Here is a 144179-nt window from a genome sequence, read left to right as displayed (position 1 = left end):
CCAGAACCAGGGCCCACAGTCCAAAGTAATAGGGTAGGCAATTTAGGACTGAGATGAGGAGAAATCTCTTCACCCAGAGACTGTAAGCTGTGGAAGTTTCTGCCACAGACAGCATTTGAAGCCAAAACATTGAATTTTTTCAAGAACGAATTGGATATAGTTCTGATAAAGGGATCAAAGGATTTGGATAAGAAGAACGAAACAGGTGACTGAATTGGATTACCAGCCATAATAAAAATTGAATGGCAGAGTAGGACTGAAGGGCTGAATGGCCTACACCTGCTCCTAACTTTCTACATTTCTGTGTTTCTATACAGTCTGGAGAGGTCACAAGGTCCAGTTTGTGAGAGGGACAAAGTTATTGCATGTTGGAACTCAAAGACGGAGAGATTGTCTGACCTGCCCAAGCAGCAACAGCCTACTGTTCTCTCCCTCTTTCCCTGCAATTCTTCTCAGTGATGTTTGGGAACAGAAATCCCCCTGAAAGTCATAGAGTCATACATCACGGAAACAGATCCTTCGGTCCACCAAGTCCATGCCAACCGTAATCCCAAACTAGACTAATCCCACCTGCCTGCTCTTGGCTCATATCCCTTTAAACATCTGTTATTCATGACCTTATCCAAATGTCTTTGAAATGTTGTAACTGTACTTACATCCACCACTTACTCTGGAAGTTCATTCCACACATGAACCACACTCTGTGTAAAAAGGTTGCCCCTCGTGTCCTTTTTAAATCTCTGTTATCTCACCTTAAAGGTATGCCCCCTAGAGGAAAGACACCTGCCATTCAACTTATCTTTTTATCATGACTTTATAACCATATAAGGTCACCCCTCAACCTACTATGCTCCAGTGAAAAACGTCCCACCCTAACCAAACCCTCCATTCCTGGCAACATCCTGGTAATTCTCTTCTGAGCCCTCTCCAGCTTAATAATATCCTTCCTATAACAGGGCGACCAGAACTGGACACAGTACTCCAGAAGAGGCCTCACCAATGTCTGTACAACCTCAACATAACATCCAGCTCCTGTACTTAAAGGTCTGAGCAATGAAGACAAGTGTATCAAAGTCCTTCTTAACCCCCTGTCTGCATGTGACACAAACTTCAAAGAATTATGGACCTGAACTCCTAGGTCTCTCTGTTCTATAACATTACCCAGGACCTTGCCATTAATTATGTAAATCCTGCACTAGTTTGTTTTACAAAAAGCAAAATCTCGTATTTATCCAAATTAAACTCCATCTGCCGCTACTCAGCCCATTGACCAACTTGACCAAGATCTTTTTGTAATCTTAGATAACCTCCTTCGTTGTTCATTTTATCAATGTTGGTGTCATTCACAAATTTACTAGCCATGCCTTCTATATTTTCATCCAAATCATTTTTACCACTGTAGGAGAGCTCCTAATGATGATATTCCTAGAGCCTACTGCACTGGCTGAAGCAAAGGGACATTAACTACACAGTTCCAGGAAACCCATCAGTACTTAACTGTGCACAATAACTTTGGAAACAGAACACCATTTGGGACAAATGAAATTTTATCCTATTCTCACGAGTCTGATTCATACTTGGCCAAAGTACTCTGCAGAGTTTCCCTCTGTCTTTGTCTCTCCTCAGAATTTGTGTCTGCATGTGTGTCTGTGTGAGTGTGTGTATGTGTGTGTGTGTGTGACTGTGTGCATATGTATGTGTGTTGTGTGTGCGTGCATGTGTGAAAGAGCATGCACGAGTGTGACAGAGAATGTCTGTGTGAGAGAGAGCGTGCGTTTGTGTGTGTAAGATAGAGTGTCTATGTGCATGCGTGAGAGGGAGAGCTTCTGTGTGTGCAAGTGTGAGACAGAGAGAGTGTGTGTGAGAAATACATGGTTTGTGTGTGTGTGTCTGTGAGTGTCTGTGTCTGTCTGTGTGTGTGTTGTGAGATTAAGAGAGTGTCTGTGTGTGCGTATGTGTAAGCGAGGGAGTGTGTGTGAGAGAGTGTGTCTCTGTGTGTGTGTCAGTGTGCGCGTTTAAAGAATATGAAAGCAGTTTTACATGATCCAATCTGTCAATTATCTTTGCATCAATATCCAAGTCCATTTGTTTTGGTAATACGCCAGACTTGTTCTTAACATTGAACCTGATGCAGTCAGAGACCGATAGAATTGGCCATTTCACCAATCTGGTGAAATGGAAAATTCGCCGTGACCCGTGGAGAAATGGGATTCGAGAAAGGCAATAGTGACCCTGTAGACCTCAGCTGTAACATAGCGGAGAGTGAGCACAGTGTTTGTGAACTGCAGCTTTACTATGGACAGAAGGTCCATATGATCACAAGAAATGGGAGCAAGAGTAAGCCATTTAGCCTAGAAGTGTAAAAGATCATCAGAGGCATGGATAGGGTGAAAGCACTCAGTCTTTTTTCCAGGGTTGGGGAATCGAGGACTAGAGGACATCAGTTTAATGTCAGAGGGAACAGAATAAAAGGGAACCTGAGGGGCAACAGAGGGTGATATGTATATGGAATGAGTTGCAGCAGAAGTGGTTGAGGTGGGTATATTAACACCATTTAAAAGGCATTTGGACAAATACATGGATAGGAAAGATTTAGAAAGATGTGGGCCAAGTGCAGGAAAATGGGGTTTGCGTGGGTGGACATTTTGATCAGCACAGTCCAGGTTGGGCCAAACGGCCTGTCTCCTTGCTGTAGGACTCGATGACTCTGCCTTATTTTGAACCTATGTCTCCTCATTCAAGTCTTGCCCATTTATATAAATGATTTCGGTGTGAACATAGGAGGAATGGTTAAGTAAGTTTGCAGGTGACACCAGAATTGGAAGTGTAGTAGACAGTAGATCTCAGAGTACAACAGGATCTTGATCAGATGGGCCGATAGGCCAAGGAGTGTTCGATGGAGTTTAGATTACTTACAGTGTGGAAACAGGCCCTTCAGCCCAACAAGTCCACACCGACCCTCCGAAGAGCAACCTACCCAGACCCATTCCCCTACATTTACCCCTTCACCTAACACTACGGCAATTTAGCATGGCCAATTCACCTAACCTGCACATTTTTGGACTGTGGGAGGAAACCGGAGCACCCGGAGGAAACCCACGCAGACTCCACACAGACAGTTGCCTGAGGCGGGAATTGAACCCGGGTCTCTGGTGCTGTGAGGCAGTAGTGCTAACCACTGCACCACCGTGCAGCCCCAAATCTAGATAAGTGTGCAATGATGCATTTTGGAAAGGCAGCTCAAGGCAAGATTTACACACTTAATGTTAGGGCCCTGGGGAGTGTTGCCAAACAAAGAGACCATGAGGTGTTGGTTCCTAGTTGAAAGTGGAGTAGCAGGCAAATAGGATAGTGAAGAAGGTGTTTGGTACGCTTGCCTTTATTAGGCAGAGTATTGAGTATTGGAATTGGGACGTCATGTTGTGGCTGTACAAGACATTGGTTCAGCTACTTTTGGAATACTGCATTCAATTCTGGTCTCCCTGCTGCAGGAAAGATGTTGTGAAACCTGAAAGGGTTCAGAAAAGATTTGCAAGGATGTTGCCAGCGATGGAGTGTTTGAGCTGTAGGGAGAGACTGAATAGGCTGGGGCTGTTTTCCTTGAAGCGTCGGAGGCTGAGGGGTGACCTTACAGAGGTTTATAAAATCAATGGGGCATGGATAGGATAAGTAGACAAGGTTTATTCCCTGGGGCTGGGGAATCCAAAACTAGAGAGGCATAGGTTTAGGGTGAGTGGGGAAAGCTATAAAAGAGATCTAAGGGGCAACTTTTTCACAGAGAGGGTGGAACGTGTATGGAACGAGCTGTCAGAGGAAGCGGTGGAGGCTGGTACAATTACAGCATTTAAAAGGCATCTTGATGGGTATATGAATAAGAAGGATTTAGAGGGATAAGGGCCAAATGTTGGCAAATGGGACTAGATTAATTTAGGATACCTGGTCGGCATGGACAAGTTGCACTGAAGAGTTTGGTTCTGTGCTGTACAGCTCTATAACTCTAAGAGGAAAACTGCTTTCAGCACCTACAGAGACCAAGCCCCTCAGGAATCTTACAACTTTCAATGGGTTCACCCCTCTTTCTCTTGAACTTCAATGAGTATAAGGTGAACTGCTCGACCTTTCCTCAAAGATATTACTTTACATCCCAGGGACCTACTGAGTGAAACTTCAATGGATGACTATGGAAAAAAGGAAAGATAGCACAAGGCACCATGTTTCTGTCTTTGTTTTCAAAAGAATGATGGCCCAATGAGATATTTTCATTCGAATGAAAATAAAAGGAAAACAGTGGGTCAGAGTGGGTCCTTTATTGGTCAGAGTATTGAGTACAGGAGTCGGGAGGTCATGTTGAGGTTGTACAGGACATTGGTTAGGCCATTGTTGGAATATTGCATGTAATTCTGGTCTCCTTCCTATCAGAAAGATGTTGTGAAATTTGAAAGGGTTCAGAAAAGATTTACAAGGATGTTGCCAGGGTTGGATCTATCCTAAATATATCCTTGTGGAGTCTCTACAACAACCAGAAGATTTTGTATAGAATTAGGGTGGCACGTTGGCTCAGTGGTTAGCACTGTTGTCTCACAGCGCTAGGGACCCAGATTCGATTCCAGCCTCGGGTGACTGTCTGTGTGGAGTTTGCACATTCTCCCCGTGTCTGGGTGGGTTTCCTCCCACAATCCAAAGGTGTGCAGGTTAGGGTGAATTGGCCCATGCTAAATTGCCCCATAGTGTTCAGGGATGTGTAGGTTAGGTGCATTAGTTGGGGTAAATACAGGGTAGGGGCAATGGGTCTGGGTGGGTCGCTCTTCAGAGGGTTGATGTGGACTTGTTGGGCTGAAGGGCCTGTTTCCACACTTGAGGGGTTCTATGCGATTCTATGCGATTCAGCCCATCAATCCACAGCATCCCACCCAGACCCACAGCGAACCCACATATCCCTGGACACTATGGGTAATTTTACATGGCCAATCCACCTAACCTGTGCATCTTTGGACTGTGGAAGGAAACCCACGCAGACACAGTGGGTACGTACAAGCTCCTCACAGACAGTCGCCTGAGGGTGGAACCAAAACCAGGTCCTTCCTACTGTGAGGTAGCAGTGCTAACCACTGAGCCATCGTGCCAACCAGATGCCAGCGATAGTAAAAACAGAATATTCTAGAAATATTCAGCTGGATTGGCAGAGTTTGTGGAGAGGGAAACAAGAGTTAACAAAAACAGAAATCACAGGAAAAGCTCAGCAGGTCTGGCAGCATCTGTGGAGAGAAATCAAAATTAATATTTCAGATCCAGTGACCCTTCTCCAGGAACAGAGTTAACCTTGCATTCAGCAGCACTTGTGCCAAACCAAAGGAAGTCAGAAATATAAGAGATTTTGTATGAGTGAAGGGGCAGGGGGGAGAGGAGGGGAAGACTAAAGGGGTTGCCCCTGAATAGGGTTGGGGATCAGGCGAGTCCAAATGACAGAAGATTTCATAATGTAAAAAACATTGTGCTGAGGAAGCACAAGATTACTCAGCGTAGTATAAATGGCTGATAATGAAACTGTGAGAGAATATCTGCTACCCCGTCCACCCACAGCTAGGCCACAAAGAGCATAAGGAACCATGTCTGCCAAAGCCACAACAGAAGCTACCCAGAATGCTTCAGCCTTGACCAAACAGGCTAACTAAGACACTAGGCAGTAAACAGGAGATGACTCAAGCAGCTTCCAGACTGGGGAATACACGTCCCGAGACAGCCTGACAATAGACTTCCTCGCCCTCAATAAGCACAACCACTCCCGAAGCCCTAAGGACAGCCTCGCTCCTCACACAGGCTGGAACTCCACAAAGGGTGCTCAGACTGAAAGGCACCAAGGCACTTGCCAACTAACCACAATGGAAACCCATTGATGCCAGGATGAGAGACAAGTGGCAGATGGAGTTTAATTTAGATAAATGTGAGGTGTTGCATTTTGGGAAAGCAAATCTTAGCAGGACTTCTTAATGGTAAGGTCCTAGGGAGTGTTGCTGAACAGAGACCTTGGAGTGCAGGTTCATAGCTCCTTGAAAGTGGAGTTGCAGGTAGATAGGATAGTGAAGAAGGCGTTTGGTATGCTTTCCTTTATTGGCAGAGTATTGAGTACAGGAGTTGGGAGGTCATGTTGAGGTTGTACAGGACATTGGTTAGGCCACTGTTGGAATATTGCGTATAATTCTTGTCTCCTTCCTATCAGAAAGATGTTGTGAAATTTGAAAGGGTTCAGAAAAGATTTACAAGGATGTTGCCAGGGTTGAATGATTTGAACTATAGGGAGAGGTTGAATAGGCTAGGGCTGTTTTCCCTGAAATGTCAGAGGCTGAGGGGTGACCTTATAGAGGTTTATAAAATCATGAGGGGCATGGATAGGACAAATAAACAAAGTCTTTTCCCTGGAGTGGGGAAGTCCAGAACTAGAGGGCATAGGTTTAAGATGAGAGGAGAAAGATATAAAAGAGACCTAAGGGGCAACTTTTTCATGCAGAGGGTGGTACGTGTATGGAATGAGCTGCCAGAGGAAGTGGTGGAGGCTGGTACAATTGCAACATTTAAAAGGTGGATGGGTATATGAATAGGAAGGAGTTGGAGGGATATTGAGCTGTGTGCTGCAGGTGGGACTAGATTGGGTTGGGATATCTGGTCGGAATGGACAAGTTGGACCGAAGGGTCTGTTTCCATACTGTACATCTCTATGACTCTATGATTAGCACCTACTCTCACAGAGGATCGGAATCTCCCGACTCAATCACGGGCTGATTGCTGCTACCGGTCGGCTGACTGTCCTCCCACTGGTTATCTTTTACCCTTGATTGTTCTGTAATTCACAACACATTACTGTACCCCTATAAAACTGCCTGTGCCCGCTGCACGGGGAACAGAACCTTTCATCTACCTGTACAGACTGTCAGTTCTGTGTCAGCCTGGTCAATTTCTCTTCCAGTGATATCGCTTGTAATAACCAGCTTGTCAATTTCACCCGGTCTGCGCTTGTGTGGTCTCTGTTCAATTGGGTAATTTCTCCGACAGAAACAAAAGCAAAAACGAAAGAAACAAGGCAAAGACCAGATACAAACAACGTTGGAAGCAAAGCCAGAATGGGAAAAGAGTTTACTGTCTGAAATTGTTGAGTCAGAAGTAAAAATGTCTCACTGGGTCTCAGTTTAGAATTTAGAATTAGAATTAGGGTTTATTGTCACGTGTACTCAAGTAAAGGAGTGTAGTGAAAATTGTACAATGTCGCCACATGTGATGCCATCTTGGGAACAAAGTACCTAGTTACAGATCTTCATTACTAAAACAGATTTAAAGAATAAAGCTAAAAGTTCTACTTTACAGTTCTTCAGAGTATAAATTAGGAAAACGAAGAAATAAAGTTAGAAGATAAACATTACAGTCCTTTCCACACATGGTCTCCCTCGGCCTGGGCCAAATCCCAACCAGGCCCCAGTCTGAAAGCTGCTGCAGTTTCGATCAATGAGATGGGATCTCAAGGAAAGGTATAAAATTCTTACAGGGCTGGACAGATTGGATGTAGAGAGGAGGCTCTCCATGACTGGGGAGTCTAGAATCAGGGGACACAGTCTCAGGATGTGGGGTAGGCCATTTAGGATGAGGAAACTTCAGTTCTCTCAAAAGGAGGTGAGCCTGTGGAATTCTCTACCACAGCAAGCTGTGGAAGACAAGTCACTGAATATATTCAAGAAAGAGGTTGCTAACGTTTTATGTTTTAAAGGCAGCAAGGGAAGGGGCAGAAAGCGGGAATACGGTATTGAGTTAGAGGATCAGCCATGATCATATTGAAGGGCTGAATGGCCTACTCCTGCTCCTAGTTTCTTTGAGTGCAGAAAGCTGTAGGGTGCCCAATCAAAATATGAGGTACCTCTCCTCAAGCTTGCGTTAAGCTTTGCTGGAACGTTATAGTAGGTCAAGGACAGCAATGTTAGTGTGGTTCAAGGTAGAGAATGAAAATGGCAGGCAACCAGAAACTCAGGGCCGTGCTTGCTCAGGGGTGACCACAAAGCAATTATTCAGTCTGCACTTTCTCTCCCGATTGTATGAGAAGCCATGTTGTGAACAGCATTGAGTTTTATCTTTTTTTGCTTTCATGGGATGCAGGCATCATTGGCCAAGCCAGCATTTATTGTTTATCCCAAATTAGTTTTAAGAAGGAGGTGATAAGCTGCCTTCTTGAAATGTGTCAGTCCCAAACGTCAAAGAGCCATAGACATCTACAGCACAGAAAAACACAGCCCTTCAGTCCATTGAATCTACACCAGGGAAAGTTAAAAATCACATGACACCAGGTTATAGTCCAACAGGTTTAATTGGAAGCACTAGCTTTCGGAGCACTGCTCCTTCATCAGATGGTTGTCACAGAATTTATAGATTCTGTGTCTTACAATTGTGTACTCCACAACCACCTGATGAAGGAGCAGCGCTCCAAAAGCTAGTGCTTCCAAATAAACCTGTTGGACTATAACCTGGTGTTGTGTGATTTTTAACTTTGTACACCTCAGTCCAACACCGGCATCTCCAATTAATGACACCAGGGAACAACAGGCATTTAACTATTCTGATCCCAATTCCCAGCACTTAGCCCATAGCCTTGTTATCCTATGTGGAATGATAGACAGATTTACATTTAAGCATGACCATTAGACTTAAGGAAATAGAGAGGTGAGGAAGGGCTGGAAAATACAACCAAGAGAGAAAGTGGAAGGGGAGAGAAAAACAAAATCTTTCTGATTTAGAAATCAGAATACGCAGGTCAGCTTTCCCAATCGAGAATATACTTTGCCCGGTTTGACACTGGTTGTTGTGGCAAGCAGAGTTTTACATTAAAGTTCTCTGTAAGATAAACCTGTTTAACTTCTTAATGGTCTGTAGATAGTCAGATCAAAGTGAGAAGTGTGCTCCCAAAGCTCCACCTAGTGGCAGGAATGTAGCACAAAAAAGGGTGGCAGCTGTCACAGATCCACAATGCCCAAAGGGAAGAAGATGCATGCATAGATTACACAGAGAAAGAGACAGCGGTGTACTAGTAAACTGACTGGGCTACATAATTCAGAAAGAGCCTTTTGCCTGAAATATCGATTTTCCTGCTCCTCGGACGCTGCCTGACCTGCTGTGTTTTCCAGCAACACTATCATCTCCAGCATCTATAGTCCTCACTTTCACCTAATTCAAAAAGACCAGCCTAATGCTTTCAGTTGGTTGTTGGTGGTGGGTGGGGGCGCTGCTGCAGGAGGAGGTGGAAGGGGGCATGGTTCCTGGGGTTGGGTTCAAACCCCACTGTTTTATGAGCAGATGTTACTTAGATTAGGCCTGGACTCATTGGAACATCAAAGAATGAGAGGTGATCTTATTGAAACGTACAAGATTCTTAATGGATTTGATGCAGAACGGGTTATTTCCCCTTGTGAGAGAGTCTAGGACCGGAGGGTATAATCTCAGAGTAAGAGGCTGCACATTTGAAACAGAAATAAGGAGGAATTTTTCTTCTGGAGGTCAATGAATCAGGAGAACATAGAACTTAGAATATTAGACATAGAACATTACAGCGCAATACAGGCCCTTCGACCCTCAATGTTGCACATGAAACCAATTTGCAGCCCATCTAACCTACACTATTCCATTATCATCCATATGTTTGTCCAATGACCATTTAAATGCCCTTAAAGTTGACGAGTCTATTATTGTTGCAGGCAGTGCATTCCTCACCCCTACTACTCTCTGAGTAAAGAAGCCACCTCTGACATCTGTCCTTTATCCATCACCCCTCAATTTAAAGCTATGTCCCCTCGTGCTAGCCATCACCATTCTGAGGAAAAAAGCTCTCGCTGTCCTATCTAATCCTCTGATCATCTTGTATGACTCAATTAAGTCATCTCTCAACCTTCCTCTGTCTAATGAAGACAGCTTCAAATCCCTCAGCCTTTCCTCATAAGACCTTCCCTCCATACCAGGCAACATCCTGATAAGTCTCCTCTGCACCCCTTCCAATGCTTCCACATCCTTCCATTAATGTGGTGACCAGAGCTATACGCAATACTCCAAGTGCAGCTGCACCAGAGTATTGTACATCTGCAGCATGACCTCATAGCTCCGAAACTCAATCCCTCCACCAGTAAAAGCTAACACACTGGACACCTTCTGAACAAGCCTATGAGTGGCAACTTTCAGGGATCTATGTACATGGACACCGAGATCTCTCTGTTCATCCATACTATTAAGAATCTTACCATTAGCCCAGTACTCTGTATTCCTGTTACTCCTTTTGTGGTACTCTTTACGTTGCTATAGTGATTGTAACGAGGTCAGTCAGGTGGACTTCATAGAATGTGGGTTCCCTGATTGGGGCTGTAACCCTGGTCCAATCGGGGAGCCCTGGCTGACAGATAGAAACAGGAGTGTCAGGGGTTCTGTTCATTCTGTGAGCTGGCTCTGAGAGAGCTGGATCAGTGTCAATGACTCTCCACGTGTCAATAAAAGGTGGTTTGGTGACGGGATACTGGCCTCTTGTGGAGTTATTTCAGTTTTGCGGCTGGGTCTTTAAGTATATTCAAGACTGAAATGGAGAGAATTTTAATCAGGAAAGGAATCAGGGGTGATGGGGAAAAAGCAGGAAAGTGGAGTTGAGGATTATTAGGTCAACCATAATTTTATTGAATGTAGGGCCTAATGATGGGCTGAATGGCCTACTTCTCTCATATAGCAGCATTTAAAGCTAATTAATAAATCGTGAATATGAAACGAGCTATTAGCATCCATATCCATGACAGTTATTATCAGTTGGGTGGGGTGGCAGGTGGCTCAGTGGTTAACACTGCTATCTCACAGTGCCAGGGACCCAGGTTCAACTCCAGCCTCGGGTGACTCTCTATGTGCAGTTTGTACGTCGTCCCTGTGGGGTTTCCTCTGGGTACACCATTTTCCTCCTATAGTCCAAAGATTTGTGGGTTATCCATGGGGAATATAGGGCTACAGGGATAGGATAGGGGGTTGTGGCTGGGTGGGATGGTCTTCAGAGGGTTGATTTGCCAAATGGCCTGTTACAACACTGTAGAGATTCTATGACTCTATGAATTGTTATGAAGTAGTCATTATTCTAGTCTCATATTGGAGAGACACACAATTACTAACAGATTAACCCGTGGCAAACCTTGAGAACCTCACACTGATCACAGCCAGTGCAGGAGCTGAACCCACAGTGTTGGTGCTACTCAACATCACAGGGCTAACCAACTCATTGATTACCAGAGTAACCTCTGTGGGAAGTTGAAGGCCTTGGGATATTATTGTTAATCCAAAAACTCAGCTAACAGCTTGGAGACCAAGTCCTGAGGCGGCAGATGGTGGGATTTGAATTTAATAAAACTCTGTAATTAAAAATCTAATGACTACCATTGTCAATTATTGGGAAAAACCCATCTGGTTCACTAATGAAGGAATCCGCCATCCTTACCTGCTCAGTCCTACATGTGACTCCAGACCCAAAGCAAAACGGCTGACCTTTAACTGGGCAATAAATACTGGCCTGGCCAGTGATGCTCACATCCCATGAATGAACTTTTTAAAAACCTTACGTAAGGAAGTCTGCCATCTTTATATGGTCTGGTCTAAATGTGATTCCAGATCCACCGGAATGTGGTTGAGCCATAAGTGTTCTTCGATGTTGTCAAGTGAATCAATAACCATAGAATCCCTACAGTGTGGAAACAGGCCCTTCATCACAACAAGTCCGCACCGACCCTCCAAAGAATAACCTACCCAGACCCATTGTCCTATTACTCCACATTTACCCCTGACTAATACAACTCACCTATACATCCTTGTGGGACTCTGGGCTATTTAGCATGGCCAGTTCACCTAACCTGCACATCTTTGGATTGCAGGAGGAAACCAGAGCAAACTCACGCAGACACGGGGAGAACATGCAAACTCCACACAGACGGTCACCCAAGGCTGGAATCGAGCCCAGGTCCCTGGCGCTGTGAGGCAGCAGAGCTAACCACTGAGCCACCGTGCCACCTATACCTCAAGGGCTGTGAGAGCAAGTCTTGTCCTTGCCAGTGACACCATGAGAGGAGTTTATTTTAGGAAAGCACCTCTTAGAATGCTCTAAAACTCATCCCAGCCAGTCAGGAACTTTTGAACCAAAAAAAAAGAAATTGCTGAAAAAACTCAGCGGGTCGGGCAGCATCAGGGTTGGGGGGTGTGGAGAAAGCGGAGTTAACATTTTGGCTCCGGTTCTGATGTCCAGTCGCCAGACTTAGAATGTGAACTCTGCTTTTTTCCCCACAGATGCTGCCAGACCCATTGAGTTTCACTGGCAGCCTCTGTGGGTTATTTTTGTTTCAGATCACCAGCAATCTCAAGTTGTTTCTTTTAACCTGAGCATTTTGGAAGTGTAGCGACTGTTTTGAATGTCGGAAAGGCAAGCGCCCCCGCAAGTCATCACCTCCGGATAATCCGTTTTAGTGAGATTGGCCGAGGGATAAACATTGCGCAGGGCCCCGGGGAGGATTCTCCCAGTTTTTTTTTTGTCAAAATATTGCCACAGAACCCTGCATGTTGAGCTGAAAGAGCAGATGGGACTTTGGTTAAACATTACGTGCAAGGGATGATGCCTCTAATAGTGAGGCATAAACAAGTGTACAGTTTACAGAACAAATATATAGAAAGCTCAGATCCTTCTGAGGATCCTTCAGCAGTGCCCCAGTGAATTGCTGGTGTATAATGAAAGCCTGGGCGACAATTCCCAATGGTTGGGTGCTTTCTGCTTGGGCAGGAATAGACTTTGACCACCAGACGCTGCATCGTGAATGGGTCTTTGAGGGTTTTTTTTATTGAGTTGGCTCCAATGCCCATGTGGGGCAGGATGAGAGGCTCCAAGCACAAATTCCCATGCCAAGGGGTATTCAGGAATTCCCCCTTCGCCAACGACACCAGAGTTGACCCATTAATGTTGCTCTCTGTAGCTGTCCCACCTCGATGTCCCCTACCCAGTGGCTCTGCAGCAGAGGTGGCACTGGCAAACCAGCCCTTTCTCCTGCTCAGCATCTCATCATGCACCAATCCGGTGGGGACCAGCCGTGGATGTGAGAGCCAGTGATGGTGTCCCCATTGTCAGTCTCTTCACCCTGCAACCTGCCTTCTGCTCTTCCACCACTGTCTGGCCACATTGTCATCCCTGGGTGCCTGGACGAAGGAAAGTGGAAAGGGAAAAATGGAGCAGATTGAGGGTCACAGTTAAGATTACTTACAGTGAGGAAACAGGCCCTTCTGCCCAACAAGTCCACACTGACCCTCCAAAGAGCAACCAACCCAGACCCATTCTCCTACATTTACCGCTTCACCTAACATGGCCAATTCACCTGACCTGCACATCTATGGACTGTGGGAGGAAACCCACGCAGACATGGGGAGAATGTGCAAACACCACACAGGGAGTCGCCTGAGGTGGGAATTGAACGCGGGTCTCTGGCGATGTGAGGCAGCAGTGCTAACCACTGTGCCACCGTGCCACCTTAAGTCACATGCAGGTTGTAGACCAGAGGAGAAGCGGATGGACAGGCAGGGGAGGTGGTCAGATTCAGGTTTCAGCCCAGTGACTGGCTCCTCTAATAGGACAGCTACTATCTCTGTTAACGAATAAAGAAAGGTAGGCCTGGTTGCCTGGCTTTGATTTAGTTATAAACACCATTTTGTCTGGCAGGATAGTCTCAAACATATCAGTGATCATTGTGTCCCCATGAGACATAGAATCCTTACAAGGCAGCAAGAGGCCATTCAGCTGCATGAATTTGAACTCTCCAAAGAGCATCCCACCCCATCCCTGCATTGAACTTGGCCAAGCCACCTGCACATCGTTAGACCATGGGAGGAAACCCAGAGCACCCGGAGGAAACCCACACAGACACGGGGAGAGTGTGCAAACTCATCACAGACAGTCGCCTGAGGCTGGAATCAAATCTGAGTCCCTAGCACTGTGACCCCATGCCTCCCATTCCCGAGTCAACACAGCTAAAACCAACAATCTGGCCATTACTATATTTCTAACTTTGGGAGCTTGTTAGGCCATGCACTCATCGGTGATCATTGTGTACCTATCAGTGATAATATTGTACTCATTAGAGATCAGTGTGTACCCATCAGAGATCAATATGTACCCATCAGTGATCATTGTGTACCCATCAGAGATCAGTGTGTACCCATCAGAGATCAATATGTACCTATCAGTGATCATTGTATACTCATCAGAGGTCATCGTGTACCCATCAGTGATCATCGCGTACGCATCAGAGATCAACATGTACCCATCAGAGATCATAGTATACTCATCAGAGGTCATTGTGTACCCATCAGAGATCAACATGTACCCATCAGTGATTAGTGTACTTATCAGAGATCAGTGTGCACTCATCAGAGATCAGTATGTACCCATCAGAGATCAACATGTACCCATTAGTGATCATCATGTAGCCATCAGTGATCATCGCATACCCATCAGCGATCAACATGTACCCATCAGCGATCATCATGTACTCATTGAGACCACCATGTACCCATCAGAAATCATTGTGTACCCATCAGAGATCATTGTGTACCCATCAGAGATCAACATGTACCCATCAGTGATTAGTGTACTCATTAGAGATCAGTGTGTACCCATCAGTAATCATCGTGTACCCATCAGTGATCATCACGTACTCATCAGAGATCAACATGTACCCATCAGAAATCACTGTGTACCCATCAGAGATCATTGTGTACCCATCAGAGATCATCATGTACCCATCAGTGATTATCGTGTACCCAACAGTGATCATCACGTGCGCATCAGAGATCAACATGTACCTATCAGTGATCATTGTATATTCATCAGAGGTTATCGTGTACCCATCAGAGATCAAAATGTACCCATCAGTGATTAGTGTACTCATCAGAGATCAGTGTGCACTCATCAGAGATCAGTGTGTACCCATCAGTAATCATCGTGTTCCCATCAGTGATCATCGCGTACCCATCAGCAATCAACATGTACCCATCAGTGATCATCATGTACTCATCAGAGATCACTGTGTACCCATCAGAAATCACTGTGTACCCATCAGAGATCATTGTGTACGCATCAGAGATCATTGGGTACGCATCAGAGATCATCGTGTACCCATTAGGAAACATGGCATATAAGTTAGTGAAAGTCATGTAGTATGTTTGAGTGGTGTGGCTGTCCTGTTTGAATAGCAGATAGTGTGTGCAAGCTGCAAAGATGGTTATGAGGCTTACGTGCTTATGAAGTAGATGTATGATTTGTGGCTGATAGTGACTTCTTATTGTTGTGTGATGAGCAATAGTGAATAGAATTGAGGCTAATAGTTCTGGTGTAAAGAAAGGGTGTTAGAAGATTAATTTGCTGGTAATGATCATTCACACAAGGACATTGCAGCACTGCATTAGGCCTTGGGTACTTCACTGTATTGATCGTAAGGGCTGACATTGCGCCCTGTGGAGGTTGTTTGGAGGGTCTCCTGCACCCCTTGTGAATAGAGGGCAGCTCTCTTCCAAACCAGCTCCCCCACTAACGTCTCCGTTGCTACATCTGAGTACCTTGGAGCACAATCGCTGCCCTGGTGTGGCATAAATCAGTCTTCTCTCTGTTGGGAATAACTCCTCCAGCCCCTTTTCCAGCTCCCGATCCTTCCAGAATTCACCCCCGTGATAAGAGATGCAGGCTGACTGTAATTGGCACCTGACTCACATGAATGTGGGCCCCCTGCTGAGACAATCTGAGGCTCAGATGCACATTTAACAGCAAACTGCATGTGGATACCCTGTAATAAGCAGGTAGCACGAAGTTTGAGCACTGCGTGCATCAGAAGGAGTGGGTGCGGGTTAAATGCACACTGTGACCGCCCCATCCACTTTTTGTGGGGGCCCGTGCTGGAATTGAATGCTTTCCCACATCTAGCTGGCTTCACTCATGACCCTTCGTTTGAGCAGTTCGTATCCAGGTCCCAGGTGGAGGATTGCGACAAGGGATTTTAGGTGGGTTTCCCATTGCAATCAAAATCAATGAGCAGCAAAATAAAAATTAGCTTAAAGCTGTCAACAACGGAAAAGCTTTTTTTTTAATGACCTCAGGACGCTGCAAAGAATTTTACAGCCAATGAGGTGCTTTTTGAACTGTAGTCATTGCTGTAAACACAGCAGCTAATTCACACACGGCAAGTTTGCACAAGCAACAATGGCAGAACTATTCAGATCACCTGCTTTTCTGCGATGCTGTTTGAGGGATAAAAAACTGGCCAGGACCCTGGGGAGAGTTTATTCTTCAAAAGACCCTTTGTGGGATTAGTTTTTTAACTTCCTCACAGGGGGCCAACTCTAATTCAGGTTAACATGCCTCGCAAATGCCAACACCAGTAACCCTGTAGCTCTCCTTCAGTCAACCCAAGCCCTCACAGCACCTCGATAGGTCTTAACTTGTTCGTTCAAGGAATTGGGGGCCATGTTTGGTACCTGCTGCCCATCTCCAATTGCCCTTAAACTGAATGGCTTGCTAGGCTATTTCAGACAGGAGTTAAGAGTCAACCGGATGGATTCATACAGTAACGCCTCTTTCTCCTCAGGAGGATCAGGATAGTCGGCATGTCCATAAGGACCCACGCCAACTTTTACAAATGAACCATAGCAAGCATTCTATCTGGATACATCACGGTGTGGTACGGCAACTGCTCTGCCCAGGACTGTAAGTAACTACCGAGAGCTGTGAACACAGCCCAGTCCATCACACAAACCAACCTTCCATCCATTGACTCCATCTACACTTCCCACTGCCTCAGGAAGGCAGCCAACATCATCAGAGACCCCTCCCACCCTCCGGTTATAATCTCTTCCAACCTCTGCTGTCGGGCAGTAGATACAAAAGCTTAAACACACATACCAACAGGCTCAAGGACAGCTTCTTCTCCGCTGTTATTAGACTTCTGAATGGGCCTCTCAAATCTTAAATCTAACGTTGACCTTTCTTTCCGTGCACCTTCTCTGCTGCTGTAACGTCGTATTCCTCGCTCTGCTCAATCGCCCTAATGTTCTTTGTACGGTATGCTCTGCCTGTACTGCATGCAAAACAAAACCTTCCATTGTACTTAGGTACATGTGACAACAATAAATCAAAAAAATCAAATTAATTCATAAGGATGACAAGAGTTAACATCTCAGGTCCAGTGACTCATCCTCAGATTTTGGTCACCGGACCCGAAACGTTAACTCCGACTTCTCTCCACAGATCCTGCTGGACCTGCTGAGGTTTTCCAGCAGTTTCTGTTTTTGTTTCCGAATCACAGTTCGTTCAGTTTTTACTAAAGGTGACAGATGTCCTTCCCTAAAGGACATTAGTGAACCTGTCTGGTTTTCAAAGCAATCATTGGCAGTTTTGTGGTTCTCCGTTAGCTTTCAACCCCAAATTTTACTCACTGAATTCAAATTCCATCTCCTGCATGGTGCAACTTGACCCCATTTCTCCAACTCATTCGCCCATGCCTCTGGATTATTTGTCCAGTGGGATTATATACATTATCATCTCACCTTGAGCCTGCAAGCTTAAAGTGTAGCAACAAGCATGTAGCATGTTCTACACATGACACCTTACACAAGGGTCAAATGCTTCTCCCGTTGCAAAGTTGATTGGATAATAAAGCTACTTTGTCACAACACGATCCAGGGCTGGATTCTACTTCATAGATTATTTATAATTGGCGGTAGCAATTTGGATTTTTCAAAATGTATTCATTAATGGGATGTGAGTGTCACTGGCTGGGACCAGCATTTGTTGCTTGTCCCGAGTTGCCCTTTGAGAAGGCGAAGGTGAGCTGCCCATTGACTGTCTGCAGTCCACCTGCTGTGGGTTGCCCCACAATGCCCTTAGGGAGGGAATTCCGCGATTTTCACCCAGCGAAAGTGAAGGAACGGCAATGTATTTCCAAGTCAGGATGGTGAGTGAAGGGGAACTTGATGGGGGTGGTGTTCCCCTGCATCTGCTGCCCTTGTCCTTCTAGATGGAAGTGGTTGTTGGTTTGGAAGGTGCCGTCTGAGGATCGTTGGTGAATTACTGCATTGCGTCTCATAGATCGCACACATTGCTGCTACTGAGCGTCGGCGGTGGAGGGAGTGGATGCTTGTGAATGTGGTGCCAATCAAGTGGGCTGCTTTGTCCTGGGTGGTGTCAAGTTTCGTGTTGGATTTGCAGTCATCCAGGCAAATGGGGCTACAAGATTGCCTGAGTGACAGGAAACAGAGGCTGATGGTCAATGGATATTTTTCAGGCTGGAGGTAGGTTTGTTGTGGAGTTCTCCAGAGATCGCTACTGGAAACCCTGCATTTACAATATAATACAACACAGCACAGGAATAGGCCCTTCGGCCCAACAAGCCTGCACCAATTCTTAATCCTTATTTAGACCCGCTACTTATTGCCCATGTGCGGTTTCTATCAAATAAAAGCAAATTACTGCGGATGCTGGAATCTGAAACCAAAAGGGAAAATGCTGGAAAATCTCAGCAGGTCTGGCAGCATCTGTAAGGAGAGAAAAGAGCTGACGTTTCGAGTCTAACTGACCCTTTGTCAAAGCTTGAGCTCAAGCTTTGACAAAGGGTCAGTTAGACTCGAAACGTCAGCTCTTTTCTCTCTTTACAGATGCTGCCAGACCTGCTGAGATTTTCCAGCATTTTCTCTTTTGGTTTGTGGTTTCTATCCCTCTGTTCGCCTCCTCTTCATGTGTCTATCATCTCGTTTAAACATGCTTGCTTCTATCACCTCCACTGGCAGTGTGTTCCAGGCACCCTCTGTGTCAAAAACTTTCCTTGTACATTTTACTTAAACTTCCCCCTTCTTGCCTTGAACCTTGTCGTTGACTGGGGGAAACGCTTCTGACTATCTGCCCCATATCTGTCTCTCATAATCTTGAACACCTCTATCAGGTCGCCTCCTCAGCCTCCGTCTTTCCAGTGAAAACAATCTGAGTTTATCCAACGTCCCCTCATAACTAAAACCCTCCAGGCCAGGAAACACCCTGGTAAACCTTCTCTGTACCCCTTTCAAAGCATCCTGATATTTATTAAGCATTTGGGCCTAGGTGTGCAAGGGATAATTTCAATGTTTGCAGATGACACTTAACTTGGAAGAATTGTGAGCTGTTAGGTGGACAGTGTGGAATTCCAAGTGGACATTGACTAGCCGGTGGAGTGAGCAGAAAGGTGACAGGTAAGATTCAATGCAGAGAACGGTGAGGCAATGGAAGGAAGAACATTGAAGGACTATATCAAACGGGAGGAACAAGGCTAAATGGGATGCAGGAACAGTGGAACCTGGGTGTAAATGTGCACAGACCATTGAAGGTGACAGGGTTCTGGATTAGTGGTGCTGGAAAAGCACAGCAGTTCAGGCAGCATCCAAGGAGCGGTAAAAGCGACGTCTCGGGCAAAAGCCCTTCATCAGGAATAAAGGCAAAGAGCCTGAAGGGTGGAGAGATAAGCTAGAGGAGGGTGGGGCAGGGGAGAAAGTAGCATAGAGTACAATGGGTGAGTGGGGGAGGGGATGAAGGTGATAGGTCGGCGGGGGGAGGGTGGAGTGGATAGGTGGAAAAGAAGATAGGCAGGTAGGACAAGTCATGGGGACAGGTGAAGAGAGCAGTAAATAAAGCATTCAATGTTCTTGCTTTTATTAATGGAGGTAAACAGTACAAGAGCAAGGAGTCATGATTCGGAGATGCCAGTGTTGGACTGGGGTGGACAAAGTTAAAAATCACACAACACCAGGTTATAGTCCAACAGGTTTAATTGAAAGCACTAGCTTTGGGAGCGACGCTCCTTCATCAGGTGATTGTGGAGGGCTCGATCGTAACACAGAATTTATAGCAAAAATTTGCAGTGTGATGTAACTGAAATTATACATGGATGTTGAACCTGTTGGATCTCATAGAGTTATAGACTCATACAGACTTTGGCAATAGACCCTTCCATCCAACCATTACATGACAAACATGGTCCCAAGCTAAACTAGTCCTACCTGCCTACTACAGGTCGATATCTGCCCAAATCTTTCCTATTCGTGTACTTATCCAAATGTCCTTTAAATGTTGTAATTTTGCCCACATCCACCACTTCCTCAGGAAGTTCATTCCACATGTGAACCATCCTGTGTAAAAAATTTGCCCCTCACGTCTTTTTTAAATCTCTCTCCTCTCACCTTAAAAATGTGCCCCTTCATCTTGAAATTCCCCATCATAGGGAAGAGACAACTACCATTAACCCCATCTATATCCCTCATCTCATCTGGTGTGTTGCATATAGCTGTGGGTGCCACATTATAGGAAAGGTGTCATTACAATGGAAAGACAGTGTTGATGTGATTTACAAGACTGATTCCAGGATTGAAAAACTTCAGTTCTGGGGATAGATTGTAGAAATTGGGAGCATTAGACACAAAAGCCAAGAGTAGATTTGATAGAGGATTCCAAAATCATGAGTGGGCTGGATAGAGGAGATAGGGAGAGGCTGTACCTGTTCATAAAAAGGACGAGAAGGAAGGGCACAGACAAAAAGTGATGTGCAAAAGAAGCAAGGACGATGCGAGGAAAGCTGAGTCGTTAGGATCTGGAAGTGTCTGGAAGTGTGGTGGAGCCAAGTTCAAGTGAAGCCTTGAAGAGGGTTTTGGATAATTATTTGGATAGAAATAGAGCGCAAGGATATGGGCTGACAACGAAGCCTGGACCAATGATCATTGGAAGAGCAGTGCAGACAGGATAGGCCGAATGGCCTCCTCTGCACTGTCACAAAGTGTGGTGCTGGAAAAGCACAGCAGGTCAGGCAGTATCCGAGGAGTCCGACAGCCTGATGAAGGGCTTATGCCCAAAACGTCGATTCTCCTGCTCCTCGGATGCTGCCTGACCTGCTATGCTTTTCCAGCACCACACTTTTCGACTCTGACTCTCCAGCATCTGCAGCCCTCACTTTCTCACCTTCTGCACTGTGACAATTCTGTAATTCTGTGAAGTAAAAGTTGCCAGCGTTTTAACATGTAGCAATGCTGCAAGCTCCCCTCTGAGCCATGCACCATCCTGACTTGGAAATATGTCACCAGTTGTTCAGTGTTGCTGGGTCAAAATCCTGGAACTCCCTCCCTAACAGCATTTGATTTGATTTATTAGTGTCATGTGTACTGAGGTACAGTGAAAATTGTTGGCTTACATGCTTTACAGACAGATCGCACTATACAAGTGCATCAGGGAAACTGAACAAAGTGCAGGTTACAGTGTTACAGCTGCCGAGAAGGTGCAGAGAGAGAGAGATCAACACTAACAGTAAAAAGGTTCATTTGTAAGTCTGATAACAGCGGGGAAGAAACTGTTCCTGAGTCTGCTCATACGTGCAGTCACACTTTTATATCTTCTGCGTGACAGAAGAGGGTGGAAGAGACTATCATTTGACGATGTTGGCTGCTTTCCCAAGGCAATGGTAGACGGAGTCAATAGATAGAAGCTTGGTTTGTGTGATGGACTACGCCGTGTTCACAGCACTCTGTAGTTCCATACGGGCATGGGCAGAGCAGTTGCCGTAACGCACTGTAATGCATCCAGACAGAATGCTTTCAATGGTGCAGCTATAAAGATCGGTAAGAGTCATTGTGGACCTGCCGAATTTCCTTAGCCTCCGGAGGTAGTAGAGACATTGCTGTGCTTTCTTGACCGTAACGTGGGTGGGCCAGGACAGATTGTTGGTGATGGTGACTCCCAGGAACTTGACGCTCTCCACCATCTCCACCTCAGCACCATTGATACAGACAGGGGTGTGCCCTCCACTCCACTTCCTGAAGGCAGTGACTATCTCCTTCATTTTGCTGACATTGATGGAGAGATTGTTGTCTTTACACCATGCCGCTAATCACTCTACTTCCTTCCTGTACTCTATCTCGTTGTTGTTTGAGATCCGACCTATATTGTGGACCGTAGTGGTTGGAGAAGGCAGCTCACCGCCATTAGATTTACATAAATAAAGGAGATGATAAATTCACCAGACTAGTAACCGACAGGGCCAGTTCGCAGGGCTCCCCGATTTCTGAACATTGATACTTACAAATGGAATCGCATCTGGGGGTGAAATTTCATTAAAAAGCCATTTTATGCAAAAAAAAACCCCATCTGGTACACAAATAGATATTAGATATTTTAGACATTTCATCCCTTTCAGGAAAGGAAAATCTGCCAACCCGAGCCCATCTAGCATTCGCTTGACTTCAACCACCCAGTAATGTGGCTGATCCTTCAGAAAACTGACAAGGGGAAAAGCAGAACAGAACATGACGCTAGATGTACCTTACACCCCAAGGACTGCAGTGGCTCTCAGGGGCAAGGGATGACTCATAACTATTGACCTAACCAGTGACGCCTACGTCAATTAAACAAACAACAAAAAAAAACACTGGTTATTATGAATATTTTTACTGTAATACACTCCAGATCATGCAAATCTCTTCCGAATATTGCTCATCCCCCTATCCAAATCAGTTCAAACATATTATCTACACATCCAAATGATAACTGTCAGGGACCCACATTTTGGCTTCTCTTGTGGCTTGTCTGATGTATGGTTTCCCCCCATTCCTTTACTCAAACCTTTAGACCATTAAGGATTAATGACTGTCAGGCAATCAGCCATTTAAACACACACGCACACACACACACGCACACCCACACCCACACACACACGCACATACACCCACACCCACACACACACACACGCACACACACACACACACGCACACACACAATCACATACACACACTCACACACTCACACACCCACACACACACACACAGACACGCGCGCACATACACAGACACACACACACAGACACGCGCGCACACACACCCACACACACACACGCACACGCACACACACACACACACAATCACATACACACACTCACACACCCACACACACACACACCCACACACACACACACACACACACACACACGCGCACACACGCACACACGCACACAAACACACGCACTCACACACGCACACACACACACACACACACACACATGCACGCGCGCGCGCACACACACACACACAAACGCCATAATTATACACAGGGATTCTTTGCTCCACCAGTGGGAACCTTGGTAAACATCCGTGGAAATGCAGAGAGAAGAGAATCAACATATTGCAATAGATATTTGCCTGAACGGTTCTTGCGGAGTGGCGGTAGTGTACCTACCTCTGACCCAGGAGGCCTAAATTATGAGGTGCATAATAGCATCTCTGAACATGTTGATGAAAAAGAAAATCAAAACTCGACCTGTGTTACCGATCTCTCAGGACATTGTGGTAGAGTTAAACTAATCAGCTGGGGGGAGTGGGCTCAGCTTGTTGGGCTCTAATGGCTAACTTCTCAAGATGACCTAACAGGAATTTCCCTCACCTTCCAGACACAAAGGGACCCTTCCTTCCTCAAGGCCTCTCAGATTCAGCAGGGGGGTTTGCCCTATTGCTCATGTAGGTCTCCTGCAACTTTCAGTTTGCTCCATTACAATTTCCCAGCTTCTTCGCCACTATTATAGAGGTTTATAAAATCATGAGGGGTGTGGATAGGATAAATGGACAAAGTCTTTTCCCTCGGGTCGGGGAGTCCAGAACTAGAGGGCAGAGGTTTAGGGTGAGAGGGGAAAGATTTAAAAGGGACCTAAGGGGCAACTTTTTCATGCAGAGGGTGGTGCATATATGGAATGAGCTGCCAGAGGAAGTGGTGGAGGCTGGTACAGTTGCAACATTTAAAAGGCATCTGGATGGTATATGAATAGGAAGGGTTTGGAGGGATATAGGCTGGGTGTTGGCAGGTGGGACTAGATTGGGTTGGGATATCTGCTCGGCATGGACGGGTTGGACTGAAGGGTCTGTTTCCATGCTGTACATCTCTATGACTCTGTGACTATGACTCATTGGCTACGGTCTGTTCTCATTGTGTTCCTGTCTCTCCGATACTGATTCCATCTCTCTCTATCTCCACTAGGCTTCTCCAGGGCTGCATTTCTCCTCCGATTCCCCTTTCTAATTCTCTAGCCACCATCAGAAGATTCCCACTCATGAAAACTTCCATTGTCCATGTTCTCAGTCTCCATCTCCCCCAGTTTGTCAAAGACACTGTTTGCTGCCGGGCCGGGCCTGTGTTTTTCTTACTATACCCACCTCAACGCCAGAGTGGGTGCAGACCACGCCCTCCTGCCTTGGGCATTTTGGTGTGGGCAAAAATGAATGAGAACAGACATCAACTGCTCGAGCTGTGCACTTACCACAATTTGTGCGTCACCAACTCCTACTTCCAGACAAAGCCGCAACACAAGGTTCCCTGGAGACACCTGCACTCAAAGCATTGGCACCAACTTGATCTGATCCTAGTTAGGCATGCCACCATCAAATACATTGTCCGTGCACGCTCTTATCATAGTGTGGATTATGACACAGACCACTCCTTAGTGTGTTGCAAGATCAGGCTGCAACCTAAGAGATTCCATCGCACTGAGCAACAGGGGAACCCTCGCATCGACGTCAGCAAGGTGTCCCAGCCAGACCTTGTGCATCAGGTCTCAGAGGTTTTCGAGAGAGATCTCAGCGTCTTGCGACCCGGAGACTCCGTCACAGAGAAATGGGAAACCTGGCGGGATACCGTGCAACGCACATTCCTGGCTATCTTTGGGAAGAAGACCTTCAAGACACACGACTGGTTTGAGGTTAAGGTGACTGAGATGGCCCCTGTCGTTGAAGCCAAGCATGTCGGCCTAGCTGAGTACAAGCGGTCAGCTAGTGGGAGGAACCTGCAGATTCTCAGGGCTGCTAGGAACAAGGTTCAGCAGAGGCACTGCCAGGCATTGTGCTAATGAGAACCGGACACAGCTAAGTGAGGAAATTCAGACGGACACTATAACAGGGAACATTAGGGGAATGTACAAAGGCGCTAGGGCCAATTCAGAGCAAGACAGCCCCCCTCAAATCTCTACTGGGGAAGTAATAACAGACAAAGGCCAGCAAATGGAGAGCTGGGTTGAACACTACTCTAGACACAGAGCCATCAGTAGAAGTGCTCAGTAAGGCCATTGACAGCCTGGCCTCAGGGTAAGGGCCCAGGCAGCAATGGGATTCTTCCTGATCTGATCAGGTGCTGCAAGACTAGCTTCCTGCTCCCATTGCGTGAAGTCCTCTGTCAGTGCTGGCAAGAAGGAGCTGTACCACAGGCCATGAGGGATGCCAAGATCATTGCCCTCTACCAGAACAAGGGCGAGAGAAGTGACTACAACAACTACAGAGGCATCTCTCTCCTCAACATTGTGGGCAAAGCCTTTGCTCGGGTCATTTTGACTCGCCTGCAGAAACTGGCAGAACATGTTTACCCAGAGTCACAGCGCGGCTTCCGAGCGAAAAGGTCAACAGTAGACATGATCTTCTCCCTTCGCCAACTGCAGGAGAAGTGCAGAGAAAAAGCCCCTGTATATTGCTTTCATTGACCTCAGCAAGGCATTCGGCCTGGTCAGCAGAAACAGCCTGTTCGAGGTTCTCCTGAAGATCGGCTGCCCACCGAAACTGCTGAGCATGCTCGAAACCTTCCACAGTAACATGAAGGGGACAGTACAGTTCCACGGCAGCTCTTCGGAGCCCTTCAACATCTGCAGCAACATCAAACTCCTGTGTCCTCGCTCCCATACTTTTTGGGATTGTTTTAATTGCTGCGCTTCTGAAATATAGTTAAAAATCCCACAACACCAGGTTATAGTCCAACAGGTTTATTTGGAGACAACTAGCTTTCAGAGTGCTGCTCCTTCATCAAGTGATTGTGGAGAATAAGATTGTAAGACACAGAATTTATAGCAAAAGTTTACAGAGTGGTGTAACTGAAATTATAGATTGAAAAAGACCCGAATTGTTTCTTTCATATGTAAATCACAAAACCTGTTTTTAAAGTTACATTCTCAAGTGCACTTTAACAATTGGTGTCATGTCGGCCCAGATAAGGTATTGTAGGTGTTAACTCCCTGTGAGGCTGTCTGTGCCACAATGCTCAGACTGATTCTAATCTAAAAAACGGATTTACAGAAGCTTACATGGATTCATGCAGTTTTTGAGCAAAGTAAAATGTAATTCTGCAAGTGCAAATTCACCCCAGAAACTTATATGTGTATGTGTGCATGTGGGTGTGTGTTTGGGGGGGTGGGGGTTTTTGTCGTCCATCAGTTTATGTACGTTGGCTCTACCATCACTGACAAGCTCTCCTTGGACACAGAGGTCGACAAGAGGATCGGGAAAGCAGCCTCAACTCTTGCTCGCCTCACAATTCGAGTATGGACAAATCCCAAGCTGACAGTGAAGTCAAAAAGGTCAGTCTACAATGCCTGGATCATTTGCCAACATTTGGCCCCTATCCCTGTAAACCCTTCCTATTTATATACCCATCCAGATGCCTTTTAACTGTTGTACCAACCTCCACCACTTCCTCTGGCAGCTCATTCCATACACGCACCATCCTCTGTGTGAAAAAGTTGACCCTCAGGTCCCTTTTAAATCTTTACCCTCTCACCGTAAACCTATGCCCTCTAGTTCTGGACTCCCCAACCCCAGGAAAAAGACCTTGGCTATTCACCAGATCCATGCTCCTCATGATTTTATAAACCTCTATAAGGTCACCCCTCAGCCTCCGACGATCCAGGCAAAACAGCTCCAGCCTATTCAGCCTTTCCCTATAGCTCAAATCCTCCAACCTTGGTGACAAGCTTATAATTTTTTTCTGAACCCTTTCAAGTTTAACAACATATTTCCTATCGAAGGGGGACCAGAGTTGAACACAGTATTCTAAAAGTGGCCTCACCAATGTCCTGATTAGCTGCAACATGACCTCCCAACTCTTATACTCAATGCACTGTGACTGCACTTTCAAGGAGCTATGAACCTGCACTCCTGGATCTCTTTGTTGGGCAATACTCCCCGTGATCCTACAATTAACTGCAGAAGTCCTGTTCTGTTTTGTCTTACCAAAACGCAACACCTCAAATTTATCTAAATTAAACACCATCGGCCACTAGAGAATTTATCACCTCATTACTAATAGAGGCAGTAATCTGACTTAAAATGTACCCAGACCTTTGGGGGAGATTGAGTAAAGACAGGACATCATCAGGTGACCTGATGAAGGGGCAGCGCTCCAAAAGCTTGTGATTTTAAATAAACCTGTTGGATTACAACCTGATGTGGTACAATTCCCTGGGCACTGGGCCCTGCCAAGACTCTAGGCTATGGGGCAAACACTCCCAAGGGCTCAATATTAATGTTTATGGCAGAGAAATTTCTAGGAGAGGGAAGTTGCACCGCACTGAGCGCTGTATGATGAACTGGTAAGGCAATCAAGTGGTAAAGATTTCATCACAGTGTGATTATTCTGTTTTTTTTTAATTTAGAGTCATAAAGTCATAGAGATGTACAGCATGGAAACAGACCCTTCGGTCCAACCCGTCCATGCCAACCAGATATCCCAACCCATTCTAGTCCCACCTGCCAGCACCCAGCCCATATCCCTCCAAACCCTTCCTATTCATATACCCATCCAAATGCCTCTTGATCTTGTGTTGTCAACAGAGCCGGCAAAGCCAGTATTTATCACCCATTCCCAAGTGCCCTCAGCAGCTAGTGAGGAGCCATTTCAGAGGGCAGTAAAATTGGTGCAGGGCTGGAGTCACATGTAGATCAGATCAAGTAAGGATGGCAGATTCCTTCCCTGAAGCACAGTTGTGAAACCGATGGTGTTTTATAACGATCTGGTAATTCCATGTTCACTATTGATGAGACTACAATTTGTTAATTAGTTGATTTGAAGTTCCCTCAGCTGTACTGGTCAGGTTTGAAATCTATTTCTACAACATCAGGCCAAGCTTCTGGATTGATAATCCAGTCTCCTCTCTCTGCTATCATTGTTAAAACTATACAGGGACAGGTCAGACTAGAGCTGGAATACTGAGAAGCATTTTTGGCCTTTATCGAAGGAAGGAAATTGACATTGGAAGCAGTCCAGAGAAGTTGGTCAGATATCAGGTTTGGAAGGGTGTTCTTAAGGGAGAGGTTTAGTAGGCTGGGTCTGTAGTCATTGGAGTTTAAAAATACGAGAAGCAATGTTATTGAAACAAACAAGATTCTTTGGGGATATGACAATATAGATGTGGAGACCTTATTTTCCCTTGTGAGAGAGTCTACAACCAGCGGTCATAATATGGGTGGCACGGTGGTTCAGTGGTTAGCTCTGCAGCCTCACAGTGCCAGAGACCCGAGTTTGATTCCTGTTTCGGGTGACTGTCTGTGTGGAGTTTGCACATTCTCCCCGTGTCTGTGTGGGTTTCCTCCGGGTGCTCCGGTTTCCTCCCACAATCCAAAGATGTGCAGGTTGGGTGAATTGGCCATGCTACGTTGCCCCATAGCGTTAGGTGCATGAGTAAAAATAGGGGAAGGGAATGGATCTGGGTGGGTTACTCTTCGGAATGGCATGTTTCCACACGGTAGGCAATCTAATCCAACCTCAGAATAAGGGACCCCCAGTCAACACAGAGATGAGAGGAAATTTCTTCTCTCAGATGGTAAAGAACCTGTGGCATTCCTTACTGCAGAGGGTCATAGAACAGAATCCCCACAGTGTGGAAACAGGCCGTTCAGCCCACACCAACCTTCTGAAGAGCATCCCATCCAGACTACCCCCCTTCCCCATCCTACATATCCCCTGGATACTGGACAATTTAGCATGGCCAATCTACCTAACCTACAGATCTTTGGAGTGTGGGAGGGAACCTACACAGACACAGGGAGATCCTGCAAACCCCAGGCAGACAGTCAGCCAGTGGTGGAACTGAACCCAGGTCCCTGGTGCTGTGAGGCAGCAGTGCTAACCACTGAGCCACCGTACCACCCCTGGTTGGGTCATTGTGCATTCAAGGTTGAGAGAGTAATCAGGAAGGGAATCAAGGGTTATGGGAAAAAGAAAGAAAAGTGGAGTTGAGGATTATCAGATCAGCCACAATCTCATCGAATGGTGGAGCAAACCCAATGGATTAAGTGATCTACTTCTACTCCTCTATTTTATGGTCTAAACTCATTAATTAGTTCTTTGAGAAGGTGACCAAACAGGTAGATGAGAGTAAACTGGTTGATGTGGTGTATATGGATTTCAGCAAGGTGTTCGATAAGGTTCCCCACAGTAGGCTATTGTACAAAATGCGGAGGAATGGGATTGTGGGAGATATAGCAGTTTGGATCAGTAATTGGCTTGCTGAAAGAAGACAGAAGGCGGTGGTTGATGGGAAATGTTCATCCTGGAGTCCAGTTACTAGTGGTGTACCGCAAGGGTCGGTGTTGGGCCCACTGCTGTTCGTCATTTTCTTAAACGACCTGGATAAGGGCGTAGAAGGGTGGGTTAGTAAATTTGCAGACGACACTAAGGTTGGTGGAGTTGTGGGTAGTGACAAAGGATGTTGTAGGTTACAGAGAGACATAGATAAGCTGCAGAGCTGGGCTGAGAGGTGGCAAATGGAGTTTAATGCGGACACATGTGAGGTGATTCACTTTGGTCAGAGCAACCGGAATGCAAAGTACTGGGCTAATGGTAAGATTCTTGGTAGTGTAGATGAGCAGAGAGATCTCGGTCTCCAGGTACACAGATCCTTGAAAGTTGCCACCCAGGTTGACAGGGTTGTTAAGAAGGCATATAGTGTTTTAGCTTTTATTTATAGAGGGATCGAGTTCTGGAACCATGTGGTTTGCTGCAGCTGTACAAAACTCTGGTGCGGCCGCACTTGGAGTATTATGTACAGTTCTGGTCACCACATTATAAGAAGGATGTGGAAGCTTTGGAAAGGGTGCAGAGGAGATTTACTAGGATGTTGCCTGGTATGGAGGGAAGGTCTTACGAGGAAAGGCTGAGGGACTTGAGGCTGTTTTCATTAGAGAGAAGAAGGTTGAGAGGTGACTTAAGAGAGACATATAAGATAATCAGAGGGTTAGATAGGGTGGACAGGGAGAGCCTTTTTCCAAGAATGGTGACGGTGAGCATGAGGGGGCATAGCTTTAAATTGAGGGGTGATAGATATAGGACAGATGTCAGAGGTAGTTCCTTTACTCAGAGAGTAGTAAGGGTATGGAATGCTTTGCCTGCAATGGTAGTAGATTCGCCAACTTTAAGTACATTTAAGTCGTCATTGGACAAGCATATGGACGTACATGGAATAGTGTAGGTTAGATGGGCTTCAGATTGGTATGTCAGGTCGGCGCAACATCGAGGGCCGAAGGGCCGGTACTGTGCTGTAATGTTCTATGTTCTATATAAATGAGTACAAAATAACCTTTCAATGGTTGCACAATCCCCAATGGAGATTAGATGAAACAGTAAGTTAGAGTACAATGCTGGTAGGGACAGAGTTCTAGGATTTTGATCCATAACAGAATGCTGGAAAAGCATACATACTGGCCTTTCACCACTGCAATGTTGCTCAAGCCCAACGCAGATTGACACAAGGAAAAATGCAATGAATGTGGACAATCCCAATCCAATCTTGGGATCTTTCTGATGCACCAGAAATTTACCATCAGTAATCACCATCACTCAGACAGTGCATGGTCAGTGCAGGTAATGAATTCTAAATGTCAGTGGGGGATAATCTTCAGAGATGGAATAGCACCATCTAATACATTGGACCTGGCCAATGTTGGTAGGAAGTTGGGTAAAAGTGACAATTAATCAGCATCCCAAACTTTAATTTAATGAGAAAATCACAAGAATAGACTTATATTTTCACTCAATATATATTAAATCAAAACGGGAACGAAAATGTTGAGACCATCCCAATCCACAGTGACTACAGGAGCACTTTAGCTAAGTTTTCATAGTTTCCACATTTCACCTTTTGGAAAGGTTTACTAATCTTAGACGCCACTTCTACATCTAACTTTGAGGTTCAGGTCCCTTATGCCTGTCCCATTTGATGTTTCACGATTCCCTGTGCCAGACCACACAAGGATATGCGCATTGGAAATAGAAGATCCCTATTCCTGGAATGATCACAGAAGTTAAAGATTTTATAAATTTTATAAAATTCACCAACTTAACCAAATTGCAAACCAAGATTGACAGAAAGTCTGGAGCAGGTTTATGAACATAGAAAGACTTATTATATATTTCACAAATAAATAGGTGCTAGGGACAGATAGATAATTATGATTCATCAGCATATGACTCAATTCCTTAAAATGTTCAGCCTCTTAAAGAATTCCCTCCACACATGCACACCAAAAAGGTAAGACAGAATAGGTAGGTCCTCGATTAATAATGGGATTGAAGGTGACGGGGGAAGGCAGGAGAATGGGGATGAGAAACATATCATCAAAGATCGAAGGGCCTAATGGCCTAATTCTGCTTGTGTACCTTACGGTCGAAGAATGAGCCATGACTCAAACTAAGAACACAAGACCACACATTCCACACAATGACGAATACCTACATGCTGAAGGTCCTGAATTGGCCATCTTCAGACTCTCAGAAGTCAATCATCCTCACCTGGAAGGGACAGCCAGTAATCTAACCAAGAGGTGGCATGTGGACAGGAATCAAGGCCCTAAATAAGCTTCCTGATATCCAGGCTCACCCAGGAGTCTTCAGCATCTGAAGATGATGTTCCCACCAGTATCACTTGGGAGAAGATCATAGAATGTAAGCAGGCCACTTAGCCAACACCAACCCTCCCAAGAGAATTCCACCCAGACACTAACCTATCCCTGTAACTCTGCATTTCCCATGGCTAACTCACCAAGCCTGCACATCCCTGGACACTAAGGCCATTTTAACATGGTCAATCCACCTGACCTGCACATCTTTGGACTGTGGGAGGAAACCGGAGCACCCGAAGGAAACCCACGCAGACACGGGGAGAATGTGTAAACTCCACACAGAGAGTCACCCATGGCTGGAATCAAACTTGGGTCCCTGGTGCTGTGAGGCAGCAGTGCTAACCACTGAGTCACCATGTTGCCCTAATGATTATAGAGAACTCTAAAAATAAATGTTTTCCATCAATCCTTTGATGATTATTGCATGTAGATATAAAAGAACAGGGCAGAAGAAAGAAAAGGTGTTTTGTCTGGTAGTCAAGAAACACCCAATTGTCCTGGAAATTGAATCTCTCCTCCTTGAATGGGACAATGAAGTAGTGTGGGGGATGGGTGTTGGAGATGGAAGATCATGTGATAGCACCTCCAGGAACATGTCCAATCAGCATCAGAAATGTGACAGCATGCTTATATGTTTATATAGTGCCTTTAACCTCATGATACATCTCAAGGGTGTTCCAATGATGCAAACAAACTCTAATCATAAACACGATGCAGACAAGAAGGAGAAAAACTTTTATTTACGTAGAGTCACAGAGACATGCAGCACTGAAACAGACCCTTTGGCCCAACCACTCCACGCCGAACATAATCTCAAACTAAACTTGTCCCACCTGCCTGTTCCTGGCCCATATCCCTCCAAACATTTCCTAATCATGTGCTTATCCAAATGTCTTTTGAATGTTGTAACTGTACCCACATCCACCACTTCCTCAGGAAGTTCATTCCACACACGAACCACCCTCTGTGAAAAAACTTTGCCCCCATATCTTTTTTAAAACTCTCTACTCTCACCTTAAATATGTGCCCCCTAGTCTTGAAAACCCACATCCTAGGAAATAGACACCTAACATTATCTCTATCTATGCCACTCATTATTTTAAAAACTTCTATAAGATCATCTCTCAACCTCCTTAGCTCCAGTGAAAAAGGTCCCAGTCTATCCAGCTTTCCTTTACAACACAAACCTTCCATCTCTGGCAACATCCTGGTAAATCTCTTCTGAACCCTGTCCAGCTTAATATTCTTGCTATAAATGAGTGACCAGAACTGGACACAGTATCCCAGAAGAGGTCTCATGAATGTCCTACATGATCTCAGCATGACATCACAACTCTGATACTCAAAGGACTGAGTAATGATGACAAGTGTACTAAATCCCTTTTTTAACCACCCTGTCCATATGTGACACAAACTTTGAAGAATTATGTATCTGAACCCCTAGGTCCCTCTGCTCTACAACACCACCCAAGGCCCTGCCATTGTATAAGCCCTACCCTTGTTTATTTTACCAAACTGCAACACCTCGCATTCATTCAGATTGAACACCATCTGTCACTTTTCAGCCCATTGACACATTTGATCAAGAATCCCTCTGTAATCTTAGATAACCTTCCTCACTGTCTACCATGCCACCATGTCCGCAAACCTACTAACCTTTTCTTTTATATTCTCATCTAAATCATCGACATCTGCAGAAGGTCACTGGGATCAATAGGTTAACTCTATTTTCTCTTCTCAGACATTGCCAGAACTGCTGGGATTTTCCAGCAATTTCCATTTTTGCTTAACCATCTAGTTACATCACATCTTTAATGACCAACAGGCACCCCAGAGGGCATTATAGCCAATTAAACTCTTTTCGAAGTGTAGGCGGTGTTGTAATCTGGGAAACACGGCAGCCAGATTGCACACCACAAGCTCCCAGAGCTGGGATAAGACCAGACAATCTCCTCCTTTTTTGCAAGGTTGATTGAGAGATAAACAGTGGGCAATTAAGTCACAGGATATAACTCAGCAGCTTAGTGTTCTTGTGGCACAGGTGTAGCAAACTGGCTTCTGGACCAGGAGGTGTGGGTTCAAGTCCCACTCACTCCAGAGGTATGTGATAATATCTCTGAGTATTAGGTATCTTAAAACATCTCAGTTTTTCTTCAATATGCTACTATGGAGCCTTTAGTATTCATTAAAGGAGATAGATGGGACCTTGGGCAGTATTAGATTCAAAAGGAGACAACACAAACCACGTAGCTCTCCTTCACTTTCAGACATCTTTGATTTGATTTGATTTATTGTTGTTGCATGCATTGAGATGCTGTGAAAAGTGTTGCTTTGCAAATCGTACCATACAAAGGGAATCAGGATAGCAGAACAGAGCGCAGAATGTTGTGTTACAGCTGCAGAAGAGGTAGACAGAGTAGCGTTTTATCTGTCATGTCTACCATATACGACTGATACAGTAAAAACGAGACAGTGTTCCTCCAGGACCGAGGGTGCTACATGGACAGCAGAAACTACCCAATTATACACAGCATCAAGTTCATAAGAAGTGCAAAACACGCAAGTTATGGTCTAATAGAAGAATGATAAATAATAGACATTTTTCTAGTAGTAATTCAAAGTTGTGCAAAGAGACAGAGAGATCAGAATTAACATTTGAGAGGTCTGTTCAAAAGTGTGTTAATGGCAGGGAAGAAGCTGCTCTTGAATATATCCGTATATGTATTCAAATATTTGCTCCTTCTGCCCAATGGAAGAGGTTGGAAGAGATTATAACTGGGGAGGGGTGGGCGGGGTCTCTGATGATGTTGGCTGCCTTCCCGAGGCAGTGGGAAGTGTAGATGGAGTCCATGGATGGAAGGCTGGTTCGTGTGATGGACTGGGCTGTGTTCACAACTCTCTGTAGTTTCTAACGGTCCTGGGCAGAGCAGTTGCCTTTCAAAACCATGATGTGTCTGGATAGAATGTTTTCTATATAATGCATCTCTAAAAATTGGTAAGAGTCTTTGTGGACATGCTGAATTTCCGTAGCCTCTTGAGGGAGGAGAGATATTGCTGTGCTTTTTTAATCATAGCGTCAATGTGGGTGACCCAGGATAGATTATTGGTCATTATCACTCCCATGTACTTGCTGCTCAAACGCACCTCTGGTGTACGTGAGATTTGAACCCAGGGCCATCTAGCTCAGTGGTAGGGATACAATCACTGTTCCACCAGAATCCTCAGTTATGAACATTATATTTAAGCATTGGATTGGGACTATAAGAAATAATTTTTGATTCGAGGCAAGCAAGCCCCTCCAACACACCATCCCTCCAGTTCTGCACCCCTCCAATACACCATCCCTCCAGCACTGCACCCCTCAATATAACATCTCTCCAGTACTGCACCCCCTCCAATACACCAACCCTCCAGTACTGCACCCCCCTCTAATACACCAACCCTCCAGTACTGCACCCCTCCAATACACCATCCCTCCAGCACTGCACCCCTCAATATAACATCTCTCCAGTACTGCACCCCCTCCAATACACCAACCCTCCAGTACTGCACCCCCCTCTAATACACCAACCCTCCAGTACTGCACCCCTCCAATACACCATCCCTCTAGCACTGCACCCCTCAATATAACATCTCTCCAGTACTGCACCCCCTCCAATACACCAACCCTCCAGTACTGCATCCCCCTCTAATACACCAACCCTCCAGTACTGCACCCCTCCAATACACCATCCCTCTAGCACTGCACCCCTCAATATAACATCTCTCCAGTACTGCACCCCCTCCAATACACCAACCCTCCAGTACTGCACCCCCCTCTAATACACCAACCCTCCAGTACTGCACCCCTCCAATACACCATCCCTCTAGCACTGCACCCCTCAATATAACATCTCTCCAGTACTGCACCCCCTCCAATACACCAACCCTCCAGTACTGCACCCCCCTCTAATACACCAACCCTCCAGTACTGCACCCCTCCAATACACCATCCCTCTAGCACTGCACCCCTCAATATAACATCTCTCCAGTACTGCACCCCCTCCAATACACCAACCCTCCAGTACTGCACCCCCCTCTAATACACCAACCCTCCAGTACTGCACCCTCCAATGCACCAACCCTCCAGTCCTGAACCCCTCCAATGCACCAACCCTCTAGCACTGCATCCCTCAATATACCATCCCTCCAGCACTGCACCCCTCCAGGACTGAAATTTAATTAGGTGAGTGGAAAAGTTGGCTAGTTCCTTCAGCCCTATCCCATGTTTAAACAATCTTCCAGTTAAACCTTAGACACAAAGTATAGCCAGGAGAAGCTCATTTATTGCTTAATTAAACAAAAGAGAACTGCAGTTGCTGGAAGACAGAAAAAAAATCAAATTGCTGGAGAAACTCAGCAGGTCTGCAGCATCTGTGGAGAGAGAGAAAGCAGAGTTAGCGTTTCAGGTTTAGTGACAGTGGCCTGTACCGGTCGGTGCATTGAGTATAGGAGTTGGAGGGTCATGCTGTGGTGTACAAGACATTGGTTAGGCCACTTTTAGAATACTGTGTTCAATTCTGGTCTCCTTAATATGGGAAAGATATAGATAAACCTGGAAGGGCTCAGAAAATATTTACAAGCATGTTGCTAGGATTGTAGGATTTGAGCTATAGGGAGAGGCTGAATAGGCTGGGGCCGTTTCCCCTGGAACATCAGTGACTGAGGGGTGACCTTATAGAGGTTTATAAAATCATGAGGGGCATGGATAGGATGAATAGTCAAGGTCTTTTTCACAGGGGATGGGAGTCCAAACCTAGAGGGCATAGGTTTAGGGTGAGAGGGGAAAGATTTAAAAGGGACCTAAGGGACAATTTGTTTCATGCAGAAGGTGGTGTGTGTATGGAATGAGCTGCCAGAGGGAGTGGTGGAGGCTGGTACAATTACAACATTTAAAAGGCATCTGGATGGGTACATGAATAGGAAGGATTTGGAGGGATAAGGGCCAAATGCTGGCAAGTGAGACTAAATTAGTTTGGGTTATCTGGTCAGCATGGACACGTTGGGCCGAAGGGTCTGCTTCCATGCTGCACAATTCCGTGACCCATCTTCAGAGTTCTGAGTTTTTTCAGCAACTTTGCCTCCCCTAATGTCATACAGCACGGAATCAGACCCTTTGGTACAACCAGTCCTTGCGGAACATAGCCCCAAACTAAAGTAGTCCTGCCTGCCTCTACTTGGCCCATAACCTAGGAAAAGAAGTGGCGCTGCGGGAAAAATAATTGCCCCTGAAGTCACAGAGGCGATTAAACCCAGAGGACCATCAGATCCTGTGGATGTGCTGAATATTTCTGCCCACACATTTCCAATCTCTTCTGAGGAGCTTTGACAAGCAGTGGAGCAGTAGGACCCAGTGGAATCCAACCAGTGAGGCTGTTTATGCTTTGTTAGGACTTAGTCACAGGTGTCTGCAAAGTCTTTACCTTGACAAGACTCTATTTCTCTCGCTGTGCGCTCAGCAAAACACTCTCTCCATCGTGAGGGAAGAATCCAGACTTTGACAGAGCACTAAGTGACCCTCCTTTCAAAGTATTGATCGCTTGGTTGCTCAATAGAGCTGTTTTTAATTTCCATTCCAGACTGCAAAAAAAACATTGCCGCTGTCAGTTTTTCTCCGGGAAAGACCTGTCAACTGAAAGTGTGCTGCGGATGCCTGGCACAGAGCAACAGAAATATTCAAGCGTGCACCTGAGGGTTGAACATGAACGGGCAGGAGCCCTCCGAATTTATCCCAGGGCCAATGAACATGGTCAGGAATAACATGAACAGGCAGGAGCACCCCGAATTTATCCCAGCGCCAATGAATATGGTCAAGACCAACATGAACTGGCACCCCAACGCAGAATTTGTAAGTTGCAATGTTGCTGTGAGATTTGCTGCATTTTACAATGACACTGTGGGCAGTCCCCTTCCAGTTCCAACCAACGCGTTATGTCTCCAGTGCTTGGGGTCATTCGGCTGTTTTTCAAAAGTACTTGGGTTCTGTTGAATAGTCCAGTCGATTCTCTGGTAGATGTGGCTCGGTCCCAACTCTGAGAGAGAAGCTGGAGAGTTCCGCACACCCATCAAAGGCTGGAGAACTAATTCTGTGATGACTGGAGGGGTAGGGGTGCAGAACTGGAGAGATAGTGCACTGAAGGGGTGCACAACTGGAGGGCTGGTATATTGGAAGGGGAGCAGTACTGGAGGGTTGGTGTATTGGAAGGGGTGCAGTACTGGGGGGTTGGTGTATTGGAGGGGTGCAGTGCTGGAGGGATGGTATATTGAGGGGTGCAGTGCTGAAGGGATGGTATATTGAGAGATGCAGTGCTAGAGGGATGGTGTATTGGAGGGGTTCAGGACTGGAGGGTTGGTGCATTGGAGGGGTTCAGGACTGGAGGGTTGGTGTATTGGAGGGAGTGCAGTACTGGAGGGTTGGTGTATTGGAGGGAGTGCAGAACTGGAGGGTTGGTGTATTGGAGGGAGTGCAGAACTGGAGGGTTGGTGTATTGGAGGGAGTGCAGAACTGGAGGGTTGGTGTATTGGAGGGAGTGCAGAACTGGAGGGATGATGTGTTGGAGGGGCGCTGTGCTGGAGGGATGGTATATTGAAGGGTGCAGTGCTAGAGGGATAGTGTATTGGAGGGGTGCAGAATTGGAGGGGTGCTGTGCTGGAGGGTTGATGTATTGGAGAGGTGCAGTACTGGAAGGAGGGTATATTGGAGGAGTGCAGTACTGGAGGGATGGTGTTTTGGAGGGGTGCAGTACTGGAGGTTTGGTGTTTTGGAGGGGTGTGGTACTGGAGGTTTCGTGTATTGAAAGGGTGCAGTACTGGAGGTTTGGTGTATTGGGGGGCTGCAGTACTGGAGGGAGGGTGTATTGATGGGGCGTAGTACTGAAGGGAAGGTGTATTGAAGGGGTGCGGTACTGGAGGTTTGGTATATTGGAGGGATGCGGTACTGGAGGGAGGGTGAATTAGTAGGGTGTAGTACTGGAGGGAGGGTGTATTCGAGGGATGCAGTATTGGAGGGGTGCTGCACTGTTGATGATGTTTCTAAGAAGAGCCCTTCACCTTCAGGCCTTGTCTTCCCTCTCTCTCACGTGGACCTAAAGCATCCCCTCCCCAAACCATTCTTCCAGGAGCAGGAGACTTCTCTCTGGGGATCCTGGCCAATATTTATCCCTCACCGACATTATTAATAAAAGATTATCTAGTCATTATTGCATTGCAGTTTGTTAATGTTTGCTGCAGGCAGACAACCTGCTGCTGGTGCTACATCACATGGTCAAATAAAGACATGTATCTGAATAGCTATAAGGACAGGAAAGGTGCTATGCAAATGGCTGTCTCTTTTTGCTGGTTCTTGTGGTTCAAACACAAAGGATCCATCACGCTTACAATAAGGCTCACACTGATGTGTTTGATTCTGATATGTTTCCGTCTTCTACTCCGTGCCTTACTCCTGATCCTGTGCTACTCTTTTCCCCAGGGCTGAAGGCTCTGGTGAATTAGCCAGCATCTCAGGAATTGTTTTCAGAATCGACAGAATTTGTTTGCCCACCAGCTGTGGGGTAAGAAGGGGGGCATTCGCCACCTCTGAGCTTCAGTGTAGAGCTCACAGTTTGAGGCCCAGCCTCAGGCCTGGGAATAATGTTCCTCGCTGCTCCAATACAGCAGGTGCGGCCTAGCTCCTGTACCTCTCCCCGGAGTCATCAACACAACCCTGGGCTCTTCCCCCCCCCCCCCACCACCTCACTGAATCCTTTGAGATTAATTAGCCACTCCCTCCAACCCTTACTGAACCCATTATGGAACTGTTTTCCGAGTGGGCGGAATGGAAGAATCCAAAATATTACTTTGTGACGTTAGAAGATGCAAAAAGACAAATTCAGGAAAGATAATTTTGTTTCGTTTGACGTGAAAAGCACCCAACGAGGAATGTTTGCTTGTCAATCCTCCTTGGAATTTTCTGGAGCTGAACAACCAGTACCATTTTTCTCCTTTGCATTTCTTGCACGTGCTTGGTCATTGGTTTTGGGGGAAAAAAATTGTAACTGGGCTGTTAGATTGAGTAATATCTTGGATAATATCTCTAACCATGGCTGGCAGTGGGACCGGGGAGGCTAAATCTTCGGAGCTATCTCACGCATAGTGGAGCTGGGGTAAAGTCACTGTAGTCCACCTCTCTCAGTGAGACAGAGAGAAATACCTGGTGGTAGTTTAACCTAAGGGTCATCATGTCTCAGGTGAGGAGAGAGGCTGAAAAGGACAGTCCTTCATGGTCAGTTCGGCTGGTGCTGGAATTGAGCCTGCTCTGTTGGTATCACTCTACATCACCAATCAACCATCCAGCCAACTGAGCTAGGCAAAAGTGAGGACTGCAGCTGCTGGAAATCAGAGTCTAGATTAGAGTGGTGCTAGAAAAGCACAGCTGGACAGGCAGCATCCGACGAGCAGGAAAATTGACGTTTCGGGCAAAAGCCCTTCATCAGGAATGAGCTCTTCATCAGGAATTAAGGGCTTTTGCCCGAAACGTTGATTTTCCTGCTCCTTGGATGCTACCTGACCTGTGCTTTTCCAGCGTCCCTCTAATCTAGCCAACTGAGCTAACCAACCCCAAGGTCAGGGGCACCCATGTCTCCATCATGCACTCATCAAAATCCCTTCCTGCCCTGGCAGCTTGCATCGGAATGATTTTCCCGAGAGTATCTTTTGACTGATAATGTGGGAATGAGATTATTTCCACTCCCTTGTCAGATCACTTTGCTCTATCTGGAGCACATTGACTTTACAAAATCCTGGTCTCTATTTTAAGATTCCTGAATGCCAAGAGGCAGAATTCTTGCTCTGGTTGGATAAATCTCTGGCCGTCCTGTAATTGGTGTTACAGTTCTGGGCACCACACCTCAGGAAGGATACATTGGCCTTGGAAGTGAGCATTGATACAATTCACTGGGGTACCGGGGGCGAAAGAGTTAAACTATTAGGGCGGGTTGTATAGACAAGGTTTTGCCTTCCTCTGAGTGTGGCGGATGAAGCAGTGGGTCTAACCGACATACTTAAAATGATCTTAGAAGTTCTGGATTGTTTAGCTCAGTTGGTTGCAGGTTAATGCCAAGAGTGTGGGTTCAATCTCTGAATCAGCTGGTGGTAGTACATGGAGGACTAGAGTTGAGTGGTTTCCCTGAATCCAGTGCCTCTCTCTAATGGAAAGAGATGCCTATGTTCTGTATGCCAAATTGCCCCACTACCCAGGGTAGGGGCAAAGGGACCATGTGCAAATTGGCTCCCTTGCCTCTTGCCTTCCAACTACAAGCCTTTTAAAAACCATCCATTGAATATTTGATGGAAAACTGCAAATCAAGGGAAAATAATGTTAAAATTCAAGCTTGGCAGTTCTTATGCGATGTCAGGAAGGCCTTCTTCACACAAGTAAGGAAATTTAGAGACCTCCAGCCAACTGACTTCATCAATGGAGTCAATGGGGGGGGGGGGGGGGGGGGGGGGGGGGGGAAGCGTCAATGGAAAATCTCAAGGTTGAGACCATCATTAGGCAAGGGACTACAGAACCAAGGCAGGTAGATTGGATCCATGTACGTATGAGCCAGGAATGGAACGGGATGAAGTGGGAGTGGGGGAGAGTGGGAGGAATGTCATCTACCATCACCAGAGACACAGAAGCCGAACTCTCTTATGTGGCCGGCCTTTCACCGGCGTATCTGTGCATCGAAAAAGGAGCCGGCCACCAAATCTGTCAACATGAGGATTTTCACCCCTGTGGTAAATCATTACCCAGACTCTGTCTCTGAAAGGACAGGCTCGGTTTTAAGGTCAATCCTTTCAAAACGCTGATGTATAGTTTGGATACAAGGGTCATGCGAAAGCAAACACCAGCCTTTGAGATTTGAGTGCCCTGATTCTGGGATTTTACTTTTCCTGAATGAATGAAGAAAACCTTGCATTTGTAGAGCAGTTTCCACCTCCACCCCCACCCCCCCCACCCCCCCCCCCACCCCGCCCCTGCTCTCCAACAATGTTCCTATTCAATGGATGGTTTTTAAAAGGCTTGTAGTTGGAAGGCAAGAGGCAAGGGAGCCAATTTGCACACATTAAGTTCCCACAAACAACAACCAGGGAATAAACAGATAATCAGCACTTTTTGTGTCAATAAATATTTTACTCTTTCACGGGATGTGAGCATTGTTGGAAAAGACAACATTTGTTCATCCCAATCTGCTCTTGAGAGCACCATCAGAAATAGGAACAGGAGGAGGCCATTCAGCCCCTCGTACCTGCTCCACCATTCAACAGGATCATTGCTATTCTGACATTCCTCACCTTCACTTTCCCTGTAAGCCTTGAATCTCCAACTGATCAAGAATCTATCTCCGCCTTGTGTATACACAAGGACTCTGTCCCCCACAGCTCTCTGCGGCAAAGAGTTTCAAAGACTCTCAACTCTCTGAGAGAAGAGGTTCCTCCTCATCTCAGTCTTCAATGTCACACAACACCAGGTTATGATCCAACAGGTTTATTTGGAAGTACAAGCTTTAGGAGCGCTGCTCCTTGGACAGGTCATAAGGATACGTGCCCTATGATCATGCTCCACCAGCTACCTACCGAAGGGTCAGTGCTCTGAAAGCTGATGGACAAAAAGGAAGAAAAAAGTATTACCAGGAAATTTAGAAAATAAAAAGCAAAAAAAAAGAAACAAAATAAAAATAAATCTGTTGGACTATAAGCTGGTGTTGTGATTTTTAACTTGGTCCACCCCAGTCCAACACTGACATCTCCACATCAGTCTTAAATGGGTGCCTCTTTATTCTGACACTGTGCCCTCTGGTTCTAGACTCTCCCATCAGTGGAAACATCCTCTCAGCATTGACTCTGTCAAACCCCTTAAGAATCTGATATGTTTCAATGAGATCATCTCCCATTCTTCTAAACTCCAGTGACTAAAGTCCCAACCTGTTTAACCTTTGCTCATTTGACAATCCCTCTATACCAGGGATCATCCTAGCGACCCTTCTCTGAACTGCTTCCAATGAAATGATATTTTTCCTTAAATAAGGGGACCAAAACTGCTCACAGTCCTCCAGATGTGCTCCCAACCACCAATGCTTTTGTACAGTTGTAGTAAGACTTCGAGGAGAAAGTGAGGACTGCAGATGCTGGAGCTCAGAGCTGAAAATGTGTTGCTGGAAAAGCACAGCAGGTCAGGCAGCATCCAAGGAGCAGGAGAATCGCCGCTTCGGGCACAAGCCCTTCTTCAGGGCTGTAGTAAGACTTCCCTAATCTTATACTCCAACCTCCTTTGAAATAAGGGCCAAGATTCCATTCACTGTCCTGATTACCCGCAGCCCCTGTGTGATAGCTTTCTGTGCACAGGTCCTCTCAAGTACCTTGGTTCACAGCTTTCTGGAGTTTTTTTTTCCATTTCAATTACCTCCTGTCCTTTTGCTCTCCCTTCCAAAATGAACAACTTCGCATTGTACTAGAGCAGACGGTCTTCTCAAAGTTCGGAAGTCCATCAGTGGTTAACACTGCTGCTTCACAGACCCTGGTTCAATTCTACCCTCAGGTGACTGTCTGTGTGGAGTTTGCACATTCTCCACACGTCCTCGTGGGTTTCGTCCCACCGTCCAAAGATGCACAGGTTAGCGGATTTGCCATGCTAAATTGCCCGTAGTGTCCAGGAATGTGCAGGCTAGGTGGATTAGCCATGGGAAATGTAGGATTACAGGGATAGGATAGAGGGGTGGGTCTGGGTGGAAGGGTCAGTGTGGGCTCAATGGTTTGAATGGCCTGCTTCCACACTGTAGGGATGCTATGATTCTAAGTAAGGGAAAGAGGCTGGAAAGGAAGTTGGGCAGGAAGGGAATTTTAGGATTTTGACCTGGTGACGGTGAAGGAACAGAGATATATTTCCAAGTCAGAATGGTGTGTGGTTTAGAAGGGATATTGTAGGTGGTTGTGTTGCCATGTATCTGCTATTGTTGTCCTTCTAAATGGTGGAGGTGATGTCAAAAGAGCCTTGGTGAGTTGCTGCAGTGTGTCTTGGCGATGGTAGACCCTGTTGCCTCGGTGCACCGATGGTGAAGTGAGAAAAAGATTATAGACTTTTTCTGAGATGACGTTGTATTTCTTGAGCGTTTGAGTTCATCCAGGCAAGTGGAGAGTGTTCCACACCCCACTTCTGACTTTCGATTTGTAGATGGTGGGCAGGCTTTAGACAATCAGGGCGTGAAATATTTGTCTCAGAATTCCTTGCTCTCTAAGCAAGAATATTTTGAATTCTATTCAGTTTCTGGTCAACAGGAACCTCCAGGATGTTGGTAGTGGAGATTCAGTGGTGGTTGCTGTGTCGCCATAGTCTTACCAAAACCTAAGGGCTGCTCTCTCATTTGAGAGAGAAGCAACTGGTGGTGATTTAACCTCAGGGTCACCAGACCTCAGGCGAGGGAAGAGGTTGAGAAGAAGAGTTCTTCATGGTAACCTCAAACTGGCGATGGGAATTGAACCCACTCTGTTGACATCACACTGCTCTGTAAACCAACAATCCAACCGATTGAGCTGAACCACACAAGATTCTGAGAAGTTTGACTTAGATGTTCTAGCACTAGTGAAGTCTCAAACTAGGGACATTAAGAAGGGAACATTCATTTTTTTAAAAAATGTGAAGAAATTTATTTTCTCATAGTGAAAGGCTAGAATTTTCTAGCCCAAAGAATTGTGAAAGCTAAATGGGTAGGGGAGTGGATCTGATAGGCTTACTCTTCAGAGGGTCAGTATGGACGTGTTGAGCCGAAGGGACTGTTTCCACACAATAGGGATTCTATGATTCTATCTCAAATTACCTTAAAAGAGGGTAGACAGCTTTTTGAAATATTAGTGGTTGAGGGCTATGAGGATCAAGCCTAAAAAGAGGATTCTGGATTAGTGGTGCTGGAAGAGCACAGCAGTTCAGGCAGCATCCAAGTAGCTTCGAAATCGACGTTTCGGGCAAAAGAAACGTCGATTTCAAAGCTACTTGGATGCTGCCTGAACTGCTGTGCTCTTCCAGCACCACTAATCCAGAATCTGGTTTCCAGCATCTGCAGTCATTGTTTTTACCTAAAAAGAGGAGTTGAGGCCTGGGTTGGCCCAGCCATGATCTGATAGAATGGGGGAGCAAGCTCAAGGGGATGAATGCTCTACTCCTGCTCCAATTCCTTGAGAGTCCATTTCATGTTTTCTTTTGTCCAAAGGGGGGGGGGGGCATGATACAATGTGCTAAAGGGGTAGCTCAGTGGTTAGCACTGCTGCCTCACTGCACCAGGATTCCAGGTTTGATTCCAGCCTCGGGTGACTGTCTGTGTGGAGTTTGCACATTCTGCCCGTGTCTGCATGAGTTTCCTGCAGGTGCTCCGGTTTCCTCCCACAGTCCAAAGATGTGCAGGTTAGGGTGGATTGGCCATGCTAAATTGCCCCACAGTGTTAGGTGCATTAATCAGAGGGAAATGGGTCTGGGTTGGTTACTGTTCGGACGGTCAGTGTGGACTTGTTGGGCTGAAGGGCCTGTTTCCACACTGGAGGGAATCTAATCTAAATTCCCCTCAGTGGTGGAAATGCCATTGAATGTCAAGGCACAGTGGTTAGGTTCTCTGTTGTTGGTGATGGTTATTGCCTGGCACCTGTGTGGTATGAATGTTACTTGACATTTGTGAGGCTAAGCCTGGATATTGTCCAGGCCTTCTTACATGTGAACGTGGGCTGCTTCAATATCTGAGGAGTTGCAAATGGTGCTGAATATTGTGTGATCTTCAGCGAGCGTCCCCACTCTGCTCTTACGAATGTTATTGATGTCGCAGTTGAAGATGGCTAGGGCAAAGAACTGAGGAAGTGAGAATTCTTGTGGTGCAGTGGCAGTGTTCCATACTCTGGATCACAAGGCCTAGGTTCAGTGTACAGTCATAGAGTCATACAGCATGGGAACAGATCCTTCAGTCCCACTGGTCCATGCTGATCCTGTTCCCACCTGCCTGCATTTGGCCCATACCCCTCCAAACCTTTCCTAGTCATGAACTTATCCAAACATCTTTTAAACATTGTAACTGTACCTGCATCCACCACTTTCTCTGGCAGTTCATTCCACACATGAGCTACTCTCTGTGTAAAAACATTGCCGTCATGCCATTTTTAAATCTTTCTCCCCTCAACGTAAAAATATCCCCCTAATTTTGAAAGTCCCCTGCCTAAGGAAATGACCATTGTCATTCATCTTATCCATGCCCCTCATGATTTTATAAACCTCACTAACTTCACCCCTCAACCTCCTACGCTACAGTGAAAATAGGTCCCAGCCTTTCCAGTCTATTTTTATATCTCACACTGTCCATTCCCGGCAACGTCCTGGGAAATCCTTTCTGAGCCCTCTCCAGCTTAATAATATCCTTCCCATAACAGGGCGTTCAGAACTGTACACTATACTCCAGAAGAGAACTCACCAATACCCTATACAACCTCAACGTGACACTCCAACTCCTTTACTCAAAGGTCTTTTTTTAAATTATTCATTCACAGGATGTGGGTGTCGCTGGCTAAGCCAGCATTTATTGCCCATCCCTAACTGCCCAGATTAATTTATAAAATCTACCTTGAGGAGCTCCTGCAGAGATATCCTGAGATTGAGATTATTGACCTCCAACAATCACACCCATCTTCCTTTGTGCTTGGTATAATTTCAACCAGTGGAGAGTTTTCCCCCAAATCCTATCAACTGTGTTTTTTTTCTCGAGTTCCTTGATGACACATTTTGGTCAGGTTTTGCCTTAATTTCAAAGCAGTCACCTCATCTCCAGAGTTTAGCAAAGAGGGAAGTGAGATCAGGAGCTGTGTGGAACCAAACTGAGAGGCAGTGAGCACATTATTGCTGTGTAAGTGTTGCTCGATCACAGCGTTGATGAAATCTTTCATCATTTTGTTGACAAACGGCAACAGTGTGATGGGGTGAGCATTGGCCAAATTGAATTTGTCCTGTACTTTGTGGACAGCACATACCTGGGAAATGTTTCTCGAGGTTGGGTCGATGCCAATGTTGTAGCTGTGCTGCAACAACTAGTCCTTCAGCACAAATTTTAGATTAGATTCCCTACAGTGTGGAAACAGGCCCTTCGGCCCAACAAGTCCACACTGACCCTCCGAAGATAAACCCACCCAGACTCATTTCCCTCCCACTAGTTCACCTAACACTACGGGCAATTTAGCATGGCCAATTCACCTGGCCTGCACATTTTTGGACTGTGGGATGAAACTGGAGCACCCGGAGTAAACCCACACAGACACTGGGAGCATGTACAAACTCCACACACGCAGTCACCTGAGGCTGGAATTGAACCTGGGACCCTGGTGCTGTGAGGGAGCAGTGCTAGCCACTGAGTCATCATGCTGCCCCGAATTTTCAGTACTGTTGCTGGAACGTTGTGAGGGTCGGTAGCCTTTGCCGTCTCTAGTGCCTTTAGCCTTGATACCACGTGGCGTGAATAAATTTAGCTGAAGGCTGGTCTCTGTGTCGTTGGGGAGCACAGGAGAAGGCTGAGATAGATCGTCCACTTGGAATGTCTAGCTCAAGATGTTTGTAAATGCTTCAGTCTTGCCTTTTGCACTGATATACCTTCCAGTTCATTGTTGAATTGTCCACCAATGTTCACAATTGGATGTGATAGGGCTGCAGAGCTTCGATCCAAAGCCTCACAACGCCAGGGACCCGGGTTCGATTCCTCCCTCGGGTGACTGTCTGTGCGAAGTTTGCACGTTCTCCCTATGTCTGCGTGGATTTCCTCCGGATGGTCCGGTTTCCTCCCAATCCAGAGGTGTGCAGGTTAGGTGGATTAGCCATGCTAAATTGCCTGTAATGTCCAGGATGTGCAGGCTATGGGGATTAGTCATTGGAAATACAGGGTTACAGGGAAATAAGGTTGGGGTGGGTCTGGGTGGGATGCTCTTCCAAGTACCAGTGCGGACTCAATGGGCCAAATGGCCTGCTTCCACACTGTAAGGAGTCTACAATTCTACGCAGAATGAAGCAAATTGGCTGAAGATTGGTATTTATGATGCTGAGACCACAGAAGGAGGAGGGTGAGATGCATCATCCATTTGGTACATCTGGCTGAAGATGCTTCACTCTTATCTGTCACACTGATATATAGATTCCAGTTCATTGTTGAATTGTCCACCAGCATTCACATTTGGATGTGATAGGGCTGCAGAGCTTTGATCTGATGCTAAATTGCCCACAGTTTTAGGATCACATAGTCCTGTCTATTGCAAATCGCTCCTGCCATTTGCCATGCCTGTTTGGTAGCTGCACCAGATTGACATCTTATTTGTCGGTATGCTTCGCACTGCTCCTGGCACAACCTCCTGCACTCTGAAGCAGGGTTGATCCCCTGGCTTGATGACAAAAGTGAAATGGAGGATATTTTTACATTGAACACAATTCTGCTGCAGCTGATGGCCCACAGCGTCTCATGGATCGCCAGTTGTGAGTCGCTAGATCATTTGTGAATTCCTAATGAAGAGCTTTTGCCCGAAACATCGATTCTCCTGCTCCTCAGATGCTGCCTGACTGGCTGTGCTTTTCCGGCACCACATTCTTGACTCTAATCTCCAGCATCTGCAGTCCTCACTTTCACCCAGTTGTGAATCTAACTCATTCAGGAAGGTGGCAGTGCCACACAACACACTGAATGGTATCCTCAACACACACTACCTGGCCGATATACCCTTCAGGATTCGCCAGTGGGTAATGCCACTCTTGGTGATCGAGATCGAAGTCAAGTATATTCTGTCAACGTTAATGTGTTTTCCGATGATGTTCAAAATGGCATAGAGCCGATTCATCAGCTGGGGGACGAAAGGGTGAAGATAATCAACAGAATGTTTCCTTGCCCAAATTTGACCTGAAGCCATGTGACTTCACGAGTCTAGCGTCTGTCCATCATCGCCAAGGCAGAAGTCAAAAGTGTGATGGAATACTCCCCATTGGCTGGAAATCTGCAGCTTCATTGATGAAAGTAAAAAAACTTGACATCATCCAGGACAAAATAGCAACTTGATTGAGTTAAGGAAGAGAGACAGATGGGACATTTTGATTTCAGGTGACCCAAAAGTGACTCCGCTCTTGTATGGATTACTCAAGCATTCACGTCCAGGTTGGAGGTGGGGGCGTTGACTATCCCAACCAATGCACACACACACACACGCATATAAAAAGAAGAAGAGAAGGAGAAAACGTTTACAATGACAAAATACTTTAAAAACTAAAGATATTGGTATAAATCCATGTGATTGAGAGAATCCAGAGAGCTTGCTGAAGGCAGAGTGAATCGGAAATTTCTTTGAAGTTAAAAACAGAAATCGCTGGAAAAGCTCAGCAGGTCTGGCAGCATCTGTGGAGAGAAATCAGTTACCATTCCGGGTTCAGTGACCCTCCCTCTGAACTCCGGGCTGTCCTTCTTCAGTCCTAAGGAAGGGTCACTTGGCCCAAAACTTTGATTTCTCTCCACAGAATATAGAACATAGAACAGTAGAGCACAGGATCAGGCCCTTCGGCCCACAATAGTATGCCGAACATGACGCCAAATAAACTAATCTCTTCCGCCTGCCCTTGGTCCATGTCCCTCCATGCCTTGCATATTAATGTGCTCATCTAAAAGTCACTTAAATTCCCTCCATCGTGTCTGTCTCCACCACCACCCCTGGCAATGTGTTCCAGGCTCCGACCACTCTCTGTGTAAAAAACATGCCCCACGCATCTGCTTTGAACTTGCCCCCTCTCACCTCCGTGACTCTAGTTTTAGACATTTCAACTCTGGAAAAAGATTTTGACTGTTAACTTTATCCATGCATCTCATAACTTTGTAGACTTAGAACATAGAACAATACAACGCAGAACAGGCCCTTCGGCCCTCAATGTTGCGCCAACCAGTGAACTATTCTCCATTCGCCACTCCCCCCCCCCCCCCCCCCCCCAACAATCCCATCATCATCCATGTGCTTATCTAAGGATTGTTTAAATCTCCCTAATGTGGCTGAGTTGACTACATTACCAGGTAGAGCATTCCACGCCCTTACCACTCTCTGCGTAAAGAACCAGCCTCTGACATCTGTCTTAAATCTATCACCCTTCAATTTGTAGTTATGCCCCCTCGTACATGCTGACGTCATCATCCTACGAAAAAGACTTTCACTGTCTACCCTATCTAATCCTCTGATCATCTTGTATGTCTCTATCAAATCCCCCTCTTAGCTTTCTTCTTTCCAATGAGAACCGACCCAAGTCTCTCAGCCTTTCAGACTTGTATCTAATCTCCCCACAGCTTCTGCCATTCCAGGGAAAGCAACCCACGTCTTTCTAGCCTCTCCTTGTACCTCAAACCTTTGAATCCAGAGAGCATCCTGGTAAACCTCTTTTGCACCCTCTCCAAACCCTTCACATCCTGTTGTGGTTGTGTTCGCCGAGCTGGGGATTTGTGTTGCAGACGTTTCGTCCCCTGTCTAGGTGACATCCTCAGTGCTTGGGAGCCTCCTGTGAAGCGCTTCTGTGATCTTTCCTCCGGCATTTATAGTGGTTTCTCTCTGCTGCTTCCAGTTGTCAGTTCCAGCTGTCTGCTGCCGTGGCCGGTATATTGGGTCCAGGTCGATGTGTTTGTTGATAGAATCTGTGGGTAAGTGCCAAGCCTCTAGGAATTCCCTGGCTGTTCTCTGTTTGGCTTGCCCTATAATAGTAGTGTTGTGCCAGTCAAATTCATGTTGCTTGTCATCTGTGTCTAAGGATAGCTAGTCGTGTCGTTTCGTGGCTAGTTGGTGTTCATGGATACGGATCGTTAGCTGTCTTCCTGTTTGTCCGATGTAGTGTTTTGTGCAGTCCTTGCATGGGATTTTGTACACTACGTTGGTTTTGCTCATGCTGGGTATCGGGTCCTTTGTCCTGGTGAGCTGTTGTCTGAGAGTGGCTGCTGGTTTGTGTGCTGCTATGAGTCCTAGTGGTCGCAGTAGTCTGGCTGTCAGTTCGGAAATGTTCTTGATGTATGGTAAATGCCGGAGGAACCAACACAGAAGCGCTTCACAGGAGGCTCCTAAGCTCTGAGGATGTCACCTAGACAGGGGACGAAACGTCTGCAACACAAATTCCCAGCTCGGCGAACAGAACCGCAACAACGAGCACCCGAGCTACAAATCTTCTCACAAACTTTGAACCTTCACATCCTTCCTGTAATGTGGCGGCCAGAACTGAATGCAGTATTCTTAAAGTGTGGTCTAACCAAAGTCCTGTAAAGCTGCAAAATGAAATGCTGACTCTCGTACTCAATTCCCTGACCAATGAAGGCAAGCATGCCATATGCCTTCTTTACTGCCCTATCTACTTGTGTGGCCACTATCAGGGAACTATGGACTTGATCCCCAAGATCCCACTCTACATCAATGCTGTTCAGGCACGTGCCATTAACTGTATAATTTTCCTTAACATCTGATCTCCCAAAATCCAGTTTAAAAGTTAAACAAGATAATATAGTTTTTTTATGAGTTTAGAATCACTTTCAGTTCTTGTGGATCTGAGATTTGGAACTCTATTCACCAATAGTGCAGGGTTGCAGAAGCATATACCATTACAAAACATAGTTACCAAGTCTCTTTCAGCAGCCCACAACACCTCCCATTGTGGAGGACAAGGGCAGCAGTTCTAAATTTGTTCACTGGATGTGGGCATCACTGGCTGGGTCAGCATTTATTGACCATCCATAACTGCTGTTGAGAAGACAATTGTAGTTTGTTACTTGAACTCGTGACTCAAATGGTCCTGGTGGGTAAATTTATTGAATCAGAACCAAAGATAGTGCAAGAAGAGCAGGAGAATTCTGCCCGGAGAGAGGTCTAATGTTCATCGCAATGTTCAGCACCGCAAACAGATTGCGTGCGTCACTATTGCAAAGTGATTGGTCAGTCCTTGCTAGATATGCACACTTTGATTTCTTCATTTCCAGACTGTGCTAATGCAAAGCGTCTAAAGACACCCAAAGATCATAAAAAGTGTTGTATAAGATGTAAGGACCTCTTTCCAATGCCTGCCTCACAATATGTTAGAAAGAAAGGCTGGGAGATTTTTTCCACTGGAGTGGAGGAGGTTGAGAGGTGACCTTATCGAGGTTTGTAAATCATGAGGGATATAGACAGCTGCAGCTTTATAGGACTTTAGTGAGGTCATGTTTGAAATATCGTGTACAATTCTGGTCACCACACCACCAGAAGGATGTGGATGCTTTAGAGAGGGTACAGAAAAGGTTTACCAGGATGTTGCGTGATATGAGGGATTTTAGCAACAAAGAACAGTTGGATAGACTGGGTTTGTTTTCACTGGAACGCAGGAGGTTGAGGGGCGGCCTGATAGAAGTTTATAAGATTGTGAATGGCGTGGATAGAGTGAGAAGCCCGAGGCTTTTTCCCAGGGTAGAGGGGTTAGTTACTAGGGGACACAGGTTCAAGGTGCTGGGTAGTGGGGGAAGGGGGTGGATTTTAAAAGAAGCAACTTGTTCACGCAAAGAATAGAATAGAATTCCTACAGTGTGGAAACAAGCCCTTCAGCCCAACAAGTTCACACCAACCTCTCCAAAGAGTAACCCACCCAGTCCCCTCTCCTATTACTCTACATTTACCCCTGACTAATGCACTTAACCTACACATCCCTGAACACTATGGCGCAATTTAGCATGGCCAATCCACATAACCTGCACATCTTTGGACTGTGGGAGGAAACCGGAGCACATGAAGGAAACCCACACAGAGACGGGGAGAATGTGCAAACTCCACACAGACAGTCTGTGTGTCCGAGACTGGATTTGAACCTGGGTCCCTGGTGCTGTGAGGCAGCAGTGCTAACCACTGAGCCACCAGGCCACCCATACTCAGTGCCAAAGGGTGCTAAGTGCCTGGAACACGCTGCCAGACAAGTGGTGGAAGCACAATAGCAGCATTCAAGAAAAATCTGGACAAATATATGAATAGGAAGGGAATAGAGGCATACAGATCCTGCAAGTGAAGGCAGTTTTAGTGTGGAAGGGCAAAATGTGTCAGCGCAGGCTTGGTGGGCCGAAGGGCCTGTTCCTGTGCCGTGTTGTTCGTTCTTCTATTGGGTTAATGGCAGGTGTCCTTTCCCTCAGATGGGGGATTTCAAGTTGGAGGGGTGGAGGGGGAGCATTTTTAAGGTGAGAGCAGAGAGATTTGAAAAAGCCATGAGGGGCAACTATTTTACATAGAGGGTGGTTCGTGTGTGGAATGAACATCCTGAGGAAGGGGTGGATGTGGGTACAGTTACAATGTTTAAAAGACACTTAGAGAAGTACATGAACAAGTTTGGCTGGATATGGGCCAGGAGCAGGCAGGTGGGACTTAGTTTGGGATTATGTTCGGCATGGACTGGTTGGACCGAAGGGTCATTTAGCACAGAAACTGACCCTATGACTCTATGCTCAGACCAGGCTTGTCAGTACAGGAGGGAATTAATAGTGTGAGATGGTTTTCTATCATTCATGTAGCATGTTAATAAACTTCAATGTTTCCATGTGTTGCACTTCCAAACAGCAAGTAGAGGTGTCCCCTCCCGTATCCGCGGATGATGTATTGCAAGATCTACAGCGGATGTCGGAAACCGCGGATAGTAGCGAATCCTATCATTTAAATTGACCTCCCCGGTAACCCTCTGGAATTATTTCTGGATTGTTCCATGTAATATTTTCGAGCCACAGTAAACCGCAGGATAACTAAAACCACGGAAACCGAATCTGCGGATTTAGGGGTTTTATTGTACTATTCACATGTACTTTATTTCAGCACATTTCTTCACTGAGTACAAATTCCACATGTGCTTCGTGTAGTAACAAAAGGAAAGATGGTAGTGAGCGGCCTTCCTGAACCAATGCAGTCCACGTGATATGGATACAACCACCAGGGAGTCAGGATTCCAGGAGTTTGACCTGGAGACAATGAAGGATAGGTTAAATTGTTCCAAGTCAGGATGGTGGTGTCTGGGTTTTGGGGGTAAACTTGCAGACAGTGGTGTTCCCATGTGTCTACTGCCCTTGCCTTCTAGATGGTACAGGTTACTGGCTCGCAAAGTGGTGTTTAGGGAGCCTTACTGAGCTGAATAAGGGATAAGTTATCCTTGATAAGAAGGATAATATGGATAAGCAACATCAGGAAACCAGATGGTTCTTTTTTCCATGATTTTATCATCACTATTTCTTTGGTTAAATATATTACCCAGGTGTGTTAATTAATTGGTATTAAATTCCACTAGGTTTCTTGGCGGGATTTGAACCTATTTACATTAGTCCGAGCCCCTGAATTATTTGTCTAGTGTTGTTACCATTTCCCCACCAATGGACACAATGATAGAGAGCATCCATGCTCCTCTTTGTAACAGTGCGGTGTGGTCTTACAAATTCATCTGTGAGAGCCTTCCATCCATGTGACTGACTTTCTGAGCCATGTTGACAGAAAACATGGACTAGGTTTCTGTACTTCACAAGAATTTCTATTAATCACAAGTAATTACACTCTAGCTAAAGGTAAACAATTACGAGCATTGGTGTATAACTCTAAAAGTTAAAACTCTAACACACACACACACACACACACACACACACACACTGAAAAATGTGGGTGTTGTGGAATTGGTTTCTGGTCACAGGATTTGTTCTTGTCATAGAGATGTACAGCACAGAAACAGACCCTTCGGTCCAACTTGTCCATGCTGACCAGATATTCCAACCTAATCTAGTCCCATTTGCCAGCACCCAGCCAGTATCCCTTTAAACCCTTCCTATTCATATACCATCCAGATGCCTTTTAAATGTTGTAATTATACCAGCCTCCATCACTTCCTCTGACAGCTCATTCCAAACACGTACCATCCTCTACATGAAAAAGTAGCCCCTTATATCCTCCAGGATATACCTCTTATATCCTTCCCCCTCACCCTAAACCTATGCCCTCTAGTTCCGAACTCCCCCACCCCAGGAAAAAGACATTGTCTATTTATCCTAACCATGCCCCTCATGACTTTATAAAACCTCTGAGGTCACCCCTCAGCCCAGAGCCTTACCTGGGTCTCTGGGTTAACAGCCCAGCAATGATGCCACTAGGCCATCACTTCCCCTAAAGGAACGAAGGGCTGCTTCTCTTTCTAACAGTTCAAATCCTGCCTCAGCAGATGGTGAAATTTGACTTCAGCAAACATCTGGAATTAAGAGTCTAATGATGACCCTGAATTGATTGTTGGAAAAAACCCATCTGGTTCACTAATGCTCTTTAGGGAGGGAAACTGCCATCCTTTCCTGAAGTGGGCAGAGCATGTGAATGGGATAGTTAGAAAGGCTGATGGGACACTTGCTTTCATTAGTCGTGGCGTAGAATCTAAGAGCAAGAAGGTAATGTTGGAGTTGTACAGAGCGTTGTTCAGGCCCCAGCTGGCGTACTGTGTGAAGTTCTGGTCACCTCACGACAGGAAGGATGTGACAGCACTAGAGGGGGTACAGAGGATATGGAGAATCGGGCTTATGTCTGAAACATCGATTCTCCTGCTCCTCAGATGCTGCCTGACCTGCTGTACTTTTCTAGCACCACCCTCTCGATTCTGATTAGTCCTCACTTTCTCCTAGTACAGGGGATATTGCCTGGGCTGGAGCGATTGAGCTATAAAGAGACTTGATAGGCTTGGATTGTTTTCTTTAAAGCAGAGAAGACTGAGGAGGGGGGACATGACTGAGGTGTGTAAGATTATGAGGGGTGTGGACAGGATAGAGAGCAGTTGTTCCCCTTGGTTGAGGGATCATTTACTACAGGGGCATACTTTTAGGGTATGGGGAAGGACATTCAGAGGGTATTTTGGGAAAAAAATCCTTTCCACTCAGTGGGTGGTAGGAATCTGCAATGCACTGCCTGCGAAGGTAGTGGAGGCTGGAAATCTTGACAAAAGATTTGGATGAGAACTTCAAATATCATAACATTCAGGGATTTGGGACAAGCACAGGAAATTGGGATGAGCACACGTTTAGTAGTAGCTACGTCAATGCAAACTCAATGGGCCGAACAGCCTTCTCCGCTCTGTATGAATCTATGAACCTGCCTGCTCTGGCCTGCATGTGACTCCAGACCCACAGCAATGTGGTTGACTCCTAACTGCTCTCTGGGATGGGCAATAAATACTGATGCCCTCATCCTGTGACTGAATTAAAAAGAAATGTTTCTTGGCTGTCAACCATCCTCCTTTCCCCCGTCTCAGAAATATTGCAATAAATGCAGGAGACAGGGGAAATAAAAATACGATCTTTCCTTTGATGCACCTTTTGAGGTGTGTTCCCCCAGGGTGGTTGATGTGTCCTGGAGTCGAAACTGGAGTTCCCGGTTGGTTACTGACTGACTGTACAATGAGTCTGAAGCTACCTGAGTGATTATAAACATTGCTGTGTCAAAAATGGTCATCTTTTTGTCTTTTATCTTCCAGGTGATTATACCGACAAAACCGGCAGGGACTGGCAGGAGGACAATAATCATCGTGTCCTTTGTGCTTATCGTTGTGATTATGGTCATCACTGGAATTGCCCTCTGGTACTTCCTGAGTAAGTGATCCAGCTGTTTCTCCCATTTAATAGTAAAGAGTCCATTCCCATTAGAGTCATAGAGATGTACAGCGCAGAAACAGCCCCTTCAGTACAACTCATCCATGCCAACCAGATATCCCAAATTAATCTAGTCCCATTTGCCAGCATTTGGCCCATATCCCTCTAAACCCTTCCTATTTATATACCCATCCAGGCTTTTTAAATGTTATAATTATACCAGTCTCCACCACTCCTTTGGCAGCTCATTCCATACACGCACCACCCTCTGTGAAAAAGTTGCCCCTTAGGTCCCTTTTATATCTTTCCCCTCTCACCCTAAAGCTATGCCCTCTAGTTCTGGACTCCCCCATCCCAGGGAAAAGACCTTGTTCACCCTATCCATGCCCCTCATAATTATATAATCCTCGATAAAGTCACCTTTCAGCCTCCGACACTCCAGGGAAAATAGCCCCAGCCTGTTCAACCTCTCCCTATAACTCAAATCCTCCAACCCTGGCAACGTACTTGTCAAGCTTTTCTGAGCCTTTTCAAATGTAACAAGATCTTTCTACAGCAGGGAGCCCAGAATGCACTGACCAATATAGGCAAGCATACCAAACATGTTCTTGACTGTCCTGTTTAACTGCAACTCCACTTTCAAGGAAATATGAACCTACACTACAAGGTCTCTATGTTCAGCAACACTCCCCAGGACCTTACCGCAAAGTGTATGAGTCCTACCCTGATTTGCCTTTCCAAGATACAGCACCTTATATAACCAACTTAAGAATTGTCTGGACAGTGGGCAGAAAACTAGAGGATGTACCCCACACTGGGGCGGTGTACCCCACACTGGGGCGGTGTACCCCACACTGGGGCGGTGTACCCCACACTGGGGCAGTGTACCTACGCGAGGTGAAGTATATCGCAAGATACACAAATACCAAGACACACCCGCAGTGAGGCGTTACACCGACCCGCCATGAGGCCTTACACACGGACCCGCATTGAGGCCTTGCACACACCCCCGCGGTGAGGCCGTACCCACGCCCGCGGTGAGGCCGTACCCACGCCCGCGGTGAGGCCGTACCCACGCCCGCGGTGAGGCCGTACCCACGCCCGCGGTGAGGCCGTACCCACGCCCGCGGTGAGGCCGTACCCACGCCCGCGGTGAGGCCGTACCCACGCCCGCGGTGAGGCCGTACCCACGCCCGCGGTGAGGCCGTACCCACGCCCGCGGTGAGGGCTCACCCACGCCCGCGGTGAGGGCTCACCCACGCCCGCGGTGAGGGCTCACCCACGCCCGCGGTGAGGGCTCACCCACGCCCGCGGTGAGGGCTCACCCACGCCCGCGGTGAGGGCTCACCCACGCCCGCGGTGAGGGCTCACCCACGCCCGCGGTGAGGGCTCACCCACGCCCGCGGTGAGGGCTCACCCACGCCCGCGGTGAGGGCTCACCCACGCCCGCGGTGAGGGCTCACCCACGCCCGCGGTGAGGGCTCACCCACGCCCGCGGTGAGGGCTCACATACACCCGCGGTGAGATGATACAAAACACAGGGTGCTGCTCTAATGGGTACGCTGGAGCAAATAGAACTGAGTATCTGTAAACCTTAGTCAATAAAGACAGTACTTTAGATGGAAAGAGCTGTAAAGAAAGCATACAAAAACAGAAATTGCTGGAGAACCTCAGCAGGTTTGGCAATATCTATGTAAGAAGTGTTAACATTTCAAGTCTGGTAACACTCCATTGGAAGAGTATTTTATTTTATGTAAGTAAAGCATTTGATATTGCAGGCTTCATAAATAGAGGCATAAAGTCCAAGGGCAGAGAGGCTTTGTGAAACTGGTACAAGACACTGGTTTGACCTCAGCTGCAATCCTGTATACATCTCTGGCCACCGCATTATAGGAAGGCTTTGGATGTTTTTAAGAGAGTTCAGGAGAGATTTACAGGAATGGTTTCAATACACTTCACGTATGAGGATAAATTGAAGAATTTGGAGCTGTTCCCCTTGAAGAGGAGAATGTAAAGAGGAGATCTGAAAGTGATTCTTAAAATCATGAGGGCTCTGGGTAGGGTGGACGAGGGAACCTGTTAGGCGAAAGTGGGTACTGCAGGTGCTGGAGATTAGAGTCAAGATTAGAATAGTGCTGGAAAAGCACAGCAGGTCAGGCAGCTTCCGAGGATCAGGAAAATCAGTTTAGGATATCCGGTCGGCATGGACGAGTTGGACCGAAGGTTCTGTTATCGTGCTGTACGTCTCTATGACTCCACGAGCGGTCCGAGTCTAGATTGCTCTGCCTGGAAGTGTAGTGGAGGCATCCAAAGGAGCTATGAAGGATAACTTGGCTGGAAACAATGTGCAGGGATATGGGGAAAGGGCAGGAGGGTGACACCGGGTTAGAATATTCTGAGTGGCAGTGCGGGTACAATGGGCTGAATGGCCATCTTTCTACACTATAGCAAAAATGTGATATTGTGCCAGAGTGAATTTATGCACTCCACACCCCCAACCACCACCCCCACACCATCATCATATTTGAAAGTGGGGGGAAGGGGCTGTATATTGAATAAAGCCAGTGACCAGTCCACCACCTTCCCTCCCACAGCCTGAAGGGTTGCGGTGAAGTATTGGCCACCCTGCCCACCCCTTTGGCTTATTGGGGCCCTTACATTGCCAGTTAATGTCCTATTTCTGCCAATGCTGCAGTAATACACGTGCCTAGGAAATCTAGTGAAGGTAGACAAAGGATGAAAAGCAGGAAGATTGAAGGGGTATCTCATCTGCTCAAATCCCCAACCCTCACCCACCCCTCACCCCTCACCAAGCAGCCCTTACTTTATGTCTGGGTGACATCCCCCTTCTGGGCGGCATGTTGTCTCAGTGGCCAGCACTGTTGCCTCACAGCACCAGGGACCCAGGTTCGACTCCACCCTTGGGTGACTGCCTGTGTGGAGGACACACATTCTCCCCGCGTCTGTATGGGTTTCCTCCCACAGTCCAAAGATGTGCAGGTTAAATGGTTTGGCCATGCTAAATTGCCAGTTGTGTCCAGGGATATGCAGATAGGTGGGTTAGCCATGGGAAATGTGGGGTTACAGGATAGGATGGAGTCGGGGTTTGGGTGGGACGCTGTAGACCAGATGGTCTGAACTGCCTTTTTCCACACTGTGTCAGCATTCCGTGATTCTGCTCAGAACTGCTTGAAATACCAGCAGTGGCCACCATTTGCTTCAATGCTGCTGAGCATATAGCACGGCTGGCCCTGAAGAAAGGTCATGTCCAAAACGTTGACTTGTCCACCTCTTGACGCTGCCTGGCTTGCTGTGTTCTTCCAGCCTCCTCCTGGTCTACTTTGGATCTGCAGTTGTTTTTTTTGGCTCTGGCTAATCCTTCCACACTGTAGGGAATCTAATCTAATCTAATGGTCCAGGAGTTCATGAGAGAGAGATTTCCTGTCCCCAAATGGGCAGAGGTCCCATTCTCTCCCCTTGTTAAGGACAGTTCCTCACTAAAGGGGGCAGCCAGGTACAAAGTCAGTGAAAAACCCTCACCCCCAATTTTTCAAGCAGAGGAAAATACCCCCCTGCAAACCTTCCCCCTGGAGATATTCACCCACATAACCAAAAACCCTGCTGAAAACATTCACAGGTGTATCTTAAAGGAAGAAAAGAAGAGTTTTAGAGAGAAGAATGCCCGATCTTTGAGTCTTAATGAATGAAAACACAGCTATCAATGGTGGGACATTGCAGTATTGGAGTAAAAGTGGGCTATTCAGCCCCTCGAGCCTGCTTCACTTTTGAGACCATCGCTCCTAATGCCGCTCAATGTGATTTGCCTGCACTACCTCCATTCACTTTGATGGCATTAGCAACTAAACAGCGATCAGCTTCTGTCTTGAACGACTGAATGTGTAGGCTTCCACAAACGTCTGGGATAGAAAATTCCAAAGATCCACCCAAGAAGACCTTCCTCCTCACCTCAATCCTAAATGATTTGCCTTTTATTCTGAGGCTACTTCCACTGGTTCTAGTCTCTAAAGCCAGAGGGAATACCCTTTCTGCACCCTGTCTAACCTACATGGGGGAGGAAGCCAGAACTGGGAAAGTGCTGGTGTCTTGTTTCTTATTCATTCACGAGACATGGGAATCGCTGGCTGGGCCAGCATTTATTGCCCATCCCCAGTTGACCCTTGAAGAGATAGTAGTGAGCTGCCTTCTTGAACCACATAACACCAGGTTATAGTCCAACAGGTTTATTTGAAAGTACTAGCTTTCGGAGCGCTGCTCCTTTGTCAGGTAGCTAGTTGGGCAGGATCATAAGACACAAAATTTATAGCATTATAGTGTCATGTAACTAGATTGAACCACTGCAGTCCACCCAATGTGGGTTAAACAATAGAAAGACTCCCTACGGTGTGGAAGCAGGACCTTTGGCCCTAGGGGCGGCACGGTGGCACAGTGGTTAGCACTGCTGCCTCACAGCAGCAGAGACCGTGTTCAATTCCCGCCTCAGGCGACTGACTGTGTGGAGTTTGTACATTCTCCCTATGTCTGCGTGGGTTTCTTCCGGGTGCTCCGGTTTCCTCCCACAATCCAAAAATGTGCAGGTTAGGTGAATTGACCATGCTAAACTGCCCGTAGTGTTAGGTGAAGGGGTAAATGTAGGGGAATGGGTATGGGTGGGTTGCACTTCGGGTTGGTGTGGACTTGTTGGGCCGAAGGGCCTGTATTCACACTGTAAGTAATCTAATAAAAAAAACGCGATCACAAGTCCACGCTGACCTTCCAAAGGGTATCCCACCTAAACCCATTCCCCTACAAATCTACATTTACCCCTGACTAATGCACCTAACACTATGGGTAATTTCCCATGGCCAATTCACCCTGACCTGCACATCTTTGGACTGTGGGAGGAAACTGGAGCACCCGAAGGAAACCCACGCAGACACAGGGAGAATGTGCAAACTCCACACAGACAGTCGCCCGAGGCTGGAATCGAACCTGGGTCCTTGGCGCTGTGAGGCAGCAGTGCTAACCACTGAGCTGCCCCACAATGCCCTTACAGCGGGTATTCCAGGATCTTGACCCAGCAAGTTGCAGAGGAGGGGGTAGCAGAGACAGGGAAGGGGGGAGGCCACGGAGGGATTTGAAAACAAGAGTGAGAATTTCTACATTTGGTGGACAACGGCTTGAGTGAGGGGCAAAGTTCAGGCAATATCATAGAATGCAAATATATAAAAGCTCCAAATGGTCATTGGTTAAACATACGGATGATAATGGAATAGTGTAGGTGAGATGTGCTTCAGATTGGTTCCACAGGCCAGTGCATCATCGAGGGCTGAAGGGCCTGTACTGTGCTGTTATGTTCTATGTTCTCATATGCTGCTACGTAAGTTTTATTTCAGTCACAACTGAATAAATATTTTCACAGTAAGCCCGGCCAATGGCAGGGATGCTTATGCTGTGTTGGTTGTTTTCAACGCCAGTGGACGTTGGTTCTGTTTGTCATGCCATGTTGTGGGATAAACAAGCGAAGGGATCCCACAGGGGTGTAGAGAGCAGGTGCAAATCACTGGGCATCAATCGCTAAAGTAAACCTGACAGGCCCATCGGGGGTTGCGTGGCCGTGGTAACCGATAAGCAAGAGAGACTTGACAACCTCTCGGCACCAAAATAACACAGCTCCCTTGTTGGTGATTTGTCCCACTCTCTTGTTGACCGTGAGACACTGGGGCAGGAGCACAGCTGAATGTCTTGGGGCTGACATCCTTCTGAGATTGAGCCAGAGTCTCCACAGGTGAAAGGTTATTCTCCAGAGTCCCTGCCCCAAGCCCCATCCAGGTAAAAGCAAATCATAGCAACATTTATAAACAAAACAAAAAGATTATATTCTCGCTCAATTGTCAAAATGTCTGGGAAATGGCTGTTTGGCCCGGGGCAGCCTGCTGGAGGCAAGAGCAGCCTTCCCTCGAATTTTTTTTCTTGCATGGCAATAGCTTGCAGAACGGGAAGTCAATGCCACCATCGCCATGCCGACCACCAATGGGAATGCACAGAACCATGCTGAGGCTGTGCACGCTGCACAGTTTAGAGGGAACGTCAGTCAAGAAGGGGATTCTCTGGGAATGCATCAGTCCAGGTTGACAATTCTGAACTCTCAGTAACAGCAGCGCCTTCCTATCACAAATGGTTAACCATGTTAATCATTCACGCCTCATGATTGTGCTACTTAGGGAGTAATCCACAGGTGCTGCCTCACGCTCTGGGGCCACAGATTCAAATCCCACTGGTGGAATTCAAATTTGGTTAATTAAAGCCTGTATTCAAAATACAGGGCAATTCTAGCCCCATCTAGTTTACTAATGCCTCCTGTTGTGGTGCAATACTAGTGTCCCTACCTCAGAGGTGGGTGTCTCAGTGGTTCGCACTGCTACCTCACATTGCCAGGGACCTGGGTTCGATTCCAGCCTCTGGCGATTGTCTGTGTGGAGTTTGCACGTTCTCCCTGTGTCTGGGTGTTCCAGTTTCCTCCCACAGTCCAAAGTTGTGCAGGTTAGGTGAATTATCCATGAGAAATGCAGGCTTAGAGGGATTAGGTAGGAGGGTGGAATGCTCTTTGGATAATCAATATGGAATTAATGGGCTGAATGGCCTCTGAAGAGCATCCTGCTCTCTGCCCTATCCCTATGACCCAGTATTTTACCACGGCCAATCCACCTAACCTGCACATCTTTGGACTGTGGGAGGAAACCAGAACACCTGGAGGAACTCCACACAGACTCAGAGAGAATGTGCAAACTCCACACAGACAGTAACCTGAGGGTGGAATCAAATCTGGGTCCCTGATGCTGTGAGGCAGCAATACTAACCACTGAACAGCCATGCCAACTGGATGTTGTGCTGTATTTAGCACTCCTAACACAGGGAAGGGTTTCAGAAAAGTAGTATTGTCCTGACTGGCTGAATGGCCTTCCTCTGTGTGGTAACCATTCTACAATCTTATATTTTTAATTAATAAATGAAAAGAAAATGAGAAAGCTATAAGACTTTGTTTAATATTCCGGGAGAGTTACCTCCAGATTTTTATATACAGCAGTATCCAGGATATTAAACTTTAATCACTGGAGTTTCCTGGTCAATCCTGGAGGATCCATGACTCATGGAGTCATAGAGTCATAGAGATGTACAGCATGGAAACAGACCCTTTGGTCCAACCTGTCCACGCCGACCAGATATCCCAACCCAATCTAGTCCCACCTGCCAGCACCGGCCCATATCCCTCCAAACTCTTCCTATTCATATACCCATCCAAATACCTCTTAAATGTTGCAATTGTACCAGCCTCCACCGCATCCTCTGGCAGCTCATGTACCACCCTCTATGCGAAAAAGTTGCCCCTTAGGTCTCTTTTCAATCTTTCCCCTCTCACTCGAAACCTATGCCCTCTAGTTCTGGACTCCCTGACCCCAGGGAAAAGACTTTGTCTATTTTCCCTATCTATACCCCTCATAATTTTGTAAACCTCTATAAGGTCACCCCTCAGCCTCTGACGCTCCAGGGAAACCAGCCCCAGCCTGTTCAGCCTCTCCCTATAGCTCAAATCCTCCAACCCTGGCAATATCCTTGTCAATCTTTTCTGGACCCTTTCAAGTTTCACAACATCTTTCCGATAGGAAGGAGATCAGAATTGCATGCAATATTCCAACAGCGGCCTAACTAATGTCCTGTACAGCCGCAACATGACCTCCCAACTCCTGTACTCAATACTCTGACCAATAAAGGAAAGCATACCAAATGCCGCCTTCACGATCCTATCTACCTGCGACTTCACTTTCAAGGAGCTATGTCCTGCACTCCAAGGTCTCTTTGTTCAGCAACACTCCCTAGGACCTTACCATTAAGTTTATAAGTCCTGCTAAGATTTGCTTTCCCAAAATTATTGTGGTTTACATTGGCAGGATTGTGCACGCAACAGACAGAACATGAGAGGAGGTATATCAATCTTGTGTCAAGCCTTGGTTAGATCTTGCTTCCAGCATTACAAGCAATCCTCCTGTCCATATTATAAAAGAATTTAGCTACACCAGAGAAATTGGCAAAGCCATTTCTAAGACTGAGATGAGAATGGAGAGGTTATCGCCATCAGGAATGACTGAACAAGCTGCGACTTTATTCTCCAATGAAGGACTGACCTGTTTTGAGGTTTGCAAGATTATGGCAGGGCATGGAATGAGCTGCCAGACGGGGTGGTGGGAAGCTGGTACAATTACAACATTTTAAAAGGCATCTGGGTGGGTATATAAATAGGAAGGGTTCACAGGGCATGCTGGCAAACGGGATCAGGAAGTCTTGTCGGCACAGAGTTGGACTGAAGAGTCTGTTTTCTGTGCTGTATGACTGTATGACTTGATAGAACAAATAACAAGAAAAAAATAGAAGTACAGAACACGCCAGGCCCTTCAGCCCTCCAAGTCTGTGCTGATCACCAGGCCCTAACTAAACTAAAAAAAATGATAGCTTGGGGAACTAGAGGTCAATGCCACCATCGCCATGCCGACACCAATGAGAATGCATTGAACCATGCTGTGGCTGTGCACGCCACACAGTTTAGATGGAATGTCAGTCAAGGGGGGGATTCTCTGGGAATGCATCAGTCCAGGTTGACAATTCTGAACTCTCAGTAACAGCAGTGCCTTCATATCACAAATGGTGGCTACACCAGGTTAACTATGTTAATCATTCAAGCCTCATGATGTGCTAGTTAGGGAGTAATCCACAGGTCCTGCCTCATGTTCTGGGGCCATAGATTCAGTCCCTATCCCTCTACACCTTCCCTATTCATGTAACCATCCCGATGCCTCTTCAATGTCACCAAAGTGCCTGCTTCCACCATCCCTTCTGACAGTGCATTCCAGGCTCCTACCAATCCCTGCGTGAAAAACGTCCCTTGCACATCTCCCTTAAACTTTCCCCCCTCCTCATCTTGGCCGTGTGCCCCTTTGTCATTGAAACGTCAACCCTGGGAAAAAAGTCTCTGACTATCCACCGTATCTATGTCTCAAACATAGGCTAAACAGCCTCTGAACAGCACCACAGCTCAGTAGTAGACTGATATATCCAAAGAGGAATTCAGGAAAAGTTTCTGGAACTTGCTACCACAGAGAGTACTTAATAAGAATAGAAGATTTAAGAGCAGAGAAGTGCTTTCGACTCTTCAAGTCCATTCCACCTTTCAATGAGGTCGTGATTGATCTGATCTTGGTCTGAACTCTACTTTCCCATCTGTTCCCCACACCCCCCAGATTCCCATGTATGTTAATAATTAATTGAGTTGAGTGAAGTGGGATTGAAGGAGCAGACCAAATAAGTAGATAGAGGAGAAAGGTATCGAAGGACATATTGGTGAGGTTCGAGGAAGAGGGTTGGGAGAATGCTCATTTGGAAAATAAATACCAGTATAGATCTGATGGGCCCATTGGTCTAATTCTTACTAAATGTGAAGATATGGCAGAGATATTAAAGAGTGTTTTTTTGCTAATGACAGTGGGGGAAGGAAGGGAGATGAAAAGTATGAATAGGGATAATTGTATTCAAAAGAACATTTACTGAAAGTTTAATAGATCCTAAGTGGTTAACCAATTATATCCTGAAGAACTGCTCTCTGGGCTGTTGGAGAAATGTTGCCTCTTTACTCTTTCATGTGTTGTGATGACAAGGCCAGCTTTCAATGCCCAACCCTAATTGCCCTTGACCTGAGAGGCCAATTTCAGAGGGCAGTTAAGAACTGTATCTCTGAGGGCCTGGAGTCACATATAGGTCAGGCCAGTTAAGGATGGTAGATTTCCTTCCCTAACAGAGTCAAGTGAACCAGTTGTTTTTTTTTCACAACAAGTGACAATGGTAGTCATAGTCACTATTACTGAGATTAACTTTACTTTCAATACTTTTTGTTTTAGATTAGATTCAGGCCCTTCAGCCCAACCAGTCCACACTGACCCTCTGAAGAGTAACCCACCCAGACCCATTTCCCTCTGGCTAATGCACCTCGCACTACGGGCAATTTAGCATGGCCAATTCAGCTGGCCTGCACATCTTTGGATTGTGAGAGGAAACCAGAGCACCCTGAGGGAACTATGGGGAGAATATGCAAACTCCACACAGATAGTCGTCCAAGGCTAGAATTGAACCTGGGACCCTGCTGCTGTGAGACAGCAGTGCTAACCACTGAGCCACCATGCCAGATGGAAAAAAAGGCGATTGGAGATTAAATTCACATCCTATGATTAGAAAATCTCCTACTATAATGAACTTTTTTCCTTACTGTATGATAATTTTCTACTCCTTTATCATGTCTCCCATCAGATATTTCCCTGTTGTCATCTTAAGCTGCTATTTTAGCAGAGTTATATCTCAGGCATGTGATGTATGGCATTGGTTAAGAACAGTACTCCAAATCTAACCACTCCCCCTAGCCGAGCTGTTCCAGCCCAGCTGCTCTGTCATTCTGGTCTTGATCTCAACTCCACTTTCTTTCCTCATAACCGTCGATTCCCATTTAAATCAAGAATTGAATTACAGGAAGGACATTAAGCTGGGGAGGGTTCAGAACAGATTTACCAGGATGTTGCCAGGAATGGAGGTAAAAACAATGACTGCAGATGCTGGAAACCAGATTCTGGATTAGAGGTGCTGGAAGAGCACAGCAGTTCAGGCAGCATCCAAGTAGCTTTGAAATCGACGTTTCGGGCAAAAGCCCTTTATCAGGAATAAAGGCAGTGAGCCTGAAGCGTGGAGAGATAAGCTAGCCCTGAAGCGTGGAGAGAATGGAGGGTTTGAGTTATAAGGAGAGGCTGGGACATTTTTCACTGGAGCATGGGAGGTTGAGTGGTGACCTGTTGGGGTTTATAAAAGCATGAGGGGTATAGAGAAGATGAATGGCAGGTGTCTTTTCCCTCGACTGGGGGATTTCAAGACTAGGGCGTACATTTTTAAGGTGAGAAGAGAAGGATTTTAAAAAGAATAAGAAGCAATTTTTTTACACAGTGAGTGGAATGATCATCCCGAGGAACTAGTGAATGCAGATACAGTAATAACATTCAAAAGACATTTAGATACATTTATGAATAAGAAAGGTTTGGGGTGATATGAGCCAAGCGCAGGCCCGTGGGACTAGTTTAGTTTGGGATTATGGTCGACATGGATTGTTTGGACTGAAGGGTCTGTCTGTTTCTGTGCTGGATGACTATACAACTGCCTTCAACATCCAGCCAGAGTTTTGACCAAGTGTGGCATCAAAGAGGATCCTGGGAACACTGAACTGGACTGAAGTCATTGACATGGCTGAGGATCCTGGGATTGTATTCATTAGAGTTTAGAAGATTGAGGGGAGATCTAATAGAAACTTACAAAATAATTCATGGCTTAGAAAGGGTGAATACTGGGAAATTGTTTCCGTCAGGCGGGGATACTAGGGCCCATGGCCTTAGAATTAGAGGGGGCCAATTTAGAACGGAAATGAGGAGACATTTCTTCAGTCAGAGAGAGATGGGCCTGTGGAATTCATTGCCACAGAGTGCAGTGGAGGCTGGGACGTTGAACGTCTTCAAGGCAGAGATTGATAAATTCTTGATCTCACAAGGAATTAAGGGATATGGGGATAGTGTGGGTAAGTGGAGTTGAAATGCCCATCAGCCATGACTGAATGGCTGAGTGGACTCGATGGCCCGAATGGCCTGACTACCACTCCTGTTTCTTATGGTCTTATGGTGCCCACGTCAATCACCAATCAACCATTCACACCCAGTAACATGCTAACAGAAACTTTCTCTTTCATCGTCTTCTCAGTTGAAAAGCCGAAGGTCGACCATCCCAAATATCCGGTAAACTTTGTGGCTGGCCTGTGCATAACGAACAAAGATTTTAACAGCAATTATGCAGACAAAGCAACTGACACGTTTGAAACAGAGATGAAGGAAGTTGGTAAACAGGTGAGCTTATAAAACCGTATACGATTGGTTGCTTTTATTTTTAACTGAAACACAAAGTTCACCGGTTTTAACTTTTAACGTCACTTTGCTGTTAGAGAAAGTTTGCTGATTGGAGTCAATTATCAACATTTAGGAGATGTGAAGACTAGGAAAGTGAGTGTGTGGTACTGATAGGGTGATAAACTGGCTTGGTGGTATACTCACTGATGAAAGTGTGATGCTGGAAAAGCACAGCCGGTCAGGCAGCATCCAAGGAGCAGGAGAATCAACGTTTTGAGCATAAGCTCTTCATCAGGAATGAGGCTGGGCTAGTATTTCAGTATCCAAGATTAATTATCCAAGATGAGTTCAAATCCTACCCCGGTGTAGTCTCAAATCAGTCAGCATCTGGAATAAGTAACCTGGTTTCAGATTAGATTCCCTTCAGTGTGGAAATAGGCCCTTCGCCCCAACAAGTCCACACTGACCCTCTGAAGAGTGACCCACCCAGACCCATTCCCCTACATTTACCCCTGACTAATTCACTAACACAATGGGCAATTTAGCACAGCCACTTCACCTGACCTGCACCTCTTTGGATTGTGTGAGGAAACCAAAACCCATGCAGACATGGGGAGAATGTTCAAGCTCCACATAGACAGTCACCTGAGGCTAGGATCGAACCCAGGTCCCTGGTGTTGTGAAGCAGCAGTGCTAACCACTGAGCCACCTTGCCGCCCATAAACATGCATGCCATCTGGTTTGTTAATGTCCTTCCTCTGGTCTGTGTGACTCCTGAATGTACTGCGGGTGAACGTTAACCTCTCTATGGTCCATAAAGACTGGCCTAGCTAGTAATGGTCCTGTCCCACAAATAAGTTTGAAAAGATAAGTTAAGGATTCATCTAATAAAAACTGAAAGCACTCCGGATGCTGTAAAACAGAACTGAGGGAGCGTCACTCAACCTTAAATGTTAACTCTGATTTCTCTCCACAGATGCTGCCTGACCTGCTGAGCTTTATCAGCAATATCTGTGTTTACTTCAGGTTTAATCTAGTTGTCTTGATACATGTATAGGTAATTATGATTTCAGAGATGTTAGGACTAACCTGGAGTTTACTAGGGGTTCATGCCAAGACTAAACTATCCTAACACCAGAATGGAGCTGTTCTAATGTGGATACTTCAGATGTTTGTACACGTTCTCAGCTATGAGGGGGGGGGTCCCGATTCGCAACGATCTGACTTTCAAATGTTCGTACTTACAAACGCAATCCCACACAGGGATGTAGTTTTGAAAACCCAGCAAGCAAACATTGGCTGGACTTACAGACAGCTGCTTTCCTCTTCTGTCCTGCATGCAGACTCCATTCACGACCCAGGGTCATAGAACCGTAGAATCCCTACAGTATCCAAGCAGACCATTCAGCCCACATTGACCTTCTGAAGAGGAGCATCCCACCCAATCACCCTGCGTATCCCATGCCTAACCCACCTAGCCTGCATATTTCTGGACACAGTGGGCAGTTTAGAATGGTCAATTCCCCTAACCAGCACATCGTTGGGAAAAAACCCACACAGGGCACAGGGAGAACATGCAAACTCAACACAAACAGTCACCCAAGCGTGGAATTGAACCCATGTGGCTGGCACTGTTAGGCAGCAGTGCTAACCACTGAGCCCGCGTACCCCCAGGGTCTGCCTGTACCTTTACACAGTCTTTCATAACAGACTATGCACGATGGTAAGGCTACAGAACTTCTTGCTCTGTGTTGTTGAGGTTCCAACGTCCTCATAGAGTGTTAGGGCACATTGAGCTATATAAACATTAAACCCTATCATCACATGAAAAGAATGATTGGCTAAGTTTGGTGCAAACGTTTCTCTCTTAGGTCAAAGAAGCTTTCACCTCGTCAGACATCAAGTCGTACTACAACAAGTCAAGGGTCTTCACTTTTGGGTAAGGAAACCGTTTCATAAATGTGTTAGCTTCGAGCCAACTACCAAAGCCACCAGACAACTAGGTCCACACCGATGATGAATAATCGGAGTTGGAAACTCATAACTTCACAGAGACACATGTTTTATGTCCAACTCATTTGTGTGTTTCGCACCCTCGATCAATCAAGTTGTGGAGGTGCCAGTGTTAGATTGGTGGTCAAAGTCTAAAGTCACACAACACCTGGTTGTAGTTCAACGGGTTTATTTGGAAGCACTAGCTTTCGGAGCGCTGCTCCTTCATCAGATGAGGATAAGATCATAAGACACAGAATTTATAGCAAAAGTTTACAGTGTGATGTAACTGAAATGATATATTGAAAAAGACCTGGATTGTTTGTTAGATCTCTCATCTTTTAGAATGAACATTTTGGTTTCAGTTCTTTCATATGTAAATCACAGAACTTTTTAAAAGTTACATTCTCAAGTGAACTTTAACAATTGGTGTCATGTTGGCCCAGGTAATGTATTGAAGGTGTGAGGTGCCCTGTGTAAGGCTGTCTGTGTCACAATGTTCAATCTGATCCTAATCTAAAAAACAGGTTTACAGAAGCTTACATGGATTCATGCAGTTTTTGAGTAAAATAAAATGTAATTCTGCAAGTTAAAATTCACTCTACAAACTTATATCTGTGTGTGTGCATGTGTGTGAGTGAGTGTGTAAAGGTGTAAAGGTCTGTGAGAGGGTGTGTGTGTGTGGGAGTGTATGAGAGAGAGAGCTTGTGTATGAGAGTGTCCGTGTGAGTGTATGGATCTGTAGGAGTCTGTGTCTGTAGGAGTGAGTGTGTGTAGGACTATGTGTGTGTAGGAGTGTCTGTGTCTTTGTGTGTGTGTCTGTGTCCGTCTGTCTGTGTGTGTGTATAGTGCAATGGGGTCATCTGTAGTGTGATATGAACCCAAGGTCCTGGTTGATGCCATCCCCATGGATACCGAACTTGGCTATCAGCCTCTGCTCAGGCACTTTGCGTTGTTGCCTGTCCCAAAATCTGCCTTGGAGAATGGTCACCCGAAGGTCCAAGGTCAAATGTCCTGGACCACTGAAGTGTTCTCCAACTAGGAGGGAACACTCCTTTCTGTTGATTGTTGTGTGGAAAGCGGATAGGAGTGGGGAGGGAACTATATCTCTGTTGGTGGGGTCCATTTGTAGGTGGCAGAAATGGCGGAGGATGATGCGATATATATGGAGGTTGGTGGGGTGGAAGGTGAGGACCAGGAGGACTCTGTCCTTATTGCAGTTGTTGGGGGGGTGGGGCGTGGGTGGTGCGAGGGTGGAGTTGCAGGAAGTGGATGAGATGAACTGGAGGGCATCATCAACCACATGGGAGGGGAAATTGTGGTCTTTAATGGACCCCACCACCAGTGATATAATTCCCTTCCCAGCCCTATCTGCTTTCTGTAAAGACAGTTCCCTCCTCTCGTCAGGTCCATGCCCCATAACAACCCACCCTCCCCTCCCGCACCTTCCCCTGCCACCACAGGAATTGCAAACCCTGCGCCCATACCACCTCCCTCACCTCCGTCCAAGGCCCCAAAGGAGCCTTCAACATCCATCAAAATTTCACCTGCACTTCATTTACTGTGTCCGTTGCTCCCGATGCGGTCTCCTCTACACTGGGGAGACTGGACGCCTTCTCGCAGAGCACTTCAGAGAACATCTCCGGGACATCCGCACCAATCCATCCCACTGCCCCGTGGCTGAACACTTTAACTCGCCCTCCCACTCTGCTAAGGACATGCAGGTCCTGGGCCACCTCCATCGCCACTCGATTAACACCCAACGCCTGGAGGAAGAACGCCTCATCTTCCGCCTCGGGACCCTCCAACCCCATTGTATCAATGTAGATTTCACCAGTTTCCTCATTTCCCCTTCCCCCCCCCCCCCCTCACCTTACCCCCGTCCCAACCTTTCAGCTCAGCACCATCCACATACGACCTGTCCCACCTGTCAATCTTCCTTCCCACCTATCCGCTTCACCCTCATTTCAACTTATCACCATTACACCCACCTCCATCCACCTATTGCACTCTCAGCTACCTTCCCCCCCCCACCCCACCCCCAGCCCCTCCCGCTGCCTCCCATTTATCTCTCCACCCCCGAGGCTCCCAGTCTCATTCCTGTTAAAGGGCCTTTGCCCCCAAAATGTCGACTCTCCTGCTCCTCGGATGCTGCCTGACCTGCTGTGCTTTACCAGCACCACACTCTGGACTCTAATCTCCAGCATCTGCAGCCCTCACTTTCGCCTACCTGACCAATCGTTAAAGTGCACTTGAGAATGTAACTTTAAAAAAGTTTTATGATTTGCATATGAAAGAACTGAAACCAACATGGTCATTCTAAAAGATGAGAGACTTAACAGACAATCCAGGTCTTTTTCAATATATAATTTCAGTGACATCACACTGTAAACATTTGCAATAAATTCTTCTGGTCCTGTTCCACAACCACCTGATGAAGGAGCGATGCTCCGAAAACTAGTGCTTCCAAATAAACATGTTGGACTATAACCTGGTGTTGTGTGATTTTTATCTTTGTACACCCCAGTCCAAGACCAGCACGTCCAAATTTAGGAGAAGGAAAATTCCTCCAAGCTTGGTCACCTCTCTGTTCAGCATGCTTGGTAAAAGAGTGACTCTTTGGGAATCTTTGGGTATTTACTCCTGCTAAACATCTTTGTGTTTTTTCATGTCAATAGATGACTCCGCACCTCAGGCCCTTGTAAAGGGTCAGCTTAATCACAAGCTATGGTTAGCTGTCTGGTTAGTTAGCACTGCTGCCTCACAGCGCCAGGGACCTGGGTTCAATTCCACCCTGTCTGCATGGAGTTTGCATGTTCTTCCCATCTCTGTCTGGATTTGCTCTGGTTTCCACCCACAGGTCAAAGACTTGTAGGCTCTGTGGATTGGCCATGGGAAATTGTCTGGTAGTGCGCAGGTTAGGTGGATTAACTATGTTAATTACAGGGTGAGTGGTGGGATGCTCTTCAGAGGGTCAGTACAGACCCAATAGCTTATCTGCACTGTTATTCTATGGTTTGTTTATAGGGAACCCTTACAGTGTGCAATCATGCCCTTTGGCCCAACAAGCCCACACTGACCCTGTGAAGAGTAACCCACCCAGACCCATTCCCCTACCTTATTAGTCTACATTTCCCCTGACTAATGCATCTAGCCTATACATCCCTGAACAATATGGTCAATTTAACATGGCCAATCCACCCAACCTGCACATCTTTGGACTGTGGGAGGAAACCCAGGCAGACACGGAGAACACATGCAAACTTCACATGGACAGTCGCCCAAGGTGGGAATCAAACCTGGATCCCTGGAGCTGTGAGGCAACAGTGCTAACCATTGAGCTACCATGCCATCAGATCTTCACTTTGTCTTCATCTGCTTCAGATCTCTGCTCTGCAATTCCCTTCCTAGTCCTCTTGAGCTCCTTCTCTCTGTTTAAGATGCTCCTCACACCCACCATTTAATTGATCAAGCTTTTAACCACTTGCCCTAATGTCACACCATGTGGCTCAAATGTGGCCTGCTGATGCTCCTGTCATATACCTATGGATGTTAAAGGTGCTACGTGAATGCAACTTGGTTGTTGAATCATTTGCGAGTCTTTTTCTTCCTTAAAATTCAGATTGGATTACGGCAACAGGATCCATGAACTTTTTAATTATTTACTGTTTCTGGTCTGCCCCGACAGTAAAGGTAGCCTGTTGGCTTACTTCTGGATAGACTTCCGAGTTACAGAGAAGCAGCGGGAGAATCTGACCATGGATTTGGTGAAGTCGACTCTCAACAATTATTTCCTGACTGAATCGACTGGCTATCAGATCAAGACAGCATCCACCTCTGTAACCAGTCAGTAATCCTATGTCATTTTGTTTCAAAGCGTGGTTTCTGATAGCTGCCTGTAAATCAAGGATATTAATTACAGTGATGAGGTGGGGAATATAAATTAAGACACGGGTCAACCCTGATTGAATTGTTCAGACTCAAAGAAGCTGAGATATTTCCTCTCATTCCCATTTCCCTCTCACTGGCTCAGACTTATTCCTTTCACCCTTTTGATCGTCCAACAAATGTGCATTTTTCTCTTCCCCTTCACAATCTGAGGAAGTCATGCCTGAGTCCATACCTCTGTTTGTATCTCTTTGAGACCAAAGCTTGCCAGTCCAAAGAGTGCCTCCGAAAAACCAGGGGCCATGCAATGGGGAAAAGTGGCATTTGCCTTATTAAATCTGCTTTCCTCAATGCCCCTTAGAGTCATAGAGTCATGCAGCGCGGAAACAGACCCTTCAGTCCAACTCATCCATGCCAACCAGATATCCTAACTTAATCTAGTCCCATTTGTCAGCACTTTGCCCATATCCCTCTAAACCCTTCCTATTCATATACCCATCCAGATGCCTTTTAGATTGTACCAACCTCCACCACTTCCTCTGGCAGCTCATTCCATACGCGCACCACCCTCAGTGTGGAAAAGTTGTCCCTTTCATATCTTCCCCTCTCACCCTAAACCTATGCCCCCTAGTTCTGGACTCTCCCACCCCAGGGAAAAGACCTTGTCTATTTATGCTATCCATGATTTTATAAACTGGAACATGATTCGAAACCTCCAGACAGGAGGTGCAGCATTTGTTTCTCGCTCTCGCCAGGCAGTTCAAGCCGAACTTTGGAACGTCTCCCTAATGTAGCATCATCGAGCCGCAGCCCGTCTCCATTCTGTTGTCAGGACCTTGCCATTGTCGCAGTGTCTCCCCGGGTGGCAAGGTGGCTCAGTGGTTAGCACTGCTGCCTCATAGCACTAGGAACCTGGGTTCGATTCCACCCTTGGGTGATTGTCTGTATGGAGTTTGCACATTCTCCCTGTGTCTGCGTGGGTTTCCTCCTGCTGTACAGGCTAGGTGGATTGGCCATGGGAAATTGCACAGGGGGGAGAAATCCAGAAACATACAACAAAACATGAAGCGTGCTTTCCGGATTCATCTCCTCATCTTATTCCCAAGTTGGCAGTTAATAAGGATAGGATGGGATGCTGTTTGGAGGGTCAATGCAAACTCAATGGGCCTAATGGTCTCTTTCTATGCAATATATTCGATACAGTTTGGAAAGTTCTCTGATGATGTTTGTATTGTATAAGGCAATGGATGTATAAGTGTTGATCTGAATTAAACTGAGACTTCCCTCTCTCTGAGAGATAATGTAGTGAATGTGTGAAGCAATGAGCAGTTAGAGTTTGGCAGATGATGGCCTCATAGAAACTGACATGTCTTCCTTCCCTCCTCTTAGTAACAGTTCATATGTCTCAGAGTTAATCACAGAATATAGTGTAGCAGGAGGCCATTCAATCCATCGTTCCTGCACTAGTTCTATCCCCCATTGTTAACCTCTTACCTTTTCTCCACATGCCTGTATACCATTTGAATAGTCATCAATACCATCCTGAATGCCTCAATAGATCCTTCCTCCACCACATTTTCAGGCAGTGCATTTCAGACCCTAACTGTGTGAGAGAGTTTTGTTTTCCCTCACATCACCCTTCTTTCATTTCCACATCATTTTCAATCTGTGCCATCTCACTCTTGTTTCTTTCACGCGCGGAAACACCCAATCTGCACTGACCAGGACACTCACAATGTTGGAAGCCTCAATCGGATCTCCTCTCAGCCTCGTTCTCTCCAAGGAAGACAGTCTCCCCTTCTTCAATCTGTCCCCAGAGCTGTGGTTTCTCATTCCTGGAACCAATCCTGTAAATCATTTCTGCACCTTCTCTCACCACATCCTAGTGTGGCCCACAACTATACACAATACCCCAGCTGAAGTTAAGCAATGATCTTGTACAAATTCAACATGACCTCCCCACTCTTGTACAAGATGCCCTATTAATAAAGCCCAGGACTTGTCTGCTTTATTTCCTGCTCTCCCCACCTGTACTGCCACCTTCAATGACCTGCACATATGTGTACCCAGCTCCCTCTGCACCTACACCCCCTTTAGTTGCTATAACTTTTGTACAGTTACAGAAAAGAAATAAACCACATTCTCTTGCAAAACAATAGGTAGTGAAGCAATGAATAGCAAAGAAAGTGTTTGGTATGCTTTCCTTTACTGGTCATTGTATTGTGTATAGGAATTGGGAGGTCATGTTGCAGCTGTACAGGGCATTGGTTAGGACACTTTTAGAATATTGTGTGCAATACTGGTCTCCCCCCGATACGAAGGATGTTGTGAAACTTGAAAGGGTTCAGAAAAGATTTACAAGGATGTTGCCAGGGTTGGAGGATTTGAGCTATAGGGAGAAGCTGAATAGACTGGGGCTGTTTTCCCTGGAGCGTTGGAGGCTGAGGGGTGACCTCATAGAGGTTTAAAAAATCATGAGGGGCATGGAAAGGGTAAATAAACAAAGTCTTTTTCCCTAAGGTGGGGGGAGACCAGAAGTAGACGGCATAGATTTAGGGTGAGAGGGGAAATATTTAAAAGAGACCTAAGGGGGCAATGTTTTCACACAAAGGATGGTGTGTGTTTGGAATGAGCTGCCAGAGGAAGTGGTGGAGGTTGGTACAATTACAACATTTGATGGGTTTATCAATAGGAAGGGCTTAGAGGGATAGGGCCAAGTGCTGACAAATGGGACTAGATTGGATTGGGATATCTGGTCAGCATTGTCGAATTGGACCGAAGGGCCTGTTTCCGTGCTGTACAATTCTGACTCTAACTCGCAATAGTTTTGGTTCATCCTTCAGCACCAACTACTAAATCTGGACCAATACAGGAAGAAGGATTGGTGGTACCATTCTAAGTAGCCAGGTTGAAAATGTGTTGCTGGAAAAGCACAGCAGGTCAGGCAGCATCCAAGGAGCAGGGGAATCGACGTTCTCCTGCTCCTTGGGTGCTGCCTGACCTGCTGCGCTTTTCCAGCAACACATTTTCAGCTCTGATCTCCAGCATCTGCAGTCCTCACTTTCTCCTCTAAGTAGCCAGGTAGCCAAACCCAATTGTTGTTAGTATAATCATAGAGTCATAGTCATTCAGCTCAGAAACAAACCTTTCAGTTCAACCAGTCCATGCCACCCATGATCCCAAACTAGTCCTACCTGCCTGTGTTTGCCCCATATCCCTCCAAACCTTTCATATTCATGAACATATCCAAATGTGTTTTAAACTTTGTAACTGTACTTGCATCCACCACTTCCTCTGGCAGTTCATTCAACACATGGACCACTCTCTGTATAAAAAAAATTGTCCCTCATGTCTATTCTCACCTTAGAAATATGCCCCCTAGCCTTGAAATTCCCCCACGCTAGGGAAAAGTCTCTGTATCTACACCCCTGATGACTTTATAAACCTCTATAAGGTCAACCCTCAACCTCCCACGTTCCAGTGAAAAAAGTCCCACCCTATCTTGGACCTGATCAGGTGTACCCACGAACTCTGTGGGAAGCTAGAGAAGTGATTGCTGGGCCTCTTGCTGAGATATTTGTATCATCGATAGTCACAGGTGAGGTGCCAGAAGACTGGAGATTGGCAAATGAGGTGTCACTGTTTAAGAAGGGTGGTAAAGATAAGCCAGGGAACTATAGACCAGTGAGCCTGACCTCGGTGGTGGGCAAGTTGTTGGAGGGAATCCTGAGGGACAGGATGTACATGTATTTGGAAAGGCAAGGACTGATTCGGGATAGTCAACATGGCTTTGTGCATGGGCAATCATGTCTCACAAACTTGATTGAGTTTTTTTGAAGAAGTAACAAAGAAGATTGATGAGGGCAGAGCAGTAGATGCGAGCTATATGGACTTCAGTAAGGCATTCGACAAGGTTCCCCATGGGAGACTGATTAGCAAGGTTTGATCTCACAGAATACAGGGAGAACTAGCCATTTGGATCAAAACTGGCTCAAAGGTAGAAGACAGAGGGTGGTGGTAGAGGGTTGTTTTTCAGACTGGAGGCCTGTGACCAGTGGAGTGCCACGAGGATCGGTGCTGGGCCCTCTACTTTTTGTCATTTACATAAATGATTTGGATGCGAGCATAAGAGGTACAGTTAGTAAGTTTGCAGATGGCACCAAAATTGGAGGTGTAGTGGAGAGTGAAGAGGGTTACCTCAGATTGCAACAGGATCTGGACCAGATGGGCCAATGGGCTAAGAAGTGGCAGATGGAGTTTAATTCAGATAAATGCGAGGTGCTGCATTTTGGGAAAGCAAATATTAGCAGGATTTATACACTTAATGGTAAGGCCCTAGGGAGTGTTGCTGAACAAAGAGACCTTGGCGTGCAGGTTCATAGCTCCTTGAAAGTGGAGTCGCAGGTAGATAGGATAGTGAAGAAGGCGTTTGGTTTGCTTTCCTTTATTGGTCAGAGTATTGAGTACAGGAGTTGGGAGGTCATATTGCGGCTGTACAGGACATTGATTAGGCCACTGTTGGAATATTGCATGCAATTCTGATCATCTTCCTATCGGAAAGATGTTGTGAAACTTGAAAGGGTTTAGAAAAGATTTACAAGGATGTTGCCAGGGTTGGAGGATCTGAGCTACAGGGAGAGGCTGAACAGGCTGGGACTCTTTTCCCTGGAGCGTCAGAGGCTGAGGGGTGACCTTATAGAGGTTTATGAAATTATGAGGGGCATGGATAGGATAAATTGACAAAGTCTTTTCCCTGATGTCGGGGAGTCCAGAACTAGAGGGCATAGGTTTAGAGTGAGAGGGGAAAGATATAAAAGAGACCTAAGGGCAACTTTTTCACACAGAGAGTGGTATGTGTATGGAATGAGCTGCCAGAGGAAGTGGTGGAGGCTGGTATAATTGCAACATTTAAGAGGCATTTGGATGGGTATATGAATAGGAAGGGTTTGGAGGGATATGGGCCGGGCGCTGGCAGGTGAGACTAGATTGGGTTGGGATATCTGGTCGGCAGGGACGGGTTGGACCGAAGGGTCTGTTTCCGTGCTGGACATCTCTATGACTCTGACTCTATGAAGCCTCTACTTATAACCCAAATCCTCCATTTCTGGCAACATCCTGGTAAATCCTTTCTGAACTCTCTCCAGCTTAATAATATCCTTCCTATAACAGGACAATCAGAACTGGGCACAGTATTCCAGAAGAGGCCTCACTAATGTCCTGTACAACCTCAACAAGACTTCTCAACACCCATACTCCTCTACTCTAACCATCGATCTAGATTTTAATCAGAGACTGAAGCACATTGCTTTCAATCAGGCATCAGGAGACAGAATTGAGGTAGAAATATGAAACTGTAAGGTCAAATGATAGCCATTCAGCAGCTTGATGACATTCTATGATTCAGTTCGACCATGGCCAATCTGTATATTCACATCTACCTTGTTTCCAAACAAACAAATCAGTATGATTACCTTACAAATGTTCAGTGGTTGTTTTGCATATGAGCTCTGTTTGTTACTCTCAACTACTCTCCCCAACACTGGGTTCCACTTATCAATCATCTCCTTCGTGATGAAAGACTGCATGTCGCTGACACCTGCGAGGATATACACTAGCAATGTGCCTCATAAATATGTCTAAAATAATTATCAAGAAAAACCTAAAACAATCAAACAATGAGAAACAAAATGTAATGAAGAATATACTGTGCAAGAGAAACAAAGGTTTAAACATAATAGGAGGTTTTATTTAACGTTAATTTAATATTGCATATGTGAAATAATTGTCAGATCGTTGGTGTTGGAAAATTATACCAGTGTTGAAACAATCGACAAATTCAGTCCCAAATGAATTCGTGCCAACACTGAACTTAGACTCTCTCTCCCTTCCCTATCTCTCCCCCTAGAGCAAGGAGGTGATAGCCGAGTGGTATTATCACTGGACTGTTAATCTAGAGACCCAGGTACTGATATGGGGACCTGGATTCAAATCCTGCTCCAGTAGGCGGTGAAATTTGAGTTCATTTTTAAAATATCTGGAATTAAGAGTCTAATTAAGTCCATGAATCCATTGTTGGGAAAACCCATCTGGTTCACTAATGTCCTTTAGACATCTTTACCTGGTCTGACCTACATGTGACTCCAGGCCCACAGTGATGTGGTTGACTCATAACTGCCTGCTAGGATGGGCAAGAAATGCTGACCTAAGCAGTGACATCCTCATTCTGTGAGTGAATAAAAAAAAATCTGAAATTATTGCTTTGGGTTAACTTTCTCTGGCCCATGATCCTATGTCATCCATCCAAATGGACCAGTCATGACCTAAGGTACGCGGGTGTTGAGGGTTGGAATTTCCATCCTAAACCATTCCACTTCTCAATCTCACACATGCCTAAAGTTGTTCCTTTAAAATTATGTCTTTGACCAGTATTTTAGTCCCCTGCCCTAACAAGCACCTTCTGTGGCTCAGCGTTAACTTATTTTCAATAATCTTCCTCAAGATATCTGTCATGAGGTTTGGTGATACAGAACATGAGTCTTGAAGCTTTTCATCTTACAATTGTCAGGATCAATGCAAGAATGCCAAATTTCAAATGATCACAAGAATTTCTACTAAGGAGAAAGGGATGTTGATTGGTTGGCAAGTTGACTCTGATTTGGCTGAGACATTGTCATTATGCATTCATGAATGTAAGAAAGAAAATCTTCACCAATGTTTCTCACATTCAGCAACATCTTAAAGACGCTGCATAAATGCAAGTTGTTGCTGTTTTTGGAGACTCCCTTTAAGACTGAAGTGAATAGTCACTCCAGGATTTTCTCTCTGGCAGCAACAATTATCCTCTGTTGCCTCCACTGTAAAAAAAAAGGCACTGACTTTAATAATCTTTGTCTTTTTCTTCATTTTACAGAAATGTCAAGAAGAGATTTGAAAATATTGACGGCAGCAACAGGTAATGGAGTTCTATGTTGTATTGAGTGACAACACAACTTATAATTTACAACTTGATGATGGGCAAATGGCATTTTTGACTTCATTCGCTGAGAGACAGAGTTTAAAAGCAGGGAGGCTATTCTGGAGCTGTTTAAAATGTTGGTGAGATCACAGCTAGAGTATTGTGTGCAATCCGGAATCCACATTACTGGAGTGATGTGATAGCACTGGGAGAGGGGTGCAGAGGAGATTTTACCAGGATATTGCCTGGGCTGAAAAGTTGGAGGGACATTGGACAGACTGGAATTGTCTTCCTCAGAGCAGAGGAGACTGAGGGAGACATGACTAAGATGGATAAAATTATGAGGGGCATAGACAGGGTAGACAGGAAGGATGTTTTCTCCTTGACAGGAGGATCAATGAGCAGGCAGCACTGATATTAAGGCCAGTGTGAGGAGGCTGAGGGGGATGGGAGGAGCTTTTGTTTCCCCCAGAGGTTGGTGGGAATCTGGAGCTCCCTGGCTGTGAGGGAGGTAGAAGGCAGAAACCCTCTTGAAGAAGTATTTAGATGCACACTTGGTGATCCCAAAGCACTCAAGTGCTGGAAAATGGGGATAGGTGGTTGTTTTGGACTGGCACAGACTCGATGGGCCAAGGAGCCTTTTTCTGTGCTGTAGATCTCTACAACAGGAGTTGGGAGGTCATGTTGCGGCTGTATAGGACATTGGTTAGGCCACTGTTGGAATATTGCGTGCAACTCTGATCTCCTTCCTATCGGAAAGATGTTGTGAAACTTGAAAGGGTTCAGAAAAAATTTACAAGGATGTTGCCAGGGTTGGAGGATTTGAGCTATAGGGAGAGGCTGAACAAGCTGGGACTGTTTTCCCCGGAACGTCGGAGGCTAAGGGGTGACCTTATAGAGGTTTACAAAATTATGAGGGGCATGGTTAGGGTAAATAGGCAAAGTCTTTTCCCTGGGGTCGGGAAGTGCAGAACTAGAGGGCATAGGTTTAGGGTGAGAGGGGAAAGATATAAAAGAGACCTAAGGGGCAACCTTTTTACACAGAGGGTGGTACGTGTCTGGAATGAGTTGCCAAAGGAAGTGTTGGAGGCTGGTACAATTGCAACATTTAAGAGGCATTTGGATGGGTATATGAATAGGAAGGGTTTGGAGGGATATGGGAGCATGGGAGGTTGAGGGTTTACCTCATAGAGGTTTACAAGTTCATGAGGGGCATGGATAAGGTAAACAGCAAAGGGTTTCCCTAAGGTGGGGGACTTCAGAACTAGGGGTCATATTTTTAAGGTGAGAGGAGAAGGATTTAAAAAGGACATGAGGGGCAACTTATTTATACAGATTGTGGTTCGTGTGTGGAATGAATGTTGTGAGGAAGTGGTGGATGTGGGTACAGTTACAAGACATTTGGATGAGTATATGAATAGGAAAGGGTTGGAAGGAGATGGGCCAACAGTAGGCAGATGGTTCTGGTTTAGTTTGGGATTATGGTCAGCATGGACTAAGTTGGACCGAAGGGTCTGTTTCCATGATATAGGGCTCTATGACTCCAGTGTAATGTCAAGGGAGTGCAGCACTGTCGGAGGTGTGGCCTTGCGGATGTGAAGTTAGACCAAGCCTGTTCTCTTGAGGTGTAAAAGAATCACAGAATTGTTACTGAACAGAAGGAGACCATTCTGTGCATTATGCCTGCACATTGGGACATGAATGTTGCCTGTCCCTCAAGTGAAGAGAGAAAAAAAAGGATGCTAAAGATTTACAACAAAACAGAAGGTGCTGGAGAAACTCAGCAGGTCTGGTAGCATCTGTGGACAGAGAAAGTGAATTAACATTTCGAGTCCAGTGTGGACCTTCTTCAGAATGTATTCAGTTCCAAGTGTAATTTGTGGGGTTTTTTCACTAAATTGTGCCTCTAGGCAATCATGAGATTGATGCTATACTCTCCTCAGAAAGGATATTCAGTTTGTCCGCAATCACTCTTACCAATTTTGATAGATGCACCATAGCAAGCATTCTATCCAGATGCATCACAGCTTGGTACAGCAACTGCTCTGCCCAGGACCATTAGAAACTCCAGAGAGTTGTGAACACAGCCCAGTCCATCACACAAACCAACCTTCCATCCATTGACTCCATCTCCACTTCCCACTGCCTCGGGAAAGCAACCAACATAATCATGCTGTTTACCTCATCTTTGCCCCTCATGATTTTATAAACCTCTATGAGATAACCCCTCAACCTCCCACACTCCCGTGAAAAAGTCCCAGCCTCTCCTTATAAGTCAAACCCTCCATTCCTGGCAAGATCCTGGTAAATCTTATCGGAACCCTCTCCAGTTTAATAAAATCCTTCCTAAAACAGAGCAATCAGAACCCTGGTTATACTCTCTTCCACCCTCTTGCATTGGGCAGAAGATACAGAAGTTTGAAAACAAGTACTAACAGATTCAAGAACAGCTTCTTCCCCACTGTAGTCAGACTTATATATGGACCTCTCATATATTAGAGTTGATCTTTCAGTTGGACCTTCTCTGTGGCTGTAACACTATATTCTGCATTCTGTTCTATTACCCTGATGTACTTATGTAAGGTATGGTTTGCCTGAATTGCATGCGGAACAATACTTTTCACTGTATCTCGGTACATGTGACAGGAATAAATCAAATCCTCGAGGACTGACGGTTTCTTGTGTGTCTTGCTTCCTTCAGATTGTCACACTTATAGCTATGTCAGCGCTGACCAAAGCACAGTACTCAAAGGGCCAGAGTCAGACACCAAGAGTTGCTACTGGCACCTGCAGGGCCCACCCGGGCTCCTGATTAAACTGAAGCTTGAATGGGTACTCATCGGCTGCAGTGATTGGATCGCAGTCTACAACGAGGTGGCAACCAGTCGCTACACACTCTTGACATCGTGAGTTTTTCTGTCTTCCCCTCGCGCGTATCTGAGGCATCACGGCCCTTCCTGGTTGCTATGTGAGCGAAAAACCTGTAAAGACAGATCTTTATAAAAGTCTGATATACCAGGAAGAAAAGGGGTTATGAGGGCAGTAGACCAGACGCTAAAGGGGGTGGGAAGCAGTCTTTAAAATTAGAGTTGGTTGTGACTTCTTTATGCCAAAGCTGCTGTCTCTCTGGAAACACCATCCCTAAACATAAAACAATGGGCTTTTGCCCAAAACGTCGATTTCGCTGCTCGTTGGATGCTGCCTGAATTGCTGTGCTCTTCCAGCACCACTAATCCAATATAAAACAATGAGTGTCAGTCTTCAGTTTCAAATCTAAAATTGATCTTTTTTATCGCTTCATGGGTTATGGGTGTGCCCCTCACGAGTTGCCCTTGAGAAGGGAGCTGCCTTCTTGAGCCTTTGCAGTCCACGTGCTGTCAGGATACCCACAATGCCGTTGGGGAGGGAATTCCAGGATTTTGACCCAGCGACAGTGAAGGAATGGCGATATACTTCCAAGTCAGGAGGGTGAGAGGCTTGGAGGGGAACTTGAAGGGAGTGGTTTTCCCGTGTATCTGCTGCCCTTGCGCTTCTGGGTGGGAGAGGTTGTGGGTTTGGAAGGATCATCTTTGGCGGATTTCTGTCGTGCATCTTGTAGGTGGTGCACAAGGCTGCTCAGCATCAATGTAGAGGGAGTGGATGCTGGTAGATGTGGTGCCAAACAATCAGGCTGCTTTGTCCTGGATGGTGTTGAGCTTCTTGAGTGTTGTTGGAGCTGCATCCATCCAGGCAAGTGAGGAGTATTCCATCACACCCCCTGACTTGTGTCTTGTGGACAGTTGATAGGATCTGGGGAGTCAGGAGCAGCAGGATTCCTAGCCTCTGACCTGCTCCTGCAGCTGTTGTATTTATATGGTGAGTCCAGTTGAGTTTCTGATCAAGATTAACCCCCAGAATGTTGATTGTGGGAGATTCAGTGATGGCAACACCATTGAATGTCAAGGGGCAATGGCTAGAGAGTCTCTCTTGTTGGAGATGGTCAATGGCAGACATTTGTGTGGTACAAAGGTCACTTGTTATTTACCAACCCAAGCCTGGATCACTCCAGGTCTTGTTGCATATGGACACAGACTGTCACAGTATCTAAGGAGCTGCGAATGATCCTGAACATTGTGCAATCATCAGAGAAGGTCCCCACTGCAGATATTATGATGGAGGATGAAATAGCTGAAGATGGTTGGGCCTAGGACGCTACCCTGAGGATTGCCACGCTAGCTAAGGTTAATAAGGGTAAAAAAACCAAGGTGGGTTGGTGCAGTTAGGGTGCAGATTGATCTGGAACTTATTGAATGGCCTTTATCAGGACTGTCAGGATTCTATGATTGGACGATGAATGCTGACATAGACTGATTAGGCTGAATAACCTGTTTCTGCAGCATTTATCTCATGGGGTGCTCAGACTTGATTATATTGTATGGCCTGATTATGTTTCTGCTTTCTACAATTCTGTGTGTAATCCTATTGAATCTTGTGAATGGGTGGAGCAATCATAAGCTGTTTGATCCCATTCCCTGTGGTGTCGTCTCTACCCATTACATTGACAATTCTTTCTCTCTCTCTCTCTCTCTCTCTCTCTCTCTCTTTCTCTCTCTGTCTCTGTGTCTCTCTCTCTCGGTTCCAGAATCTACAAGTGCAGCTGGAAAGAACCAGTGGTGGAAATATTCTCATCCTCCAATGTGATGTCAATCATATGGAGGCAAGGACAGTACAGTTACTACGACCCATTTCGGCTAACTGCACAGGCCATGCCGATGCTCGGTAAGAGAATCAGGGCCCAACTCACACTTCAAGGCTCAGCCAAAGTTCCTGATTCCGGTCTGTGTGACAGAAAACGGAGAAAGCTGGATCGTGGGTGGTCACTGAAGGGGAGGGGAGTCATTAGGGGCAGCTCTTGGAGACACTTGGGACAAATAATTCAACACTCAGGGTGGGTCAGAGGCATCAAATACGCAAAGGCCTGGTCCAGGCCTTGGCACAGGACATCTCTCACTTCAGTGTTACCAAATGCAGCAGCTATCAGCCTGCCCACCATTTCGTAGTCGATCAACTGTGTGGATCACATAAAATGGCCGCCTTCCAGTGACATTATCGGTCAGGGAGTAAGGAACAATGTAAAATTGTAACTGAGAGATTAATGACAAAGATAAGAGAAATGTCTTTGTGTTCAGAGATTTCATAGAATCCCTACAGAGCAGAAAGAGGCCATTAAGCCCAATGAGTCTGAACTGACCCTTTGAGGAGTATCCCAACCAGAACCCCCTCCTCCACAGCATATCCCTGTAACCTCACACTTCCCATGGCCAACCCACTTAGCCTACACTTTAGCATGGCTAATCCACCCGAACCTGCACCTCTTTGGACTGTGGGAGAAAACGGGAGCATCCAGAGGAAACTCACATAGACACGGGGGGAATGTGCAAACTCCACACAGACTGTCGGCCGAGGCTGGAACCGAACCCGGGTCCCTGGCGCTGTGAGGCAACAGTGCTGCGTTTGTTTGAAAACAATGTAGAGCTCTGTCGGGAGATGATATACCTGACATGGGAAGTACTTGATGTTGTCCTGAACATCTGCAGATGAGCTGTGCGATTTAAACCTTTGTCACTTTTAATTCCAGACTGTTCCAGGAATATCACATTGACAGAAGGTTGGAACATCCAAGGAAATGCGAGCACACCATTTTTCCCCAGTTACTATCCACCTCACACAGAGTGTACCTGGCATTTCACTGTGAGTACAGTGTGGGGATGCTACTGATTTTAAAACAGATCTTGTTTCTCACATCACAAGTTTCATGATAAAAGCATTAACATTAGCCTTGGTCAGTGGATAGCTCTCTCGCCTCTAAGTCAGACAGAGTCATAGGGCTGTGCAGCATGGACACAGACCCTTCAGTCCAACAGGTCCATGCTGACCAGATATCCTAAATTAATCCAGTCCCATTTGCCACCGTTTGGCCCATATCCCTTTAAACCCTTCCTATTCATGTACCTATCCAGATGCCTTTTAGATGTTGTAATTGTACCAGCCTTCGTCTGGCAGCTCATTCCATAACTCACCACCCTCTGCGTGAAAATGTTACCCCTCAGGTCTCTTTAAATCTTTCCCCTCTCACCCTAAACCGATGTCCTCTAGTTTTGGACTCCCCTACCCTGGGGAAAAGACCCTGACTATTCACCCTACCCATGCCCCTCATGAATTTATAAGTCAACGTGAGTGAGGCCACATTTGCAGTTCTGATCACTCTCCTGTAGAAAAGATACTATTAAACTCGAAAGAATGCAGAAAAGCTTGACTCGGATGCTACCTGAACTGGCAGGTTGGAGTTATAAGGAGAGGTCGGATAGGCCGGGACATTTTTCCCTGCAGTGTAGGAGACTGAGAAGTGACCTCATAGAGGTCTATACAATCACGAGAATCCGAGATAAATTAGATAACCAACAGGCTTTTTCCCATAGTAGAAGAATCTAAAGAGGGCATGGGTTTAAGGTGAGAGGGGAGAGACACAAAAGGGTCCAGGAGGACAATTTACTCCCAGAGCGTGTCTGGAATGGCAAGTATCATTTTGTCATTTAAGAAACATTTAGACAGGTGCATGGATGGGATAGATATGGAAGGATATGGACCAAAAGCAGGCAAATGGGACTAGTTTAAACTGGGCGGCATAGGCCAGTTGGGTCGAAGGGCCTGTTTACCTGCTGTAGACCTCTGTGACTCCATCAAGTCATCCCTTTCGAGAACACAATCCAGGCTGACACTCCCATCACAGTATTGAGGGAGAGCTGCATCGTCTGAAATTTTGTTTTCCAATGAGACATTAAACTGAGGTCGTCACCCCACCTCTGTTAGACATAAAAGGCAACCTTCACTATTTCTCCTCCCATTGTCCAGACCAAAAACAGGTTATCTAGGTGCTGTTAATGTGCTCCAATAGTTCGATATAAAGGATTGGCCGCAAAGTGATTTGGGACGATCTCAGGCTGCATTGATGTGGAATATACTTAGATTTCAGGTACAATTCTGCAGAAAGCATTACATTTATATGGCACCTGATCTCAGGGTTTTGCAGACTGAATCGCCACAGTGTCCTCGAATCATACAGCACAGAAACAGACCCTTCAGTCCAACCATTCCATGTCGACCATAATCCCAAATTAAACTAGTCCCACCTGCCTGAGTTTGACCCATATCCCTCCAAACCTTGCCTATTCATGTACTTATCCAAATATCTTTTAAATGTTGTAATTGTACCTGCATCCACCACATCATTTGGAAGTTCATTCCACACGCAAACCACTCTCTGTGTAAAAAGGTTGCCCCCCGTGTCTTTTTTGAATCTTTCTCCTTTCACCTTAAAAATACACCCCCTCCTAGTCTTGAAATGCCCCACCCCCTAGGGAAAAGACACCTGCCATTTACTTTATCTATGCTCCTCATGGTTTTATAAACCTCTATAAGGTCACCCCTTAATCTCCTACACTCAAGTGAAAAAAGTCCCAATTTCTTTCAAAACTGCGTGATATAATTGCACAGTCTTGATCCTTCTCATCCTAGCTTCCCAACCCTGAAGTAGTTCTTCCACCTCTCTATTTGCCACTCTTAACAACTTGGAAACCTCAATCAAATCATCCCATAGCCTCCAACATTCCAGGGAATACAATCGTCATTTGTTCCATCTGCTTCCAGAATGAACCATCCTGGTAAATCGATGATGCACTCCATCCAAGGCCAATATATCCATCTCAAAGTGTGAAACTAGAACTGCTCTCTCTAACGCCAGATGTGGTTCAGTTGTGGCTTTGTGCAGTTGCAGAGTAACAGTGCCCCAATTTAGTCTTCCTGTAATATCTCCCATCTCATCCACAGGTACCATCCCTGGACTATGGAATCACACTGTGGTTTGACGGTTATGAACTGGACACACCAACCTTCACTAAACCTTGCTTCCAGGGCCAGTGGAAGATACAAAACAGGAAGTAAGTGCAAAAGCAGTTTAATTTTTCATCCTCCACCGTTCCCTTCTTTAATTATTGCCAACCCCTCTGTAAGACAGTTTGGTAATAAACAAAGAGACCTTGGAGTGGAATTCCTTGAAAGTAGAGTCGCAGGTAGATAGGATAGTGAAGAAGGCATTTGGTACACTTTCCTTTATTGGGCAGAGCATTTGAGTACAGGAGTTGGGAGGTCATGTTATAGCTGCTACAGGATATTGGATCAGCCACTTTTGGAATATTGTGTGCAATTCTGGTCTCCTTCTTATCAGAAGGATGTTGTGAAACTTGAAAGGGTTTAGAAAAGATTTATGAGGATGTTGCCAAAGTTAGGCAACTTGAGCTATAGGGAGAGATTGAATAGGTGAGGGCTGTTTTCCCTGGAGTTTCGGAGGCTGAGGGGTGACCTTATAGAGGTTTATAAAATCATGAGGGGCATGGAGAGGATAAATAGACAAAGTCTATTCCCTGGGGTGGGGGAGTCCAGAACTAGAGGGCACAGGTTTAGGGTGAGAGGAGAAAGATTTAAAAGGAGCCTAAGGTGCAACTTTTTCATGCAGAGTGTGGTGCGTATATGGAATGAGCTGTCAGAGGAAGTGGTGGAGTCAGGTACAATTACAACATTTAAAGGGCATCTAGGTGGATATATGAATAGGAAGGGTTTAGAGGGATATGGGCCAGTGCTGGAAAATGGGACTGGATTAGGTTAGGATATCTGGTCGGCATGGACGGGTTGGACCGAAGGGTCTGTTTCCATGCTGTACATCTCTATGACCCTATTACTCTAAATGGACGGCTAATGACGTCACATGAAGTGATAACAGGTCACATGACATGTGTGTCAATAAGAACTTGGTGATAGTGGTGCTCCGTGTATAATGTTCAATAAACAATTCAAGTTACCAAGATTTTCTATACATCCATTACTGGATGCCCTTGTGGTAATTAGTCACTGTCCCTGCCTGGGTTCAAGTCCATCCTGTTCCAGAGGTGTTGTCATAACATCTCTTTCTGGCCAGTTTGGTTAGGGAAATGTAAACGAGTGTGTCGAATTCTACGGGCAACAGAGAAATGAAAGAGGATTTCCTACATTCTCCAGGGAATCCGAAAGTGCTGAACATCAGACCTTTTCAATTCAATTGTAGAGAAACTCCAGCAGCCAGTTTGTGCACAGGAAGCTCCCGCAAGCAGCAAATATTGAACAAGTGATCCGATTGCAATGATAAAGGGGTAAATATTAGCTAGGACGCAGAGAATGACTGCCCTGCTCTGATTTAAAATGGTTCCACAATATGTTGTCTGTCCACCTGAAAGGGTGGCTGGACCTCAATTTGACTCTGTGACCCTGCCCCCATTACCCCACCATCCCCACCTCCCATGCAATGATACTCAAAATGGAAATGTCCATGGTGTTTCACTGGGACTTCAGGCTTGTCTCAGTGCACTATCTCCATTGTGGGCTCAAGTTGAAGCTTGCAGTTCTAGACTGTTACTCCAGTGCAGTCTTCAGGGGGTGCCGCATTGTCAGAGGCACTGTCTTACACGTGGAACCTTTTCAGAGACACCATTCCAAATCCCAGCAACTCTGAGTGAAGCTATCTTTCCTTATCTCTCTTCTAGATTTCATCCCAAACGCAATGATTTTAGTTACTTTTAACCCATCGCCAGGGGAAAGACATCTTAGTTTTCCCATTCATGTGAAACCTTTCAGCATCTTGCAAACCCGTTTAGTTCATAGGGGTGTAATCCTGACTTGCAGATGCTAATGGAGGGAGTTTCAAGGGACAGGGACACTAATCCTGGCTCAGCACCCTACCCCTCTTTCACAACTGGGCACAATGCCCCCTACCCGCCACCCCAAAGCCCCTGATATTGATCCCCGTTCCCGCAACTGGATGAGGAAATTTCGGAACAAGTGTTAATTTATCACACCCCATCTTTCACGGTTTTGTGATTGTTAAGGGGGTCAGCCAATTGAACCTGATAGAAGCTCAGTGGTTAGCACTGCTGCCTCACAGCACCAGGGACCCAGGTTCAATTCCTGAGGCGACTGTCTGTGTGGAGTTTGCACATTCTCCCCGTCTTTGCATGGGTTTCCTCCGGGTGCTCCGGTTTCCGCCCACAGTCCAAAGATGTGCAGATGAAGGTGGATTGGCCATGCTAAATTGTCCATATTGTTCGGGGATGTGTAGGTTTGCTGCATTAGTCAGGGGTTAATGTAGAGTAATAGGGTAGGGGAATTGGTCTGGGTGAGATGCTCTTCAGAGGGTCGGTGTGGACTTGTTGGGCTGAATGGCCTGTTTCCACACTGTAGGGATTCTATGAATATGATTTCCCAGATTGGGGCTGTTAACCTGGTCTAGTCAGGGAGCCCTGGCTGACTCAAAACTAGATGGTGTAGGTTTAAGGTGTGAGAGGAAAGATTTAAAAGGGACCTAAGGTGGAACTTTTTCACACAGAGGGGGTGTGTGTATGGAATGAGCTGCCAGAGGAGGTGGTGGAGGAGTTCATCTGTGGGATGTAGGCATCACTGGCTGGCCAAGCATTTATTGCCCATCCCTATTTGCCCCTTGAGAAGGTGGTGTTGAACTACCTTCTTAAACCACCGGTACAACATTGAGAAGGCATCTGCATGAATAGGAAGGGTTTAGAGGGATGTTGGCCAAATGCTGGCAATGGGACTAGATCAGTTTAGGGTATTTGTTCGGCATGAACGAGTTGGACCGAAGGGTCTGAGCTGGACAATTCTACGACTCTGAGTGTCAGAGGTTCTGTTCACTCTGAGAGCTGGCTCTGAGGGAGCCAGACCATTGCCAAGTACTGAGCATGTGTAAATAAAGTTAAAAATCACACAACACCAGGTTATAGTCCAACAGGTTGAATTGGAAGCACACTAGCTTTCGGAGTGTACTTCCAATTAACCCTGTTGGACTGTAACCTGGTGTTGTGTAATTTTTAACTTTGTACACCCCAGTCCAACACCGGCATCTCCAAATCATGTGTAAATAAAGAGTGACTTGATGACAGATACCGGCCTCTGTGGAGTTACTTCACGCAGCATTGCTCATCTGCAGTGAGGATCAAGCAATGTCCGACCTAGATGTAAAATCCTGTAATGCACAGCCTGGGAGGGGAGCTGAAATGGGTAACTTTACAAAATACTTGGATGAGCTTTTGAAATGTCATGACGTTCAAGGCTATAGGCCTAGTGCTAGAAAGTGAGCCTTGTAATGGACCAGCTCAGACACCCCCCCCCCCCTTAAAACATTTCAAGAAAGTCACCCAGACCCTAATTTTGCTGGTTGTTTGAAGCAGGGGTACAGCAGATATTTCCAGGAGGGATGTAGCTGGTCAACACACTTCGATCTAAACAAAACAGAATTTATTTACAAGATTACTGAATGAAACACAAACAAAAGAGAACAGGATACTGAATAACTTAACCTTTCCGAATGTCATCCCAAGTTAATGATGTTGTTCCAAATACATGCAGCAATCCCCATAAACACCCCTTGGCACAAAAGGAAAAAAATATCAAACACAGGGTCTGGCAGGAGACATGTCAGAGAGAGGGAGGGTCAGCATGACCTTCTTCTTTAGGTCCAACAGCTTCAACCTCTGCCTGACTGCTCTCAGCGAATAGCCAGACTGCCCAAACCAAACCAAACCAAACCAAACCAGAGAAAAGCTGAACTGGGGGAGCTGGCCACTCCCTTTTCATTGTACAAGTGCTTTTTGTTTTAAACTTAAAAGCCTGAGGCAGTATCTGTTAGCTATAATCAAATTGGCCCTAAAACCTTTCAACTTAAACTTTTCGGAGTCTGCGTCTTTTATGACCTTTCTGAATCAAGGACCAGGGACTACATCACCTTGTTAAAGGAGCAGCTTTGTCACAGCCTGGTGTAGATTTAGAGCAGTTTTCTTTTGTCGGTGCAGACCCGATGGGCCAAAGGGCCTCATCTGGACTGAATGATTCTGTGATTCAAGGTAATATTAGCCTAATTCTTAGGATGGTCTCCATTACTGTTGATGCCAAAAAAAGGCCCTGCAATTAGCTAACACCTTTCATGACCTCAGGATATCCCTTACAGTGAATGAAATGCTTTTTGAATTGTAGTTGTGGTTGTAAGCTTGGAAATGCAGCAACAGATTTGTGCACAGCAAGCTCCCACAGCTGTGTTACCGCAATCCCATCATCCATTTTGGCGAAGTCAATTGAGGGTTAAATATTGGGGGAACCTTCCTTGACCCTTCTTCAAAACTGGAGAATGTTTAAAATGCAGCTGAGAGAAGTCAGGTAAATGTTCTGTGTGGAACTGGGACAGTGCTCCCTGTAACATGGTCAGCTTTGCGTTTTATACTTGAGACCTGAAAGTGGACTGAATCCCAAAACGATCTGATTCAGAGGCAGGAGAACAATAATCCACTGATGACCGATATTCCTGAGTCTGCATTATTGTTGGACTGTGTTTGCGTAATGGTAGATTTTAACATCTCAATGTGCTCCAGTACCTGAGTGGAGACACTTTGCCTGGAAGGTTTCCACCTCGCATTCCCTAACAACTGCCAAAGCTCTGTGAAGGTCCAGCTCCATGTTGGGGCCCCAGTGGCCTAATGGTTAAGGCACTGGCCTCCTAAGCCAGGGATTGTGGGTTTGAGTCCCATCTGGGGATTTTAGGGCAGGGCGGTGGTTCAGAGGTTAGCACTGCTGCCTCACAGTGCCAGGGTCCCAGGTTTGATTCCACCCTTGGGTGACTTTCTGTGTGGAGTTTGCAAATTCTGCATGGGTTTCCTCCCACAGTCCAAAGATATGCAGGTTGGGTGGATTGGCCAGTGCTCGGTGCATTAGTCAGAGGGAAATGGGTCTGAGTGGGAAACTTTTCGGAGGGTCAGTGTGGACTTGTTGGGCCAAAGGGCCTGTTTCCTCACTGTAGGGAATCTAATCTAATCTAAAAATATTCCCTGCTTCAGGGCATTAGTATTTTCCCAATCAACCTATTTAGGGGTGTTATGACACATCTCTGGAGCAGGTGGGATTTGTACCGAGGCTTCCTGGCTCAGAGATGAGGACACTACCAGTGCACCACAAGTCCCCTTAGGTTTGTGGTATACTGTGTGTAAATTAGGTGTTAATAAGGGTTATATATCGTTATAACTGATATTAGGGTCACTGGTCAAAATGGAAAGTCTCAGCTTTTAACAGTAACCTGCTCCCTACGTGTGTCTGAAGCGCACTTGAGTTTGGTAATGATTATTGGCAGCATAACCTGTTCCCACGGAGACAGGGCACTTGGTTTGGGTGATGGGGCATTGGGTACCCATTGAAATAATGGTGGGGTTGGGTGGGCTCTCACAGCCTTTAGGAGTGAGGTTGACTTTTAAAAACAGAGGTGGAGGGGTGCACACGAGTGCAGGATGACATGGGGCCTACCTCAGGCTGTGCCGCTGTTCTGGTCTCCTCATGGTTCCTCCTCTCTCCTCAGGCTGTGTGGGCGGAGAATGCTGCAGCCGTACGCGGAGAGACTCTTTGTCGTGTCGCTGACCACAACGGTGACCTTCACTTCCGAGGTGACCCTCACGGGCCCTGGAATCCAGTTCTCCTACAGCCTCTTCAACCAGTCGGACCGTACGTGTGAATCTTCCCTTTTTGTTCATATTGATTCATGGGATGAGGGCATCACTGGGCAAGCCAGCTTTTATTGCCCCATCCCTAATGGCCCAGAGGGCAATTAAGAGACAGCCATATTGCTGCGGGTCTGGAGTCACATGTAGGCCAGACCCAGTAACGACAGCAGATTTCCCTCCCTAAAGGGTATTTGTGAACCAGATGAATGTTTATGATAATTGATGATGGTCCCAATCACTGGGACTTGCTCAATATTCCTGACTTACGAATTAAATTTAAATTCCAACCAGCTGCTGTTTTGGGATTTGATCCCATGACCCTGAAGGATTTAGTTTAGGCCCCTGGGTTGCAAGCACAGAAACTCTCCCATGTTGCCACCACCCCTCCTGTCACAGATCCTGACCTGTTTTGGTGCTAAATTTGGTTTGGTCATACTCCCATGAAGGGCATGGATTTGCCAAGAGGGTTTAGTGAAGGCGTTGGGTTAATTCTTGCTCCAGGACAGAAGCTGGACCTAGTGAGAGCAATAGAGGAGGCCCAAACGAGAGCTTTATTTAGTATGTTGTGACCGACTTCCCGAAGACAAAAGGTCTTGGTGGGAATTGCTTCCTTTAAGGTAACCAACTTTGCCTGTGAGTTTCCAGGAATTAAAGACAGATTCCGTTGTGAGCAAAACATTGGTTAGGCACCAGTTGGAGTACGGTGTGTGTTTCTAGTCCCCACACTACATGGAGGATGTGATTGTACTGGAGAGGGTGCAGAGAATGTTGCCTGGGATGGAGCGATTCAGCGATGAAGAAAGACTAGATAGAATGGAGTTGAAGCAGACATGGCTAAAGAGAAATCTGACTGATGTGTACAAAGTTATAAGGGGCACAGATAGGGTAGGTAGGAATAAATGTATCCCTGAAGTGGTGGCATCAATAACCAGGGTGCATGGAGTTAAGGTAAGGAGCAGGAGGGACTTAAGGAGGAAGTCTTTCACACAGTGCTGGAATGCACTGGCTGAAAGGGTGCTAGAGATGGGAACCATTACAATATTTAAGAAGGACTTAGTTGGGTCAGCCTGGTGGCTCAGTGGTTAACATTACTGCCTCACAGTAGTAGGGTCTCAGGTTCAATTCCTGCCTTGGGTGGGGCTGCCACTGTGGAGTTTGCACATTGTCCCCATGGGTTTCCTCCCACAATCCAAAGACCTGTAGGTCAGATGAATTGGCCATGCTAAATTGCCCATAGTGCTAGGTACATTAGTCAGGGGTAAAATGTAAGGCAATGAGTTGGGGTGGGTTACTCTTCGGATGGTTGGTGTGGACCTGTTGGGCCAAAGGGCCTGTTTCCACACTGTAGGGAATCTTAATTGAGCAATTGAAATGCCATAGCCTACAAGGCTAGTGATGGGAAATGGGAAAAGGACTAAATAGCTGTTTGATGGCCAGAATGGAAAGGATGGGCTGAAGGGCCTCATTCTGTCCCCTAATAATCTATGACTTGACAGTCTATTAAAACTGAGGATAAAGATGTAAGGACTTAATAGATCTGTGTTTCCCTTCATTATCCAGTTTAACTTGAAAAATATTGAACGCTGGAGAAGTAAATTGGCAGTCAGGCAGTCAGATGATATATTAGTCGCTGGGTCAAAATCCAGGAATTCCCTCTCTAAGGACATTGTGGGTCAACCCTCAGCAGGTGGACTGCAGTGGGTTTCAAGAAGGCAGCTCACCCCCACCTTCTCAAGGGGCAACTAGGGACAGGGCAATAAATGACAGCCCCTGAAGCACTGAAAGAAAACAAAGAATTTTCCAGTATTTGCTAAAGGAAGGGCAGAACATTCTGAGGCTGGACGTTCATGCACCCAATGCTGAGGTTGTCAGGGGGTGGAGAGGGGGTAAAGTGTGAAGATGGGGAGGAGGGAATTGGATAGCATTGCAATGTGTATCTCAAAACAGAGTTGACCACACTCTGTTACTGTCTCTTGTGGGGTGGGGGCTGACCAGTCTTTATTGCCCCATCCCTAGTTGCCCCTTGAGAAGGTAGAGTGTGAGCTGCCTTCTTGAATCGCTGCAGTCCATATGCTGTAGGCAGACCCACGATGCCCTTAGGGGAGGAAATCCAGGATGTTGACCCAGCGACAATGAAGGAACGCGATATATTTCCAAGTCAGGATGGTGAGTGGCTTCTTCCTGCCTGTTCAGGTCAGACAGGCTGAAGTTGGACAAGTGGATTGGAGGTGGTGGGGGGGGGGAGGGGTAGTTAATAAATAGAGGGCAACAGGAGAGTGGAGTGGAGGGGAGGGGGAGAAGCCAGGCTGAGGGGAAACTATCTAAGCTCAAGTGGAGTCCAAATGGATCTGAGTAGATCAGCATGAGGGAGATGTTAATCCTGAGGTATTATTCCGTTGACACTGTACTGCCTCAGCTCACATGTCTGCCTTCCTCCTTCCCTCCCTCTGTCACAGCCTGCCCCGACAAGGTTCTGTGTTCTGTATCCGGTCTGTGTGTCACCGAATGTGATGGCCTGAAGGACTGCAGCAACGGAGTGGACGAGAACAATTGCGGTAAAGGAACCATTTACTTTTCTGTTGTTGAGCACCGGAAAATTCCTCCACAAATTTCATTCACTGTCTGTGGATTGATCGTCGATTCGTTCGGATATGTCAGAATGGACAGCTTTAACATGCCCATCTTTAATTTTAACTCACCTCCTCCCTACCTCTACTTCCCTCAGCACCACAAGCTTCAGCCATCTCCGCGATTTTGAGATCTTGTGCATCCTTGTTTTTCATCGCCCTCACTACTGCACCCTTGTGTCTTGAACTGTCTAGACTCAACTTTTGGCTCTAAAATTCATGTGTTTTACTTTTATTCATGGGATGTGAGCATTGCTGACTGGGCCAACATTTATTGTCCATCCCTAATTACCCAGAGGGCAGTTAAGAGGCGAGCGTATTGCTGTGAGTCTGGAGTTACGTGTAGGCCAGACCGGTATGGATGGGACTCCCTCTCTGAACCCCAACACCTGTCTTTTATAGAGTCATACAGATTCCTGATGAAGGGCTTCTGCCTGAAACTCCAACTCTCCTGCTGCCTGACCTGCTAAACTTTTCCAGCAGCGCACACTCCATAAGACCATAAGACATAGGGGTGGAAGTAAGGCCATTCGGCCCATCGAGTCCACTCCGCCATTCAATCATGGCTGACGGGCATTTCAACACCACTTACCCGCACTCTCCCCGTATCCCTTAATCCCTTGCGAGATCAAGAATTTATCAATCTCTGCCTTGAAGACATTTAACGTCCCGGCCTCCACTGCACTCTGCGGCAATGAATTCCACAGGCCCACCACTCTCTGGCTGAAGAAATGTCTCCTCATTTCCGTTCGAAAGTGACCCCCTCTAATTCTAAGGCTGTGCCCACGGGTCCTAGCATCCCCTTTCTGACGGAAACAAATTCCCAGTGTCCACTTTTGATCCCAACTAGTCCATGCTGACCGTAATTCCAAATTAAACTAGCCCCACCTACCTACTCCTGGCCCATATCCCTCCAAACCTTTCCTATTCAGGTACTTATCCAAATGTCTTTTAAACGTTGTACCACTTCCTCAGGATGTTCGTTCCACCCGCAAACCACCCTCTTTGTAAAAGATTTGCCCTTTTTTAAATCTCTCTCCTCTCACCTTAGAAATATCTTGGAAGAGAAAACTTACTTTGTGGAGCTTTTCTGTCACCTGTCCTAACATTTCCTTATGCTTCCCTGTGCAAATTATTTGCTGATGCTGCTGTTGAGGCACCTTGGAAAGATCTACCGTGTTGAAGGTGCTTTGTAAAAGAACTCACTTGAAAATGTCAATGTAGGTCACGGAATGTAAAATATTATTCCCTCAATCTTTCTTACATCTTTAACATGAAAATATGCCACAGTATTTTCTACAATCGATGTCCCTTTGTGGAGGTTACCATTCAGAGTCGGTTGGTGAGTGCCCATTGTTGGGGATGTCACCAAAACAGGGAGGTGGTTAATATGGGGGGGGGTTCTGGTGGCATCAGCTGAGAGTGCGCCGTTGGGTCAATGAAGAAAAGCCACCTGATCTTTTTCAAACAATAGACATCCAATCTGAACAGCAGGAGAGCCCTATCCAATTCCATAAACCATCACTAAAACAAATTAAAAATCACACAACACTAGGTTATAGTCCAACAGGTTTATTTGGAAGCACTAGCTTTCGGAACACTGCTCCCTCATCAGGTGGTGAAGAAGCAGCACTCCGAAAGCTAGTACTTCCAAATAAACCTGTTGGACTATAACCCGGTGTTGTGTGATTTTTACCTTTGTACACCCCAGTCCAACACCGGCATCTCTATATCATGACTAAAAAGAGTGACTATGTTTGCCAGCTAAAGCTCATCAAGACCAGCGTACAAGAAATCTTAGAATCCCTACAGTGTGAAACAGGTCCTTTGGCCTAACAAGTCCACACCAACCCTCTGAAGAGTAAACCCCCCCCCCCCCACCACGTTTACCCTTAACTAAAGCACCTAACCTACACATCCCTAAACACTATGGGGCAATTTAGCATGGCCAATCCACCCTAACCTGCCCATCCCTGGACACTATAGGCAATTTAGCATGGCCAATCCACACTAACCTGCACATCATTTGGATTGTGGGAGGAAACCGGAGCACCCGGAAGAAACCCATGCAGATACTGGAAGAATGTGCAAACTCCACACAGACAGTCACCTGAGGCTGGAATCGAACCTGGGTTCTTGGCGTTGTGAGGCAGCAGTGCTAACCCACTGAGCCACCGTAGAACAACAATTTCTGCACCTGATTGGTTGGACTGTCGGGTCAGTACATTCCCTTTCTAAGTTTGTTTTTTTTTAACACCCAGAAATGTTATCACGTGAAACAGAGCGACTTTCCCACCACCAAAATCACCGTGACTTTTCTCCTTGTCTTTATTAACCTTCTTAAAACGCTAGCTGCCATTGATAAAACAACCATGTGGCCAAATCAATATCTACACATGAAGCCCATTCAGGGCCATTAAACGTGAGGGGGGGGTAGAGAGAGAGTAGCAAGGGACAGAATCAAGATGGAGTTGGAGGTGGAGACAAAGTTCTGTACCCCCTAAGTGCCCACCGCTCTCTAAAGGCATTGAGAGCATTGATGGGCACCATCTGTGCAAGGACACCCAGGCATGAGCATAAACCACAGAACAGAGACTTAGTTTAGTTTCATGCACTTCATGTTCTGACCTTTAACTTTTGATCTCTTTTAAACAATGTTTAGATTCTGTGCTATTATTTGCCCCCAAGAGCGTTGCCTCCCTTAACCGTCTCTGCACTGATCTGTCATCCTGAGAAAGCTTAATCCCTAGTTTGGGATCTCAAACAGTCAACCCTTTTAACACGAGGGACTAACTTCAGCTGAGTGGGTAACACTCTCTCAGCTTGGAGTCAGAGGGGTTCGCATCCTGAGATCTGAACACACAGGCTCCAAGCTCGCAGCGCTGATGGAGTGCCGCTCCCTCAGAGCTTCCGTTCCCTCACTCCGATTTCATCGCCGTCGAAGTGTCCGAGGCGATGGTCAGACTCTCACAAAGTGAGCTTCATCGAGGGAAGAGGAGATGGCTTTATCGAGCCTGTTACACCCAGAGGTGGGAACGTTACCGCCAAATATGTAAACAAGAATGGATTATTGGCAGTTTTACAAAAATCCATCAGATTTAAAATTAACCATTGATTGAGCATCAATTGCCATTTTTGTTGAAGAGAATTCCGAACATCCTGATGCGCAGGAAGTTCTCTCGTGTCACTTCTGAAAGGACTGTCACTAGTTTTTAGACTTTGCTCTGATTAACAGCGATCCATCGGCCATTCTACCCTTCGAGGTTGCTTCACCATTCAGTAAGATCATGACTGTCCAAAGATTAACCATACTAAAAGTTGCCCCATTGTGCCCAGGGATGTGCTGGTTAGATGGATTGCCCCTTTTAAAAAATGAATACCCCATGTAGGATTACTGGGATAGGATTGATGGGATGCTGTTCCGAAGTCAGTGTGAACTTGATGGACCGAATGGCCTTCTACACTGTGGGGTTTCCAGGATGCTGGAAATCTGAAACAGAAAGTGACGGTGAAACTTGGCTGGTCTGGCAGCATCTGTGTGAGAGAAAACAGAGCCTACGTTTCAGATCCACTGGCCCTTCCTCAGTTCAATTTTGGTGAAGGGTCACTAGACCAGAAACATTGACTTTCTGTTTTCTCTCTCCACAGCTGCTGCCAGACTGGCTGAGTTTCTCCAGCACATTTGGTTCCCCTCTAAGCTCTCATATCTTTCTATGAGATCACCTCTTCATCCTTCCAACTTCCAGTGGGCCCAACCTATTCAGTCATTCCTCAAAGAGTAGGTAAAGTCAACATAGTCCCAGACAGCTACCGTCTCTTTCGAGAGAGGACTGAGGGGGCGTTTAACCTGAGGGTCAGCAAACCTCAGGTGAGGGTGAAGTTGAGATAGTGGGACCTTTATGGTGACCTCAGATGGTGTGGGAACTGAACCCATGCTGTTGGCGTCACTCTGCATCACAGACCAACTGTCCAGCCAACAGAGCTAACCATTACAAACCCCAGGAAGTGTAACAATACTTGGTAGAGTGTCTCCTGGTACACGTTAACACTCAGAGTGCAGTCGCATTCTAGCAAACCTGTGAGGTACTCTGACCTTTTGTTCCACGCTGTGACATATTGATGGTTGCCTCATATTGATTTGGTCATCTGTAAATATTGCAACTTTGCAAAGAACATAGAACGAGAGCACAAACAGTCTGCCGATAGCTGTTGCTGTGTTTCTCATGCTGTGCCCCCTTGTTCTCAGTTCAGCGACTTAAAGAAAATAATCACGAGATGTGGGTGTCGCTGGCAAGACTGGTATTTATTAATCGTTCTTGCTGGCCTTGAGAAGGTTGTCGTGACCAGTAGGAACACCAGTAAAACTGGTGCATGACACATAATGGTCCAACTCCTCTAGTCTACTTCAAACTGGAAGTACAGCACATCCAGTACATTCATTTCCAAGTATTAACTTTTTCTCCCATTGCTTTATCCCTTTGGGTGAGCCACCTTATTGAATGGGTGCACCCACTGTGTCATTAGGGAGGGAGTTCCCAGTGTTTGACCCAGTGAAGGTACAATGAGATAGTTCCAAGTCAGGATGGAGTGCGGATTGAGGACAGCTTACTGTTTTAGAAAGGTAGCAAAGGGAAAGTGTTGGAACATAATTATACCAGGCTCACAGAAACACCAAGGCTAGTTTATTACTTCATGGTGGCTCAGTAGTTCGCACTGCTGGCTCATAGCACCAGGGATCTGGGTTCGATTCCAGCGTTGGGCGTTTGTTTGTATGGAGTTTGCAGATTCTCCCCGTGTCTGTGTGGTTTCCTCCCACAGTCCAAAGGCATGTAGGTTATGTGGATTGGCCGTGCTAAATTGCCCCACTGTATCCAGGGATATGCAAGCTAAATGTATGGTTACAAGGATAGAGCAGGATGCTCCCTGTGTATGAAGGAAGGAAGCTCCTGTTTTCTGTCATTTCAAAGCCTGAACCTTGCAGCTCTGCTGTTGTGACACAGACTGTGCCCAGGGACTGAACAGTGTTGGAGTGAACTCTTACTCAGGCCCCATGGCACCGCCACACAGCTCACTATCATATAGAGCAAGGTTTTTGTTAATCCACTCATGGGACATGGGCATCACAGGCTGAGCAAGCAAATATTGCTTGTCCCTCGCTGCCCCTTGAATTGACAGGCTTGCTAGACCATTTCAGAGTCAACCACGTTGCTGTGCGTCTGAAGTTCATGCCGGCCAGACTTGGTGAGGATGTTCAAGTTCCTTCCCTTCAGGTTATTAGTCAAACTGATGGGTTTGCTTCCTCCCCCCCAACAATTGTTTCACCAGTAGATTCTTAATCCCAGATTCACTTTCTTGAATTCAAATTCCGCCATCTGCCACGACAGGATTCAAACTCAGGTCACCAGAGTTTCTGGATTAATAGCCCCACGATAATACCTCTAGGCCATCATTGTACTCGGTTCCAGTACAGCTCAGTCCTCTGACATCTCTCATAGAGCCACAGTCATTGAGAGAGTGCTTTGAGTTCAGCACAATGGCAGTGACAGAGTTTGGTGGAACTCACATTGCGATGATACTGAAGCAAATGGTAACAGATGTCCTGGTATTGCTGACAAGAGGAAGATAGTCCCTAACCCTAGATGTGGTCTCACCCTGTCTCACTCCATCAACACCTGCTCCATAGAGTCATACAGACACAGATCCTTCAGTCCAATTTGTCCAGAGATATCTGACCAGATATCCGAAATTAATCTAGGCCCATTTGCCAGCACTTGGCCCATTTCACGCTGAACCCTTCCTATTCACATACCCACCCAGATGCCTTTTAAATGTTGCAATTGTACCAGCCTCCACCAGTTCCTCTGGCAGCTCATTCCACATACACACCACACTCTGCGTGAAAAGGTTGCCATTTAGTTCCCGTTTAGATCTTTTCCCTGTTGCCCTAAACTTATGCTCTCTAGTTCTGGACTCCTCCCACCCCACCCAACCCAACCCAGGAGAAAAGACCTTGTCTATTTACCAATGTAGCATTGTAAAATCTAATATGTTAACTCATGCATCATGTCGAAGTAAGCTTGTTAAATAAATGTTGGCGGCTATTGCGAGTAAGAGATTCATTGTTCTGAGCCAGTAATGAAAAGATCATGTATTTTTCTCGGTTTAATTATATTGGAGTTAATGCTCATAATTAGAAATCTTGCTGCATGATATTGTATCTTATGTGGAGGCTATGTTCCAATCTTACCATCTTGATTGTATACTCACTTTCCCTTTGCATCATCTTTGACCCATTTCCCCTTCTTCACCAACAGGGAACCAGAGGAGGTCACTCAGCCCTTAATGCCTTTTGTGCCATTCAGTAAGATCATGGCTGACCTGATTTTAATCTCAACTCTATGTCCCCAATAAACTTTCATCCCCTTGGGAATCAAGAATCCATCTGACTCAGCCATTTAAAGATTCTACATCAAGTATTCAGATGTCTGGTTGGCATGGACTGGTTGGACCGAAGGGTCTCATTCTGTGCTGTATGTCTCTGCCACTCTATGACTGCCTTTTGAGAAAGGGAATGCCAGAGAGTCACGACCCTCTGAGAGAAAAAAATGTTTCCTCATCTTTCTCTTAAATAGGTGCAGCCTTATCTTTAACCTATGAACCACCCCCCCCTCCCCCCCCAGTTCTAGATTCCCCGACAAGTGGAAACACCCTTTCAGTATCCACCCAGTTTAATCCACTCAGGATGTTAAATGTTTCAATTAAATCAGTCCTGACTCTTCTAAACTAGTGAGGACACAGGCAGATCCTGCCTAGCCTTTCCACTCATTCTAGGTATTAGTATAGTAAACCAGTCTGAACTGCTTCTAATGCATTAACATCCCTCTGTAAATACAGAGTCCTTCAGGTGTGATCTCACCAATGCCCTGCATAACTGAAGCATTAATTCTTGCATTCAATTCCCCTTGCAATAAACCAATACATTCTGTTAGCTTTCCTGATTACTTGCTATATCTGCAAACTCTTTCTGCTTCTCGTATAGTTAGGGTCTTACTGCTGAGCTCCTTTTTCTCATTCTCATGCTCTACTCCTCTCTCTCTCTTTTACTTGTTCCTTCATTCATCTTCTCTCTTTCTCTCACTCTTTCCCCAGTTTGTCCTGCACAGTTCCACTGCGCTGAGGGAAACACCTGCCTCTCCTTACTGGATGTCTGTAATCAGGTTGCAGACTGTGAGACAGCCAACGATGAACAGAGCTGTGATGAGGGTACGTGGAGACTGAGCTTCGGTGTTCTGCACAGTTTAGTGCACATCACCTGTTTATTTTTGGATCGAGTCTAATTTTCTTTTCGAAATTCTGTTGGAGTGTTGGGATTAATCTATCTCAAAATCTGTTCATCTCTAGAAGTCACCGAGTGGAAAGTGACAGGGAGGGCAGTTTGGTTGGTATCAGGGAGATACCCACTTCCTTCACTACCATCAGGGTCTGGGTGACCATCCTGACCCACCACCCAATGAAAGTCCCTAAAGTGGTCAATTAACAACCAATCAGGGGCCTTCATGTGTCACTGGCCCCAGTGCCTGTCTTCCCAGTGTAAGATTTGGAGGGTGGGTCAGGCTGTCTGCCTGGGGGAGGGGGCATTCGGTCATCTAAATCTGGGGGAGATCGCGAATAGACAAGGGAGCACAGGCTTGGTGATAGCTCGGTTGTCTGGTGTGTGCGTGTGCATGTGTGTGTCCCCTTTGCTCTATGAGTGAGATATGTGTGAGAGTTGGTGTATGTGAATGTGTGTGCGTGTGCGTGTGTGTGTGTGTCCAGTGTTCCCTCAGTAAATGTGTGTTTGTGTGTGAACTTATGAGAGTGTAAGTTTGAGTGTGTGTATGTGAGAGTATGTTTCTGTTACTATATCCTTTGCTCTCTGAGTGAGCGTGTGCGTGAGAGTTTGTGTGTGTGTGTTTTTTTTCTTGTTTGTGAGAGTGTGTGTGTTTTCAGCTGTGGTTAAATACTTGCATGTTCTTTATATTCTAGCTGTACCATGTGACCTGTTCACCTACAAGTGTGACGATGGGACGTGTGTAAAGAAAGCCAACCCTCAGTGTGACTATGTGTCAGATTGTCAAGATGGATCAGATGAGAAATATTGTGGTAAGGTCATTGCTACTGGCAAGTGGAGCTGCAGAAACTAACTAAATCACAACAGCCTCTAAAACCAAGTTTGAAATCCCTCATCTGCACTTTATTAAGGCATTTTGAAGTGTTGTGAAATATATTTTTTAAATTGTAGCTGTTTAATCTCAAGCCAAACCTCTAGGTATTTCTTCCAACAGTACTTAGAGCCAAGAGTCCTGGGTTCAAGGCTCCCCCCCACCACGCCACCGTACTACCACAGTGTAATCATATCTCTGAACTGGTTGATTAGAAATAATCGACATCCTGGATTAGCAGCAGCACACATCTCTGCCTCTATCTGGTTGTAATCTTCAAACAGAGTCTCTATCACATGTCTTTTGAGGGTAGAGGGACATCACAACACACTTCAGATGCTCAGTTGTATCTTTATTAAGCCCAACTTCAACAGTTATGAATGTTAAACAGCCCCTAGTAAAGACTTACATCCCCAACCCCTCCCCTGCTGTGTGAGCCCAGACTGGAACCTTCATCCCCAACCCCTCCCCCACACTGTGGGCCTAGGCTGGAATCTTTGCCTCGTACCCCATCCCACCCTGTGGTGTGGGCCTAGACTAGAACCCCATCTGCCCCACATTGTGGGCCCTGTCTGGAAGCTTCTCATCACCAACACCCCCCCCCCCCCACCCCTCCCCACAGTGTGGGCCCAGACTTGAGCCAACAAAGTAAGACTGGCCAAGCTTCTCTTTCCCTTGCAGTGAGACCCTCCTTGGGTTAACAATTTGCCTTCTCTTCCTCAGAGTGTGGCCTTCAGCCGTCCGCGAGCAGAATTGTCGGGGGAACAAATGCCACTGAGGGTGAGTGGCCGTGGCAGGCGAGTCTACAGATCAGTGGCCAACACGTTTGCGGGGGCATTCTCATCAGTGAGAATTGGGTACTCTCTGCGGCTCACTGCTTCGTTAGCAGGTAGATCCATAATGACATCAAATTGTTTAAACGACCGATGTTATTCCCAGTTCACCGGCATGAGGCAGTTTTCCCTCACCACCTCATGGTCAGCTTGGAATTCAGTCTCATGCTTAATGAATCTTCGAGTCCTTTAATTCATTAAAATTCCTTTCTGTGTCTCCTCGCAGATTCGCCCCACCTGACCGGTGGACTGTTGTCCTGGGCAAGTTCAAGCTTGACGTCGTCAGCTACAATGAGCTCACCTTCAAGGTAGTGAAGATCATTTCTCACCGATACTATGACGATGACACCTATGACCACGACATTGCTCTACTCCAGTTGGACCAACCTGTGTCCATTGATGCATTCACATACCCCATCTGCCTGCCAGCTAAAACTCATATATTTGAGACAGACAAAACGTGTTGGGTCACCGGCTGGGGAACAACTGAGGAAGACGGTACGTAGCCCCCCCGGGGGTTAGATTTTCTGCGCAGCCTTCATTTTGTTGGGGTTTTGTTCCTCCATTGAAGATCTAGTGTGTCTGTCAGGATAGCTGTATATACACCCTACAGCTGAGTGGGTTGGATTGCGCTGCAGTGTGATACCAACAGCGTGGATTCGATCCTTGCATCGGCTGAAATAAATTTGAAGGATTGTCTCCTTTTCAACCTCTCCACTTACCTGAGGGGTGGTGACCCTCAGGTTAAGCCACCACCAGTCATCATAGAACCCCATCGACTATTCGGCCCATTGAGTCCACATCAACCATCCCAAGAGCATTCCACCCAATTACAGCTCCACCCCCACTCTATTCCTGTAAACCTGCAATTCCTATGGCTAATCCACATAGCCTGGACACTTTAGCACAGTCAATCCACCTAACCTGCCCATCTTTGGGCTGTACAAGGAAATTGGAGCATGCAACAGAAACCCACGCAGACACAGGGAGAATATGAAAATTCCATACAGACAGTCACCAGAGGCTGGAATCGAACCTAGGTCCATGGTGCTGTGAAGCAGCAGTGCTCACCACTGAGCCACTGAGAATCATCTCTCTCTAAGAAGAGAGCGGCCCTACGGTCTGGAAGGTCAATATTGGTATACACACTATATTATAGTATTGTTGTCTGTAGTTTAACTGCTCCATTGTCCGTGAACAACTTGCAAAGACACGGCTTCCAAGTAATAAGGAGAGCAGGTGGCAATGGGCAAACAGCAAGCATTAAAGCCAAATATTTTGGCTTTGTGCGTGGGAAACCATGTCTCACTAACGTGATTGAGTTTTTTGAAGAAGTAACAATGAGGTTTGATGAGGGCAGAGCGGTGGACATGATCTGCATGCACTTCAGTAAGGCATTCAACAAGGTTCCTCATGGTAGATTGGTTAACAAGCTTCAGTCACATGGAATACAGGGAGAACTAGCCATTTGGATACAGAACTGGCTCAAAGGTAGAAGACACAGGGTAGTTCTGGAGGATTGCTTTTAAGACTGGAGGCCTGTGACCACTGATGTGCCACAAGGATCGGTGCTGGGTCCATCAGCATTTTAATTATTTATAGAAATGATTTGGATGTGAACATAGGAGATATGATTAGTAGGTTTGCAGATGACACCAAAAATGGAGGTGTAGTGGACAGCTAGGAAGGTTACCTCAGAGCACAATGGGATCTTAATCAGGTGGGCCAATGGGCCGAGGAGTGGCAGACTGAGTTTAGTTTAGATAAATGTGAGGTGCTGCATTTTGGAAAGGCAAATCAGAGCAGGATTTATACACTTAATGGTAAGGTCCTAGGGAATGTTGCTGAACAAGAGATCGTGGAGGGCAGGTTCATAGCTCCTTGAAAGTAAAGTCATAGGTAGATAGGATAGTGAAGAAGGCGTTTGGCGTGCTTTCCTTTGTCGGTCAGAGCATTGAGTACAGGAGTTTGGAGGTCATGTTGAAACTGTGAGGACATTGGTTAGGCTACTTTTGGAATATTGTGTGCAATTCTGGTCTCCTTCCTATCGCAAAGATTGTATGAAACTTGAAAGAGTTCAGAAATGATTTACAAGGCTGTTGCCAGGGTTGGAGGGTTTGAGCTACAGAGAGAGGCTGAATAGGCTGGGGCTGTTTTCCCTTGAGCGTCGGAGGCTGAGGGGTGACCTTGTAGATGTTTATAAACTCATGAGGGGCATGGATAGGGTAAATAGACAAGGTTTTTTTCCCTGGGATGGGGGAGTCCAGAACTAAAGATTTAGGTGAGGGGGAAAGATTTAAACAGGACCTAAGGGGCAATTTTTTCACATAGAAGGTGCTGTGTGCATGGAATGAGCTGCCAGAGGAAGTGGTGGAGGCTGGTACAATTGCAACATTTAAAAGGCATCTGGATGGGTATATGAATAGGAGGGGTTTGGAGGGATATGGGCCAAGTGCTGGCAAATGGGACGAGATTAGGTTAGGATATCTGGTCGGCATGGAAGAGTTGGACCAGAGGGTCTGTTTCCGTGCTGTACATCTCTATGACTTTACAGCTGGGTAATTCCCAGTCTATAACGAGCTCTGGTGCTGTTGCTCGCATTTCCGTTCTTCATCCTGCTTCCAAGCAGATTTACTACAGTTGGATCCTTCATTTATCTTACTGCGTTAAATTGGCATGGTTTCGAACCTTTTAAAAAAGACTCAAATTTAGCACTTCTCGCAACCTTTGGCAGGTGCATAGTACTCGGCAACCAATAAAGTGTTTTGAAATGCAATTCGTGTTGTGTTGCAATAAATGCCTGATCATCAACTTGTGCCCAGCAAAGTCCCTCAGGCAGCAAAGTGATAATGACAGATAAGGTGTTATTTCACTTGTGTTGGTTGGGAGATAAACATTATCCAGGGAACAAAAGATACCGACCCTCCTGTACTTACAAAGAAGGCTGTCACATCAGTACCCAAGAGAACAGACTTGCAAATTAACGGCTCATACCAGGAAAGAAATTATCGTTGGGTGGACTTAGTGCCAGAGACCACTGCTGTCAACCACTGCACGTTTCCAGTCAACCAGAGGTTGCCAATTTAGGGCATGCCAACCTGTTATAGGGAGGATACTATTAGGCTGATGAGGGTTCAGAAGAGATTTCCCTGGATGTTGCCAGGAATGGAGGGTTTGAGTTATGAGGAGAGGCTGGATAGGCCTGGACATTTTTCACTGGAGCGTAGGAGGTGAAGAGGTATCCATATAGAAGTTTATAAAATCATGAGGGACATAGATAAGGTGAATGGCAAGTGTCTTTTCCGTTGGGGATTTCAAGACTAGGGGCTATAATTTTAAGATGAAAGGAGGAAGATTTAAAAAGGATCCGAGAGGCAACATTTTTACACAGAGTGGTTCATATGTGGAATGAACTTCCAGAGGAAGTGGTGGATGCAGGTACATTTGCAACGTTTAAAAGACATTTGGATAAGTACGTGGATAGGAAAGGTTTGGAGGGATATGGGTGAAGCATAGGCAGATGGGACTAGTTTAGTTTGGGATTATGGACCGATTAGACTGAAGGGTCTATTTCTGTGCCGAATGATTCTATGACTCTATGTTCTTCCCATCAATCCAAACTCACAAACAATCTAGGCCTCAGACCTTCATCTAGTTGACCTCCCTGAAGGGACTTAACACTATTTTGACCTTGGAAAGGGCGCAGCATTCCTTCGTGGGGCTGAAGTACCACTGCAAAGGATGGCTCTTGTTGTCCATCCCTATTTGCCCTTGAATGGAATAGTTTGCCCTGCCAGATGGCAGGTCAGGATCACAGAGAGACAAGACCAGGTACGGACAGCGGAGTTCCTCCTTTGGAGGACCAGTAGTGAACCAGATGGCGAAATTATCCCGGTCAGCAACTTTTGACTGCGGATTTTTGAAGTAATTGTGCTTAAATACAGTGTCCTCAGGGCACTGAAATAAAACAAAGAGCTGTGAACACTGGCGATCTGGAACAAAAACAGGAGGTGCCAGAGAAACACAGCATCTTTGGGGAGAAAAACAGAGTAAAGGTGTTAAAGTCCAGTAACCTTAGGACAGTAGTTTGGTTACTAGGCTAGTGAGATTGCTGCTGCTCTGCCAGCTCCTCTTCTGTAACTAAAGATGCTAAATTAGATTAGATTAGATTCCCTGCAGTGTGGAAACAGGCCCTTCGGCCCAACCAGTCCACACCTGACCCTCCGAAGAGTAACCCACCCAAACCCATTTCCCTCTGACTAATGTACCTAACACTATGGGCAATTTAGCATGGCCAATGCACCTGACCTGCACATCTTTGGACTGTGGGAGGAATCCAGAGCAAACCCACGCAGACACGGGGAGAATGTGCAAAATCCACACAGAGGCTGAAATCGGACCTGGGACTCTGGTGCTGTGAGGCAGCAGTGCTAACCACTGAGCCACCGTGCCGCCCAAATATGTTATGAGGGTGATTGTACAGAAAATCAAGGGGTGATCTATTTAAGGTTTAAAATCACACACCAAGTTATAGTCCAATAGGTTTATTTGGAAGCACTAGCTTTCGGAGCGCTGCTCTTTCATAGGTGATTGTGGAGAATAAGATTGTAAGACACAGAATTTATAGCAAAAGTTTACAGTGTGATATAACTGAAATTATAGATTGGAAAAAGACCCGGATTGTTTGTTAAGTCTCTCATCTTTTAGAATGACCTGAGTCACACCAGCGTCTCCAAATCATGATCTATTTATGGTGTTCAATAGCATGATATTTTTTTTTAAACTCTGTCACAGGATGTGGATGTTGCTGGCCAGGCCAGTATTTATTACCCATCTCTAATTGCCCAGAGGGTAGTTAAGAATTGACCACAACACTGTGGGTATGGAGTTACCAAGTAAGAATTATTTGATACAGAGGACAAAGAGAGGAACAATTACCTCTGGTTGAGAAGGTCTGGAACAAAGAGATCAACGCTTGAATTTAGAGTCAGAGCATTAAGGGTTAATGTCAGAAAGTACTTCCTCATAGCAAAGAGCATGGAAATCTCAAACCTCTGCTCTCTGAAAAGCTGTTGAGATTGGAGTCAATTGAAAATTTGACTGATGGGTTTTAAATAGATCTCATTTTAATTTGATTTTTCTTAGTTAGAGCTTTTTTAAGGAGATATGGAACCCATAACACTCAAAACCCTGACACTATTCCAGACAAAGCAATCTGCTTAATGAGCAATCCCTCCACCACAATCAATATCCACTCCCACCACCACCGATGCTCAGGAGCAGCAGTGTGTGCTACCTTCAAAGATGCTCTGCAGCAACTCCCCAATGCTTCTCAGACTGCACCTTCCAAACCCATGAGCTCCACCACCTGGAAGAACAAGGGCAACAGATACATGGGGAACACCACCTCCTGCAAATTCCCTTTCAAGCCACTTGTAATCTTGACTCAAAAATATATCACCATTCCTTCAGTGTCAGTAGGTCAAAATCCTGAAACTCTCTTTCTAACACCATTGTAGATATACTTACATCAGATCATAGAATCTATATTGTTTTCTTTTTCTTTTTTTTTAAAATTAACCCCCACAGTCCCGCCTAACTGCGGTAGTGCTTATTTTTTCCCCAGCACCCATGTTGTGTGTGTGCAGGTGTGAGACACAGTGAAAGACACAAGGTGCACGAATCTTTATTCACATTTCCACCACCAGGAAGATAGGAAAACAGCCAAGTGGCCAGTGACAAGCACTGCCCTTCACATCAAAGGGCAATGCTGTGTGATCAAAACAGTGAAGGGGAGGGTAGGGACTAAATCAAAATAGAGTTGGAGGGGGAAATAATACACTCCACTCCCTGCGGCGCCCACCTCTCCCTGAACAACTCCAGGGTGTTGGTGGACACCGCATGCTCTTTCTCCAAGGACACCCGGGCTCTAACGTAACCCCGGAAGAGGGGCAAGCAGTCGGCCCTAACGGCCCCCTCCATGGCCCACTGCCTCGACCTGTTGATGGCCATCATAGAATCTATACAGTGTGGAAGCAGGCCATTCAGCCTATCGAGTCCAACCAACCCTACAAAGGGCAGCCCACCTAGACCTGCCCCTACCCGATCCCTGTAACCCTGCACTTCCCATGGCTAATCCACCTGTCTTACACAGGCCTGGACACTATGGGTAATTTAGCATGGAGAAAGTGTGGACTGCAGATGCTGGAGATCAGAGTCAAAAAGGGTGGTGCTGGAAAAACACAGCCGGTCAGGCAGCATCCGAGGAGCAAGAGAGTCGACATTTCAAGCATAAACTCTTCATAAACAATCTGATTTCCTTCCCTAAAGGACATTAGTGAACCCGATGGGATTTCCCCATGACGATCAGCAATAGATTTATGGTCGTCATTAGATGTTTAATTCCAGATTTCTTTATTGAATTCAAATTCCACTGTGCAACTTAAACCATGTTCCCAGAACCTAGATCTCTGAAGTCAACACTGCACGTGAATAGGATAATTAGGAAGGCAGATGGGACACTTGCTTTGATCAGTCGAGGCATAGAGTATAAGAGCACAGAGATAATGTTGGAGTTGTATAAGTGTTGCTCAGGCCCCAGCTGGAGTACTGTGTGAAGTTCTGGTCACCTCACGACAGGAAGGATGTGACAGCACTAGAGGGGGTGCAGAGGAGGTTCGTCGGGATGTTGCCTGGGATGGAGTAATTAAGCGATAAGGAGAGTTTGAATAGGCTTGGATTGTTTTCTTTAGACAGAGAAGGACATGAAGTGTACACGATTGTGAGAGGTATTGTCAGGGTGAGTAGAGAGCCGCTGTTTCCCTTGGTAATTTAGCATGTCCAATCCACCTAACCCACACATCTTTGGACTGTGGGAGTAAACCAGAGCGCCCAGAGGAAACCCGAACAGACAGTCACCCAAAGGTGGAATTGAACCCAGGTTCCTGGCGCTGTGAGGCAGCAGTGCTAACCACTGAGCCACCATGCTCCCCTTGGATTGCTGATAGTGGCTTTTTGGCGGCACAGTGGCTCAGTGGTTAGCACTGCTGCCTCATAGCACCAGGGTCCCACCTTCAATTCCTGCCTCGGGTGACTGTGTGGAGTTTGCACATTCTCCCCGTGTCTGTGTGGGTTTTCTCCGGTTTCCTCCCACAGTCCAAAGATGTGCAGGTCAGGGCGAATTGGCCATAATAAATTGCCCCATAGTGTTAGGTGCATTAGTCAGAGGGGAATGGGCCTGGGTGGGTACTCTTCAGAGGGTTGGTGTGGACTGTTGGCCGAACGGACTGTTTTCACACTAATCTAATCTAAGAAGGCAACACTCCACTACATTCTCAATGTCAATGAGGAATGAGTAACAGATGCTGGCTTTGCCTCTAACACAAGCATCAAATTAAAGAACAAAAGAAAGACAGGTGACAGAAGAAGATACAGATTAGACGTATTGGGTGGGAAAAGCTCACTGGATTGAATATTCTTCTGAATGTAAATTTCTAATTAAATTTTTTTGTATTACTATAGCAATGGCCGTGATTCTGGATTGTTACAGACATGGGGAAGACGGGAGGCTGCACTCAGTAATAAGAATCGAAGATGACCATTTCTCTATTTCTTGTAGGTTCTGTAGCAAATGTTCTCCAGAAAGTCGACATCAAGCTAGTTGATCAGTCTACCTGCAATAAAGCGTATTCCTACACCATCACACCCAGGATGATCTGCGCTGGCTATCCTGAGGGAAAGAAGGATTCCTGTCAGGTATTGTGCCTTGTCTCTGTCTTTGAACAAAATGAAAGATCAGCAAGGCTGAAAAGCTGACTGAATCTGTAAGCTTGAATTTTCTTAGCCCTACGCAATGCAGTTCGGGGTGGTGGACAGCAGGCAAACAGTGGAGGACAGCTGGGGGGGGGGAAGGACCAGAGGAAGTGATGGTTCAGTGATTGGGAGAGTCAGAGACCAGAGGGGATAGATTGAAAATATTTGGCATGTAATCCAGAGGAAGAAGGTGAGGACTGCAGATGCTGGAGATCAGAGTCAAAAAGGGTGATGCTGGAAAAGCACAGCTGGTCAGGCAGCATCCGAGGAGCAGGAGAGTCGACGTTTCGAGCATAAGCTCTCCTTCAGTCTGAAACGTCAACTCTCCTGCTCCTCAGATGCTGCCTGGCCAGCTGTGCTTTTCCAGCACCACCCTTTTTGACATATAATCCAGAGGGCTGACTCACCAAGCTCTTTTCATTCGTTCACAAGATGAGACCATCACTTGCCAGTATTTATTGCCCATTCCTGATTGCCCAGAGGGCAGGTAAGAGTCAACCATATTAGCTGTGGGTCTGGAGTCACATGTAAGCCAGACCAGGTAAGGATGGCAGATTTCCTTCCCTAAAGGACATTAGTGAACCAGATAGGAATTCCCCCTGATGATCAGAAATGGATTTATGGTCATCATTAGATGTTTAATTCCACTATGGAATTCAAACCCAGATCCCCAGAACCTAGATCTCTGAAGTCAGCACTGCATGTGAATAGGATAATTAGGAAGGCAGATGGGACACTTGCTTTGACCAGTTGAGGCATAGAGTATAAGAGCATGGAGATAATGTTGGAGTTGTACAAGTGTTGCTCAGGCCCCAGCTGGAGTACTGTGTGAAGCTCTGGTCACTCACTACAGGAAGGATATGAAAGCACTAGAGGGGGTGCAGAGGAGGTTCATCAGGATGTTGCCTGGGATGGAGTTATTAAGCTATAAGGAGAGACTGAATAGGCTTGGATTGTTTTCTTAAGAGCAGAGAAGACTGAGGGCGACATGAAGTGTATACAATTGCTCTCAGGGTGAGTAGAGAGCAACTGTTCCCCTTGGTTGAGAGGTCAATAGTTTTAAGGTAGGAGATTCAGAGGAGAAAAGTTCAGTGGGTGGTGGGAACCTGGAAAGCACTGCCTGGGAAGGTAGTGGAGGCTGGAAACCTTCCAACCTTTAGATTAGATTACTTACAGTGTGGAAACAGGCCCTTCGGCCCAACAAGTCCACACCGCCCCGCCGAAGCGTAATCCACCCATACCCCTACATCTACATCTACCCCTTACCTAACACTACAGGCAATTTAGCATAGCCAATTCACCTGACCTGCACATCTTTGGACTGTGGGAGGAAACCGGAGCACCCGGAGGAAACCCACGCAGACACGGGGAGAACGTGCAAACTCCACACAGTCAGTCGCCTGAGGCGGGAATTGAACCCGGGTCTCCGGCGCTGTGAGGCAGCAGTGCTAACCACTGTGCCACCGTGCCGCCCACTTCATGGATGAGCACTTCACATATCACAACATTCAAGGGTATGGGACCAGCACAGGAAATTGGGATTTTTGGGGTAGTTATGCCAGTACAGACTTGTTGGGCTGAAGGGCTGTATGAATCTATGAAACAGTCCAGCAATAATACCATTAGGCCATACATCCCCCCACCCACTTTGTTGTGAGTTGTCGTTTGGAATGGCCTAAAGGAGTGGTCAAAATAGATTCAGTGATAAGCTCCAATATTTGAAAAAGGAGCAATCTTCAAGAGTAGGAGTAAGGGAGACTATCTCTTCCACAATGGGCTGAAGGACCTCCTTAAAACTTTGTGAATCTAAGTTCACCAAATTCAGTCGAGGTGCTTAATGACATTAGGTCTTAACCTAACTAGATTAGGGATAGGATAACCAGACACCATTTTTGTTACTGGTTACCATCCACTAAACTCTATGGGACTGGAGATATTGGATAAGACCAGCATTGGACTGTCTGGTAACCATGCCTGCTCCACCTAAACTTGTGAACATTTTTGGAAATTACTGCAGGCTAAGTAGCCACTCGTGTGTCCCCATGCCAACACCTACTTCCCCCATCACTCCTACTAGGACTTTATGTCCCTCAGACAGAAAAGGATGTTCCTTTGTTTTATTATAATATGGCAAACTTTGTTTTAACTGGCACCTTATGAACTAACATAAACCGATAAATGTTATCGTGATGTTTACAGTATTATTCTGTCCAGTTACTGTAGTTTTTTAAAATATATTCACCTCAATGTAAATGTAGTTGTTCAATCGAATGGCCACATGGAATATCAACAGTTGATTCAATTTCAATTCAATTCCTCCTCAAATACCGTGATCTCAGAGTAGCCAGTTGAGAGGAAAAAATAGAAATTGCTGGAAAAGCTCAGCAGGTCTGGCAGCATCGGTGGAGAGAAATCAGAGTTAACATTTTGGGTCCAGATTGTTCTGAGGAAGGGTCACTTGACCTGAAACGGTAACTCTGATTTCTCTCCACCGGTGCTGCCAGACCTGCTGAGCTTTTCCAACAATTTCTGGTTTTGTTTCTGATTTCCAGCATGCGCAGTTCTTTCGGTTTTTAGTCAGTTGAGGGTGCGAGTGAGAAGGCTCTCTAACGGTAAGTTTTATTTAAGGCAAAATGATTTGTGCTGCAAATAAAGTATAACAGAGATGTGTGGACTGCCTGCATTACTTAGTGTGTACTTTAACATTGATTATGTGGACCTCTTGATTATCTGGGATTAGATTATTTACAAGGTGGAAACAGGCCCTTTGGCCTAACAAATCCACACCGACCCGCCAAAGCATAACCCACCCAGACCCATTCCCCTACATTTACCCCTTTACCTAACACTACGGGCAATTTAGCATGGCCAATCCACCTAAGCTGCACATTTTTGGATTGTGGGAGGAAACCGGATCAAACCCATGTAGACACGGGGAGAATGTGCAAACTCCACAGAGTCGCCTAAGGCGGGAATTGAACCCAGGTCTCTGGCGCTGGGAGGCAGCAGTGCTAACCACTGTGCCACCGTGCCGCTCATTTGATCTATCAGCCCACTTCTGGTGCCGTAGGTGTCGGATAACAAAATGTTTACTGTACTTCAACTTCTCTGTCTGACTTCGATCCTCCTTTCTTGCGATGAGGGAGGTTGAGTGAATGTTGAACAGAAAGCAGAGCTACCGAGAGTGCCCAGGACACTCTCCAGTTCTGTACCAAGCGGGTCAGCCTTGGCTGTGATGGGCTTACAGAGGGATCAACTATCAGGTCAGGGTCTGCCGGTCGCAAACAGCAACTCAGTGTCTCTCGCCTGGCCTCTGCATATTGAGGATACTGATTAGTAACAGACTTCAGCTCATCCATTATTTTCTCTAGGCAAATGAAGGAAAGGGTGGCTCAGCAGTTAACACTGCTGCCTCACAGCATTAGGGCTGTCTGGAGCTTGCACATTCCCTCTGAGTCTGCGTGGGTTTCCTCCCACAGTCCAAAGGTGTGCATATTAGGTGGATTGGCCATACTACATTGTCCCACAGTGTGCAGGGTAGGTGGGTTAGCCATGGGAAATTCAGGCTGGGTCTGGGTGGGATGCTCTTTGGAGGGTTGGTGTGGACCCGATGGGCCGAATGGTCTGCCTCCACACTGTAGGGATTCTACGAAACTTGTGTTTGTGTCACACCTCATACACCCTCAAGGTCTTGAAGATTGCTTCACAGTCAATCACAGAAGTATTTTGGAAATTCAGGTCACTGTTTTAACATAGACAATGATCCAATGCTGCTCAAAGTCCAAAGAAAATGTAAAGTTCCCATCATCCCACTCTCCCATTGGAGAGAGATAACTGATGGTGAGTTTAACCTGAGAGATACCATGAGGGATAACCTCAGGGATACAGGCAAAGGGGCAAGATTGAGGAGATGGACCTTCATAGCTGCCTCAGTTGAGGTAGGAATTAAGCCTGCACTTTTGACATCCCTCTGTGTGGCAAAACAGCCATCCAGCCAACTGAGCTAACCAAACTTGGATGTTGAGGACTCAATATCAAGTTCAATAACTTTCGAGCCTGAGGCACCCTTCTCCCATGTCTTTCCCCCAATCCCCACACACTAGGCCTTGACATCAAGTAGGCTGCTACCACAACCAAGCGATTGCCATCCGTAATGGTCTCCATTAGCAGCTATTCATCCCCCCAAGTCAAAGAGTGTGCTGCTGGAAAAGCACAGCTGGTCAGGCAGCATCCGAGGAGTGGGACAGTCAACGTTTGGAGCATAACCTCTTCATCAGGAATGTGGCCTGATGAAGAGCTTATGTTCAGAAAGTTGACTCTCCTCCTCGGATGCTGCCTGACTGGCTGTGCTTTTCCAGCACCACACTCTCGACTCTGATCTCCAGCATCTGCTGTCCTCGCTTTCTCCTAATTCATTTCCCCAGGCTGAACTTTAGCTTTGTCTGCCTAACTGTTGTTCTCTCTCTGGGTTCCACCTTCACCAAATGTTTATTCCTACTCCCCCCCCCCCTCCCCCCCCACCCCTCCCACTCCACCTTCAGCATATGTACCAACCTTTTCTGAGCTACAGTTAGTTCTCAGGAAGGGTCGCTGGACCCAATGCCTTGACCCTGATTTCTCTCTCCACAGATGTTGCCAGACCTGCTGAGTTTCTCCAACTATTTGTTTTTGTTTCAGACTTCCAGCATCCACCTGTTGTTTGAATTTTTGTATAAGCAGCAACTTTGCACTGATATAGTACCTTCAATGTGGTAAAATGTCCTAAATGAATAGGAAAGGTTTGGAGGGATGTGGGCCAGGAGTCGGCAGGTGGGACTAGTCTAGTTTGAGGTTATGGTCAGCATGGACTGGTTGGACCAAAGGGTCTGTTTTTGTGCGTACGACTCTGACTTTGAGTCATGTCACATAACTTGGGGTGGCATAGTGGCTCAGTGGTTAGCACTGCTGCCTCACAGCGCCAGGGACCCAGGTTTGATTCCACCCCCAGGCAACTGTCTGTGTGGAGTTTGCACATTCTTCCTGGGGTTTCCTCTGGGTGCTCCGGTTTCCTCCCACAGTCCAAAGATGTACAGGTTAGGGTGGATTGGCCATTCTAAATTGTCGCATCATGTTCAGGGATGTGCAGGTTAGGTGCATTAGTCAGGGGAAATGTAAAATGTAATAGGGTCGGGGAATGGGTCTGGGTGGGATACCATTCGGAGGGTCGGTATGGACTTGTCGGGCCAAATGGCCTGTTTCCACACTGTAGGCATTCTATGATTTATAAAAACTTGACACTGAGGTTTGTAATGAGATACATAAGGTCAGGTGACCAAAGATCGATCAAAGAGCATCTTGAAGGAGGAGAGAGCTTCGCTGTAGAAATTCCAATGTTTCTGGCCTCGCCAGCCAAAGGATTGGCCACAAATGGTGGAGTGATGAGAATGGGGTTGAGCGACAGGCCAGAATGAGGGCAGCATGGAGTTCACAGAGGGTTTGGGGCTGGAGTAGATGGGGACAGGGAGAGATAGGGATTGGGAGCAGCGAGACTGTACAGACCTGCAAACACGAGATGCTCCAACGGTGATATACTTCCAAGTTCGGATGGGATGGCCTTTATTTTTAAATTTGTTAATGGGAAGCCTGTTTTTTATTAATTCATGGGATGAGGGCATTGCTAGTATTTACTTTCCATCCCAAAGGGCAGTCATAAAAAGTCATAGGGGTCTACAGTATAGAAACAGGCCCTTCGGCCCAAACTGTCTGTGCGCCCATTTTCACAATGAATCTAGTCCCATTTGCCTGTGTTTGGCCCATATCCCTCCATACCTATCCCATCCATGTACCTGTCTAGGTGTTACTTAACTGAAAAACACTTTGCCTCCACCACTATGCCTGACAGCCTGCTCCAGACAGTCCCCAGCCTCTGTGTGAAAACATTGCCCCTCTGGACCTTTTCGATCTCTCCCCTCTCTCCTTAAACCCATACCCTCTAGTCTTAGACTGCCCTACCATGGGGAAAAACTGTTGACTATCTACCCTATCGATGCTTCTCATGGTGTTATAGACCTTTATAAAGTCACCCTTCAACCACCTACGCTCCAGGAGAAAAGAAGTCCCAGCCTATCCAACCTCTCCTTATAACGCAAGTTAGGTCACATGAAGGCCAGGCAAGGTAAGGATGGCAGTTTTCTTCCCTGATGGGCATTAGTGAACCAGATGGGCTTTTTCCAGACAATCATCAATGATTTCATGGTCATCATTGGACACTTAATTACAGACTTTTATTGAATTCAAATTCCTTCAGCTGCTTTGGTGGGATTTGAACCCAGGTCATTATCTGGGTACCCCCATGTACATTCAGGACACCACCCACACCCTCCACCTCCTCTCCATCACTTTTGTTTCCAAAGCCCCCAATGTCTCATCTTCACCATGGACATCCAGTCCTTGTACACCTCCATCCACCATGACGAAGGCCTCCCAGCCCTTCATTTCTTCCTCTCCTGCCAACCCAACCAGTACCCTTCCACTGACACACTCATTCGATTGGCTGAACTGGTCCTCACCCTCAATAATTTCTCCTTCGAATCCTCCCACTTCCTCTAGACCTAAGGGGTAGCCATAGGCAACCACATGGATGTCAGCTATGCCTGCCTCTTCGTCGGGTACGTGGAAGAGTCCATCTTCCGCAGTTACACCGACACCACTCTCCACCATTTCCTCCACAGCATCGATGACTGTATGTGCACCACCTCGTGCTCCCAAGAGGAGATTGAACAGTCCATCAATTTCGCGAACACCTTCCACCCTGAACTCAACTTCACCTGGACCATCTAGGATACCTCCCTCCTCTTCCTGGACCTCTCCATCTCCATTTCTGGTGACTGATTCAACATAGATATCTACTTCAAACCCACCAACACTGACCAGCTACTTGGACTACACCACCTCCCACCCTGTCTCCTGTAAAAACGCGATCTCTTACTCCCAATTCCTCCACCTCCACCGTATGCTGGCCTTCATAACAAGAGGAATTGAGTATAGAAGCAAAGAGGTCCTTTTGCAGCTGTACAAGGCCCTGGTGAGACCGACCTGGAATATTGTGTGCAGTTTTGGTCTCCAAATTTGAGGAAAGACATTCTGGCTATTGAGGGAGTGCAGCGTAGGTTCACGAAGTCAATTCCTGGAATGGCGGGACTATCTTACGCTGAAAGATTGGAGCGACTGGGCTTGTATACACTTGAGTTTAGAAGGCTGAAAGGAGATCTGATTGAAACGTTTAAGAATTATTAAAGGATTGGACACTCTGGAGGCAGGAAACATGTTTCCGCTGATGGGTGAGTCCTGAACCAGAGGACACAGTTTAAAAATAAGGGTAGGCCACTTAGAACAGAGTTGAGGAGAGAGTGGTGGCTGTGTGGAATGCTCTGCTCCAGAAGGCTGTAGAGGCCAAGTCTCTGGATACTTTCAAGAAAGAGATGGATAGAGCTCTTAAGGATAGTGGAATCAAGGGTGATGGGGATAAGGCAGGAACAGGATACTGATTGAGGATGATCAGCCATGATCGTAATGAATGGTGGCGCTGGCTCGAAGGGCAGAATGGCCTACTCTTGCACCTATTGTCTATTATCTGCTCCCGGGAAGACCAATTCCACCATAGAGCATCCCAGATGGCCTCCTTCTTCAGGGACTGCAATTTCTACTCCCATGTGGTCAACGCTACCCTCTCCAGTGCACCTCCTCCACTTCCCACACCTCTGCCCTTGAATCCCACCTCCAATTGTAATAAGGACAGAATCCCCCTTCCCCTGGTCTTCACTTTCCACCCCACCAACCTCTGATTACAATGCATTGTCCTCTGCCATTTCCGCCACCTACAAACAGGGATAGATTTCCCTCCCCACTCCATCTGCATTCCATGGAGACCATTCCCTCTGCAGCTCCCTTGTGACGTCTATGTCCCCCACCAACCCACCCTCCACTCCTGGCACCTGCTCCTCCCGAGAAGTACAAAACCTGCACCCACACTTCCCCGCCCACCCCTCCAAACTCCATCAAAGGACCCAAAGGATCCTTCCACATCTGACAGAGGTTTACCTGTACTTCCACACATGTCATGTACTGTATCCGTTGCTCCCAAAGTGGTCTCCTCCATATTGGGGAGACAGGACACCAACTTGCAGAACATTTCAGAGAACATCTCTGGAGCACATGCACAAATCAACCCCACCGCCTTGTGGCCGAACACTTCAACTCGCCCTCCCACTCCGCCAAGGACATGCAAGTCCTGGGTCTCCTCCACTGCCAAACTCTAACCACCCAATGCCTGGAGGAAAAACGCCTCATCTTCCATCTTGAGACCCTCCCCCCATATGAGACCAATGTGGATTTCACCAGTTTCCTCATCTCCCCTCCCCCCATTCTATACCCAGATCCAATCCTCCAACTCGGCACTGTCCTACCTGTCCATCTCCCTTCCCACCTATCCCCTCTAACCTCCTCTCTGACCTATCACCTTCACCCTCACCTTCATCTACCTATTGCATTCCCAACTACCTTCCCCCGCCCCAACCCCACCACCCTCCCATTTATCCCTCAGCCCCCTTGGGCCCCTCCTCATTCCTGATGAAGAGCTTATGCTCAAAACGTCGATTCTTCTGCTCCTCGGATGCTACCTGACCGGCTGTGCTTTTCCAGCACCACACCTTTTGACTCTCTGGGTGAATAGCCCAGTGATAATACCACTAGGCCATCACCTCCCCACTAATGTGGAATTTCTGGTAAGGCCAGTGTTTTTGCCCATCCCAAAGTGCCCTTGAACTCAGTGGCTTGCTTTTTCAGAGAGTTCAGAGTCAACCACATTACTGTGGGTCTGAAGTCACATGTAGGGCCAGACCAGGTAAGGATGGCAGATTTCCTTCCCTAAAGGACATCAGTGGACCAGTGAGTTTTTAATAACAACTGTCTTTCGGCTAACCTTTAATTCTATATTTCCATTGATCCAAATTGCGCTAACCTCCATGATGGGATTCTAAACCCATGTTACCAGAACATTAGCCTAGGTACCATAATGCCACCCCCTCCTCAAAGGAACTTGTAATATTGTGGTGTTCCCATGTATCTGCTGCCCTTGTCCTTCTAGGGGGATAGAGGTCAAAGGATAGTAGAGGTGGAAAATGCTGACAACGGACCTTTGGAGAGTTGTTGCAATGCAACTTATGGATGTCACTGTGGATTGGTGAATGTTGAAAGTGAGTGGATGGATGGATGCCAATCAAGTGGGCAGCTTTTCCCAGGATGGCGTTGGACTTCTTGAGTGTTCTAATTGGTTGGTGCAATATCTCATCATGATGCTGCTCAGACGAGGCACGAGAACACCAACAGCAACAATGGAATTGTGAGCCAGCACCAATCCACAAATGGAGGTGAAGGAATGAACAGAGAGAAGGGAAACAAGGGATTAAAAACAACAAAAGTATGACACAAAAACAGACCATTTGGCCCAACCGGTCCATTCTAGTAGTTATGTTCCACACAAGTCTTCTCCCAATCACGGGATAAGGGCATTGCTAGCTCGGTCAGCATTTATTGTCCAGAGGACAGTTGAGTGTCACCCACATTGCTATGAGTCTGGAGTCACATGTAGGCTAGACCAGGTAAGGACACTAGTGAACCAGATGGGTGTTTTTCCAACAATCAACAATAGTTTCATTGTCATCATTAGACACTTAAGTCCAGGTTTTTAAAAATTGAACTTGGAGTATTGTGTACAGTTCTGGTCACCGCATTATAAGAAGGATGTGGAAGCTTTGGAAAGGGTGCAGAGGAGATTTACTAGGATGTTGCCTGGTATGGAAGCAATGTCTTACGAGGAAAGGCTGAGGGCCTTGAGGCTGTTTTCATTAGAGAGAAAAAGGTTGAAAGGTGACTTAATAGAGACATACAAGATAATCAGAGGGTTAGATAGGGGGGACAGGGAGAGCCTTTTTCCAAGTATGGGGACGGCAAACACGAGTGGACACAACTTTAAAGTGAGGGGAGATAGATATAAGACAGATGTCAGAGGTAGTTTCTTTACTCAGAGTAGTAAGGGAATGGAATGCTTTGCCTGCAACGGTAGTAGATTCGCCAATTTTAAGTGCATTTAAGTCATCATTGGACAAGTATATGGACGTACATGGAATAGTGTAGGTTAGATAGGCTTCAGATTAGTATGACAGGGCGGCGCAACATTGAGGGCTGAAGGGCCTGTACTGTGCTGTAACGTTAGAAAAAAAATTCCACCATCAGCCATGGTGGGACTTGAACCTAGGTCCCCAGAACATTATCTGGGTCTCTGGATTAACAGAAACCGAAAGAACTGCGGAAGCTGTGAATCAGGAACAAAAACACAAATTGTTAGCAGCATTTGTGGAGAGTTAATGTTTGGGGTCCAGTGAACTCTGATTTCTCTCCACAGATGCTGCCTGACCTACTGAGATTTTTCCAGCAATTGCTGCTTCTGGATTAACTGCCCAGCAATGATAGCACTGCCTCCCCCATCTCACCCAGTCCCTCAATGCTTGTGTTCACAAAATTGAAACAGCGATAATTCCAATTGATGACCTTCCTCTTTGTCAACAGGGTGACTCTGGAGGGCCGCTGGTCTGTGAAGAGGCAAGCGGGCGGTGGTTCCTGGCCGGAATCGTCAGCTTTGGTTACGGCTGTGGCCGGCCAGAATACTACGGTGTCTACACGCGGGTGACCAGGCTCATCGATTGGATTTATGCTAATGTTTCATAACCACCGGAGATTCCGAGACGGGATCCTGGAATGTGTAAGACAGATGGTGGTACTCACAATGCTCCCTCAGGACTATCAATCAGGAACCGGAGTTTCCAGCATATGTTCGGCCGAGGCATACAACCTGTTGAGATGTTGTCACGGTCTCCTCTGTAAATAAAGCAAGCAGCCAATGAGCCAACCCCACCTCCCCACACATATACATACACACACATACACATATACATATATACACAGACACACACATATATACATACATACATACAGACACACACACACATACACACACACAGACACACACAGAAACATGCACACAGACAGACACACACAGACACACGCACACAGACAAACACACACACACAGACACAGAGAGACACACACAAACGCACGCTGCCTGAGCTGGTTGTCTAGGGGTTTAATAGGGTTGAGGAGGGTGGGAGGTTTAGCAATTATATTCTTATGTATTCTTACAAGGCTTGTGTTATTCGGAGCAATAAGGATGCTTCAACGCCTTTGTGTTCAGTGAGATGTTTTCCAAAGCAGTCATATCTGATCTGTATCTTATCTCCAATTAACCACGATGCTTCCATAACCCTTAATCCCCACACCCTACCCAAAACTTACCAATCTCAGTTTTCAATAGCCCACAATCCCCCACCCAGCTTTTTGTCGGGGAGGAGAGACGGAGAGCTCCTGATTCCCCACATCTGGGAAGAAAAAAAGCTGATTTCTCCTCTTTGTTTTAGTTCTGTGTCCCCTTGTTCTGAAATAGTTTCTTACTGTCAAACCCGATCAACTCTTGTCACCATTCTTTGAACCTCGCTTAGCTCAATACTTCAATAATCCTTCCAAATCTCTGGCCTCTTGTACTGAAATCTGGGACTTTTCAGACTTTGTTCTGGGTCCCTCGCTGGCCCCTTCAGGTCAAAGCAAGATGAATGAGCCAATGTCCCGTATTTTGAGAGGAACAACTATGACAGATCGTTCTGGTACACAGCTACCATACCAGTTCATTATTTTAGTACAAACAAACAAATTAAGAGGAGAGGTAGGCCATTCGGCCCTACAACCCTGCTTCACCAGCCAATAGGATGCGATTGTGACATCGACTCCACTTTCCTGCTTCCCCCCCACCAAGTGTCCCACTAACCTTGGACTTGCTTGTTAGTCAAAACTCTATCTACCTCTGTCTTTAAAAGATGTTAAATAATCCTGCCTCCATCTCTTTCTGGGGAAGAGAGTCCCAAAAACTCAGAACCTGATGAGAAGATATTTATCTTCACTTGCCTTAAATGGGGTCCCCTGCGTTGCCGTTTGATGCAATTCAGATTACTACTCAGTTGTTTCATACCCTTCGCCCCAGTCTGTGCAGGTTACATCATTTCATCCATCACTTACCCTTAAAGATTTGACTGAAAAGTGCTGAAAGAGTGGTAACTGTAGCAGTGCGACACAGTGGGCATCCCTCTTAAATTATGAGATGGTGGGATTCCAGTCTCATTCCAATGTGTTAAAAGTCCAGCCTGACGCTGTACTGCAGTACTGAGGGAGTGTGGATGTTTCGATGCAACGTTAATCCCCGAGCTCTGATCTGCTCTGTCAAAGGGCTGCTGGAAGATCCCATGTCATAACTCAGAGACGTGCAGGAGATTCTTGCTGGTATTCGGACCAATATTTATCCCTCACGCAACAACAACGAAATAAATCTGATGAATCTGGTCTATTTGTAACAAATTGGCTGCAGTGCTTCCTGTATGACAACATTCAAAACCCCAGAAGTACATAATTGGCTCTCAAGTACTTTGGAACATGGAAATCTTTGTGCAAATGCAAGTCTTTTTTTTGTCTGCTTCTACTGGAAGGGGCAAAACCTTTGATTTTTGCATCTCCAAAAATGGAGAGGCAATGACAAGGCTATTAATCCAGAGACCCAGGTGATGTTCTGAGAACCCGGATTCAAATTCCCAGATGTTACAATTTGAATTCACAAATATCTGGGATTAAGGAGGGAAATGGGCCAAATGCAGGAGGTGGGACTAGTTTAATTTGGGATTATGGTTGGCATGGACTGGTTGGACCGAAGAGTCTGTTTCCATGCTATATGACTCTATGACTCTAAGAGTCGAATGATGACCATGAAACCATAAATTGTCATTAAAAATCCATCTGGTTCACTAATTCTCTTCAAGGAAAGAAATCTGTCCTTAGCCAGTCTTGCTTCCATGTGACTCTAGGAGAAAGGCAGGACTGCAGATGCTGGAGATCAGAGCCGAGAGTGTGGTGCTGGAAAAGTACAGCAGGTCAGGCAGCATCCGAGGAGCAGGGATATCAATGTTTCGGGCATAAGCCCTTCGTCAGAACTCCTGATGAAGAGCTTATGCTCGAAACATCGAATCTCCTGCCCGACCTGCTGTGCTTTTCCAGCACCACACTCTCAACTCCATGTGACTCTAGACCCACATCAATGTGGTTGACTCTTAACTATCCTCTGGGTAATTAGGTTAGGGCAATAAATGATGTCCTGGCCAATGATGCCTATTATCCTGTAAATAAATATTTTAAAAATGCTGATTTTGCACATCATGAAACCATGCATAAATGCTCCAATATATTCTGTCACTGTAAGCTGTTGTATTTCAATTCAACTCTCTTCAAGAACTGTACAGCAGTACAGAACAGAAGGCCATTCAGCCAAGATGTCAGCTTTTTGAAAGACCCACTCAGTTAAACATACTTTCACCCACTGTATGAGTGTTTATATAATTCATTTGTTTGCAACTTATTGAGTCTGCTGCCTCCATTCTTTCAGGCATTATATCCCAGATAACTTGTCAGTCATTGTTTTAAAAAAAAACCTTCATCTGTCTTCTGCCCAATTTCCTTAAATCTGAGGCTTCAGATTTCTGATAGACCCCACCCCACCGTCATCACTTCACAGAGGCCTGCTATCCTATCACCAAGTCACCCTTTATTTACAAGACACTGACCTAGCTGGCTCAGCACTGATTCCTAAAGTGAGCAGAATACCTGACACTCCTGTTTCTATCTGTCAGCCAGGGCTCCCCTATTGAACCAGGTTAAGGCCCCAATCAGGAAACCTCTCTATGAGATCCACCTGCCTGACCTCATTCTAATTACTACATTTCCCCCCCACCTCCCACCACAGGTCTTGGCGACATAGGCCTGTTCTTTTTCCTGTAGCTTCTCCTGGGGCAATTTCACACCAGGTCCGGTTCCTCTGACCCTGCCTCGGATACCGGTGCCGTGTACCGGACCGTAGACAGGCTCCTGTTCCCAGAGCGTCTCGGCTGAAATTCATCTTCTTCCCCAGCTAGTAAACAGCATCGAGACTGCAACGTCGACCACGTCCTTCTCATCCTCAGAGTTTTTTCGATGCTGGGCACTCAGGGAGAACCCAGGAAGTTGTTCTGAGGGGCTGGGTATGTTTTGCTCCTGCCCCTCTCCCCCCCCACCCCAAGTTTGAGAGGTTGAAGTTTCCATGTGATTCATGAGCTTGTCCAGGACTGCCTCACCTTTACACGTCATGTGACCTGACTTTGCATCAGCTTCACCTCTTACCTGTGCAAAGCCATTCCCGTGATTCCTGCACTAAATGTCATCCCCTGGAAATGTCATCTCACGTAGAGGACTCTTGTGTCTGGTATTGGCATTCCCAAATGTCGTTTCACCCTTGCTCCCTACCATCCCAGGTGATTAGATTAGATTACTTACAGTGTGGAAACAGGCCCTTCGGCCCAACAAGTCCACACTGACCCACCGAAGCGCAACCCACCCAGACCCATTCCCCTACATTTATCCCTTCACCTAACACTACGGGCAATTTAGCATAGCCAATTCACCTGACCTGCACATTTTTGGATTGTGGGAGGAGACCGGAGCACCCGGAGGAAACCCACCCAGACACGGGGAAAATGTGCAAACTCCACACAATCAGTTGCCTGAGGCGGGAATTGAACCTGGGTCTTTAGCACTGTGAGGCAGCAGTGCTAACCACTGTACCACCGTGCCGCCCTGTCTGGGAAGGTAAAGTTTAACCTGGGTTGGAGTCTTCTCCCCATTAGCAACTCTGCTGGTGCTGTCCCTGTAGTAGCGTGAGGGATGGTCCGATAATCAAACAGGAACCGGGACAGTTTGGTATTGAGTGAAGCCATCAGCTGTTCCTTTAAGCTTGCCTTGAAAGTTTGGGCTGCTCTTTCTGCCAGACCATTGGATGATGGATGGTAAGGAGCTGTCCTTTTATTCCGAATGCCATTTGACTTTAGGAAATTTTTAAGTTCCCTGCTGGTAAATGATGATCTATTGTCTTGTCTCGGGAAGCCTGTGTTTAACAAAACATGCATACAACTTTTCAATCGTTGTCTCTGTGAGGGACAAATGAACTCTCTGCACGTCCAGAAACTTTGACTGGGAGTGCACAATGATTAAGAACATTGAGCCCATTAAAGGACCGGTATTGTTGACCTATAACTGAGTCAATGGTTTGCCCGGCCAGTCCCATGAATTTGGGGTAACTGCCAGCGGTCATTTTTGTCCTTGTTGGCACTCTGGGCACTGCCCAACAACATGGCTATGTCTGCATCCAATCCTGACCACCAGACATAACCTCTCACCAACATCTTCACCTTGGAAACCCCTGGAAGGCCCGAGCTGAGTTCAGCCAGTATCTGGCAGCGACTTTCGCTCAGGACAATCACTCTTGCTCCTCACAATAAAATGACATCTTCTGTGGTGATCTGGTCCCAGCGGATCCAGAAAAGTTCCATTTCTGTTTGTGATGGCCCTTCTGTCTCCCCCATCGCCACCAGCTGTTTTAGTTTTGCCAGGAGCAGATCTTTTTTGTGTCCATGTTCGGATAATGTCACTGGATGGTGACCGGAATTTTAAAACCAGAAAGGACTGTTCCCGTGGTGGCACCACCAGTGGTGCATTCACCAATGGGAGACATCTCAAGGTATCCTCATTTGTCACTTAGCCTCCTGGATGGTGTTCCAACCTGTAATTGTAATTGTACACACCAGTGTAACTGGCCCAACGCTGGGTTCAACCGGAAGCTATGGACAGCAAGCCCTGTCCTTTTTAAGTAGTCCTAATAGTGGTTTGTGATCTGTCACTGTTACAAATTTACATTCATGAAGGTATTGGTGGAATTACCCCACACCAAAGATGGCTGCCGAACTTTCCTTCTCTCTCTGGGCATATTTGTGTTCAGCATCAGCCAATGTCCAGGAAGCACACGCTATCGGTCGTTCCTCTCCGTTGAGCCACGGGTGAGCCAACATTACCCAAAACCATATGGGGAGGTATCACTTCTCAGCACCACACCTCGCTTAGGATTGTAGTGGGCCAACACCTTAGATGGCAAGAGCTGCTTTTTCACTTCCCTCAAGGCTACCTCTTGACCACGCGACCATTTCCAAGGCTGACCTTTTCTCAATAGCAGATGGAACGGTACCAAGGTGGAGGACTGTTATGTATGGATTTTCTGTAATAATTCCCAAGGAAAGACCTATGCTTTGGTACAGACATGGAAGCCAGGACAGCTTTGATCGCCCTCACCTTAACTTCCAATGGGTGCATTCCAGTCTTGTCTACTCTGTAGCCCAAGTGGGTCACTTGGGGTGCCTAGAATACACATTTTTCCCTCCAATGACGTACACCCACCTTGGAGAAACAGTTAAGCACAATGTCCAAGTTCTCTAAATTCTCTTTATTGGTCTTCCCAGTTATTAGCATGCCATCCAGATAGACCTGGGATAGACCTTGTAAAATGTTCTCCATCATCCACTGGAAAATGAAACAGGCTGATGATAGCCCAAAGGCTATCTCACATATTGGTACAACCCCTTATAGGTTTTAATTGTAGCATACTTCTGGGAATCCTCATCTAACCACAATTGCAGGTATACATGGCTCATGTCCAGCTTTGTGAAGGACAACCTCCTGTTAGCTTTGTGCATAAATCCTCCATGTGAGGAATTGGGTATTTATCCAGCTGAGAGAAGCAATTTACCATTTGTCTGAAATCTCCAAAAAGGTGAGCCAACCTGTTGGGCTTCATAATTCCACAAACTGTGCTGGTTTGATGATTCCTTCGCTTTCCAGCCTCCTGATTTCTGCCTCCTCTTTTGATATAAGACAAATAGTACTGGGCAGGCCTTGCAAAATTGCAGAATTGCTTCCTGGTCAATGTACAAGATGGCCTTGGCCCCCTTGGTAGTCCTTGACCTTCCTGAAAAACGTCCAGGTATTTAATTAGGACTTCTCTCAGGCAGCCATTTTCTAACCGAAAAATGTGGTACTAATCAAGTTGAACCTTTCTTAACCAATTCTGCCCCATCAAACTTGGGCCCAAGCCTTTTACTACAATCAGTGATAACTGAACCAGCTCTTTCCCATAAGAGGCCGGAACCAAAGTTGTACCTTAATCTGTAGGGGTTCCCGGTACAGGTTCTCAGCCTTGCCAAGGTCTTATTCAAACAAGTGTTGGAGTCCACAGCAAATTTTGGTAAAGAATGGTTCCACAATCACTGATATAGCCACGCTGGTATCAACCTCCATTAGAACTGGGTGACCATTTAACCAGTTATTTTGGTTTGTTCTGATTTGGATGTTGCTCAGTAATTTAACCGTTCCAGACCAGCTCTGGATGGACCTTCCAGGGTGTGCAGTCTCTTGGATATTGGACTAGGAGTTTTCTTACTCAATTTCAGGCCCAAGTGGGACTCTCTTGCTGTCTTGAGTCTGCAGACTGGCAGCAATTACAACAGCTTGCCTGCCTGGATCCTGAAGAAAATGTTAACCATTTGGCTGACGCTGGGCTTTGTTTGGGGGTTTTGCTGTGGGCTGACCTAGACTCCCTCTGTTCAGGGTATGTCCTGAGTGAGGTTGTGCAATGGTCCTGCACTCAAGTGGTGTTCCCCAAGCTCAGTCGACCTGATGAGGGTGTCCACATCCATCAGCATACCCTGTGACTCATGTGGTCCACACGCCATATTTTCCAGTGACAAAGCCAGTAGTGGTTCCTGTTTGAAGTCGTGTTGGGCTTCAACTAGTAGGCACTTTTGCATGGTCACAGCATTAATCCCACATACCAAACGGTCTCTCAGCATCCCACTTAGGGTTAACCCAAAATCATATGCCTCTGCCAGTCATCTTAACCTCATCAAAACTCCTACTATGGATCCCCCTGGTTCTCAAATAGCCGAGTAAAACCGATAGCGTCTCAGAATTAGAGGGGGCTTGGGGTCGTAATATTTATTAACTAAATCTGGCAGCTGTTGACAAGTTTTAGTATCTGGTGCCTCAGGGAAAATTAGGCTCCTAATAACCAAAAATGCTGCGGGTCCACAAGCTGTCAGGAGAATTGCTTGTTGCTTTTCATCTGCCACAATGTCATTTGCCAGAAAAAAAAGAACACATTCTTTTGACATACTGGGCCCAATCTTCGGTGGCAGGGTCGAACGAGTCAAGCTTCCCAAATAGTGGCATGTTACCAGAAATGCTTACCCCAACTCAAAGATGAATGTTACAAGCGAATCTCTTCAGTGGTGTGTTTTTCTCTCACTGCCACTGAAATAACTGCACAGAGGTCAGTATCCCATCACCAAGTCTCCCTTTATTTACATATGCATAGTACTTAACACTGACCCAGCCAAGTCAGAGCCGGCTCCTCGAATGAGCAGAACCGGTAATACCCCTGTTTGTTTTTTTTTCTTTTTTTCTTCTTTCTTCCCAAGTGGCCAGTGACAAGCACTGCCCTTCTCATCAAAGGGCAATGCTGTGTGATCAAATACCCCTGTTTCTATCTGTCAGCCAGGGCTCTCTGATTGGACCAGGATAACAGCCTCAATCAGGGAACTCATATTCTGTGACTTCCAACTGGCTGGCCTCATTCCAATCACCACACCCACCCCTGCCAAATTAGAAATATCTTTTCCTGCTTACTCTATCAAAACCTTTCTTGACTTTCAGTCTCTATTGAATCTCTCTTTCACCAAGTCTGCTGCGAGGTAAGTAACCCTAGCTTCTCGAAGTACCTGGACAGCCCTCATCTCCAGTGTTTTTATTATAATATAAACAGGATCATTTCCACTGATTTTGAGTTCAGTAAAATGATAATTGGAGCAGTTCAAGTTCCACGTGTTTTTGAGCTCGAGGGATTTCACTTACAATATGTCAACTACCGGCCTCTGATACTTACACAAGGGATCGCAGTGTAAAGGTCATTTTGCCCTCCCATTACCTCAAAACCGAGGCAGGCTTCTCTTCAAGCAACAAATACCCAGTTTAGGTGGAATAAGTTTACACAAAGGGTGCTGCAAATGTGGGACAGATCAGCAGGCAAATCCCTGTCAATAACTTCCAGGAGAACCTGACAGGTTCAATGACATAAAAATGATGGTGGACATGAGATAGAGTCTGATCACTATTGACATTGGGTTATTAGTTTGTACTGCTTTACCAAACAATTTGGATGTTAAATCTGATTATTTTGTTTGTATTTCCTAACCTGCTGGATGACACAAATGGTTGGTATTCCACAGAAAACTGTCTCATATACTCCAGTGGCACAGTAATGGTTGTCTGTATATTTGTAGATCTATTTTGTCTGCAATCCACATGACCACTGGCACTTATCAGTAAGGGTGACCTGGTCTGGAAATCTTGGGGAAGGGGGTTCTTCCCTCCTTGACTCAGGAACATGGTGACTAACTTGAAATAGCTCAGTTGAAGACAATAATCAAGGATCTCTCTGGATCTAAAACCCACTCTTAATTCCAAGTTGGTTCATCCAATGAATTAGATTGCTCTTTATTTTTAGCTGAAATATTTTGAATATGATTTGGAGACACCGGTGTTGGACTGGAGTGTACAAAGTTAAAAGAAATCACACAACACCAGGTTATAGTCCAACAGGTTTAATTGGAAGCACACTAGCTTTCGGAGCGACGCTCCTTCATCAGATGGTTGTGACCGCAATCACCTGATGAAGGAGCAGCGCTCCAAAAGCTAGTGCTTCCAAATAAACCTGTTGGACTATAACCTGGTGTTGTGTGATTTTTAACTTAATATTTTGAACAATGAAGGTGTTAATCGATCAAATGAACCAACTCCATAGCTCGCTTTCACAGTGCAATAGAAATGAAAATCACAAAGATCCATCGATCCAGTGGGAATCTGAGCGGATTTCTCTCTTTCCAAGTTTCATTGGCACCTGTCACAGGATTAGGAAGGTGAAATTATTCAGACTTTTATTTCCAAAGTTGATGGCTGTCAGAGTGTAACGAATACTAGAACCTGGGATGATGTCAACCTCAGATAGAAGGACAAATATCCTCTCTAGAATTGCTTGCTGAATAGCAGCAGCCACCTCACTCTGGGAACAGCAGGCATACTATGAGACATTTTGGAGACAGAAAAGTAGGATTTCTGTGGGGCTTTTCCACATCATCTGCCACGGCTTTGCCCAAAATTTACATCTATCTTCCACATGTTTGTAACAGGATAGAAACCCACCCTGAGAAATTCTACCCTGAGTTTAAATCAGTTCAAGGCTGTCCATTATCTGGCATTGAGGTTAGTCTCCAAGTAGCTCCCAGTAACTTTTAGTTGCAGTGTGTCGTTTTCATAGAATCAGAAACTTCCTACAGTGCAGAAAGAGGCCATTTGGCCTATTGAGTCCACGCTGACCTTCCGAACAGCATTCCACCGTCCCCCCCCACCAACCTCTCCCCCACTACCCCCAGTTTACCCTAACCCTGCATTTCCTATGGCTAATCCACCCTAACCTACCCATCCCTGGACACTATGAGGCAATTTAGCATGGCCAATCCAGCCTAATCTGCACATCTTTGGACTGTGCAAGGAAACCAGAGCAAGCCCATACAGACATGGGGAGAATATGCGAACTCCACACAGTAGGCAGAGGGTGGAACTGAGCCCGGATCCCTGACGCTGTGAGGCAGCGGTGCTAACCAATGAGCCACTGTGCCCAAAACCACCAAACTGCTAGAGGGGGCAAGTGGACCTGTTGGATCCATTGCACCAAGGGAGCACGGTTTTGAGATTGAACTTCAAAAGAGCATGAGAGGAGAGAAAAGGGAGTTCCGCTCTGAATTCAAACTGCTAATCTGATCCGGGGTGGGATTCTGAAGGTGGTATTCAGCATCATTCCTTTCCCATGGGCTGATATAAACACCTTGGAGCAACATGAAAGAGATAAGTCCAGCAAATTTCTGGACAGGCCTTTGAAAGCACCTAAATGTTATAGTTTGCTAACAGTTTTGAAGTTCTCCTAGTGCTGAGACTTGACATAAAGAAATGATGCTGTTCTGAGGCTGCTGTGCTTAAAGCAGGCTTCTGCTGTATATTTTATATAAAAGGGGTTATGGAATAGCCAGTTTCCAACTTCTTATTGTGACCGTGGATTATGATGATTGCATTATTTGATTCAAAGATTGCAGGTTTGAGCTGTGGAAGGATCTTGCAAACACACTCACCCTGGAATTACTCGGGGTGGGGCAAGTGGGTGTGGGAAACTCACAAGTTCAGAAATAAACCTCAAGGCTAGGAATGGAGTTCTAGGGCCGACTAAAATGCGAGCTGGGACTGGCCTGAAATAAAAACATTTGTCAACTCTCCTGGACCTGACTCGATCCACTAACTAACCAGTAGGTGGGAACAATTGGGGGGATTGCGAGGGGAGCCCAGGTAAGAAGGCTGGATCAGTTTTAGAATCAAGGCCACCTTGTTAAAACCACTTTTATTTCCCTTGGCCAACACCGAAGTCTAAATATCCTTCTGTCCAACTCATCTCCTCAGGAGCTGCAATGTCTCAGTAGCACTCCTGGGTTCTGAGCCAAAACACACAGGTTCAAGTCCTGCTGCAGGAGCTGGTGGTTATAAGAGAAACCATGGGTGCAGGCAAGCCAATGTGTATTGGTCCCAAGCCTAGCCCAGATACATGGAGAAAGGGGTTAGCAGTGGGAAGGGCATCTGGCTCGAAAGACCGAAAATCCAAGAACTGTGATGTTTGATACGAAGGTGATCATTTTCCAATGTCAATCCCAAAGAGTTAACTGACCATAGGCCTCCTTGATTCCTGGCTAGGTTTGCCCTGATGGAAAATGCATTCCCACTTTTAGCGGTGTGGATATAAAGGTCTCAGGTTTACAGAATCCTTCAGCTGCCCCACTCACTCTGGTGGGATCCATAAGAGGGCAAGGCAATGCGAGTCACATTCAGCTTCATAAACTTTGGCTGCATTGGAACACTATTGCTTGCATCCTGCTCACTGAACTGTTTTAAGAAATGCATCTGTACAATAGGTTCGTCATGTATCCTCTGCAGCAGTTGCTTTTTGTTTCAATATTTGATGCAGAAGATATTGCACATGGTGCAATCTACATTACAACGCTCTCAGCCTGGCTGCAAACTCTATTTCAAAATTCTCACTCTGGCATTCAGTTCTCTCAATGGCTTTGTCGTCTTTCCTTCTTCAACATTCCCAAGACAATGCCACACCTCCAATGCCAACCTTCTCAAGATCATTCCACTCCTCCAATGCCAACCCTCACAAGATAATGCCACTCCTCCATACCAATCTTCCCAAGGTCATTCTACATTGTTAATACCAACCTTACCAAGACAATGCCACTCCTCCATACCAATCTTCCCAAGGTCATTCCACATTTCCAATACCAACCTTCCCAAGAGCAGTCCACTCCTCCAATGCCAACCCTCACAAGATAATGCCACTCCTCCAATTCCAACCTTCCCAAGATGCCATCCTCCAATGCCAACCTTCCCAAGACCATTCCACTCCTCCAATGCCAATTTTCCCAACACCATTCCACTTCTCCAATCTAGCGAGCCTGCACATTGCTCATCTTCCTTCATCAGCAGGCACACCTTTGACTAACCCTTACCTAGCTCTGCGTTCTCTCCCAAGACTTCTCCACCTTGCTATGCTTCTTTGAGTCACCCCTAAGAAATCTACCATTTTCACCAGCTTTTGGGTCACCCTCGCTAACATCTCCTGACATGGCTCAGTGCCCGTTACATCCTCTGCGAAGTACTCTGGAATCTTGGACCATGTTAAAGGTGTTAAATCCCAAGCTGTTCTCATTGTGGGCAGAGGTGCCTGAAGAGAAAACATTGTTGAGATGCAGGGAAAAATGAACATCAAGTTGAGCTCACCGACAATGTGCAGAGTGCTCCACTTTCTTACTGATGTTACTTCTCACTTCAGCCAGATGTGACTTTATTGAAGGTTACCTGCCACACTAATGTCCACCCCACTCCCTCCCGATCCCCTGCACCAACTCAACCAGAACCACAACACTCCTGCTTCGGATTAGCAGCTCTCACAATGTTTTTTGGGGAAAAGCTGACTACCAAGACTCCATTGGAACTAACTCTCCAATCCCAAGGAAACTGCATGGGGCTCAGAGGAGAAAACCCATTGCGTCTGAAACTGGCATAGTGATGCTCTACCCCCTGGAGGAGCTTCTTTTTAAAAACTCACAATTATTATCACAGACCAATTTCTGCTCTTGGTCAGAACGTTCAAACTGAGACCAAACTGGTTAAACATTTATTCCACTTGCTCAATATTCACACCCAGAAGGTTATGTAAATAGGACTTACACAGCAAAAGGTTGATGTATCAATGCAGACTATAAGTCAAAGAGAGTGTAACCACTGCTGTTGACAATTACATAGATAAACCCCATCACATGTCTGCTCTGGGCCACATACACACGTTGCCAATTCTGCAAGATTGGCTGGAGTCTTGGGGGAATAAAGATTTATCTCTGGGTCATTACACCTAGTAGTAAAACAAAAATCACAGGATACATTAAAAAAATACTGCTGTAATTTTCTTGGATTACTTTCATTAATTAGTTGAAAAGAGAGAATTGATTTGTTGGACCGAAGGGTCTTTTTCCGTGCTGTACATCTCTATGACTCTATGACCATCAGTCAAGATTCATCCAATGGAGTAAGTCTTGTCCACTTGATGTAGGTAAAGGTAACATCACTATTGTTCTAGTAGACCATAGGGCTGCTCTCTCTTGCAACAAAGCAGTCGAGCCCCAGGTGGACAAAGGAAGCGCTTCAAGGCTTCACTGGGGAAGTGCGGAATTCCCACAGGCACCTGGGAATCACTGGGCTGAGACTGTCCAAAGTGGAGGAGGAGCTTCTGGGAAGATGTTGAGTTCCTTAAGACTTGTCAGCGGGAAAAGCAGAAATGGGGGAAAGGTGTAGGGAGCGCACTGTCACGCCAACACCTCACCCACCCCTGCGGAAGCTGCATCAGTCTGTACAGCCACCTACAACTCACCCTGAGAGTGGAAGAGAGTCATCCTCATTTGTGACGGACCACCAATGTTGATGAGATAGAGACAACTGGTAGTCTTAACCTGAGTGACACCAGGAGAGGGGGAAGGCCTTCATGGTAACCTCAGCCACTACAGGGATTGAACCCATACAGTTGGCATCACTCAGCTCTGCAAACCAGCCATCCAGCTAACTGAGCTAACCAACCCTCAATTTTGTGTAGGAAGATGGGAGCGTTGTAAGCATGGAACTGTAGAATGACCAATGGAGCAGGCGAATCCATCAGAAATACATCCAACCAGAGTTGGCAACTCTATGTATATACATCAGAATGTCTACAGAGCTGGAGTCCCAGTTGCAGGGGCTCTAGAACAGGCCTCAGTCAAAGAGTGGTAGGGGCATGGGCAATCAGCCAAGTTCCCTAATTGTTAAATGGAGAGATCTATAAAATATGGGTCCACCTGAGGAACGCCAAGAAGGGAGAGCATGACAAGCAAAGGTTGCTAAATAGCTCGAGACTTACAAAGGCTTAGAGAGAGAATTCCCAGCCAGTTAGCGGCAGGGCCACCATCAGTGGGACAAAGAGGATCAGATTTGCACAAGGGACCACAGTTAGAGAGCAGAGATACCAAAGGGCAGGTTAGAGGTAAGGAGTTTTTTTTGCTCAATCACAGGATGTGGGCACCATTAGCTAGCCCAGCATTTATTGGCCTTCCCGAACTGCCCTCAAGAAGATGGTGGGGAACTGCCTTCTTAAACTGCTGCAGTTCATGTGGCGCAGGTACACAAAGAGTGTTAGGAAGGATTCTGCCCCAGTGACAATGAAGGAATGACAATATGGTTTCAAGGTAGGATGGCACGTGACTTGGAGGGGAAATTGCAGGTGATGGTTATCCCATGTATTATTTGCCTTATGATTTTCTAGCTCGTAGAAGTCATGGGTTTGGAAAGTGCTGCCTCAAGATATCTCAGATGATGAAAACACTTGATGCATTCATAAGAATTTTTAACTTGTGTGAATCTGAATACTTCATTGAGGGCTCTTACACAATGCCACTGAACCCAAGATATTTATCCATTGCATATAAAACCTGCAGAACATCACTTCCTTTTTCATTACCATCTTCTCAAGGAAAATAGGGATGGGCAACAAACACCCACATCCTCTGGCATTTACTGTATACGCCTTTGCAACTTGAGTTGCTTGCAAGGCCATTCAGAGGGTGGTTACGAATCACAATACAGTGTACCCAGAATCTGGCATGACCAGGCAAGGACCAGTCCTAAGGGAAAATGGTGAATCGGAGAGGCTTTTGTGACAATTGGGAAGTCTCATTGCTTCCACTGATGGCGGCTTTGGTTTGAGTTACAAGGAGAGAATGGACTTTTTTTCACTGGCGTGCAGGAGGCTGAGAGGTGACCTTATAGAGATTTATAAAATCAGAAGGGGATAGGGTTAATGGGGCATTTCTTTTAAGGTGAGAGGGGAAAGAACTGTGGATGCAGACACAGTTTCAACATTTAAAAGACACTTAGGTAAGTACATGAGTAAGAAATGATTGGATGGATATAGGCCAAGAGCAGTGAGGTGCAACTGGTTGTGTTTGGGATTATGGTTGGCATGGACTGGTTGGACCAAAGGTACTGTTCCCATGATGTATGATTCTATGACTGTGACTCTATGATTTAATTAGTTGAGGTTAAATTCCCAGCTTGCCTGTTGCCTCTCATATCTTCAGAATATTGAGGCTACTTGATTGTTAGTCCAACATGATCGGTTTAGTTCAGTTGGCTGGATGGTTAGTTTGCCGAGCAGTGTGATGCCAACAGCATGGGTTTAATTCCCATCTCCTTCTCAACCTCTTCGAGGTCTGGTAAGCCTCAAGTTAAACCACCACCAATTGCTTCTCTCTCTAATGAGAGCAGCCCCTATGGTCTGGGTAAGCCTATGGTGACAAAACAATCTAAATCCAGAATTTACTGTGTGCTAGAGTTACAGCTTTTCACTATTCATGTTCATAGCTTGGACAAAGAGACAGTTCTAAATCCAATTTTTCAAAAGAAACTGAGGAGGTTGTACACATGGCGTCATGGCTTATCAGGGAAGCGTATGCTGACAGTCATGTGCCACTATTCCACAATCTGTCACAAAGTGTTCACAAGCCAAATTACACAGCCAGGATGATCAATTTATCGGACTGACTACTATTCAAGAAAAAAAGAAACGCTCAGTACTTTTCTCATTTACAAAAATAACTATTTACTGTTACACACTTTAAAAACCGTCAGAAAAAAGAATAATTACTAAATTACTCCCTATGCAATTTAAATTATACACCTTTGGAACCCTAAATGCACACATAAGTAATATGTGCCACATAAATGCCAGACAACTATCCATTCCCAATGACAGCATCTAACCTCTGTATCTTGATATTCAATGGTATCACCATCAATACATCCACCCTCCTACTCTTTCAACATCCTGACAGCATTGATGAAAAGTTGAACTGGACTACTCATAAAGACTGTACTAGAAGACCAGGTCGGGGGTGAGAAATCCTGCAGAGTAACACAACTCCTGACACCCCAAAGCCTGTCTACCATCTACAAGACACAACTAAGAGTGTGATGAAATACTCCCATATGCCTGGATATGTAGCAGTTCTAATAACACTCAAGAGGCTCATCGCCACCCAAGATAAAGCAACCTGCTTACAAACACCCATTCCCTCCAACCCCTACACCAAGTAGCAGCAGTGTATGCCATCTATAATATGCACCATAGAGATTCACCAAGACTCCTCACAGAGCACTTTTCAAACCCATGACCACCATTCTCTAAAAGGACAAGGGAACATGACAACCTGCAAGTTCTCCTCCAAGCCACTCACCATCCAGACCTGGAAATACATTGCTGTTACTTCATTGTCGCTGGGTCAAACTCCTGGAACTCCCTCCCTAATAGTACTGTGGGTACATCTACACCAAATGGACTGTATGTTCAAGGTGGCACCTCACCACCACCTTCTGAAGGCCAACTAGGGATGGGAAATGAATGGTGGCTCAACTTAAATTTAAATTATACACCTTTGGAACCCTAAATACACACATAAGTAAAATGTGCCACATAAATACCAGACAACTATCACATCCCATGAATGAATTTAACAAAAACTCCTTTGCAATTAAAGACAATAAAAACTGCAGATGCTGGAATCCAAGGTAGCCAAGCAGGTGGCTGGAAGAACACTGGGTAAAAACAATGACTGCAGATGCTGGAAACCAGATTCTGGAGTAGAGTAGTGCTGGAAAAGCACAGCAGTTTAGGCAGCATCCAAGGAGCAGTAAAATCGACGTATCGAGCAAAAGCCCTTCATCACTACTCCAGGCTGGAAGAACACAGCAAGTCAGGCAGCATAAAGAGGCAGAGAAGTCAATGTTTCAGGTGTAATCCTTCTTTAGGACTGGGGGTGGCTGTAAGGTGTAGGGGAGGGGGCAGGGTGGCGAGGTAGGGATAGGTGAACACAGGGAGAGGGTATGACCTTGTTGGTCGATGGAAGGAAAAGTCGGTCAGAGAAATGGGAGGGGAAGGGTTGGGAACGGAGTCGGGGACTGGAAGGCAGGTTATTTGAAATTGAAGAACTCCATGTTGGGTCCTCCGGGCTGTAGGCTGCCCAGGTAGAAGATGAGGTATTGTTCCTCCAATTTGCAGTCTGATGCGCAGTGGAGGAGGCCAAGAATGGTCATGTCAGAGAGGGAATTAAAGGGGAATTAAAAGGGGCGGTGACTGGGAGGTCAGGTCAGCCCCTGCAGGCCTGGCTGAGATGCTCGGTGAAACATGCACTTAGTTTATGTTTGGTCTCACTGATGTAGAGAAGACCACATTGGGAGCACTGGATACAGTGAACTAGGTTGGAGGAGAGGCAGATGAACCTCTGTCTCATCTGGAAGGACAGTTTGAGGCTCTGAATGGAGGTGGGGGGGGGGGGGGGGGGGAGGGGTGGGGGTGGGGGTGGTGATGGCGGTTGTGCCAGAAGGTTTTGCATCTTTTACAGTTGCAGGGAAATGTGTATGAGTAGTCTCGTCCAGGGCCCCAATCAGTCCTTCCAGGCAAGACAAAGGTTCACCTGCCTCTCCTCCAACTAGTTTACATCTTGACATCATGTAGTGGTCTTCTCTACATCAGTGAGACCAAACGTAAACCAAGGGAACATTTCACCGAGCATCTCAGGCTGGCCCACAGGGGCCAACCTGACCTCCTGGTCACCGCCCATTTTATCAGGCAGAATTCCCTTGATGCAAAGACTCTCAGCATCACCCAATCTCAAAATATCAACCTCAATGCTTTGAAAAGCAAGGTGGTCTTGCACAGCTAAAAATGTGCACCACTTGATTTTTGGGAGTTGCAAATCATTCCTGATTTTTCAGTTACATAGCCATCCAATTTCCACTCCAGTTTATAATTGTGTAAGCAGCAAGATGGACAGATTGAAATCCGTCTAATAAATTTTAGCCAATGAGAAGTGCAAGATCAACTTGGAGCAGCATGGGGGCTAGCACTGCTGCCTCACAGTGCCAGAGACCCGGGTTCAATTCCCACCTCAGGCAACTGTCTGTGTGGAGTTTGCACATTCTCCCTGTGTCTGCGTGGGCTTCCTCCCACAGTCCAAAAATGTGCAGGTTAGGTGAATTGGTTATGCTAAATTGCTTGAAGCGTTATGGATATGGGTGGGTTGTTTTTTGGAGGGTTGGTGTGGACTTGTTGGGCTGAAGGGCCTGTTTCCACTCTATAAGTAATCTAATCTAAAGAAGAGGCCCATGATATTCCTTGGTGGAGATTTACATTATACTGTGGGCAGCACAGTGGTTAGCACTACTGCCTCACAGTGCCAGAGACCCAGGTTCAATTCCCACCTCAGGCAACTGTCTGTGTGGAGTTTGCACATTCTCCCTGTGTCTGCACGGGTTTCCTGCGGGTGCTCTGGTTTCCTCCCACAGTCCAAAAATGTGCAGGTTAGGTGAAATTGGCTATGCTAAATTGCCCATAGTGTTAGGTGAACGGGTCTGGGTGGGTTCACTTCAGAGGGTCGGTATGGACTTGTTGGGCCGAAGGGCCTGTTTCCACACTGTAAGTAATCTAATCTAATGTAAAATTTTCCAAATGACCTCAAACCCCATGGTAACACCAACATCTGGAATTTCTCCTCCAAGCCACACATCATCCTGATCTGAAGTTACATTGCTGTTCTCTCCTTCATTGTCACTGGGTGAAAATTCTGCAATTTATTTCTAACACTAGCCAATCATACCCCGCAGAGCAAGGCAGCAAGTTCACCATCACCACTCCAAAGTCAGTTACAGGCGAGCAACAACTAGCATCACCCACATCCCATGAATGTATTTGAAAAAAAATCTTTCACTGTAAAGATTGTAGATCAGAATATTTTCTTAATGACAGGAAACTAGAAACGGAGGGGGAGCAGCAGAGATTAGGGTGCTCAAATTCAAATCACTAAACCAGATGCACGAAACATAACGAGCCTCTGGAATGTTGGCCCTTATCACGAAAGGCTAGTCTTGTATCTGAAGTTTAAAAACAGTACGAGGCAACTTGATTAAAACATACAAGATGCTGGGTGAAACAAAAACAATTGTTGGAAAAGCTCAGCAGGTCTGGTAGCATCTGTGGAGAGAAATCAAAGCTAAT

General features: G+C 46.1%; 1 protein-coding gene and 1 non-coding gene across 2 annotated transcripts; both read left to right on the top strand.

Annotated features, from left to right (window-relative positions):
* The first annotated feature begins 37242 nt into the window (after positions 1–37242).
* tmprss6 (transmembrane serine protease 6) lies at positions 37243–127442 on the top strand. The gene is made up of 18 exons (XM_072588639.1): positions 37243–37657; positions 56330–56444; positions 68277–68419; positions 70291–70358; positions 74100–74257; positions 81210–81251; positions 83956–84160; positions 85876–86012; positions 86872–86984; positions 89121–89230; positions 94729–94871; positions 97327–97425; positions 104647–104760; positions 105523–105639; positions 106422–106587; positions 106758–107029; positions 114150–114286; positions 124949–127442. The coding sequence occupies exons 1-18, from the start codon at positions 37511–37513 to the stop codon at positions 125105–125107; spliced, it is 2445 nt and encodes an 814-aa protein (XP_072444740.1). The 5' UTR covers positions 37243–37510; the 3' UTR covers positions 125108–127442.
* trnar-ccu (transfer RNA arginine (anticodon CCU)) lies at positions 93846–93918 on the top strand. Its single transcript has one exon. It is a non-coding gene; the product is annotated as a tRNA-Arg (tRNA).
* Positions 127443–144179: the final 16737 nt, after the last annotated feature.

The sequence above is a fragment of the Chiloscyllium punctatum genome, chromosome 18 (genome assembly GCF_047496795.1).
Source record: "Chiloscyllium punctatum isolate Juve2018m chromosome 18, sChiPun1.3, whole genome shotgun sequence".
Taxonomy (NCBI): domain Eukaryota; kingdom Metazoa; phylum Chordata; class Chondrichthyes; order Orectolobiformes; family Hemiscylliidae; genus Chiloscyllium; species Chiloscyllium punctatum.
Note: the sequence above shows the minus strand (reverse complement) of the source record. Positions and strands in the feature narration are given on the sequence as shown.

Coding starts and splice junctions, on each gene's coding strand:
- tmprss6 (XM_072588639.1), top strand. CDS start 37,511: ATGAACGGGCAGGAGCCCTCCGAATTTATCCCAGGGCCAATGAACATG. Junction 70,359..74,099: donor TCAAGGGTCTTCACTTTTGG/GTAAGGAAACCG, acceptor CTGCCCCGACAG/TAAAGGTAGCCTGTTGGCTT. Junction 97,426..104,646: donor AGTGGACGAGAACAATTGCG/GTAAAGGAACCA, acceptor CTCTTTCCCCAG/TTTGTCCTGCACAGTTCCAC.